Source organism: Protomyctophum bolini, assembly GCF_963924005.1.
Source record: "Protomyctophum bolini genome assembly, chromosome: 20".
NCBI lineage: Eukaryota > Metazoa > Chordata > Actinopteri > Myctophiformes > Myctophidae > Protomyctophum > Protomyctophum bolini.
Window position 1 is genome coordinate 39,107,196 of NC_137881.1, and position 144,179 is coordinate 39,251,374.

The 144,179-nt window shown below is 42.9% G+C and overlaps 8 protein-coding genes, 2 long non-coding RNA genes and 1 pseudogene across 12 annotated transcripts; 8 read left to right on the top strand and 3 right to left on the bottom strand.

The window, feature by feature from the left end:
- Positions 1 to 23,279: 23,279 nt before the first annotated feature.
- Positions 23,280 to 39,748, top strand: LOC308335371 (annotated as a pseudogene). The gene is made up of 9 exons: positions 23,280 to 23,345; positions 24,648 to 25,385; positions 26,524 to 26,900; positions 26,973 to 27,138; positions 29,656 to 29,944; positions 33,137 to 33,313; positions 35,263 to 35,477; positions 36,466 to 36,701; positions 39,605 to 39,748. The product of its transcript is annotated as an uncharacterized misc_RNA (transcript).
- A 7,556-nt stretch (positions 39,749 to 47,304) lies between these two features.
- LOC308335413 (histone H2B 1/2-like) lies at positions 47,305 to 47,682 on the top strand (the record flags this gene model as incomplete). The annotated part of the gene is made up of 1 exon (XM_080792440.1): positions 47,305 to 47,682. The coding sequence occupies one exon, from the start codon at positions 47,305 to 47,307 to the stop codon at positions 47,680 to 47,682; it is 378 nt and encodes a 125-aa protein (XP_080648566.1).
- Positions 47,683 to 48,489: 807 nt separating this feature from the next.
- On the bottom strand, positions 48,490 to 49,079 carry LOC308335397 (histone H2A-like; the record flags this gene model as incomplete). Its single annotated transcript, XM_080792419.1, has 1 exon — positions 48,490 to 49,079. The coding sequence occupies exon 1, from the start codon at positions 48,871 to 48,873 to the stop codon at positions 48,490 to 48,492; it is 384 nt and encodes a 127-aa protein (XP_080648545.1). The 5' UTR covers positions 48,874 to 49,079.
- A 6,423-nt stretch (positions 49,080 to 55,502) lies between these two features.
- Positions 55,503 to 55,913, top strand: LOC308335392 (histone H3.2; the record flags this gene model as incomplete). The annotated part of the gene is made up of 1 exon (XM_080792414.1): positions 55,503 to 55,913. The coding sequence occupies one exon, from the start codon at positions 55,503 to 55,505 to the stop codon at positions 55,911 to 55,913; it is 411 nt and encodes a 136-aa protein (XP_080648540.1).
- Positions 55,914 to 59,072: 3,159 nt separating this feature from the next.
- On the top strand, positions 59,073 to 73,293 carry LOC308335380 (histone H1-like; the record flags this gene model as incomplete). Of its 2 annotated transcripts, none has more annotated exons than XM_080792396.1 (2): positions 59,073 to 59,642; positions 73,105 to 73,293. In XM_080792396.1, 2 exons carry the CDS (start codon positions 59,073 to 59,075, stop codon positions 73,291 to 73,293), a joined length of 759 nt encoding a protein of 252 aa, XP_080648522.1. The 2 variants fall into 2 exon arrangements, with proteins under 2 accessions (XP_080648522.1, XP_080648523.1); XM_080792397.1 differs by having other exon boundaries at positions 73,177 to 73,293.
- LOC308335417 (histone H4) lies at positions 61,212 to 61,612 on the top strand. The gene has a single exon (XM_080792444.1). The coding sequence runs from the start codon at positions 61,218 to 61,220 to the stop codon at positions 61,527 to 61,529; it is 312 nt and encodes a 103-aa protein (XP_080648570.1). The 5' UTR covers positions 61,212 to 61,217; the 3' UTR covers positions 61,530 to 61,612.
- Positions 64,074 to 64,457, bottom strand: LOC308335410 (histone H2A-like; the record flags this gene model as incomplete). Its single annotated transcript, XM_080792437.1, has 1 exon — positions 64,074 to 64,457. The coding sequence occupies one exon, from the start codon at positions 64,455 to 64,457 to the stop codon at positions 64,074 to 64,076; it is 384 nt and encodes a 127-aa protein (XP_080648563.1).
- Positions 69,862 to 70,617, top strand: LOC308335869 (THO complex subunit 4-like; the record flags this gene model as incomplete). Its single annotated transcript, XM_080793088.1, has 1 exon — positions 69,862 to 70,617. The coding sequence occupies one exon, from the start codon at positions 69,862 to 69,864 to the stop codon at positions 70,615 to 70,617; it is 756 nt and encodes a 251-aa protein (XP_080649214.1).
- Positions 73,294 to 88,241: 14,948 nt separating the features above from the next.
- Positions 88,242 to 93,795, bottom strand: LOC308335372 (uncharacterized protein; the record flags this gene model as incomplete). The annotated part of the gene is made up of 8 exons (XM_080792389.1): positions 88,242 to 88,302; positions 88,433 to 88,636; positions 89,112 to 89,275; positions 89,987 to 90,106; positions 91,418 to 91,634; positions 92,751 to 92,894; positions 93,287 to 93,444; positions 93,613 to 93,795. 8 exons carry the CDS (start codon positions 93,793 to 93,795, stop codon positions 88,242 to 88,244), a joined length of 1,251 nt encoding a protein of 416 aa, XP_080648515.1.
- Positions 93,796 to 124,086: 30,291 nt separating this feature from the next.
- Positions 124,087 to 125,966, top strand: LOC308335427. Its single transcript, XR_013966004.1, has 3 exons — positions 124,087 to 124,139; positions 124,449 to 124,640; positions 125,856 to 125,966. It is a non-coding gene; the product is annotated as an uncharacterized lncRNA (long non-coding RNA).
- A 1,560-nt stretch (positions 125,967 to 127,526) lies between these two features.
- LOC308335429 lies at positions 127,527 to 131,419 on the top strand. Its single transcript, XR_013966006.1, has 3 exons — positions 127,527 to 127,556; positions 127,988 to 128,099; positions 131,288 to 131,419. It is a non-coding gene; the product is annotated as an uncharacterized lncRNA (long non-coding RNA).
- Positions 131,420 to 144,179: the final 12,760 nt, after the last annotated feature.

A 144,179-nucleotide genomic window follows, 5' to 3' on the forward strand; every position in this document is an offset into this window, starting at 1 on the left:
CTATGAGCTTGTAGATCTGCTATGTTTCAACAGCTAAAGCGTAACATTATGCAAAATAACAGTTCCTGTCCAGAATGGGTTGGCGGTGGCGGTTGCAGCTGGTGCGTGCTGGTGTTAATATTAAATAAATTAAACTAACTAACTAACTAACTAACTTACCTGGAGCGCGGCCCTTGCAGCTGGTGCACGTGCGTGCTGGAGTGTCTGATGTCATAGACGAGCACGTCTCCGCTGAGCAGACCGGCGTAAAGGTAGTTGCTGTTGTCCAGAGACCAGCAGCAGCTCAAAACGGGCATGCCCGTGTCGTACGTATGCACCACCATGTTGGACATCAAACTGACACACACACACACACACACACACACAAACACACACACACGCACGACTGATCAATAGATAGATAAAGATACCTTTATTGATCCTGTCTGCTGCGGCAGCCAGAGCCAACACAGCAGTACATGTTAGTAACCTTAAGCACAATAAATACACTTTCAAGAATTACAGTATAATGCAGATGCATACTGTAAGTAAGCCTTGCATGAGGCCCATATAGGGGAGGAGCCTATCCCGTGTTTCTGTGGCAGCTTGATGTACAAGTACACCCCATGGACATGATGTACAAGTACACCCTGGACATGACGCCAGTAAGTCGCAGGGATTTATCCTCATCCAACCCTTGATGCTTGAGTGCTTTTGGTATGACCCGGCCGGGGATCGAACCGCGACCCAGTTACAGTCTCATGGTGGACACTCAAACCACAAGGCCACTGAGCTGGTTAATACAGATGCATACATCCTATACAATCTAGTCTAGCCTATAGTGCAGAGCAAGAAATTCTGTTGATAAATATAAAAGTATACAGTAATATGCACTGTATGTATACAATCACGTTACAATAGTCTCTCTCACACACACACACACACACACACACACACTAGGCTGCCGAATATAAACACAAGTAATTTGCACCTATAGCCTAGCTCTATGATGGTCTGGAGGAGCGGCTGGTACTTAATTAGCCTGGCTAATAAGCCAGACCGAATCAGCCATTGGCAAAAAGAATTGTTGTGTGATATTAGTCTGGCTTATTAGCCAGGCTAGTACTTAATGACTTTGGTCATAAAGGCTTCCTCTAAGCTAGAATCAAAGGTGCAAGCCACTTCAAGAATGAAAACTGATCTGTTCTCTTCATTGACCACAACAACATCTGGTGTAATAGCAGAGAGATGTGCAAAAATGTCAGTATTTTCAGTACAGAGTTGAAACATCGAAGGTTTGACACAGGAATGTTTGTACATTCGCACACACAGTGCAACATGTTTAGATACAGTGTATAGCCCACCACACACCGGCTGCGTTCGCCGCGCGGCGGACACAGCCGCCTCCATTATTTTCAATGAAGCTATCGCACACCGGCTCCGTCCGCCGCGTCGCCCGTCGCGCCGATAGAACACAGTTCTATTTTCCAGGCGGCGCCGCGCAGCAACGCGCCGCGCCGCAGACGGTGTGCGATGGGCTTATGTCCTTTGTTATGAAATCAACTATTCTGTCATGGCATGCTATGAAAAGCCCGAATGTGTGACATGGTTTCTGTAACGAGCCCTGTGTGATGCAAGCAATGCGGGTCATGGGTGGAGGGAAACCAGAGGGATAGGTTGAGTTTGGTGAGAAGGATCTGTAGCCTAAAGCTTTTACTGTGATGAGGTGATAATGTCCTCATTGAGAGCAGTGCTCCTTAGAAATGAATGGGAAACAGAGTGGTCAGCATGGGGAAGGCAAGCCAGTTTCCCCTGGAGTTTGAGTCCAGTCCAGTGTTAATGTTGCCGATGTTGGAACATATCCAACACGGTCCGCCGGGCACCCTTAGGTGTGTCCACTGTAGGTCACTGTTACTCTAACAGAGGTGAGAGGGTCAGTTATTATGTCCTCACACACACACACACACACACACACACACACACACCATCTAATTCTACAAGTCACAGGCCGTCGTTGTCCTGTATACGCATGCCTTGTGTTATACATTCTGCAGACAAAAAGATAAGACCGAAGATGTTTAGATCAAGAGAATTTAAAATCCCCTCGAGTTTTACACTCATTTATACTTTTTTGCCCGCTGGGACGCAGATCAAGTCTCATTTTGCTACGCGTTGGGAGCATGTTGATCCATGTTTTTCTCTATATATTTCTGTTAAGCACTTTGCGACTTGTTCTTAAAAGGTGCTATATAAATAACGCTTTATTATTATTATTATTATTATTATTATTATGTATATCTGCCATTTTCACTGGCGTGCAACCAAGTAGTGACCAGTGATGAAGAGATGGAAGCAAAGAGTGGAAACGGTTCTCAACATGTAAGTGTAAAAGGTAAAAATAAATAAAAGCACGGCACCTGATCTGCACTCGTGTTTGTGTGTTGTGTTGTGTTGTGTTCCTTACTCCTCAGTCAGTTTGATCGTGTTGTCCAGCGACACAGACAGCATCAGGCTGTGTGTCGTGTGTATATACCTGGTCAGTTTGACTGTGTTGTCCAGCGACACAGACAGCATCAGGCTGTGTGTCGTGTGTATATACCTGGTCAGTTTGACTGTGTTGTCCAGCGACACAGACAGCATCAGGCTGTGTGTCGTGTGTATATACCTGGTCAGTTTGACTGTGTTGTCCAGCGACGCAGACAGCATCAGGCTGTGTGTCGTGTGTATATACCTGGTCAGTTTGACTGTGTTGTCCAGCGACACAGACAGCATCAGGCTGTGTGTCGTGTGTATATACCTGGTCAGTTTGACTGTGTTGTCCAGCGACACAGACAGCATCAGGCTGTGTGTCGTGTGTATATACCTGGTCAGTTTGACTGTGTTGTCCAGCGACACAGACAGCATCAGGCTGTGTGTCGTGTGTATATACCTGGTCAGTTTGACTGTGTTGTCCAGCGACACAGACAGCATCAGGCTGTGTGTCGTGTGTATATACCTGGTCAGTTTGACTGTGTTGTCCAGCGACACAGACAGCATCAGGCTGTGTGTCGTGTGTATATACCTGGTCAGTTTGACTGTGTTGTCCAGCGACACAGACAGCATCAGGCTGTGTGTCGTGTGTATATACCTGGTCAGTTTGACTGTGTTGTCCAGCGACGCAGACAGCATCAGGCTCTCGGTCTGTCTTTGTAAGGCCAGGCCTCGGATCTGCTTGGCGTGGATGGGAACGTACTGGATGGCCCTAGTGTTCACTACGCTGATCTTCTTCACCCCGCAGCCTGGACCTGGAGGGAGGGAGGATTTAAAAGAAACCGGACTAAATAGATCGTTTTCATTGTAATTTGACGTTTCATGTCGACGTCAAGACCGTTCCATCACAGCACAAAGTATGGGCTTGAATCTAATTTATATTTATTTAGCACAGTATAAAAAAGCCCAAGGAGCTTACGAGGGGAGGCATACTATGATCCGACGGACCATTGGTCCGAGGTGCGCTGGGGGTCGGGAGAGGGTTGGGGTTAGGTTTAGGTGCTGCCCCGGGGGAGGTTAGGGTTAGGGTGAGGGTTTGAGGTAGGTTGTCGATCGGACCAATGCTCCGTCGGATCAAACACATGCACTCGCTTGCGAGGCCTCTATCTAAGTCACAATGTCAGACACAATAAAACATCCAGAACACGTTTGTAAACAATATAGAATTTCCAAGATACACAATTGCAGTATATCAAAATAAGAGATAATACAAAAACATATAATTAAGTGATCTGGCCAATTAAATAGGTTATGCTTATGTTTGAAATTATTTAATGAAGTAGAATTTGATTAGATCACTGTACAGCTGTTCCATAGCTGGGCCCCCCTGTATCTGATGGAGAACTGACACAGTACAGTATGGAACTTTGGGAGATGTAAAGGATTTGCCTGTCTTGTATTGAAATGGTGCACATCACTGTTGAACTGAAAGAGGCTTTACCGGGCAAAGGAAATTAAACTGGCTGGAACGATACTTTGAAAAATAAAGTTGCAGGTTTGGTATTTAATTAAATTAAAATTTGGTAAAATATGAAGTTGTTTGAAAAGAGGTAGGCAAAATGAGCAGAACAATTACTGTATGTGGCAATCCTGCAGAATCTTTTTTGCAGTCTTTGGCCCTTTCCCAATTCCTTGTTTAACCATACCCCTCATTCCCCTTGCCCCTACATAATGAGTGTCAAGGGGTAGGGGGAATTGGAACGTCCCTAAATATTGAACGTCCCTTGTAGATATTGATATATGTGATATACAACCTGTTCTCAGAAAATAGCTGATCTGCAAGCTAACTACAGGCCAGTGGTCCCCAAACCTTTTCATGTCAAGGACCCCCAAATTAGCCCGCAGACCGCATTTGAAGAGATATGCCAGGGACCCCATAAACTTTTACGAATCTAGCAGTGTCACGGACCGCCAGTGTGACATGCATTAGTCCATGGATGGACCCATTTGATGGCATTTCTGTCTCTGGGACCCCCAATTTATATTGTAAAATCAATGTTAATTAACTCTGAGAGTGTGGACCCTTATGGATCCATTTGGTTCCAAACTATCATTTAGCTGGGGACCCCCTGGAACTCTCTCAAGGACCCCTGGGAGTCCCCATAACCCACTTTGGAAACCACTTTCCATAAGCTGTAGATCGGCTATTTTGGGAGAAGAGATGGAACGTAAATATAACATTGCTGCGGTTATGAAGAAATCAATATATTGTAATTTTGTCTCATCTTGGTAGCCCACCAAAATGTAATTCAGCTAGATATATAGCTCATTCTGACACCTGCTCAACAGTTGTACCTGATTAATTGATTATTATATTAACAGATTGTATAGGGTACAGATATTTCATGTTTCATTTCACTTAAATCTGACACTGTCCAAATCCAAACTGTCACGCACTATGTCCTTCCGCAATATCAGAAACATTAATCAAACCGACCTCACCACTGGTATTGACCGTTTTCCCACCATCACCCCCCCATGCACCTCAGAACAACTGGTTTCCTCCTACAATGATGGTCTCCAGACTCTTCCCCCTGGTTGTCCCCCCACCTACGTCAGCTGAAAGCAGAAGGTCGCCAGCTGGAGCGGCTTTCCAGCAAAACTGGTCTCACTGTCCACAAACAGATGTACCACTCCCACATCCTTCTCTACAAAGATGCCCTCTCCTCAGCCAAATCTCAATATTTCACGGACAAAATCACTGCTGGTGCTGGTAACACCAGGGCCCTGTTTTCAGTGGTAAATAACTCACTCCGCCCCCCGAATTCCCTCCCCCCACACTTCTACTCCACTGACCACTGCAACTCCCTGATGTCATTTTGTAATACAAAAATAGCCACTATTCATCAGCAACTGACCCCTCACATGTCCAGTTGTCCACCTCCTTTTGTTCCCCCCCCCCCCTCTCTACCTCTCTCCTGCTTTGAACTCCCCTCTGCCACTGATATAGCTAAACTCATCCGGAAATCCAAGCCTTCCACCTGCCAACTTGACCCCCTGCCATCCTCCCTGGTTATAGCCTCCCTCCCCTCTCTGCTGCCCCTGATAACTGCCATCATTCACTCCTCTACAGGCAGAAATATTTAAAAGAAAAATAAGAATGAAAACGGTTAAAACATTCTGTGGACACCTAAGCAGCTAAAAGGTTAAAAGAAGCATACGGGGCAGCTTAAACGTCTGACTAGGCAAATGCCTTACTAAAGAGGAAGGTCTTTACACATAACACATACTTTGTTGTCATCCAATAATATAGGCAGCTATAAAGCCTATATATATATATATATATTTACCAGATGGAGACTTCTGGGAGGCCAGCAGACAGGTGAGCGGCTCGCAGTAGGCGAGCACCCTGAAGCCTCCCGTCTTGCACTTCAACACAGCCTTGTTTAATTTGTACTGGGCCCCCTGGGTGCTCCTGGAGGCTTCCCCGGCTCTCTGGGGGAACTGGGAGGAAGACTTTTACAATACAAGTACAAACAAACACCAAGTTATGAGGTGCATGCGAGGAATTCAAAAAAAGAATTGTCACACAACCCGAAATTAAAAGATTAACAGACAATGTTGATGTCCATCGGTCATCACCTGCAGCTGCAGATTGCACTGAGCAGACTCTAGCTCCGCCCTCCTCCTGAGACTCTGCTCCTCCTCCAGTGTCCTGACCACGTCCGACCTGTCGAAGCGCTCCGGGTTGTCGGGTAGCCGCTGCCCCGTATTCAGGACGTCCAGCCTCACGCCGGTGACGTCGTCGGACAGGACGAACTCCGGGTCGTCCGTGTTGGGGTCCAGGGTGACGGGGCTGAAGGACACCATCTCCTTCATCTTGTCCCACACGCTGAACGCCAGGTTGCCCAGGTGTCGGGCCTCGTCGATCAGCGACCCCGAGACCACCTGGGGTTCCGCGTAGGGCTGTCGGAAAGTCGATGAGACGATTTCATTGGTCACACAGATCATTGCCGATTAAACAATTGAATTGTGCTTCTTGCATTTAACCAATTTTGGGGCGGGAAACCCCTTTTGGTGTTAGCATTATGCTATGCTTTAGCTATTGAAAAATTGCAGATCTACAAGCTCATAGCGCGCCACTGAGTGGCGCGCTACGAGCTTGTAGGTCTGCTATTTTTGAAGAATCGACTGACATAGAAACATAGCTTTTTCAGAAAACTGTCAGGATGTAGAAGACATTTTTAGAATCTGATCTCAGGTCAAAATGGGTTAAAACATTATACTTGCCCTCTATAACTAAAATTAAAAACACTTGAAATATTGTATTTCTTTCATAAATAGAGAATATTTCACTCAATAGGAACTGCTCCTGTCGCAAGTTGATGATGTCATATGTCTGTCTGGTCCAGCCCTATGGAATGTTGTGGCGCTCCGCGCCTGTAACACTCTCCTACACGCATGCACGCACGCACGCACATGCACATGCACGCACGTCACTTCCTCAAGCGCGCTCCCGTTCCATTCATTCATTCTCGTAGCGCCCGGGCACGTGACGTAGGAGTGTCCATTTGTCTGCGTGACGTGCGTGCATGTGCATGCGTGCATGCGCGTAGGAGAGTGTTACAGGCGCGGAGCGCCACAATGTATGGATTGCACGTGCTAATACAAACTATTTAAATGTTTGCTTTGACACTCACATTATCCTTAGGAAGCATAAAGTTGCTTTTTAACAACTTGGTTTTCACAAGGCAGATATGACGAATAACTTAAATCTAAAAATTGAAATCACAGACACCGGCTTTAATATTTTTTTAACAATTAATATATTTTTACGCCACTTGTTGTAAGAATAGCAGATCTACAAGCTTACAACACGCCATGTGGTGTAAGAATAGCAGATCTACAAGCTTACAACATGCCACGTGTTGTAAGCTTGTAGATCAAATATTTCTGCCATTTGGTAAATGTTTTGGAAAGAAAAATAGCAGATCTACAAGCTTACAACACAAAGTGTCGTGTTGTAAGGTTGTAGATCTGCTATTTTTGAAAACGTATGGATATTTTTCCAACATGGAAACTATTGACGGTTATAATAGTTAAAAGTATTAAAAGATAATCATACTATAATTCAGTCAATGTCTGTCTGTGTTTCTGTGTGTGTTTCTGTGTGTCTGTGTGTCTGTCTGTCTGTCTGTCATTTGACACGTTAATGATTAATAATTAATTTATTAGTGAATTAAAAAAGCGAAAACGCACCCAGGGCGCAGTGGGGGGGGGGGGGGGGGGTACTGCGCCCGTCTCACAACGGGTAAGGGCTAGTGTAGTAAATAGTGACGGGCCCATATTATTAGATACCTGCAGGGTGAGCTGGACCCGCTCCATCATGGTCCTGTAGTTCTGCAGGAAGGAGACGTGGTCCTCGGCCCTCAGCTGGTCCTCCACGGCGCCGATGGCGTCCGAGAGGGACGCCGCCTCCCCGTCCAGCTCCGCCCCCCTCTCCGCCACCGTCCGGCTCTTGGCCGCCTCCTCCCGCCGCAGGTCGGAGATCCTGGCCCACTCTTCGTCCTTCAGGAACCGCCGGAACTCCTCGAACTGCGCCTTGATCCGCGTCTCCGCGCTCTGCGCCTGGAGCGGGATGTGATCTCCCGTCCGGTCGCATATCGCCTTCGCCCTCCGGCAGACCTCCAGCTTCTCCCTCAGCGGCTTCAGCGACTCCCGCGCCGTCTCCCTGAGGCGGCCCGATGCCTCGTCCACGGGCGAGAACTTGTGCCCGGCGTGCCTGTCGGAGTCCCGGCACACGAGACACGCCAGACGCTCGTCGTCTCGGCAGAAGAGGCGGAGCTTCTCCCTGTGCGCGGCGCAGAGGTCGAGCTCCTCCGAGGCCGCCGCGGCCGCTGCAGCCGCCGCACTCTGGCGTTTCTCCTCCAGGTACTTCTCGCACAGGTTCTTCAGCACCAGGTTGGTGGGCGGCGGGTGTTTAGCGGAGGACTTTTTGGTCTTCTTCTTGCACACGGGACACTCCTGCACGGGTCTCTCCGTCCACCACTCCTGCAGACAGCCTCTGCAGAAGCTGTGGCTGCAGGTCAGCACCACGGGGTCCTTGAGAAGGATTGAGACATTAAGCCATTTTGACCTGAGATCAGATTCTAAAAATGTCTTCTACATCTTGACAGTTTTCCATTTTGACCTGAGATCAGATTCTAAAAAATGTCTTCTGCATCCTGACAGTTTTCTGAAAAAGCCATGTTTCTATGTCAGTGGTTCTTCGATTTTATAAAAAAATAGCAGACCTACAAGCTTTTTTTTGTAATTTCTCTTATTTTATTCATGTTTTCCGAGCTTAATTGAACCCAAAAAAGAAAACGTGAACTTTTTAACATTCAGAAGATTTTCTGTGGTCTGGAGTTTTCTGGCTCAACTCAGTCCTTGTTTAACCCATTTAGACCTGAGGACGATTCTACAAATGTCTTCTAAATCCTGACAGTTTTCTGTGTCGTTCATAGACCCCCAAAGATATATTAAATTGGCCCGCTGACCACCATCTGAAAATATGATGTTCCAGCAAAGAGTTTCGTTAAAAACGTTCACCCTGAAAAGAAAAGAAAAGATTTGCGCCACATTTCCATGATTTTTCCAAAATAGCAGATCTACAAGCTCGTAGCGCGCCACTCGGTGCCGCACTATGCGCTTGTAGATCTGCTATTTTGCAATAGCTAAAGTATAACATAATGCTTAAAGCACCAACAGGTGTTCCCATCCAAAATGGGTTAAGAGTCTAAAGAATATCCCATATATGACAATGGTGATTTGCCAGCAGATGTCACTGCTGAGGCCTGTTTTCACTGCAGCTCAAAAAGCTTTAGAACACACCGAGAAAAACGCGAGACCGCAGAAAGTCCACTGAATGTTCAAAGTTTACGGTTGTGTGAGTGTAATAATTGAGGTCATAAAACATATAAGAGAATTAAAATAAAACATAAATTAAACTTAACCCATTCTGACCTGAGATCAGATTCTAAAAATGTCTTCTACATCCTGACAGTTTTTATTCTGACCTGAGATCAGATTCTATAAATGTCTTGTATACATCCTGACAGTTTTCATTCTGACCCGAGATCAGATTCTAAAAAGTGTCTTCTACATCCTGACAGTTTTCATTCTGACCTGAGATCAGATTCTATAAATGTCTTCTACATCCTGACAGTTTTCATTCTGACCTGAGATCAGATTCTAAAAATGTCTTCTACATCCGGACAGTTTTCTGAAAAAGCTATGTTTCTATGTCAGTCGTTCTTCGATTTTTCAAAAATAGCAGACCTACAAGCTCGTAGCGCGCCACTCGGTGGCGTGCTATGAGCTTGTAGATCTGCTATTTTTCAATAGCTAAAGCATAACATAATGCTAACACCAAAAGGCGTTCCCGCCTAAAATGGGTTAATGTCAGGAAACCTTGAAGACGTCGCAGCACACAGGGCAGGTGAGCTCCTCTTCCAGGCGAGTGAAAGGAGACGCCATTTCCGTCCGCGGTCTCTCTGGAAGGCTGCAAACACCCGGAGTAGCAGAAAACAAAGGAAATGGTGCATTTTATATAGAAATGGTAAATGGTGCATTTATATAGCGCCTTCATCCAAGGTGCTTTACATAGATTGTGCATTACGTTCACCCATTCACACACACATTTATACACCGATGGCGACGGAAACCATGCAAGGCACCGACCAGCACATCAGGAGCAATTTAAGGGGTTCAGTGTCTTTGCTCAAGGACACTTCGACACTAAAGGCTCATTCATAGTCTGGATTTTCGGTGGTGAGCTGACCACCAGAGCTGAAATAACGTTGAGAGGTGGTGAGTAAAAAGGGCTGAGGGGCGGTGGTGGTGGTTTTCTCTTCACCGCGGCTCAGTGACGTCATGTTGTAGTTCGGTGGTCACCTCACCACCGAAAACCTAGACTATGAATGAGCCTTAATGAGGCCGATTCAAAGTAGCAACAACAGTACTAGTCTATAGAGATGCTCCGATCAGGTTTTTTGGGGCCGATCACCGATCACCGGACGCAGTACCTGCCGATACCGATATTGCCGATACTGATCACAGCGTTGTGAATTCACACCTTGCAAACTGCGAGTTTGGTGTCCTTTTCTGACACAGTAAACCAGGAATACTCAAATAGCTGAACATGTGGGCCACATTATGAAAATGGCATGGGGCCAGGGGCCGGTTGCTAAAATGACAACATTAATGTTACTTTATTATTTACCTTATTTCCACATGACGTATGAAAAGACGAGTGCAATGTGCATTATTTTATGGCTTGCCCATTTTCTCTCTTTTTAATAATTCTGTGCAATTAGCACTTTCAACACAAACAACTGTTTCCATAAAACAAACTAACATAGGCTACTTCTCTATAAGCAGAATCATGAATAGGCCTATTTAATTTATGCAAAAGGACAAGAGAGAGAGCAATGCGTTTGTGGCTCAAACTTTGTCTAATATTATTTTAGAGCAGTGGTTCTCAAACATTTTCATGCCAAGAGCAAAGGATTCCCAATATTTTTTCAATCTACAAAAGTAATCCCAAAATCGCTTATAAACAGATGTGGCAACACTGGCCAGAAACGACCAGTGTTGCTTCTTTTTGGCTTATTATGTATATACCTAGGTTGCTTGTTTCTGCCATAGAGTTATACTGGCAACACTTCTGGCTTCTAGCTGGATATGCTGCGCGTCGTCGTCGCGTCTATATGTGTCTGTGTCAGTCCGAGCTCCGTGACTGGGAGATGGTCTGGATAGAACTTTCTGTTACAGTTAAATCCACACAACTGAAAAGTCTGTGACCGCAAATTAGAAACTTGTGTGGCTATAACGAGGCACAGCTGTTTACAATGCGATGCAAAATTAACAGCGGGGGCATTGCTTTTGGTCTGGATGAAATTGCACAGGTTTCTCAATCGCTTTTTTTGGACTGGAACGTAACGTACGACACGAGCAAAACTTTTGTGAAATGGAATGGAAGGCAGTTACTCCACTGCAGTACAAGGGGTCTGGGAAGGGAGTGCATTGCAAGGGGGACTTAAACTTTTTGATTGATTGATTGAAATATTTATTAACAGTTTGTAGAATTACAGTAGGCTACATTTCAAGCACAAACTCAATACAGAGACTGTTAACTGTTAAACAGAAGCACGTTTGTCAACACTGCGTCACACAGATATTTCATGGTGGTGGTGGTGCTCTCTGGCTGGTGCTTTCCTCCTTTCTTTTCTTCCACCTCTCTCTCTCTCTCTCTCTCTCTCTCTCTCACACACATTTTGTTTTGTTACAGCCTCATTTCAAAAGGGATTAAATTCGTTTTTTTCCTCATAAATCTACACACAATACCCCATAATGATGAAGTGAAAAATGTTTTTTCGAATATTTTGTTAATTTATAAAAAATAAGAAACTGGAAAAACACATGTAGCCTACATAAGTATTCACACTCTTGACTTAGTGCTAAATTGAGGCACATTTGGAGGCAATTAGAGCCTTACTCCCCTTTGAAATTAGGCTGTAACAAAACAAAATGTGGTAAAAGTGAAGGAGTGTGAATACTTTCCGGATGCACTGCCGTACAAAAATATTCTCTCACGGGGGTCCTCGGCATTTTAGCCCCTCTCGGAACCCTACATAAAGCTTTTATGAAATTAATCAAAGTGTCAGAAACTTTACTACATTCGGGTTCTGCTTGCGGGGCTATCGGCATTTATAAATGGGGGTCCGCGGGCTATAAATGAGTATCATTTTGGGCGTCCTTGACATGAACATTTTGGGAACCACTGCTGTTGTTGTTGTTGTTGCTGCTGCAGTAGGTTTAGTATCAATGTAATAATCATTATAGTTTCTTACCTTAAACAACAGTAGACTGTAGCTGTTGTAGAAGTGATGATAAAAGTCGTGTGTGTAGCCACATGAGCCAAATGAACCACATGAGCTGCACGTTAACACGCCATTGGTCGCTTAGTTGTTGGCAACAACGCTTGCTGATTTGCCAATATCGTCACACCCCCAGAGAGAAAGCTTTTGGTCCATGGCCGCAAGTTGAACGCACGCCAACGTATGGCATGACACTACCCTCTAGTGGTTGTACAAGGTAACGACAGCATTGAAACGAAAGGGTACACATAATTGAATTTGTTTATTTATATTTGTCATTTATCTTTTTATGTTGCTTCAGTTCAGTTTAACTTTCAACAGTTTAGTAACAGTTTAACTTGGTGAACTCTTGGTGAAGTTAAAAACGTGGTTCACTTTGTTTTATTGCCATAAATATGATGGCATACGAAGTATAAAAGTATTTGTTAAGATGTCTTCTATGGGGATTGCATTGAGTTAGATTGGATGATTATTGAAAAAAAACATTGAGATGTGATTTGTTAAAGGAGACCCATTCTGAACGGGAACCCCTTTTGGTGTTTCAAGCATTATGTTTTAATGTTTATATACTTTAGCTATTGAAAAATAGCAGATCTACAAGCTTGTAGCGTGCCACCGAGTGGCGTGCTACGAGCTTGTAGTTTTCTGAAAAACCCATGTTTCTGTGTCAGCGGTTCTCAAAATATTTCTTGTCAAGGACCCCCAGAATTATCTGTATTTGGCCACCGACCCCCCGTCTCAAAATATGTTGTTTCAAGGACCCCCCCCCCCCCCCCCAGAGTTAAAAACGTTCGCTCTGAAAGAATATATATTCAAAGATTTGCGCCACATTTTCACGATTTTTCAAAAATAGCAGATCTACAAGCTCGTAGCGCGGCACTCGGTTCCGCACTATGAGGTCTGCTATCTGCTTGTAGATCTGCTATTTTCCAACAGCTAACGCCAGGAATGGGTTATGTAGTGTCATGGAACGTGTCGAGATATGGTGATGACACGCTGAACTACACTGGCTGCAGTCATCTCTTCACCCGTGAAGTTGTCTGATTCTTCTTCAGACTCGCTATGCTCACCCGTGACCTGCCGTGTCTTTACCATGAACTTTTTGTCCTCTGGGGGCAGGAATGGGCATTTACTCAGAAAATGTTCATCAGGTCTTCTGGCCTCCTTGCAAAGGGGGCACACCCTCCTCCTCGGCACATAGTTTGTCTGTTTTGGCTTGGGAAATCTAGAGCTAGGAAATCTAGAACTAGACCTGGAAAACCCAGCAACGGCTGTGCGCATAACCCTTGCATCCACTGATGCCTGTAGCTCATCTAACAGGGAATCAAGGGCCTGTGAAATCTCTGGCTTAAAGGGGGAGTGTCCCGGCCCGAGATTAACATTGCTGATAAGGTACATCACGTGGTCTGAATGAAAACAGTTTCAAACGACACGTGACTATATCTCAGGCTCTGACGTGACCTAGCATCTAGGCGAGCTGAGTGGCTAGCGCACCAGCGCTAGTGGTTTTGAGGTCACTTTTTGCGTCATACTAGGTGAATTATCATCAAAAAAAGAAAATATTCGTTAGAATGATATTGAGTTGACGTGGAAGTTTTAGCGTAAACTGTTGCATAATCGCAATTTCGCACTCGGACTTCCAGAGAGCTGGGATGCAGCCCCGCTCACGACCGTTTGTCCCCTCTCACCGCCGGGGCACAGAGAGCTGGGATGCAGCCCCTCTCACCGCCGGGGCACAGAGCCTATTCTGTTCATGCAGGCTGCGCAGTGCCTCTCTGCCCCGCATTGAACTGGGCATGTGTGTACATACACACACACACACAACATTGTTTCTTCATGTGAAATGTTTGTTTATGCATAATGAATTCATGAGAATCGCGTGTCCCGGGTTTACAGTACTTACAGTGTTTGCATAATCATTCAGGCTACAGGAATGTTTTAGCCAATAACCAGGTGTGAAACAGTTGTCGCACCGTCATTGTTCTGATTGTGAGGGAGGTATTTTTTATGAGTCTAAGACTCTACTTTACTCTGTGAGTGTGAGTCTGTACGAAATAATAAATTGCCTCAACTGATCATCTGACCGTCTGTCCTAGATTCTAAGCCATGAAAATATTCTGCATTATTTTCCATTCTGCAGCAAGGGGCGATATAATGCTGTGGTTCATTCCACTTTACCGACTGTTTCATTGCCTATATGTCCGATTGTCCGTCATGAGTGACTATACTCGTCGCCATAATATAAATATGAAATGGGAATATTTAGGTCAAATTGCTGATTGATTTTGAACATGCATTAACAATAGCCCCGAGAAGATAAGAACACAAGACGGACAACATGCATTTATTTATTCCAAGTTTATTCATTAGTCAAGTCAAGCCGATCCCTCTCTGCCCTGTCCTTGGAATTGACGTCGGCTATGGCTAAGACTGTCTACAGAATTCATGAGTGAAAAACATTGTATGGGTAATTGGGTATTATGAGGGCCCTCTCTCTCTCTCTCTCTCTCTCTCAATTCAATTCAATTCAACAGGCTTTATTGGCATGACGTTTTACAAGTGTTGCCAAAGCACAATCACAGATATTACAAATAACAACATAATATCAAAGACATGAAAAAAGAAACTCTCTCTCTCTCTCACACACACACACACACACACACACACACACACACACCGCGTCTCGCCGTTTTGCAGTTGCAATGGATGACGGATAGAGCCGATGCTCTTGGTAAATAAACAACTCTTCGCGTTCACAACAGCTATACACAGGCTAAAACATATCGATATAATCAACTTGGTATGATTGCTCAGATGCCCCGCACACTTTACCCGCGCACAGAATCTGTGCCTTTCAATTCAATTCAAAGGGCTTTATTGGCATGAGAAAACATACGTTTACATTGCCAAAGCAGAAAGAACAATACAGCAATACAATCAAAACAAAAATTATGTACTTTGAAGGTCAGAATCTTCAATAGATCAACTTCTATGTACCAAGATCACTCGATGCAGGTATAGTGCAGGAATATACACAATGATTAGTCTTTATCTCCATAGAAAAGTAAGGGCTTACAGCACACATTTTTTTTGTACAGTATTTCACAAAGCCCACGTTGGAACAGATATTATACTCTTACTAGATCAAGTGGGGTGACGTTCATTTTAATACCAAATTGATTATATCGATATGTTTTAGCCTGTGTATAGCTGTTGTGAACGCGAAGAGTTGTGTTTATTATTTACAAAGCTTTGTCAAATTGTCACCCATGCGATCCTCCCTGAACCTGTGTGTGTGTGTGAGAGAGAGAGAGAGAGAGAGAGAGAGAGAGAGACCGCCCCCCATATCGGTGTGTGAGAGAGAGAGAGAGAGTGTGTGTGTGTGTGTGTGTGTGTGTGTGTGTGTGTGTGTGTGTGTGTGTGTGTGTGTGTGAGAGAGAGAGAGAGAGAGAGAGAGAGAGAGAGAGAGGGCTCAGGTTAGCCTGGCGCAGTCACAGTGCCGCTAGACAGGCAGACCAGTGGTAAACTGGCTGTGGTGAAGCTCCAGGGCTCCGGGCTCAGCACTTAGCCGTGGTTGAGCGCATGGGGAGCGGGGGAGACAGATAGACAAGATAGGTACAATGGAACCCGTCACGCGAAATTGCGATTATGCAACAGTTTTCCCTAAAACTTACACGTCAACTCGGTATCATTCTAACGAAGATTTTGGAAAAAAATTATAATTTTTCCACCAAACTTTTACCCAGCTATGAAGCTAAAAGTGACCTCAAAACCACTAGCATGAGTTGATAGCCACCAGGAACGCTAACTCGCAGAGCCCAGAGCCGCTCTGACATTTAGACCAGATACAAGATCAATTTCATTGGTCAAATTGAGCTGGCACTTACGTACGTCACAATCTAGATGCTAGCGTTAATAGCCTTAATAGCTTCCCGAGGGGCGTGTCAGTCCCGCTTTAATGGATGCGAGCGTGCGTGATCGTAGCTCTGTGCCATATCGCTGCTTCACCAGCCTGGGTAACTCCTCATGCAGTAGGCGGAGCCACGTGAGCACAATAAAGTTCTCAAGTGATGGTGACAGTTCCTCATCTTCTCTCACAGCCTCTCCCATGTGACTGATACCAGAGTCTTTGTGCAACAAATTGTCCTCCATAAATGCCATTAAGCGCTGGAATAAGTCTTCTGGTCTCTCATTGGGTTCCAATTTAATAGCAGCAAAGTCAATGAAATGTGCTCCTGTGCACTGAAATCCATAGTGCTGGCGGATAGCTTGCCATATATTGTCAATACATGTGGAATTTTTCACGAAGCTTTGACGTGAAATTACAGGGCAGTAATTGGCTATTTGCCCCAACATCAATTCCAACATGCTCACTTTTTGTTCCTTTGTGCGGCGCTGCGCGCGGGCTACGTCATCCTCGTCGTCAGTGAAGCCTCTGTGTGGTGACGCTCTAGTCTTTTTCTCCCACACTGCGCCGTCAACAAGGAACGGAGCGAACTCGCTGTCAAGTAACAGCGTATACAGGAGATTCTGTCGCCAGTTTTCAAACGAGTTCACGTTCTCTATCTTTGTCAAGCACCATTGTTTAGGCGCTCTGTGTGACATCGCCATAATGATCCTCTCGCGTTCCGACGGTAGAAGTATATCCACAGTGCGGCTGTCTCTTTGCTTGGTATACGATCCTCTTTATGTGCGAGACGTAAGTCCGATCGCCGCTGCCACCACGCCAGTTTAGGCACAGGGATATATCCAAAGGAGCCACAGACACGGGAGGAAACGGTAGCGAACGTTTAATGGTAAACAAACAGATACAGGAGGAAATGACGGTACCCGATAGATCCGGTCCCCTGGGACTCGGGTGCCTATATACCGTTGCCATGACACTGTTGCCATGACACTACATAACCCATTCCTGGCGTAAAGCATAACATAATGCTTGAAACACCAAAATGGCGGCTGTGGCTTAGGAGGTACAAGCAGGTCGTCCAATGATCCCTGGGTCGGCGGTTCGAATCCCAGCTCCTCCTCCTGTCCACATGTCGAAGTGTCCTTGGGCAAGACACTGAACCCTGCATTGCGTCCAATGAGTCGGTCGGTGTGAGCTCGCCACCATTGATGTGTGAATGTGGGAAGTGAGGACGCTGGCGTCGACTGTTTACCGCTTCACCTCCCAATGTATAAATGAATGAACCATTGTAAAGCGATTTGAGCACTTGGAAAAGCGCTATAAAAATGCAATTAATTATTATTATTGTTAAAAGGGGTTCCCGCCCAAAATGGGTTAATGAGCCGATCCTCTTATGTTCTAGTTAAAGGGACACACAATGTTAGGCTTTAGTTCAATGTTTGTTTTGTAAACGCATTGACAATGAAGGGAACATTTACACCATAATGTGTCATTTACGTCATATTGTCTCTTTATTGTTAACAGTGTTTAATGTTTGTGTTTGCACCTTTTGTTTTACATCACCATTACATCACCTAATCAACACATGTGAAGTGAGCGCCCCTCACTTCACACGGGTGTGATTTTTGACTTACACAACTGTTTGTGTGTGTGTGCATGTGTGCATGTGTGCATGTGTGTGTGTGTGTGTGTGTGTGTGTGTGTGTGTGTGTGTGAGGATAGTGTTGATTTCGTTGACAAAAACTATGATGAAAAATGTTCGTTGACAAAAATAACATACAAACAAAATTAAAACTAATTAAGCTATCATGACTAAAACAAGGACTAAATATATCCAGTAGAACTAAAAGACAAGGCATTTTATGTTTGGTTGTGCTCTGCCGATCTACAGTACAATCTCACAACGTGTCGCACTGTGAGGCGTTGTGAGATTGTAGATCTGCTATTTTCAGCATGCAACCAAATGTACAATCAGCCATTACGAAACCAAAATACATTATAGTCGACTAAAATCTTACACTATTTAGTAAACTAAAACTAGACTAAGACTAAAACATTTCAGATGATCAAAATGACTAAAACTTAATACATGTTTACTCAAAAGACTATGATTAAAAGTTAAAACTAAATGAAAATTTGCTGTCAAAATCAACAACAGTGAGGAGCCCCCACCGGGAGGATGTAGACTCGTAGAGCCTTCGTCCTCCTCCTCCCGCACAACACTCCTTGATGGCAGGTTATGTTGGGGGTCCCCAGTTCAATAAGATTATTTTTTATTCAATAACAGTGGTTCTCAAACATTTTCATGTCAAGGACCCCCACATTGAGATTATATATTTGGCTGCAAAGTCTGCACTGCTTAGGCAAGTCAGATTTAACTTAAATACCTTATATTTAATATTGTGAGCTTGTAGATATGTTCAAGCTGTTACTTTGGACTTGTTTATCTGTAAAGAAAGACTGACTATAGGAAGGAGGTGGATCTGCTTACAGAGTGGTGCAGTTCGCATAACCTCTTTCTGAATGTGGACAAAACAAAGGAGATGGTGGTTGGTTTTAGGAGGAGAGCCAGCAGCTGCCACCTACACCACTGACCATCGGTGGTGCCCATGTGGAAAGGGTTAATAGTATCAAATTCCTGGGGGTGCATTTGGCAGACGATCTGACCTCCACGATCAACACCACAGCCATCATCAAGAAGGCTCAGCAGAGACTTTACCCCCTCCGGAGGCTCAGGAAGGCGGGCCTTCCCATTCCCCTCCTCACCACCTTATACAGGGGCACCATATAGAGTCAATCCTGACCTACAGCTTCACCTCTTGGTTCGGCAGCCTCAAGGCACAGGAACAACACCAGCTGAATCGGGTGGTGGAGACAGCTGGAAGGATCATTGGTGCCTCTGTTCCCCCCTTGTTGGAGCTCTATAAAGAGCCACCAGCATCAATTGGGACCCTCATCATCCCTCCCACGGCCTGTTTATGCTCCTACCCTCAGGGAAAAGGTACAGGAGTATTAGGGCAAGGACAACTAGGATGAAAAACAGTTTTTTCCCAAGTGCAGTGAGGCTCTTAAACGAACTGCGCCCCCTACCCCCCCTCCCCCGGCTCGTAAACGAGCTGCGCCCCCTCCCCCGGCAAAATGAATGAAGCGTTGGACTGAACTGGACAAAAAAATGCACTTTGGATGCACAATAGCACTTTAAAAAAACAGTGCTGGTAACGTTTTGTTTTTAAGGATAGCACCATGCCACTTTACTTATTTATAGGTTGTGCGTGGTGTTGGTAACTCTTAACTTTTCCATATGAATTGCACGTCATCATACATACTGGGGCTCTTTTTAAATGTTTTAGTTTTTAGCTTGTGTTTTAAATAGGCTCTATGTTTTATGTTGCACTGCCAATAACTGAGGGGAAACGATATGTCATGTTCTTTTGTATGCAAGTACATAGGAAAATGACAAATAAATGATTCTGATTAATCCGGCCGATTAATTAATCGAACCGATGCATCTATAAACGACTAAAATCAGCCGATACCGATGTGTTTGCCGATTAATCTCCCATCACTACTCTGAAAGAATAGATTCAAAGTTTGTGCCACATCTTCACGATTAAAGAAAAATAGCAGATCTACAAGCTAGTAGTCCCGTGCTATGAGCTTGTAGATCTGCTATGTTTCAATAGCAAAAGTATAACATAATGCTAAAAACACCAAAAGAGGTTCTCTTCCTGAATGTTAAAATCTCAACCCAGTCAGGCAGGGTGTGAGCTGTTTTGTTTGTAAATAGTAGTAAGTATGTAAAAGGACATTAAACTGTCATAACACTGCTCTATAGCTAAAGATCAGGGGCAGGCAGATGACATGGAAGAACCAAGTCCCATCACACCTGCAAGGCTTCTTCAGTGGATCACAGGGCAAGGTCACATCCCACTACTTCCCTCAGAGAAGGATTTTGGGGTAGTTATCGACTTCAACCACGACTGCGCTACAGAGTTTAAGGAGCACACTGTCTGTTTCCCAGTTGTGAGTGCATGTGCCGCAGGACCATTACGCTTCCGGTAAAACACGTGAGCTCCTCGGAGCAATTCAAAGCTGTTTTAACAGAGGCTTTTTATCTAGGGCAAGAATTTTGCCCAGTCTAGCTCTGTCTAAAGCATTTCTAGAACAATATCCATCCAGTTTTAGGGTGTCGTTTTAATTTTGTTCAGACAATTTCCACTACTTCTGTATGACATATTACAGAGAACATTTTCTTCAAGATGTCGTCTTGAACATTTGGTTAGGTACCCATACAACCAAAGTATGACTGATATATTTAGTACTGTCTGGCCTTTTTTCTTTCACTTAAAGGGCAACTTTAAGGTTCATGGTTTAAGTTATTAGAGAAACTAAAAGGTGAGTATTAATTACTTTAATTTTAGGGGATTTTAGCTCTTTTTGACAGGGGGGCAGGGGCATTCAAGCATGGGGCTAAATATGTATTTTTTTACTAAATTTGATGGCGATTAAAAAATAAATCACAGGGTATGCGCGTGACATCATCATCATACCTGGAAGTTATGCGGGAATGCCTACTGAGTGGCAAAAACTACTTTCTGGCCTTGACAGCCCATACATCCAAACAGAAAAGTCTTATTTGATTGCATTAAATTACTTTAAACAACATTAAATTCACTTTGCCACTCGATCTGCCATTCACTTTATGCATGCACATACCCTCTATAGAATGTAACAAACATGACACACAGTATGGCTTTGAAACACTTTGGTTTCAATGCTGTCGTTACCTTGTACAACCACTAGAGGGTAGTGTCATGCCATACGTTGGCGTGCGTTCAACTTGCGGCCATGGACCAATAGCTTTCTCTCTGGGGGTGTGTCGATATTGGCCAATCAGCAAGCGTCTTGTTGCCAACAACGAAGCGACCAATGGCGTGTTAACGTGCAGCTCATGTGGTTCATTTCGAAGTCGTATTATTTAGTACACACACGACTTTTATCATCACTTCTACAACAGCTACTGCAGTCTTGTTGTTTAAGGTAAGAAACTATAATGATTATTACATTGATACTAAACCTACTGCAGCAGCAGCAACAACAACAACAGCAGTGGTTCCCAAAATGTTCATGTCAAGGACGCCCAAAATGATACTCATTTATAGCCCGCGGACCCCCATTTATAAATGCCGAGGACCCCCGTGAGAGAATATTTTTGTACGGCAGTGCATCCGGAAAGTATTCACACTCCTTCACTTTTACCACATTTTGTTTTGTTAGCCTCATTTCAAAAGGGAGTAAGGCTCTAATTGCCTCCAAATGTGCCTCAATTTAGCAATTTAGTCAAGAGTGTGAATACTTATGTACATGTGTTTTTCCAGTTTCTTATTTTTTATAAATTAACAAAATATTCGAAAAAACATTTTTCACTTCATCATTATGGGGTATTGTGTGTAGATTTATGAGGAAAAAAACGAATTTAATCCCTTTTGAAATGAGGCTGTAACAAAACAAAATGTGAGAGAGAGAGAGAGAGGTGGAAGAAAAGAAAGGAGGAAAGCACCAGGCAGAGAGCACCACCACCACCACCACCATGAAATATCTGGGTGACGCAGTGTTGACAAACGTGCTTCTGTTTAACAGTTAACAGTCTCTGTATTGAGTTTGTGCTTGAAATGTACTGTAATTCTACAAACTGTTAATAAATATTTCAATCAATCAAGTTCCAGTCCAAAAAAGCGATTGAGAAACCTGTGCAATTTCATCCAGACCAAAAGCAATGCCCCCGCTGTTAATTTTGCATCGCATTGTAAACAGCTGTGCCTCGTTATAGCCACACAAGTTTCTAATTTGCGGTCACAGTCGCGACACTTTTCAGTTGTGTGGTACTTATGTGGATTTAACTGTAACAGAAAGTTCTATCCAGACCATCTCCCAGTCACGGAGCTCGGACTGACACAGACACATAGACGCGACGACGACGCGCAGCATATCCAGCTAGAAGCCAGAAGTGTTGCCAGTATAACTCTATGGCAGAAACAAGCAACCTAGATATATACAAAATAAGCCAAAAAGAAGCAACACTGGTCGTTTCTGGCCAGTGTTGCCACATCTGTTTATAAGCGATTTTGGGATTACTTTTGTAGATTGAAAAAATATTGGGAATCCTTTGCTCTTGGCATGAAAATGTTTGAGAACCACTGCTCTAAAATAATATTAGACAAAGTTTGAGCCACAAACACATTGCTCTCTCTCTAGTCCTTTTGCATAAATTAAATAGGCCTATTCATGATTATGCTTATAGAGAAGTAGCCTATGTTTGTTTTATGGAAACAGTTGTTTGTGTTGAAAGTGCTAATTGCACAGAATTATTAAAAAGAGAGAAAATGGGCAAGCCATAAAATAATGCACATTGCACTCGTCTTTTCATACGTCATGTGGAAATAAGGTAAATAATAAAGTAACATTAATGTTGTCATTTTAGCAACCGGCCCCTGGCCCCATGCCATTTTCATAATGTGGCCCACATGTTCAGCTATTTGAGTATTCCTGGTTTACTGTGTCAGAAAAGGACACCAAACTCGCAGTTTGCAAGGTGTGAATTCACAACGCTGTGATCGGTATCGGCAATATCGGTATCGGCAGGTACTGCGTCCGGTGATCGGCCCCAAAAAACCTGATCGGAGCATCTCTATAGACTAGTACTGTTGTTGCTACTTTGAATCGGCCTCATTAAGGCTCATTCATAGTCAAAAAGACACTGAACCCCTTAAATTGCTCCTGATGTGCTGGTCGGTGCCTTGCATGGTTTCCGTCGCCATCGGTGTATAAATGTGCGTGTGAATGGGTGAACGTATGGGTGAACGTAATGCACAATCTATGTAAAGCACCTTGGATGAAGGTGCTATATAAATGCACCATTTACCATTTCTATATAAAATGCACCATTTCCTTTGTTTTCTGCTACTCCGGGTGTTGGCAGCCTTCCAGAGAGACCGCGGACGGAAATGGCGTCTCCTTTCACTCGCCTGGAAGAGGAGCTCACCTGCCCTGTGTGCTGCAACGTCTTCAAGGTTTCCTGACATTAACCCATTTTAGGCGGGAACCCCTTTTGGTGTTAGCATTATGTTATGCTTTAGCTATTGAAAAATAGCAGATCTACAAGCTCATAGCACGCCACCGAGTGGCGCGCTACGAGCTTGTAGGTCTGCTATTTTTGAAAAATTGAAGAACGACTGACATAGAAACAGCTTTTTCAGAAAACTGTCCGGATGTAGAAGACATTTTTAGAATCTGATCTCAGGTCAGAATGAAAACTGTCAGGATGTAGAAGACATTTTTAGAATCTGATCTCGGGTCAGAATGAAAACTGTCAGGATGTAGAAGACATTTATAGAATCTGATCTCAGGTCAGAATAAAAACTGTCAGGATGTAGAAGACATTTTTAGAATCTGATCTCAGGTCAGAATGGGTTAAGTTTAATTTATGTTTTATTTTAATTCTCTTATATGTTTTATGACCTCAATTATTACACCCACACAACCGTAAACTTTGAACATTCAGTGGACTTTCTGCGGTCTCGCGTTTTTCTCGGTGTGTTCTAAAGCTTTTTGAGCTGCAGTGAAAACAGGCCTCAGCAGTGACATCTGCTGGCAAAATTACCATTGTCATATATGGGCTATTTTTTAGACTCTTAACCCATTTTGGACGGGAACACCTTTTGTTGCTTTAACCATTATGTTATACTTTAGCTATTGCAAAATAGCAGATCTACAAGCGCATAGTGCGGCACTGAGTGGCGCGCTACGAGCTTGTAGATCTGCTATTTTGGAAAAATCGTGGAAATGTGGCGCAAATCTTTGAATATATCGTATTCTTTCAGGGTGAACGTTTTTAACTAAAATCTTTGCTGGAACATCATATTTTCAGATGGTGGTCAGCGGGCCAATTTAATATATCTTTGGGGGTCTATGAACGACACAGAAAACTGTCAGGATTTAGAAGACATTTGTAGAATCGTCCTCAGGTCTAAATGGGTTAAACAAGGACTGTGAGTTGAGCCAGAAAACTCCAGACCACAGAAAATCTTCTGAATGTTAAAAAGTTCACGTTTTCTTTTTTGGGTTCAATTGAGCTCGGAAAACATGAATAAAATAAGAGAAATTACAAAAAAAAGCTTGTAGGTCTGCTATTTATTTTTAAAATCGAAGAACCACTGACATAGAAACATGGCTTTTTCAGAAAACTGTCAGGATGCAGAAGACATTTTTTAGAATCTGATCTCAGGTCAAAATGGAAAACTGTCAGGATGCAGAAGACATTTTTAGAATCTGATCTCAGGTCAAAATGGCTTAATGTCTCAATCCTTCTCAAGGACCCCGTGGTGCTGACCTGCAGCCACATCTTCTGCAGAGGCTGTCTGCAGGAGTGGTGGACGGAGAGACCCGCGCAGGAGTGTCCCGTGTGCAAGAAGAGGACCAAGAAGTCCTCCGCTAAACACCCGCCACCCACCAACCTGGTGCTGAAGAACCTGTGCGAGAAGTACCTGGAGGAGAAACGCCAGAGTGCGGCGGCTGCAGCGGCGACCTCGGAGGAGCTCGACCTCTGCGCCGCGCACAGGGAGAAGCTCCGCCTCTTCTGCCGGGACGACGAGCGTCTGGCGTGTCTCGTGTGCCGGGACTCCGACAGGCACGCCGGGCACAAGTTCTCGCCCGTGGACGAGGCATCGGGCCGCCTCAGGGAGACGGCGCGGGAGTCGCTGAAGCCGCTGAGGGAGAAGCTGGAGGTCTGCCGGAGGGCGAAGGCGATATGCGACCGGACGGGAGATCACATCCCGCTCCAGGCGCAGAGCGCGGAGACGCGGATAAAGGCGCAGTTCGAGGAGTTCCGGCAGTTCCTGAAGGACGAAGAGCGGGCCAGGATCTCCGCCCTGCGGCGGGAGAAGGCGGCTAAGAGCCGGACGGTGGCGGAGAGGGGGGCGGAGCTGGACGGGGAGGCGGCGTCCCTCTCGGACGCCATCGGCGCCGTGGAGGACCAGCTGAGGGCCGAGGACCACGTCTCCTTCCTGCAGAACTACAGGACCATGATGGAGCGGGTCCAGCTCACCCTGCAGGTATCTAATAATATGGGCCCGTCACTATTTACTACACTAGCCCTTACCCGTTGTGAGAAGGGCGCAGTACCCCCCCCCCCCCTGCTGCGCCCTGGGTGCGTTTTCGCTTTTTTAATTCACTAATAAATTAATTATTAATCATTAACGTGTCAAATGACAGACAGACAGACAGAAACACACACAGAAACACAGACAGACATTGACTGAATTATAGTATGATTATCTTTTAATACTTTTAACTATTATAATCGTCAATAGTTTCCATGTTGGAAAAATATCCATACGTTTTCAAAAATAGCAGATAGCCGGTGTCTGTGATTTCAATTTTTAGATTTAAGTTATTCGTCATATCTGCCTTGTGAAAACCAAGTTGTTAAAAAGCAACTTTATGCTTCCTAAGGATAATGTGAGTGTCAAAGCAAAAATTTAAATAGTTTGTATTAGCACGTGCAATCCATACATTGTGGCGCTCCGCGCCTGTAACACTCTCCTACGCGCATGCACGCATGCACATGCACGCACGTCACGCAGACAAATGGACACTCCTACGTCACGTGCCCGGGCGCTACGAGAATGAATGAATGGAACGGGAGCGCGCTTGAGGAAGTGACGTGCGTGCATGTGCATGTGCGTGCGTGCGTGCATGCGTGTAGGAGAGTGTTACAGGCGCGGAGCGCCACAACATTCCATAGGGCTGGACCAGACAGACATATGACATCATCAACTTGCGACAGGAGCAGTTCCTATTGAGTGAAATATTCTCTATTTATGAAAGAAATACAATATTTCAAGTGTTTTTAATTTTAGTTATAGAGGGCAAGTATAATGTTTTAACCCATTTGGACCTGAGATCAGATTCTACAAATGTCTTCTACATCCTGACAGTTTTCTGAAAAAGCTGTTTCTATGTCAGTCGATTCTTCAAAAATAGCAGACCTACAAGCTCGTAGCGCGCCACTCGGTGGCGCGCTATGAGCTTGTAGATCTGCTATTTTTTAATAGCTAAAGCATAGCATAATGCTAACACCAAAAGGGGTTTCCCGCCCCAAAATGGGTTAAATGCAAGAAGCACAATTCAATTGTTTAATCGGCAATGATCTGTGTGACCAATGAAATCGTCTCATCGACTTTCCGACAGCCCTACGCGGAACCCCAGGTGGTCTCGGGGTCGCTGATCGACGAGGCCCGACACCTGGGCAACCTGGCGTTCAGCGTGTGGGACAAGATGAAGGAGATGGTGTCCTTCAGCCCCGTCACCCTGGACCCCAACACGGACGACCCGGAGTTCGTCCTGTCCGACGACGTCACCGGCGTGAGGCTGGACGTCCTGAATACGGGGCAGCGGCTCCCCAACAACCCGGAGCGCTTCGACAGGTCGGACGTGGTCAGGACACTGGAGGAGGAGCAGAGTCTCAGGAGGAGGGCGGAGCTAGAGTCTGCTCAGTGCAATCTGCAGCTGCAGGTGATGACCGATGGACATCAACATTGTCTGTTAATCTTTTAATTTCGGGTTGTGTGACTTTTTTTTTTTTAATTCCTCGCATGCACCTCATAACTTGTTGTTTATTTGTACTTGTATTGTAAAAGTCTTCCTCCCAGTTCCCCCAGAGAGCCGGGGAAGCCTCCAGGAGCACCCAGGGGGCCCAGTACAAATTAAACAAGGCTGTGTTGAAGTGCAAGACGGGAGGCTTCAGGGTGCTCGCCTACTGCGAGCCGCTCACCTGTCTGCTGGCCTCCCAGAAGTCTCCATCTGGTAAATATATTATATATATAGGCTATATAGCTGCCTATATTATTGGATGACAACAAAGTATGTGTTATGTGTAAAGACCTTCCTCTTTAGTAAGGCATTTGCCTAGTCAGACGTTTAAGCTGCCCCGTATGCTTCTTTTAACCTTTTAGCTGCTTAGGTGTCCACAGAATGTTTTAACAGTTTTTATTCTTATTTTTCTTTTAAATATTTCTGCCTGTAGAAGAGTGAATGATGGCAGTTATCAGGGGCAGCAGAGAGGGGAGGGAGGCTATAACCAGGGAGGATGGCAGGGGGTCAAGTTGGCAGGTGGAAGGCTTGGATTTCCGGATGAGTTTAGCTATATCAGTGGCAGAGGGGAGTTCGAAGCAGGAGAGAGGTAGAGAGGGGGGGGGGGGGGTGGGGAACAAAAGGAGGTGGACAACTGGACATGTGAGGGGTCAGTTGCTGATGAATAGTGGCTATTTTTGTATTAAAAAATGACATCAGGGAGTTGCAGTGGTCAGTGGAGTAGAAGTGTGGGGGGAGGGAATTCGGGTGGCGGAGTGAGTTATTTACCACTGAAAACAGGGCCCTGGTGTTACCAGCACCAGCAGTGATTTTGTCCGTGAAATATTGAGATTTGGCTGAGGAGAGGGCAACTTTGTAGAGAAGGATGTGGGAGTGGTACATCTGTTTGTGGACAGTGAGACCAGTTTTGCTGGAAAGCCGCTCCAGCTGGCGACCTTCTGCTTTCAGCTGACGTAGGTGGGGGGACAACCAGGGGGAAGAGTCTGGAGACCATCATTGTAGGAGGAAACCAGTTGTTCTGAGGTGCATGGGGGGGTGATGGTGGGAAAACGGTCAATACCAGTGGTGAGGTCGGTTTGATTAATGTTTCTGATATTGCGGAAGGACATAGTGCGTGACAGTTTGGATTTGGACAGTGTCAGATTTAAGTGAAATGAAACATGAAATATCTGTACCCTATACAAACTGTTAATACAATAATCAATTAATCAGGTACAACTGTTGAGCAGGTGTCAGAATTACCTTTTGGTTGGCTACCAAGATGAGACAAAATTACAATATATTGATTTATTCATAACCGCAGCAATGTTATATTTACGTTCCATCTCTTCTCCCAAAATAGCCGATCTACAGCTTATGGAAAGTGGTTTCCAAAGTGGGTTATGGGGACTCCCAGGGGTCCTTGAGAGAGTTCCAGGGGGTCCCCAGCTAAATGATAGTTTGGAACCAAATGGATCCATAAGGGTCCATTTGTACACTCTCAGAGTTAATTAACATTGATTTTACAATATAAATTGGGGGTCCCAGAGACAGAAATGCCATCAAATGGGTCCATCCATGGACTAATGCATGTCACACTGGCGGTCCGTGACACTGCTAGATTCGTAAAAGTCTATGGGGTCCCTGGCATATCTCTTCAAATGCGGTCTGCGGGCTAATTTGGGGGTCCTTAACATGAAAAGGTTTGGGGACCACTGGCCTGTAGTTAGCTTGCAGATCAGCTATTTTCTGAGAACAGGTTGTATATCACATATATCAATATCTACAAGGGACGTTCAATATTTAGGGACGTTCCAATTCCCCCTACCCCTTGACACTCATTATGTAGGGGCAAGGGGAATGAGGGTTAACAAGGAATTGGGAAAGGGCCAAAGACTGCAAAAAAGATTCTGCAGGATTGCCACATACAGTAATTGTTCTGCTCATTTTGCCTACCTCTTTTCAAACAACTTAATATTTTACCAAATTTTAATTTAATTAAATACCAAACCTGCAACTTTATTTTTCAAAGTATCGTTCCAGCCAGTTTAATTTCCTTTGCCCGGTAAAGCCTCTTTCAGTTCAACAGTGATGTGCACCATTTCAATACAAGACAGGCAAATCCTTTACATCTCCCAAAGTTCCATACTGTACTGTGTCAGTTCTCCATCAGATACAGGGGGGCCCAGCTATGGAACAGCTGTACAGTGATCTCATCAAATTCTACTTCATTAAATAATTTCAAACATAAGCATAACCTATTTAATTGGCCAGATCACTTAATTATATGTTTTTGTATTATCTCTTATTTTGATATACTGCAATTGTGTATCTTGGAAATTCTATATTGTTTACAAACGTGTTCTGGATGTTTTATTGTGTCTTACATTGTGACTTAGATAGAGGCCTCGCAAGCGAGTGCATGTGTTTGATCCGACGGAGCATTGGTCCGATCGACAACCTACCTCAAACCCTCAACCTAACCCTAACCTCCCCCGGGGCAGCACCTAAACCTAACCCCAACCCTCTCCCGACCCCCAGCGCACCTCGGACCAATGGTCCGTCGGATCATAGTATGCCTCCCCTCGTAAGCTCCTTGGGCTTTTTTATACTGTGCTAAATAAATATAAATTAGATTCAAGCCCATACTTTGTGCTGTGATGGAACGGTCTTGACGTCGACATGAAACGTCAAATTACAATGAAAACGATCTATTTAGTCCGGTTTCTTTTAAATCCTCCCTCCCTCCAGGTCCAGGCTGCGGGGTGAAGAAGATCAGCGTAGTGAACACTAGGGCCATCCAGTACGTTCCCATCCACGCCAAGCAGATCCGAGGCCTGGCCTTACAAAGACAGACCGAGAGCCTGATGCTGTCTGCGTCGCTGGACAACACAGTCAAACTGACCAGGTATATACACACGACACACAGCCTGATGCTGTCTGTGTCGCTGGACAACACAGTCAAACTGACCAGGTATATACACACGACACACAGCCTGATGCTGTCTGTGTCGCTGGACAACACAGTCAAACTGACCAGGTATATACACACGACACACAGCCTGATGCTGTCTGCGTCGCTGGACAACACGATCAAACTGACTGAGGAGTAAGGAACACAACACAACACACAAACACGAGTGCAGATCAGGTGCCGTGCTTTTATTTCTTTTTTACCTTTTACACTTACATGTTGAGAACCGTTTCCACTCTTTGCTTCCATCTCTTCGTCACTGGTCACTACTTGGTTGCACGCCAGTGAAAATGGCAGATATACATAATCCTTATAATAATTCAGCGAATCTCTGAATGTCTGAATGAATGTCTGAATGAATGTCCCTGACAGCGCTTTATCTCAACATTGGCTGGCCCAATCACTCCCACACACAGGCATGGACCATAATTATATGGAGGTCTTAACGGAGCCCTTTTTCCGATTTGACACATTAATGATTTATAATGAATTTATTAGTGGATTAAAAAATGCACAAATGGGTATTGTACTGTCAATATCACATGAATATGAATGCAAAGTAGCGGTCCATGTGTGGACAGGCTACCTGTCGCCGTTGTGCATGGTGAGATGTGTGCAAACCGTGTAGTTTATCAGGAGAAGAATACCAAAGGATGCAACATTAATTTATTAGTGAATTAACCTCGCACCCTCACACACCTGCGTCCCTTAGCGACACCTGCATCACAGGCCACCGTTCTCACCGTTACCCCACTGGCATGCTTCCTCTAGCTAGCGCTGCAACACAACAAATTGTGCCCTATACAATTTGGCGCCGCTGACTGTGTGTGTGCGTGTTGCATCGTTTGGTAGTCTTCTCCTGATAAACTACACGGTTTGCACACATCTCACCATGCACCGCGGCGACAGGTAGCCTGTCCACACATGGACCGCTACTTTGCATTCATATTCATGTCAGATTTACAGTACTACGGCCTTCACAGTGTGTGTGTGTGTGTGTGTGTGTGTGTGTGTGTGTGTGTGTGCGCGCCAGGAGGCGGTGTGTGTGTGTGTGTGTGCGCGCGCGCGCAGAGGGACGCTAAAACTGGCAACACTTCTACTAAAGAAAGAGGCAGCGATGGCCCATATCCATACATTCGGGGACATAAATTGCGCTAAAAACTTCTAAACTTTTAAACCGCAGCAGCTTACAGCATTCTCCTAGCTGTTGCTAAGCTACATTAGCATAGGAACGGAACCAAAACAGTGTTGGCCAATCACCAGGGTTGCCACATTGACTGAGGGAAACAAGCAACCAAGTATATGAAAATGTTAACAGGCCAGAATAAGTCAGAAAATCCGAAAATAAATCTACAATAAGCAACAATATAGCTGACTGTCAAACATCATTGTCCAATGTTGTTTCAGAGCAGTGGTTCTCAAACATTTTCATGTCATGGACCACTAATATTCTATATATATATATATATATATTTACTATATATATATTTGCTGTTCATATATTCAGAACGGGTAAGGACTAGTAATAATAATAAAGCGTTATTTATATAGCACCTTTTAAGAACAAGTCACAAAGTGCTTAACAGAAATATATAGAGAAAAACATGGATCAACATGCTCCCAACGCGTAGCAAAATGAGACTTGATCTGCGTCCCAGCGGGCAAAAAAGTATAAATGAGTGTAAAACTCGAGGGGATTTTAAATTCTCTTGATCTAAACATCTTCTATCGGTCTTATCTTTTTGTCTGCAGAATGTATAACACAAGGCATGCGTATACAGGACAACGACTGCCTGTGACTTGTAGGATTAGATGGTGTGTGTGTGTGTGTGTGTGAGGACATAATAACTGACCCTCTCACGTCTGTTAGAGTAACAGTGACCTACAGTGGACACACCTAAGGGTGCCCGGCGGACCGTGTTGGATATGTTCCAACATCGGCAACAACAACACTGGACTGGACTCAAACTCCAGGGGAAACTGGCTTGCCTTCCCCATGCTGACCACTGTTTCCCATTCATTTCTAAGGAGCACTGCTCTCAATGAGGACATTATCACCTCATCACAGTAAAAGCTTTAGGCTACAGATCCTTCTCACCAAACTCAACCTATCCCTCTGGTTTCCCTCCACCCATGACCCGCATTGCTTGCATCACACAGGGCTCGTTACAGAAACCATGTCACACATTCGGGCTTTACATAGCATGCCACGACAGAATAGTTGATTTCATAACAAAGGACATACACTGTATCTAAACATGTTGCACTGTGTGTGCGCGAATGTACAAACATTCCTGTGTCAAACCTTCGATGTTTCAACTCTGTACTGAAAATACTGACATTTTTGCACATCTCTCTGCTATTACACCAGATGTTGTTGTGGTCAATGAAGAGAACAGATCAGTTTTCATTCTTGAAGTGGCTTGCACCTTTGATTCTAGCTTAGAGGAAGCCTTTATGACCAAAGTCATTAAGTACTAGCCTGGCTAATAAGCCAGACTAATATCACACAACAATTTTTTTTTGCCAATGGCTGATTCGGTCTGGCTTATTAGCCAGGCTAAATAAGTACCAGCCGCTCCTCCAGACCATCATAGAGCTAGGCTATAGGTGCAAATTACTTGTGTTTATATTCGGCAGCCTAGTGTGTGTGTGTGTGTGTGTGTGTGTGTGTGTGTGTGTGTGTGTGAGAGACTATTGTAACGTGATTGTATACATACAGTGCATATTACTGTATACTTTTATATTTATCAACAGCATTTCTTGCTCTGCACTATAGGCTAGACTAGATTGTATAGGATGTATGCATCTGTATTAACCAGCTCAGTGGCCTTGTGGTTTGAGTGTCCACCATGAGACTGTAACTGGGTCGCGGTTCGATCCCCGGCTGGGTCATACCAAAAGCACTCAAGCATCAAGGGTTGGATGAGGATAAATCCCTGCGACTTACTGGCGTCATGTCCAGGGTGTACTTGTACATCATGTCCATGGGGTGTACTTGTACATCAAGCTGCCACAGAAACACGGGATAGGCTCCTCCCCTATATGGGCCTCATGCAAGGCTTACTTACAGTATGCATCTGCATTATACTGTAATTCTTGAAAGTGTATTTATTGTGCTTAAGGTTACTAACATGTACTGCTGTGTTGGCTCTGGCTGCCGCAGCAGACAGGATCAATAAAGGTATCTTTATCTATCTATTGATCAGTCGTGCGTGTGTGTGTGTGTGTGTGTGTGTGTGTGTGTGTGTGTGTCAGTTTGATGTCCAACATGGTGGTGCATACGTACGACACGGGCATGCCCGTTTTGAGCTGCTGCTGGTCTCTGGACGACAGCAACTACCTTTACGCCGGTCTGCTCAGCGGAGACGTGCTCGTCTATGACATCAGACACTCCAGCACGCACGTGCACCAGCTGCAAGGGCCGCGCTCCAGGTAAGTTAGTTAGTTAGTTAGTTTAATATATTTAATATTAACACCAGCACGCACCAGCTGTAACCGCCACCGCCAACCCATTCTGGACAGGAACCCCTTTAGGTTTTTTTTTTGCATAATGTTACGCTTTAGCTGTTGAAACATAGCAGATCTACAAGCTCATAGCGCGGAGCTTGTGCTGTAGATCTGCTATTGTTTTTAAATGTGGCACAAATCTTTGAATATAGATTCTTTCTTTCTTTCTTTTCTTATCGAAACCATTATTTATTCAGCATTTGAGCCACGGACCACCATTTGATTACAGTCATAATGATGACATGTTTAGCTATAATTTAACTCTTGAGAGCGTAAAATATAACCAAAATGTGGTTTTATATTACGGTATCAAGAGTTCCAGATGCAATAAGGGTCCATTTGGTTAACAACCCTCCATAATTTAACTGGGGAACACCTGGAACCCCCTCAACCACTGGTTGAGAACCACTGGTTTAGAGCAATTGAGTTTTCTTTTTGACTGCCACCAAAGACTCCAGCTAGTCCCTTTACTGTCGCCTCGGACGCAAGCGTCTTTTATTTTGAAAACCTTCACTTTCACGTCCTAAAACAATCGGGAAGCAAAATCGCCAATAACTAATCTAACAGACTTTTATCAGAAACGAGGTATCGCCGATTTAGTATTGAGCCCCTAACATCCGCGTTCTGTGCAATCACCTAAACCTGAGATCGCGGCTATTACAGCCACCTAAGCAGCAGCATGATCTCGGTGCATGTAAATCCACCGAGCCGAGGGGAACGCTGCATTATTCTGAATCAATAAAAACAAATCCTTATCACGTCAATCACGTCAACAGCAGAAATCGACATTGGGATTCATCACGTCTAACTGTGGTCTGTGTCTCTCTGTCTGGAGCTAATATCTCAAACTGAACAGAACTCTTGTGTAGAATTGATTGACGTCATGAAATGGCAGACGTCACATGAAGTCCAATATCCACATTGGAGCCACTGTGTTTCTATGGCCCCATTTACATTCAGAAATTCATTCGGAATGAATGGATTAATTCCAGTCATCAGAATAAAAATGCTCATGTAAACACCTCAATTGGAATAGATTCCGAATACATTTTAATTTGGGTCTGGAGGGGTGGTATTACCATTTGAATCGGTATAGATCTACCATATAAACACTTTATTCCGAAAGCTACTGGGAGTTTGGCATACATGTATTATTTTACACATGTCTGCCCTTAGTAGACTATAGTGCTTTTTGCCCATGTCCAAGCATGGATGGCCATTTGGAGACATTTTATGCGAGCAGATTGCGCTATTTTAGCCATAAAAAAAGACAAATACATCAGTTTTTTTGCCCCATAATAAAATGCGCTATTTACAAACCCATCAGTGATTGCCAATTGCAGTGTAGCTGCAGTGTAGTTGTTGTGAAGCTATGTAATTAAATTAATATTAGTATTTAAAAAAAAATGTCATGAATTAAAAACAAATTAAATGATTTTCAATGAGTAATTTTTTTTGGAAAATCAAAGAAATTCTTCGCACTGTGACAAATGTAATGCAATAGATGCTAATCTTCTTCACAGCCCTCGGATACAATTAAAGATATTGGATATTGGATTTTGAGTATTCATATTGACCCCAATCCTGTACTAATTATTCTGGGTTTGTCAGACTCCATGCCTATGTTGATGAGAGCACAGAAACTACTCTTCTCATATGGTCTGATTACAGCAAAAAAAACAAATTTTGACTCACTGGAAAAAAGGAGGAGGCTCCTGCATTTAAGCTTTGGCTAAACGAAATGACTAGTACACTTCATCTTGAGAGAACAGTACAGTACAGTACAGTACAGTACAGTACAGTACAGTACAGTACAGTACAGTACAGTACAGTACAGTACAGTAATGCACAGCTCACGTTGTTTCTCCTCCCAGGTACCCGGGGGCGTCTCTGTGCTACGTGCCCAGGGCCGCCTCCGGCAGCTTCCCCTGCGGGGGGCTCATCGTGGGCACCCTGGAGGGGGCCTACTTCTGGGAGCAGGTGGACGGGACCACCTACAAGCCCCACAGCCTGCCCCTGGAGACCAGCAGCTGCACCGACATCCAGGTGGACACGGAGAGCCGCCACTGTCTGGTCACGTACTGGCCAGGTGAGAGAGACTGTCTGGTGGTCCCAAACCGTGTACAAATGTGCAGGCCAATCTCGCCTCAGGGCCTGTGGAACACTAACCGCCACTGACTGTGTCTACAGCCAATCGCCACGCAACACTAGCAAAGGGACTTTTTTTCTTATCACCGCTGACTGACGACCAAAGTCAAGCGATTGAAGCGACTCGAAACAAATGTATATGTTCAGGTTTGAACGCACCTCGTGTTTTGTCCTGAGCATGGCTAATTGTCAGCATGTTGACATCTGTGGCAATCTCTTCACTGTTTGTCAAGGCTTCACACAAGGCGACTGTGGCTCAAGAGGTAGAGCAGGTCGTCCAATGATCCATGGGTCGGCGGTTTGAATCCCGGCTCCTCCTGTCTACATGTCGAAGTGTCCTTGGGCAAGACACTGAACCCCAAATTGCTCCCGATGTGCTGGTTGGTACCTTGCATGGCTTCCGCCGCAATCGGTGTATGAATGTGTGTGTGAATGGGTGAATGTAATGCACAATCTATGTAAAGCGCTTTGGATATAGGCGCTATATAAATGCACCATTTTACCATTTATCCATTTTATTATAAAGAAGGGAAATCTTGTTGAAATATGTTGTCCCAGGGACAAAGGGAGAAGCAAATAATTGAGTTAAAAATGTTCGCTGGGATATATATTCAAAGATCTGCACACACGATTTAAGAAAATATATAGCACATCTACAAGCTACAAGCTTGTACCACGGCACTCTGTGCCGTGCTATGAGGTTGTAGATCTGCTGTTTTTCAACAGCTAAAGTTTAAAATAACGGTTCAAATTGTTAAACACAGGGCCTTTCTGTGTGAAGTGTGCATGTTCTCCCCGTGTCTCCTAGGGTAGGTAGTAGGTACCCTCACAAAAAAACATGCAGTAATCCATTACACGGCGCAATCCTCCTCAATCCTCCTTAACTTTTGCCTCTTTCCAACTCTCTCTTTCTCTCTCCTGCACCCCAGGGCGCTCCAACCCGGTGCTGCGCAGCGTACTGATGGAGCTGAGCAGGACGCCCCAGCGGGACGCGGTGGCCCAGGAGCCCGGCTGCTGCTCCTGGAAGCCGCTCCGGACCTTCAGTGCCGGATCCTACTCCACCCCCTACTGCAGGCTGCTCACCAAGAACGCTGTGTTCGGCAGCCCCACCGGACAGGGCGCCACGCTGGTGTGTGTCGGAGACGAGGCCAGCAACTCCACCATGGTGAGAAGAACACTCCCCTTAACACGCCCTTTAACACAATCAGTCCCGGGATTCCTTCAAAATAGGAGCTCTGGTGTGCTGGGAAGACATGGCCACTTTTACTCTGACCACCCCCCCACCGGAGAAATATTTTGCTTGCTTACCTTGCTCTCGTTTCCATTATATAAATTATCCAAAGCGTTCATATTTTGAACGAGAGGCGGATGAGTCAGAAATGAATCGCTTAGTATTATCGATCAGATCAAAACCACGGAGAGCGCCCTAGATTAGGAGAGACGAGGCATTCTTTCTGCCGCGGTAAATGGGAAGTGAACGGGACCGTGCATGAACAAAGAGCGAATCATTTGGTGGCCTTAGAGTCCCACTAAAATGAATAAATAAATGTGAATATTCTTCTCGTTTGGTATCATTGAAGATGCGCTAGGACGTGTACACACATCATTGCAACCCGTCGATTGGGTTGCTTATGACGGTTCCACACGTCCTATAGACTAAATGTGTTAAAAGCAGGTGCTCCAAAGAAACATTGATCAAAAGCAAAAAGAGGGCGTTGCACACTGTAGCTCCCTGTCTGTGACTTATTGTGGCATCCACCTCATAAAAGTGACATTTTGAGCACATTGCTCTTCCTCTGACGTGAGGCTTAAGTCTGAAGGAGAAACGTCCCTTCTATGAGGTGGAGGCCACAATAAAGTCATAGACGGGGAGCAAACAAGTATTTTGCTTTTGATCAATACATGGAGCAATTTAAAGGACAAGGGGTTGAATTGAAAGCTCGTGAACAGGCAGGACTTCTGATGGGCTCCATCCATGAAGAGGCCTGGTCCATGGTCGCACTCTGCAGTCAATTGGGGGTTAATATTAGAGGTCCACGGAACTGCGAAGTGGAGGATGAAAAGAGACTCCGGGTAGGGATTCCCCGGATGTTGGGTTAGTGGCAGGCCTTACTGGAGCCTATACAGTGTGTATTACACTCCGGCACTCCGGCACTGCTGGGAGACAAACCCACACAAACAATGTACGACTATGGTATTTAGCAGACACAAAACACAGGTGCAGGTTTTTGCAGGAGGTTCCCCTTACTCAGTTCTCACCCTTATGACTTTGTCGGGTGAGCGAGTACTGAAGACAAGTCTAGCTATAGGCTTTGTCGTAGAGAAATGTTTTTAACCTAGTATTGAATGTGCAGAGCGTGTCAGCCCCACGGACTGAAGCTGGGAGAATTAAGGATCCACAGCTGAGGTGCCTGGGACCTAAACGCCCTGCCTCCTGTTGTAACTTTTGATATTTTTGGGACAGTAAGCATTTTTACATACTGTAAACGCACTGGTATTCTATTTGGTTTTTAGGGATCGATGAGTTATTTGAGATATTGTGGTGCCTGACCATTGAGAGCTTTGTAGGTGAGGAGAAGAATGTTGAACTCTATTCTGTATTTAACCGGTAGCCAGTGTAGAGAGGCCAGTGAAGGAGTGGCCTCTTCTTCTGGTACCTGTCAGCACACACGCCGCAGCATTTTAAACTAGCTCTAGGCTTTTCAGAGACTTACTTGGGCAGCCTGATAATAGCGATAATAGTACGGAGAGGAGGTTATTATCTGCTGCAGTCAGGAGGTCATTTGCGACTCTCAGCAATGCCGTCTCAGTGCTATGGTTTGCTCTGAAACCTGACTGAAAGCCTTCGAATAAATTGTTGTTATGTAGAAAGTCACATAACTGTTTGGCGACTGCTTTCTTGAGGATTTTGGAGAGAAATGGAAGGTTTGATATGGGTCTATAGTTAGCTAGAATGCCTGAATCAAGAGTAGGCTTTTTGAGGACAGGTTTGATTACAGCTACCTTGGCTTAAAGGATTGTGGCACGTAGCCTGTCACCAGCTACATATTGATCATATTGAGCAGGGATGTACCAAGTTATCATTGAAGTGAAATCAGAGAGCTCGATTGGGGAGAAACTGTCCATATATTTGGGTGTGCGGCCATCTCTCTCATGAAATCGTTACTATTGAGAGTTGTAGGGATACGTGAAGTGTCAAAAAGGAACTTGGGGTTACTTTTGTTGTCCTCTATTAGGGGTGAATAATAGGTGGCTCTGGCATTGTCGAGGGCCTTTTTGTATATTTTGAGGCTAGACTATACATGATTCTTTCTGTTTGGTTGCGCGCCATTTTCTTTCAAGTTTGCGAGACGTTCGCTTGAGATTTCTAGTTTCCGAGTTGTACCATGGGGCTAGCCTTTGTTGCTTTATTACCTTCCTTTTCTGGGGAGAGACAGAGTCAAGTGTTATTTAAAATGAGCATTTGACTATCAACAAGAAGGACTATAGGTGTGGGGGTCTTCTATTGTGTTGAAATATACCGAGTTGATGGCTAATATTTAGAGCACCAATTAAGATGATTTTATTAGACTCAAGGACTTGATAAAAAGTCAGAGAACTCAGATATAAATAGTGTGTAGGTGCCGGGAGGGCGGTACACTGTGATGAACATTAGGGGCTGTATTGATTTCCAGCTTGGGTGTGAAAGGTTGAGAATCAAGCTTCCAAATGATTTGTAGGTGGCTTTGGTTCTAGGACTAATTGTTAGCCTTGAATTGAAGATGGCAGCAACTCCACCTCCAATTTTACCATTGTCTCTGGGGATATGGGCATTGGTGTGACTTGGTGGGGTGGCTGTATTTAAACTGACATATTCTTGCTCACCCAGCCACGTTTCAGTCAGACAAAATAAGCGAAATGACGATAACAGGCACAATTGGGAACAATTGTTTAGGAAACTGCTGGTGTTGTGGTCTCCTTTCAACCTGTTTCACAAATCACATAGTATGTCTTGGCCATAGCCTACACATTATTTCAGGCGTGTGAGATATTTTTATGTTTTGCTTCAATCCCTGTACTCTCTTCTAGGTGTGGGATGCAGGGAGTGGTGCTCTCCTTCAGAAGCTACCCGCTGGCCAGCCGGTGTTGGACATCAGCCCCTTTGTCGTCAACGGAGACCACTACCTCGCCTCTCTCACAGAGAAGACGGTCAAAATATATAAATGGGAGTGAACACTAGTGGAACGTCATCAATCTGAGCGGCCAAGACGGAGATCTCCGCCCTATCAAATCCCGCTCATCGCCCCGGACGGAGATTAATCAAAAGACGGAACATTAGCAACCGAGCGAACCAGTCTACTGCGTGGGAGCGTCGATTGGTCAACATTCAATGTAATTTCCACTTGGAACATCATCCAAACTGTTCCCCCTCCCATTTTAATGTATGGGATCGAAAATCTTAAAATGTGAATAACTCTTGATCTAAATCAATAATTGCAATTCTAACTAAAAAAAATGTTTCTGGCGGCCCATCGCGGTCCCGTCACTAGTCGCGTTAGATGTAATCATACCTACTTTGGTTGCCGATCCTCCAAAGGGTCTTTTGGCTACATGTACTGTAGCTACTTTTAGCTCCTTCCAAGAGCTGTTTATTATGTTTATTTGCTATGCAAAATTATGCAAGTTTGAAATGCATGCCCCACCCAGTTGTCGGTGTCCCTTTTATTCCCATATATGGAGTTCTTTGTCAGACAGCCACACTAAAGACTACACAGAATGTTCACGCAGGTTTACATTCTTTACGGCGACAATCTAGGAGGACTAAACGGGAAGTTAACTTTCACTATCTTAACCGAAGCATATAAAATGTATGCTGTGCACGACTATGTGTGTGTGTGTGTGTGTGTGTGTGTGTGTGTGTGTGTGTGTGTGCGTGTGCGTGTGCGTGACATCCTGATCCTCAGCGCCGTCAACCAGATGCTGTGCTTCGCTGATGACTACTTTGATGAAGTCAACCGTTGCCCCCATGCGACCTGACTCCAGAAAAGTGGTTGAAAATGGATGGATGAATGAGAAATTCAGCAAAGTTTATGTTTAAAAGAACCTGTTCACATTCAAAAAGTGTCTGAACACATTTAGGGCCCTATCTTGCCCTTACCTCTTATCCCTAAACTTATTTTCCATTACTATTTTAAAATAGTTCACCTAGCCAATCTACATCCAAATGTTGTGAATCTGTAGTTCAGCCATTTTAGCTATTGGTGAATAAGTTTAGGGATAAGGGGTAAGGGGCAAGATATACTGTAGCTGTAAGTCTCTCTGTTGAAATGTCTTGGATGACATTGTTTTTGTCGCTATTATTAACCCTCTCCAATTATAATATGATTTATAGAAATTAGATTAAACTCTGGACATTATAGAAATATATGTATGAGACAAATGACACAACATTCCACAGCTGATCTTTGTTTGCAACACTGTCATAACCTTTGATATGATCATCCATCTTTGGAATTTCACAGTTAATGCATGTTATTTCTGAGTTCTGATAAAGACATTGTGTTTCTATCACATCTTTACTGTCAAAATTCTCAATAAAGGTTACAGGTTTAGAGGTTGTATTGAGAATGTCGCCTCTGCATATTGTACTCTCTTAAAACGGGGTAATATTGAGCTTCCAGTACCTGAAAGAAACATTTAATTTACATAATGAGGACCACTTTACGATACCCAGTTATATCTTTCCTTTAAGCAAAATGACCCCAGCAAACTAATAATCATGCACAACTGTTTAACCGGCATAAAAAATTGGATGGCACAAAACTTTTTACAACTCAACGCCCAAAAAACTGAAATCTTGATTATTGGCCCTGATATCAGTTCAAACCCCATTTGACAGTCCCTCGGCTCCAGGGCCGGATTTACCATAGGCTGATATGTGCAGCTGCACAGGGGCATGTGGCAAGGGGGGGCATATTGAAAGAAAAAAAATCGATCCGCAAATCCAATCAAAAAGCCAAAAGCTGCGCAGTTTAATACATCCAAAATAATGTCACTCTCTCGGTTCTGCACTGCTGTACTGGAGAAGTATATCACTGTTGAGGGCAGGCATTAGTCCTGGAACCACCTCAAGGACCCCACTTTGAGCACCACTGATTTATGCCTGAGGAGAACTTTAGCCGAAAATTGCAGAGCTTGTAGATCTGCTATTTTCGACAAAGAGGTTTTGGTGTGTAGGAGGAGGAGGAGGGGGACAGACCAAGTACAGAGTTGGTTAAATGTCTGAGAATACACATTCATCCAATCCAACATACGCTGATGTCAAACAGGACCTAGTCTGAAGCCATCTATGAAATCTAAAGTGCTAAGTGGACTAAAGTATTTCTAAACACACAGTGTCTCAAAATAGGATAATGGGTATAAGTCTGTAACTGACTGTATATACCGGTATAACAGGTCCATTTGGTTCCATTTGTGTAGTTTGTATCGTGACTGTATGCAAATGGAACCACATTTTTATACAGTCAAGAAGAGTAACGGGGAATATTACTATAGGTCTACTTTCATGATCGTAGACCATCCTTAATTTCATTACTGTAGCCTAGTAAAAAATGAATGATCTTGTTATAATGTGGTTTAAGCTTTATAATTTTATATTTGTATAACATGTAACTATGCAATGTGACTTAACTGTTTACAAAAAAAAATGAGTTTTTGACACTTGCTTTGGCAATGTAAACGTATGTTTTCTCATGCAGCTCATAGCATCGTGACTACGAGCTGTGCGGCCTCTTTCCTTTCTTAGTCAGGGCTGTAGAGCACAACCTTCTGGGTTAAACATATGAACAAGCTCACAACAAGTATAGCATATAGTGATACATTCTGAGCTTGTTTGACTTGTTTGAGCTATTTTCGGCTTTTGGCATAACGTAAATGAATACAGCTATTGTGACAATTCCATTACATGTAATTTATATTTTGGGCCATATAGCATTGTCTCAAATTCTGTTTTAGGCCATTTAAGTACTGAGAATGCAATATGTTGGCACTTGGAAAGCAAGCACAATTCACATTTTATTTTCAGGCAATCCCACAACCAACCAACCAACCAACCAACCAGCCACTGCAGCCAGCCAGCCACAGTTAGTCAGCCAGTCAGCCATAGGCAGGCAGCCAGCCAGCAGCCCAGTCAGTCAGTCAGACAGCAGCCCGCCAGTCAGTCAGTCATCAGCCAGCCAGCCAGTCAGCCATATATATAGTAGGCCTATACCTGTAATATATATTCCTATAGGCTACAACGCTACATAATGCATCAGTGTTCAACCTTTTTCATGTCAGAAACATTTGTCCACAATTCCATCCTTTATGTTGGTTTATGGGACAACAGGCAAACGTTGATCAAAATATTAATTCTTCTACATTCACTAATTGTGTAAACTTGATTTAAATTACGTAGCCTAATGTAGGCCTAGATGTTTAACAATGTAACTCTTGAGAGCGTAAAATGTGCCGCTGCAATGTGCCCAAAAGAACACACACACACATGCACGCACACGCACGCACACACACACACTCACACACATGCACACACACACACACACACACACACACACACACACACACAGCAGAGAGTGGTGATCAAAGGATTAACTTTACCATACCTGTGCCGTAACTCTTTTTTTGAGAGTCATTCATCCAAGGTAGGCCTACATATACGTGCTTTCATATTCAATGTTTTAATGTGATAACATTTTGGAGGGGACGTAGAATACGCACATCGACAGGCTGGGTGCTGGGCTAAAGAAACTTCAGCAGATATTGGATGGAGGGTTAAACAGTAATTTTAATTTAAATATTTTATCAATATTAATCTATAATAATCTCATGCTTTTATATTCACTGAAATGAAATCAGACTTCTTCAAGAAAGTTTTGCATAATAACATAATCGACTCCTTATCCAGCAGGAGGAGCTATAGCTCTATGCAGTAGGCTGCAGTTTGTGTATTTTGTGGAAATAAACCATATTTATGCATAGGCCATCTTCTGGGTGTTAATATTAACATTTAACACATTCCTGTTTGAGATTAATTACAGCTCTGTAATGTTGAAGTGAAGAAATACCACGTTCTGAGCTGCGTGACCCACGACAATATAGGATCTCATCGTATTTAATGTTTTATGTTGGTTTAGAAAATGTTGTGTCCTGGCTCACTGGCTGCAGGGCTGCAGTTCGGGCAATCCGTTTTTGATAAAAACTGAGTTATAAAAAGATAAAAAATAAATACATGCTTGGTTGTTGCCCCCCTCCCCGTTCTGCCTATAAGGGCCGGCTGATGATCATCTGTATCATCTGACGTTTATAACAAACCAAACCATTTGAAAATCGGTTGAAAGTTACTTAAAATGCACCATAGACACAATGTTATGAGTGAGTGACTAGCAGACTGTAGCAAGATGAGATCTGCACAAAATAATATCTAAATGAGTGACGGTACGATGAAAAACAATATTTAATACAGTATATATTTTTATTCCATGGACACCCACATGGATATGCATTATTTGGCTATAGATCTATCTATCTATCTATTAGGGGTGTAACGATATAGTAACTGCATCAAAAAATATCGATGCAGTTCAAAATGAAAACAGCAACGTTGACTATGTATCGTATCGTATTGTTTTGCAATGGAAATAATCTGTATCGAATCGTTTTGCTATGTAATTAATCAATTGTATCAATACTACATTTTTGTGTGTGGTATTTAGCATTGTCATACGAATACGAATACAAATACAATTGTCAATGTATTTTAAATAGTTACTGTATCGATTTCAATTCATTGAATCATATCGGATCTCCAAAATGAACAAATATCGTCCATGTATCTTATCGTCAACCATGTATCGTGATACGAATCGTATTGTTTTCACTTAGTAAGACCACACCTTCGCTCAAGATTAACAGTTTATTGAAACAGAATGAGATGAATGCGGAGTGGAGTGAGGAACCCAAGGTAGGGCGAGACTCAGGGTGGGGGCGTAGTCTCTGGAGCTGACGGTCATCTTTGCTCTACTCGGAATGAGCGGTTGGTCGTCTCTGCTCCGTCACTGCCCCCCCTGGATTCCTACTAGAGAATCGAGGCGGAAGGAGGAGGCTGGGGTGGAGGAGGATGGCGATTTTGAAGAATAGTGAAAATAGCCGATCTACAAGTGCAGTACTCACAACCCATGTTTGGTCTGTCGTGGAGCAGAACAAACAACTTTGAGAGATCCCAGGTGTATTTATACTGTGGTGATTGCACCGGGGATTGGCCGGGTGATAATGAAAGGCAGGTGAGTTTGATAAGGAGGGAGGAGTGGTTAAGGTCAAGCGGAAGGAGGTCTCTTCTCCCGAAACTGCATGTGTTGTATAAATGCAACTACCCCTGATTGTCGGGCCGTGCCTCTGAATACATTCAAAGCTCTCTTGAGTACAAATGTCAAATAGTTATACAGCATCTAAAGTTCTGAACCATGATGCAATCATGATTTTGTGTAGGAGAAAATCACACCATCTTAACGTGTAGAAAAGTGGTTTTCAAACAGTGGTCCGGGGACCACCAGTGGTCCTTGAGGGGGTTCCAGGTGTCCCCCAGCTAAATGACGGAGAGTTGGTAACCAAATGGACCCTTACCCGTCTTTAACTCTTGAGAGCATAACATGAAATCAAATGGACCCGTACTGGACCCGTAATGTCCCTATGTATACATGTATGTAATCTGACACCACGCATACGCATCAAACATCGCCCTGGACGAAAACTATTACTTGCGCGCTCTGCTTGTGCAAGTAATAATAATACACTACATTTATATATAGGAATAATTATATAAGAACAGTTGTCTACATTCCTATATGTATGTTGACTTTGGACTGGAGCAGCCAGCTGATCAGTCTCAAGCTTTGCCACAATATTCTCAAGTTATTTAGTTCAGACAGACAGACAGACAGACAGACAGACAGGCAGACAGACAGACAGACAGACAGACAGACAGACAGACAGACAGACAGACAGACAGACAGACAGACAGACAGACAGACAGACAGACAAAGTAAATCGCATGCACTCAGTGGCGCGCTATGGGCTTGTAGATCTGCTATTTTAGCTAAAGTAACAACAACTGGTGACATACATGATTAATGATAACTACTTTTGATATATGTGATGTATGCCATGCTTTTGGTTTTTGCTTAAATGTATGCCATGCTTTTGTTTTTGCTTAAATGTAAGTCGCTCTGGATCAAGAGCGTCTGCTAAATGCCTAAATTATCCAGTATATTGTGTAACAGGACTCCTAGTACAGTTATGAGTTTGACCATGTAGTTTGTGACATGTCTTGATTTTAATTAAAAGTTAAAGCACTATTTTCTGATAGTAATCATTGCTATAGTGTGTTTGTTCAGTAACGGCAGTCTCCCAGCTGTCTCTCCAACACTTTAATAAACAACATACATTTTCAGGTAGGTTCAACCAATCAGGAGAGAGTAGGATCAGCTTAATTTTTATAGTGTTCCAATTCCAAGTTTGTCTGCATATTTCTTTGTGTCATCACGTCTTATTCCACTTATGTAATCTATATCCTGACTGAGTTGAGTTCTCTGTCCTGATTTGGATAGAATTGATATCCTGACCTGAAAATGCATTTTCTGTTTCATAAAGAAAGAGCTGGAGAGACATGGATACTACTACTACTGAATAAACACTGTCGCATTGATTACTGTCAGAATATAGCTATTTAACACGTATTTAACCAAATAAAATAACAAATCAATGAGTAGAAGAATGAAAGAACAGGCTGCTGAGATACCATGCTGCTTGTGTATCTGAATCAACACCTACTAGTGTGGTAATAATAATAATAATAATGTGCTATCTGTTGGCGGGTGGCGAGACCCTCAGAGCGGCACATACAGGCGCAGGCATTTGGGCTTTAGGGGGTGTCGCGGATGGTACACATCGCATCAACGGATGGTACTGTGGCGCTCGCGCTCCCTGGCGCCTAAGTGGCTGTGAGCTAAATGTAGGCTATTTGATGTATGTATTATGTATTGATGATGTATTATGATGTATGTATTTGATGTGATGTTTTTATACGATGACAAGCAGTATATTTTTATATGGATTTCCAAGCTTTGATTTATGTGATGAATTTAATAAAATACTTCTGGTAAAGCTTGTACTCTCTCTGAATGAATGAAATTTCGTGCCAATAAAGAACATGTTAATTAATGTAGTAGGCTATAGTTAATCCGGTTCCTGGTTTCAGCAGGCCGGTTTCTGTCAGGTTTTATCATTATCTTACGTTGCAATATTCAGAATACAGTGTTTCCCTGTATAGTTAGGTAAAGTTAGCTTAAGTTGTGGCAAATTAATATGCAGATATACCTTTATAATGGGGAAATGTGGGTGTCATAGCAGCAACAGCAGTCATAAAGGAGGATCAATGCAAAATCAAAACAAAACTCAATATGATAAAAAGGGGCTTTAAATTATACATTTACAATACATATTAATAATGTATAAAGAGGCTAGTATATTTAGCCCCTCACAATGTTACAGGGACAATAGAGCACACGAGCGGAAAACATAATACAGAAAACAAAGACTCTTTGTGGCAGGATCAGCCAATCATATGCAAGGAGTCCCATGCTTCATTTGCATTGGCTCTGTATAAATAGTGGTACGAGAGCGTCTTCTTACACATTCTTCACTGCAACTGAACTATTCTACTGAATACAAGCACGATGCCTGAAGTAGCAAAGCCAGCGCCCAAGAAAGGCTCCAAGAAGGGCGCCGTCACCAAGACCGCCACGAAGGGCGGCAAGAAGCGCAGAAAGGGCAGGAAGGAAAGCTACGCCATCTACATATACAAGGTCTTGAAGCAGGTCCACCCCGATACCGGTGTCTCTTCCAAGGCCATGGGCATCATGAACTCCTTCGTCAACGACATCTTCGAGCGCATCGCCGGTGAAGCCTCCAAACTGGCTAACTATAACAAGCGCCGCACCATCTCATCCAGGGAGATTCAGACCGCCGTCCGCCTGCTGCTCCCCGGTGAGCTGGCCAAGCACGCAGTGTCTGAAGGCACCAAAGCTGTGACCAAGTACACCAGCTCCAAGTAAACTGTTCTGTCTGCTCTAAACACAACGGTCCTTTTAAGGACCACTCATCTTTTCCAAGAAAGAGTTCATTCAAATACTATAAGCAAATGGCCTTTTCACAGCCTGTAGGCTAAACCAGTTGGTCCAGGTCAGTCTTCTGATTCTGAATAACTGCTAATACTGGGCATGTAAAGTTTTTAATGGTACTGCAGATTAATTCATAAACCTGTTGAAATTAATTTAATTTACTCTACTACACTAGCAATCATGTAAAATGAACATATGATCCACAAGTTAAAAAATATATAAAATATAACAGCTGCAAGCATAATTTCTTCATATCTTGACTTCACTGAAGATCTTATCTCAACACTATAAGCAAATGGCCTTTTCACAGCCTGTCAGCTAAACCAGGTCAGACGTCTGACGCTGAATGATAATACAAGGCTTGTTTTAATTATAAGTACCAGGTAATGATTGCTGTAAGTGGTATTTGTGTATGAACCACTTTAAAGAAGCTTGTAAAAATAAGACTTCATTAAAAGGTCTGTCATAGGCCAATGTGTGTCAAAACAGCTGCAAGCATGGCACACATGATCTTTAAATAATAAATGTATAATTGTAATCTCTTCATAACCTCAATGTTTAGAGACAAGGTTCATTTTACTACTACTTATTTAAATAATACTAGAGGAATTAACAAGGAAGTTAAATAGCATAATTGATACATTTATATAATGTGGAAGATATCAGAAATGACCCTCATATAGAAACAGTGGGTGGCTCTTAAAAGAGCCTTTGTGGGGTTTGGTCAGTCGAAATGAAGGTTTATTTCTTGGCAGCTTTCTCAGTCTTCTTGGGCAGCAGAACAGCCTGGATGTTGGGCAGCACACCGCCCTGAGCGATGGTCACTCCGCCCAGCAGTTTGTTGAGCTCCTCGTCGTTGCGGACGGCCAGCTGGAGGTGACGGGGGATGATACGACTCTTCTTGTTGTCGCGGGCAGCGTTTCCAGCCAACTCCAGGATCTCAGCGGTCAGATACTCGAGGACAGCCGCCAGATAGACCGGGGCGCCGGCACCGACTCTCTGGGCATAGTTGCCTTTACGCAGCAGCCTGTGGACACGACCTACGGGGAACTGGAGCCCGGCACGGGATGAGCGGGTCTTGGCCTTCTGCCTCACCTTTCCTCCGGTTTTGCCTCGACCACTCATTTTGGTTTTGTAGAATATTAAGCACTCGAAGAAATGTGCTGGGGTAGAGGCGTGCGAGACCTTTTATATATTCAGCTTAGTAAAGTATAGTGTGGGGTTGTGCGCCCCACCAATCATAGAGACGGATGAGAGCGCGGGCTGAGTGTGTATGAGTTTCCCACCAATCACTGCTAGTGGAGTGATCGGTTCCTCCCAGTGTAAACTCTGACTCCTCCCAAATAGGGAGGTTCCTGACCACACATCTTCAACAACACTGAAAGTGTGTGTGCTGCACTGCTGCCTCTCAGAGCTAGTGAGATAAAATGCAGCAGTTTGCTCCCTTTTTGCAACAAGTTACATGTCAGTACAACTGCTTTACAGAGAGAGAAATGTTAAGAACCATACAAACAGACCACATGTAAATAAGATTAAGAAACCCCAGCTGACATAATACATTTAGTGTCACAGCATGGATTTCAGTGCCTGCATATAATATTCAAGTGCAAGACACGTTTTAGCTCTAGTCCACAATCATCACTTCTGTGCCAAAAGCACATAGGCCTACATGTAAGATTGACCACATTAATATTTTGCATTAGTATTTTACATACATACATCCTTGTGTTTAGTGACAAAAGGAAAGGTGTCCATGGAGATGCAAACTAGAACAAATGCCCTTTGTGTGTGTGTGCGTGCGCGTACAGTTTCACTGCAATCCAACACTGCTGAAGCTGTTGAGGAGTTGTGGTGATTTTCCGACCTACTGGTGCAGCTATAAACTAAAGGGCAGATGTTTATTGTTTATTTGTACATTTCCAGGCAAAGGTTTTCCCTTGGCCTCTAGGGAGTGTGCATACAAAGGTTTACACAGATCCATGCAGTTAGAGGTGAAAACACTAATCGGCCAGTTATAGCGCCACCATGAGGCTGAGTTGAAAATGTTCCAGTGGCATTTCTTCCTTGGCCTAGTGGGAATGTGCATGCACAATTTCACTGAAATCACAAGATCATGATTTGTGGCATTTTGTTTGAAACAGAGCACTCCTGTGAACTTTGGAAGCCAATCAGTCCTAAAAATCTCAAATCTGAAAGACATGTTTCATTGAATGGCTCTAGAGACTGTGCACACATTTTCATACTGTTTGGACATCTGTAGGTGTACTGTCCAAAAAAAGAGTTTTGCACAAAGCGGCCTGGTGGTGGCGCTATAAGAGGCCAATGTGAAAACCTTGGGGCAGAGGTTCAGCTGTGGCATTCAGGGAGTGGGTGTGCAGAGTATGGCTGCGATCAAGCCAACGGTGCCGGAGATTAGCTGTCCACAGAGTTTGGCTGCCAGAATTATGTTTTTGTTATTTCTTATTTTCTACCTTCCACTTTGCATTATTTGATGTTTTGGTAAAGAGTATTTTATTTGTTGCGCCATTTATCTACGTCATTTCCGGTCTCATGACCATATATGGGTTCAATTCAGCATGGCTGACAAGCATTGTACACTTCCTCCTGTTCAGCATGCAGACAGGAGGGTTGTGAAGGCAGTTCAGGTTATTTTGGTTTCTGTGTGTTGTTTGTCAATATTTATGTTTATGTTTTGTTTTGAGTCTAATTGATCGATTGTGTTTCTTTCCAGTCTTGATTGTTTTTGTTCATATGGGTTCCTTCCTTCATTCCCTTGATCCCTATGTGCAGCCAGTGAGGTGAATATTGTTTGTACTATATTTTAGTTATGTTTATGTGCTTCATGCTTTGTTGTTCTATTTATCAGTTTTTATGTTGGCTTGTTGATTGACATGAGAGAAATAAAGCCACCAGTACCAGAGAAACAAGTGACTCGTTTTTAAGACATCAATGGGAGTGACACACACACACACACACACACACACACACACACACACACACACTCACACTCACACTCACACTCACACTCACACTCACACTCACACTCAACTCAATTCAATTCAATTCAAAGGGCTTTATTGGCATGAGAAAAAATACGTTTACATTGCCAAAGCAGAAAGAACAATACAACGATACAGCAATACAATCAGAACAAAAATGATGTACTTTGAAGGTCAGAATCTTCAATAGATCAACTTCTGTGTACCAAGATCACTTGATGCAGGTATAGTGCAGGAATATACACAATGATTAGTCTTTAGGGTGGTTGTGTTCCATTTGATATCCTTCTCCTATCACAGCAACTCACAAATCTTGCTGCTGTGTTTGCACATTGTTGTACTTCGCCCAGCAGATATGGGAGTTTTTTGTCATTGGTCATGTTTTCAAAATCTCCGTGTGTGGTTGTAATCTGTGGGAAGTATGTGTCTCTGATGTCTTGGTACAATGGACAGATGGTTAGGAAGTGTAGCTCGGTTTCCACTTTGTTTAGTGTGCACTCACACTCACACTCACACACACACACACACACACACACACACACACACACACACACACACACACACACACACACACACACACACACACACACACACACACACACACCCACACACACAAACACTTGGACGAACTGAGTGCAAAACATACTCTCCCCATGCCTTCTGCCTGGTGGAGACAATAATAATAATGTAAAGTAGGTTCTGGTTCTTCGAAGATCAATGGGACTGGAATAATAATACATTTTATCCACTCTCTCCTCATTTTTAACCTTTTGAGTGCTCTTGTAGAAATGTTTATTTATTTGCCCCGTGTCATAGAGCAATGCATGTATATTATTTGTTTCAGTTCAGTGTTTCCTGCAGGAATTAATGAATTCATTAATTTGATTCATTAATTAATAAGATTAATAAAGTAAGATTAATTTGTATTATTGCTCTTGTAATGCTATTGGGGACACTGGGGGGACACTAGAGGACACTGGGCAGGCACTGGGGAGGCACTGGGAAGACACTGGGGAGGCACTGGGGAGACACTGGGGAGGCACTGGGGAGGCACTCTGGGGCAAACTGGGGAGGCACTGGGGAGACACTGGGGAGACACTGGACTGGAGAGGCACTGGGGAGGCACTGGGGAGACACTGGGAAGACACTGGGGAGGCACTGGGGAGGCACTGGGGAGACACTGGGGAGACACTAGGGAGGCACTGGGGAGACACTAGGGAGGCACTGGGGAGGCACTCAGGGGAAAACTGGGGAGGCACTGGGGAGACACTGGGGAGGCACTCAGGGGCAAACTGGGGAGGCACTCAGGGGGACACTGTGGGGAGGCACTGGGGAGGCACTGAGGGGACACTGGGGAGGCACTGGGAAGACACTGGGGAGGCACTGAGGGGACACTGGGGAGGCACTGGGAAGACACTGGGGAGGCACTGAGGGGACACTGGGGAGGCACTGCAGGCACTGGGGAGGCACTCAGGGAGGCACTCAGGGGGACACTGGGGGGCACTGCATGGGCAGACACTGGGGTGGCACTTGGGGAGGCACAGGGGAGGTACTGGACATTTCATATCACACACACACCATGATTCACTAGCCCCCTCAAAAAAAAAGCTTGGCATGGCGCGATTTATTTCAAGCATGGAGCAGCGCCATGCCAACAACATTGTGCAGGAAACCCTGAGTTTGCTGGAAACTGGGGCCTATTTCACGAAACTTGGATTAGAGATTAAGCCGGGTTTTAACACATATCCTGGCTTAACCGGTTTCATGAAAGCTGGTTGATCTTGCCAGATTAACTTAACCAGTTAACCTGGATATGTTGAGGCTTGATTTGGTTTCATGAAAGGGATGCTACATAAATTACCATGGGAATTTATACTTTGGATTTAGCCTGCTCCGGACCAGGCTAACAGCCAGGTTTAACCTAATCCTGATGTCTTTACTGTTCATTAAGCAGTCAAACTGATCACAAACCAATTATGTTTTCCAGATTTATTCAATTATTATGGGTTTATGTTGCCTTATTTGTATCGGTCTGCATTAAAGGACTAATTTAAGCACTATATAAAATCAAATAACCAAAATATATAGGCTGCACAACATCATGACAGCTTGTGAGCTTGTAGATCAGCTGCTTTTGGTGAATGTTCCCCATGAGTAGGTTTGCTGTCGTGCAAGTGCACGGTTAAATTATTCTTTTTTATTTTTTTTGTAAAAGTGAAAACCACTAAATATTACCATTACTCGTTGTTTTACAACATATTACCATTATAACGTTTCACCCATAGTCCTACATACTTACACCTAGAAACCCCATTCAAACCTATTTAGGTTCATCCTACGGTGGACATGTGTGCCTGAAAAGGAATCTTTGAAATGTTTCATAGTTTTAGAAATATAGTGCTTTCAAATTTGAGACATTTATAGGCTCAAATTATGATGGAATAATACATTCTGAAAAATCGGTATTGCCATCATGCCATGCAATCGTGACACTACAGTGCATGCAGACAGATAGACAGACAGACTTAATGTAATGTAACATTTCATGGCGCACAATACATGTAGATTAGTAGGATATAATTCCATACCATACCGAATCCGGAGCGCACTCGCCTATTAGTTTGTCGTTTGCATTGCACAAATGAGCTCAGTGCGCTATTTCGAGAAAGTGCCCTTAAAGTTTAAAGGAGAACTGACACGCCCCTCGGGAGCTAATAACTGCTATCAAACAATGCTATCATGATTCTGACGTCAGACTGGCGAAAGCTTTCCCCAACGACTTCTATGCGGGTTCGCCGGGCTTGGTGGCCGTGGTAGCATAGCAACTTATGCTACTATTTTGGTGTCACATTTAGCTTGAATACTGGGTGAAAGTCTCATTCAAAAAATTTTTTTTTTTTTTTCGCAACATTGTTCAGGTGAACTGTGTGTTTATGCTTGTTCATTGTAATAATCAATATCGCTATGATTATTTTATTTATCGCCGCGTCGCTCCGCATGACAACATACAGTCTAGCCCGTCTCAGATGCAGGCTGCACACACACGGACGGACGGACGTATAGTCTCTGGTCAGGTCCCCGCATTGAACTGGGCATGTGTGTACGCACACACACACACGGCTATAGTGCATGACAGCGGGGAAGAGAGCTACAGACGCCCGAGGCAGATTCCGTGCCATTGCGTGTGTGTGTGTGTGTGTGTGCGTAGACGGGCTAGACTGTATGTTGTCATGCGGAGCGACGCGGCGATAAATAAAATAATCATAGCGATATTGATTATTACAATGAACAAGCATAAACACACAGTTCACCTGAACAATGTTGCGAAAAATTAATTTTTTGAATGAGACTTTCACCCAGTATTCAAGCTAAATGTGACACCAAAATAGTAGCATAAGTTGCTATGCTGTGTGTGTACACACATGCCCAGTCCCCCGTAGAGGCTCATGATCTCGTCCGCAAGACTATGCCTCGGCATAGCGATATTTATTATTACAATGAATACAAACATAAACACACTATAGTTCACTTGAACAATGTTGTGGTAACTAACTACGGTATTACAGAGTGAGAGCGAGGGTGTACATGTCAGCCTGCGGCTGAGAGGGGAAAAGAACAGTAGTCGCGCTGCTCTCACAGCGGCCAGACAACAGCAGACCGTCCGTAGTCGCGACTGTCGCGCTGCGGGGCTGAGAGGTCTCAGAGCGGGCAGACAGGGGTGTTGGCGACCGGGGGAACATGGGACTCCAGTCCAAAATTTGCGCTTGTGCTGCAGTTCCCCTAAAAAACCCCACGCCAACCTCAATTGCATTCAAACTAAGCATTTCTGGCGAAAAAATAATTTTTTTCAATTACATTTATAGCCAATATGACGCTAAATGTACCGTCAAAAACGCTAGCCTGACCTATAGCCACTTGTTGCTAGCGCCGTAGGCCGTAGCCCCGTTTCAAACTGTTTCAAACTGTTTTCAGTCAGACCACGTGATGTGCTGTACCACCCATATTAATTTCGGGGCATGTCAGCGGACCTTTAAGCTTGTTTGGAACTATAGCTCACCCTCCACAACTCGGGGCTATAGGTTCACTGAATTATATATTTATGGACTTCGACTATATAATATGCTTTACAATTTATGCGTTCAATCTGTCGGCAATATTTTGCCACGCTCTCTCCCTCGCCTTGTTAATGGCGCTTGTATTTCCCTTTTTTTAATTATTTCCTTGGCTTCCTCGTAGTATATCATAAGATTTTCTTGCTCCTCATCGGTGAAAGCCGCAGCTCTCCCTGCAGATTTGCTCGCCTCGCTCATGATTGGTCTCGCTCAAGAAATCTATGATCGGCATCATGGCTTTTCAAGGAATGCGTGCACGCGCTTGTAAGCGAGGCTTGCTGAGCCCGGCTCGCCAAATCCGCCAATTCTGAGCCGGCTTTAGTGGAACGGAATAAACCAGGCTGTAAAGATCAGGATTTAAAAAGCCTGGCTTTGGCCTATATCCTGGATTAGTTAATCCAAGATTCGTGAAATAGGCCCCTGGTATTCCATAGTATTTATTAGCTATATTACAGCAGTCCCAGTCAGATTGACGTGTGTAAGAGCTCCCCTCCAATCGGTGCCAGTGATGCATGGTACCTCCCCAAACAAGGAGGTTTCAGAACACTGACCAATCATAGGACGACGGCGTCTCCGTGGCGCTAATAAAATCAGCAGTTTGCTCTGCTTAGTCACTCTATTCTAGACCTCTATACAACAGACAATGGCCAGAACTAAGCAGACAGCTCGTAAGTCCACCGGGGGCAAAGCGCCCAGGAAGCAGCTCGCCACCAAGGCAGCTCGTAAGAGCGCGCCGGCCACCGGCGGAGTGAAAAAGCCTCACCGTTACCGTCCCGGTACAGTGGCTCTGAGGGAGATCCGTCGTTACCAGAAATCCACCGAGCTGCTGATCCGCAAGCTGCCCTTCCAGCGCCTGGTGAGGGAGATCGCCCAGGACTTCAAGACCGACCTGCGCTTCCAGAGCTCCGCCGTCATGGCTCTGCAGGAGTCCGCAGAGGCTTATCTGGTCGGTCTGTTTGAAGACACCAACTTGTGCGCCATCCACGCCAAGAGGGTGACCATCATGCCCAAAGACATCCAGCTGGCCCGTCGTATCCGCGGAGAACGTGCTTAAACAAATCCGTCACTGTCACAACCCCAAAACGGCTCTTTTAAGAGCCACCAAATGTGTTATTTAAAGAGCTATTATCCTTTGGTATTGACTAGTTATGCACTTTTAACTAACTGAACAATGAGCCAAAAATGACAATTATTCATTTGGTAATGTGTGCTGAGAAAATTTGACTAACTCTCATGTGCACATTAAAATTCTAAGTGTTTATTCATCAATGCCATTGCACAAAAAAACAATACAAATACTGTATCATTTGAGTTACATTGTGTGAAGGCTATAATAAGTCATTAAAACTGCTACCTGTGTGTGCTCCTTACTATTATCTCAGACACCCATTCACATGAAATTATTATCATTAGTTTAGCATTCATTTGTAAGTAATCACTTTTTTGGTTTACTATGAAAGGCAATGCCAATTTTATTTCAACAAGGCAATTCAATGTGCTTTACACAGAACACCAAGCAAAGGAAACATATTTGTGAAATTACATTAGAATACTGAATATGCAAACAAATCACACCCGTGTGAATTGAGGGGCGCTCTTATACGTCATCATACATCATCTCATTCTGGCCAATCACAATGTATGTCCTCGTCTTCAATGTTTGTGTTAACACAAACACTCAGAACTGGCCATTCATTGTCAATGGCATTAAATGTTTGTGTTTAGGACACACTGTTTACGTGCACACTAATTGCCTTCAGCTCCTAGTCCTGTAAATGTTTTAAACCTTTTTGTAATCAGTAGGCTTTTTTGTTGTTTCATGCTCTTTAAATGTTCTAATATTGTATTTTTCTTATATGAAGTATTGCTAAACGTTTATTTTAATGTTGTATTTTATGATGTAATTTTTATATGGAAAGCACTTTGGGTCAACTTCTGTTGTTTTTAAATGTGCTATATAAATAAAGGTGACTTGACTTGACTTGACTAAAGGCTCGACATAGATGGGGCTTGTGCCCCGCAAATAATAACAATACTGCAAGTCTGTGACTCTGTGTGATCTTGTAGATCTGCTATTCTGCTATTAATCAGCATCGCTAGGGGGGGGGGGGGGGGGGGGATACATCCTGACCCAGAGAATCACAACCTTAGATTTACTCCTTTTATGTTGAACTGACACATGCAATACTGGAGAATGAAAACAGTTTGATCTGCACATCACTGCATTCATTTCTTAATGTTTACTTGAGTCCAGCTGTGTGAGGCTCCATAACCATAAAGGCCTATTCATAGTCTGGATCTTCGGTGGTTACGTGACCACCGAACTACAACATGACGTCACGAGCCGCGGTGAAGAGCAAACCACCGCCACCGCTCCAGCCCTTCTCTCTGTTTTTACTCACCGCCGCTCAGCGTTATTTCAGCTCCGGTGGTCACCTCACCACCGGAGCGGTGGTCACCTCACCACCAAAAATCCAGACTATGAATAGGCTTTTAGGCGCCAGAGAGCGCGAGCAAACAGCACCATGCTTGGGTGCCATGTGTACTATCCGCAGCACCCCCCAACGCCCAAATGCCTGCACCTGCATGTGCTGTTCTGAAGGTCTCGCCACTCGCCAACAAATAGCACCATGCTTTGGTGCCATGTGTGTCTATCCGCTGGCATGCAACAACACCCCCAGAACCGCACACTCAGTATAAACATTTAAAAGTATAAAACATGTAGACATACCGCAACCGGGAGTCCTCACATCAGAATACTACTCACTGTGGCAGAATAAGGGCAAAAAATATATTTACATAAATGTTACAAAGTACATTTGTCTGGGCTGTGCTAAAATTACTACTACTACTAACCCTACAGTGCCAAAGTGTGCCAGTTTAAGTGCGTGTGCAGTCTCTTCAGGTCCATTGTTTTTCTCCTTTTAAGTTCAGTTTTAATTTGTTTAAAAAATACCGTACAAAATGTCCCTGTGACATGGCACCCTCACGCCTATATCGTGCATCTTGCTCCAGATTGCTTTTGACCTATTGCAGTCTTCTATGAGCAAGTGTCATAATGGTCTCCAACTCTTCACAGTCTGGCATGGGGCATGGTCACCTCACCACCCAAATTCTAGACTATGAATAGGCCTTAACCAAGCTTGTCTCAGAGTCACCTCACCTAAATATGCACTGCCACCTCTGTCATGAATCCATCCATTACTACTATAATGTACATTGATATCACTGTTGAGAACGGATTACTTATAAGTACTTAATTATTGGCCTCATTGATCATGACACTTAGCTGAATAAATATTGAAAGAAAGTGTGGGTGGCTCTGAAAAGAATACATATGAAGTAGTGTCCATAAAATACATTATAGTCTCCATGTTGTCCATAATGTCACGACACTACAACAAATACTTTTGTATTAATACAAAGGTATAGTCTACTGTACACACCAGTTTAAGTAAAATAATGCATGCCAACATGCAACATCATGTTCCAAAGTCAGATTTGTCTGCTCACATCATCAAGCATGGAAGTAGTGTATCAGTGTAGCTTATGTTTGCCATAACCAAAGACATAATGTACCTGCAGTTGATTGAAGATGAAAACATATTTTTTTATTTTGATAGCAATACGTTTTTGACCACAAAAGTATTACAACCTCTGGCATTGGAATGTGGTATCAACTCCACCATGCTGTTGTCAACTGGAGTGTGTTTACTTGTGTCAGAAAACCTTCTTTTTATAGAAAAACGGAAGACAAAACAAAAGTATAGTTTATGTTATTGCGTCGCCATGAATGTCTGCTAAGAGGAGTTTGAGTATCATTGTCAATTTATCATAGTTTAAATTGTTTTAGAATACAAATGATAGGAAACACTTGTGTCGGACTGTGGAAGGGTGGTGTTTTTTATCATATAACTTAAACACTAGAGTGCTGTTTTCATATCAGATGTATTAATGTAAAAAAGGAGCATGTGTGTTAACTGATCAGCTCTTTGTTGCATTAAATAATATACCCAGTAGATAGTTATATGATGTTTTAATTGAGGAGAAAACACAAAAGTGTCACATTAAGATACTACAGAAGAGCTGCTGTGTATGTTGAGTCTAGATGGTTCTCATGTGGCGTTTAAGTCCAGCCCCTTCAGAGCGTTCAGCATCACACTGTGGGAGTTTACTTTCGAGAAGGAACAGCAATTTACTATCCGAGAGAATAATGGCAGAAGTCGCTCCAGCACCAGCACCAGCTCCGGCCAAGGCAGCCAAGAAGAAGGCAGCAGCAGCTCCCCGACCCAAGAAGACCGGCCCCAGCGTCGCTGAGCTGGTCGTCGAGGCCGTGTCCGCCTCCAAGGAGCGGAGCGGTGTGTCTCTCGCTGCGGTCAAGAAGGCTTTGGCTGCCGGTGGCTACGATGTGGAGAAGAACAAGGTCCGCGTAAAGACCGCGGTCAAGAGCCTGGTCACCAAAGGCACCCTGGTCCAGCTCAAAGGCACCGGCGCGTCTGGCTCCTTCAAGATTAACAAGGCAGAAGCGGTGAAGGTAAAGAAGCCTGCAGCTAAGAAAGCAGTCAAAGCAAAGAAGCCCGTTGCAGCCAAGAAACCCGCAGCGGCTAAGAAATCGCCCAAGAAGGCGGTAGCAAAGAAGCCCGTAGCCGCCAAGAAATCACCCAAGAAAGCCAAGAAGCCTGCCGCAAAAAAAGTAGTAGCTAAAAGCCCGAAGAAGGCCACCAAGAGCCCCAAGAAAGTGGCTAAGAAGCCCGCAGCAGCCAAGAAAGCTCCAGCCAAGAAGGTTGCCAAACCCAAGGCAGCAAAGAAGGCAGCGCCCAAAAAGAAGTAAACTGTCTGCTCCATATTTATACCCACAAAAGGCTCTTTTAAGAGCCAACCACATTGTTTTATAAGAGTATCCTATCCTCACTAATGGTGTTCATGTGAGCAGCAGGCACTTTATACCTGTTTGTTAGAAGTCAAACACCACGCAATTATTAAAAGGCCAGTTCTAATCTGCCATTTATCTTCACACTGATAAACCATGAATCAGTTTGGTTCAAATCAATTTTGAATAGTGTACAATGACATATGGTAGTTCCAAATAAATAAAATAAAGGACTAGGGTTCCCCAATTAGCGTCCCTCCTCTCCTCTGCATGTTGTAGTATTTAGATAGTTCTGTTATGACTTCTCCTCTGCATGTTGTAGTATTTAGATGGTTCTGTTATGACTTCTCCTCTGCATGCTGTAGTATTTAGATGGTTCTGTTATGACTTCTCCTCTGCATGCTGTAGTATTTAGATGGTTCTTTTATGACTTCTCCTCTGCATGTAGTATTCAGATGGTTCTGTTATGACTTCTCCTCTGCATGTTGTAGTGTTTAGATGGTTCTGTTATGACTTCTCCTCTGCATGCTGTAGTATTTAGATGGTTCTGTTATGACTTCTCCTCTGCATGTTGTAGTATTCAGATGGTTCTGTTATGACTTCTCCTCTGCATGTTGTAGTGTTTAGATGGTTCTGTTATGACTTCTCCTCTGCATGCTGTAGTATTTAGATGGTTCTATTATGACTTCTCCTCTGCATGTTGTAGTATTTAGATGGTTCTGTTATGACTTCTCCTCTGCATGTTGTAGTGTTTAGATGGTTCTGTTATGACTTCTCCTCTGCATGCTGTAGTATTTAGATGGTTCTATTATGACTTCTCCTCTGCATGTTGTAGTGTTTAGATGGTTCTGTTATGACTTCTCCTCTGCATGCTGTAGTATTTAGAATTATCGAGAGTACAGCATAGGAAAATAAGCCATGAAGTCATGTAATGTTATTATTTATGCTTTCCAATGGTTTCTACAAATGTTTACATATAAATTATTGTCTTTATTGTCTCTTGCATGATAATAAAATTTGATATTTAATAATAATATCTCAAACTTATGTAGCGCTTTTTCTCAGGTTCTTCTTGCCCCTCATGTGTAAAGTGTATTCTCATGTGTAAAGTGTATTTGGGTACTCACCCAAATACACTTTACACATGAGGGGCAAGAAGAAGCAACATGAAAAATCTACTTTATTAGGGAGTTAAAAAGAAGATTAATGCCAAGGAATAAAACCAATAAAAACAGGGAAAGCAATATTGGAGTGGAAAACATAACAGCAATTATATGATTATAGAGTTGAATAGCAATATTACTGTAAAAACAAATGGGTGATGTGACCAAGGGGGAGGAGTATGTGTGTGGGTGTGGGGGGTGCACATTGGCAACGCCTACGCAGCTCTCTCTGTGCCTGTCCTCCCTTACGTCCTCAGAACACACATAAAAAGGCAAGGCTCTGCTTCTCAAATCATTCACTTCTTGAACTACTACTAAAGCAACGATGTCTGGAAGAGGCAAGGGAGGAAAAGGTCTTGGAAAAGGAGGCGCCAAGCGTCATCGCAAGGTTCTTCGTGATAACATCCAGGGAATCACCAAGCCCGCTATCCGCCGTTTAGCTCGCCGTGGCGGAGTGAAGCGCATCTCCGGTCTGATCTACGAGGAGACCCGCGGTGTTCTCAAGGTGTTCCTGGAGAACGTGATCCGTGACGCCGTCACCTACACCGAGCACGCCAAGAGAAAGACCGTGACCGCCATGGATGTTGTCTATGCTCTGAAGAGACAGGGACGCACTCTGTACGGATTCGGAGGTTAATAACGCTGACTTGATCTACCAACAACCCAAAGGCTCTTTTAAGAGCCGCCCACACTTTCTCTACAGAGCAGATTCCATTATACAATTTCTAGAACCTTTTGAAGATTTGTACTTAACTACGGTAGTATATTACTGGTTTGCCCTGAAAAATAAATCCTGGATTTTGCAAAGTTTTTAGTAGCCTTTGACTAGTCTGAACAAACTGTTGTAGTGGAGCGTGCTTAAATAACTGGCACAAACTGGGACATGGGCCATAAAGCTAAAAATTGTCTGCATATATATTTTTTTTATTTGATTCCGTATACATTAATGACAAAGTACTTTTATGAATACAGATGAGAGCTGTGCATCATAACAGCAACAACTATGACACAGGATCAAAGCAAAATACGGTATGCATTTTCTTAAAGTATTATTATAGGACCTCTTAGTATATTGGGTCCCTTATGTACTACTTTTGGCTGCTGTTGACGACACAATAGCACCCAGCTGCAGTCTCGCAGACGAGACGTGCTCCGTGAGGGGGCTGTGCTCTGTGAGGGCGGTGATCCGTGAGGGACGGAAACTTAACTTTGGTCCATTATTTCTCCACTTTAATAATACCAATTAGTATTGTGTTTTACATCATTTTAATCGTTGATTAGTCACCTTTACAACGAGGTACAGCTTGTCATGACCACGCGTCCGTGGAATGAGCAACATTGCTAAACGTCTCCACTTTAATATTACCAATTGTGTGTGTGTAGTATTATGGCTGTCAAACGATTACATTAAAAAAAATACATTACATTTCTTAAAAATGTATTAGTCATGATTAATGATGTCCAAAATATGCCGTATTTTTCTGGAGACTATATTGTTGTGGGAATAGAAAGATAAATAACAGTAGACCATCTTGCCAATCCGACTATACCAGTAAGACGCCCTGAGGGCGAGAAGTGAGGTCACGTGCACACATCTGCCTGGGTGACGGCAGACTACTGGGCGAGCGCTGGTGCTTTGGCATGGGGGGGTCAGATCAACATATGGAATTAATTCTGTACTGGCATTGGAGCGTGTCTTGAGTGTACAGGGTTTGATGAGGTCAGATCAACATATGTAATGTCAGAACAGGTCAGCTCCATATATGGAGATCGAAGGGTGGCAGCGGGGGCAGTGTCTTGAGTGTACAGGGTTTGATGAGGGCCCAGGTAGGGCCGGGCCTTCATTTTTGGGCCTGAGAACTCTACTAATAACTTTGGGTCTAGAGTTTGAATGGACAGGTATCAGTCAAAAAGGAAACATCGAAGAGGAAGGACGGGTGGGGAGGGATCAACATATGGAATGTCAGAACAGGTCAGCTCCATATATGGAGACCTAAGGGTTTGAGGTCAGATGTAGAGTTGCTGGCCGGCTCAGCTCCATATATGGAGATATAGGTGATGATCCAGTCTTTTCCATGTATGGCTATCCAGGGTTTGATTAGGTCAGTGTTGTGATCTTATATCATATATGGAAACGGCCATATATGGTGGCGTGACGTGTCACGAGGCATGATGTCATGAGGCGTGACAATATATGGAGGCGTGACATGACACACTTACTGACTGACTGACGGGAAATGCAGGTTTTCATAGTAAACAGTGGCCTACAGTCGCAACACATTGTTAAGAACTTTGTCCCCCAATGCATATGGTCCTGTGTCTGTGGTCTATGGTCTGGACAAGTATCACTTGTATCATACGGGGTTATAGCAACTTATTACATTACTTAAATGCCTTGATATCATGTCATATTCGACCATACAGGCCTAGCCTATTGCATATAATTGTATTTTTGTTAGATTTGTATTTCTTCAAATATGCTCACTTGCCAACTAATAAGCTTTCAATGAAACTATTACCTACAACAAACTACATCAAACTTTTCCAAACCGAGCACGTAATTATGATTAAGCACAGCTGGTACTATACACAATGCATTTATTATTTTAATTAATTACTAAATTATTATTATTTTTTCTGTTCTTGCAATGCCATTTCAATGGCATTAGTCATGATATTTGCATATAAACACCCCCCACAGAGGCTGAAATTCACACAAATAAAAAATGTTTTGAACATTTTTTAACCTAAGACTTTTGACCTTTACCCTAATAAAAGTAGGTAAAATAATTGTAATATGTTTTTTTTGTGATCATTAGAATGTCTAGAACATGTTTTATTCATTATTGTGAAAGATATCCCCCAAATGTAAATTATTAATTTATTATATCATTATTATACATTTTTCATCAAACTTTTTTTTTTTAACATCTTTTTTAGTCTTAGTCCTAGTAGTAGCCTACAAAGTAGTAGTAAGGTTGAAATATATTTTTTGCAAGTAGAAATGAATGCGGGTGTTAGAGGGTTAAGCGCACCAGCAAGTGCGTGTCGTGCACGCGCATGGTGTTGCGCGTGCGTGCATGTGCGCTTGTGCAAGACATTGGAAATTAACCTTTACATGGAAAGAGTGGTTGGCTCTTAAAAGAGCCTTTGTGAGTTTCGTTAAACGAATGAAGCAGATTTATTTCTTAGCGGCTTTCTCGGCCTTCTTGGGCAGCAGAACAGCCTGGATGTTGGGCAGCACACCGCCCTGAGCGATGGTCACTCCGCCCAGCAGTTTGTTGAGCTCCTCGTCGTTGCGGACGGCCAGCTGGAGGTGACGGGGGATGATACGACTCTTCTTGTTGTCACGGGCAGCGTTTCCAGCCAACTCCAGGATCTCTGCGGTCAGATACTCGAGCACCGCAGCGAGGTACACTGGAGCTCCGGCGCCCACTCTTTTGCCATAGTTGCCTTTACGCAGCAGCCTGTGGACACGACCCACAGGGAACTGGAGCCCGGCACGGGATGAGCGGGTCTTAGCCTTCGCCCTGGCCTTTCCTCCCGTTTTTCCTCGGCCACTCATTTTGGTGTAGGTTTATTTCTGGAATTGAATATAGAAGAAATATGCTGGTGGAGAGGCGCGCGAGACCCTTTATATGTTCAACAGCACACATTCTACTGCTACTGTCTATGTGCGGCTGTGCGCCCCACCAATGAATGAGAGCGAGGGCTGAGTGTGTACGAGCTCCCCTCCAATCGGTGCTAGTGGCTGAACAGCTTCTCCCAAGGAAGGAGGTTCCTGACCAGAGATGGTTTCTTTCAGAGAGAGAGAGAGTCTTTATTATACACAAGGGAAATTTGTTTTGCTCAGGTCAATGCATACATATACAAATACAATAAAATACCCAGCAAAGTACCAGACAATAATTCTAAAATGTAAAGGGTATATTTAAAAGAAAGCAAAGTCTCTCGCCACACATATACACTGTTCATAATCATTTTGTAGGCAAGCATTACTTGTATGTAAGGTAATAATAATAATACAACTTTATTTGTATAGCACCTTTCATGACATGCAGCTCAAAGTGCTTTACAGAGCAATGGAGAAAAAAATTAAGAAAAGCAAGGCATAAACATTAAAAAAAACAAGCAGTAGGCCTAATGCAATTTAGTGAGGACAAAAAATAGCAAGGGTGTAGAAGTGGGTCTTGAGCTGTGCTTTAAAAATGTCTACAGAGACTGCCTGTTGAAGGTACAGTGGGAGTTTGTTCCATGCCGTCGGCCCGTAGAAGCAAAAAGCTGCTTCCCGTATTTTTTAGTTGCCATTTTTTTAGGCAAAGCGAACAGGCCAGCAGTGGAAGATCTTAGGGGGCCGTATTCAAACATGAATACGGCAGTTGGTGGCATAACGGCTACCAGTGACCACTGTTCATGTGATATATAGATAACAAACTGCAACAGATGGTTTAATGTAACTCGCCATGGTCTTATATATATATAATACCATGGCGAGTTACATTAAACCAGATGGAAACATTATTCAAGGGTTAAAGGACATCGCTAACAAGCTAAGGATTCACTCCCTCAAAGCGACATGCGCCTCAAACTCTGGTCACCCCACCTCATGTCAATATATATATATATATATATATATATATATATATATATATATATATAGGGTTGTTATCTGTATTTGAAAAGTTAAAATCTAAGGGTAGTTGAATTACTGTGTTAGTTTTCTAGCATGTATTACGTAATTTGAACAGTCTGTCCACCAATGCATGACATAGATTATGCCTCTCAGTCAATCACGTTAGGTCACTCACGTATACGATGACTGTATTATGACTTTGCCTGACAATGTCTAAAAACTAAACATTGCCTCAACATGCATGTGTAGTAGCTGTTATCAGTGCTGTGGGTATAATGATGGCAGTATTCCATTGCCACAGTATTTGGGGTACAGTCTATTTATTACGTCAGTCATGTGTATATGCCGAACTGTTTGCAAATGAGTACTGGTGTGCAAGACTAGCATACATGGCGGATATTTTTACCCATCTGAATGAACTGAACAGGAAAATGCAAGGGCGAAATGAGAACATTCTTACAACCACGGCAAAACTGAACACATTTCGGAGCAAACTCGCCATGTGGCGGCGTGCTGTGGGCACGGGCAAGCTAGAAATGTTTCCTTGCAGCAACGCTGGATACAAAAACAATCGTGAATTGTGTGGGGTCATTTCTGAGCATCTGTAAACTCTCGAGGAGAAATTTGCAATTTATTTCCCCCCAGTTTCCGCCGAAGACTTTGACTGGGTCCATGACCCATTGACCGCGGAAAACGTGAACAGCCCAATGCAGGAGCAAGAGCAGTTATTGGACATACAGGGGGACTATCAATACAAAAAGAAATTCAAGGAACTAAGTCTGGACAGGTTTTGGTTGGCTGTTGGCAAAGAATATCCAGCCATCACAGCCAGCGCAATGGCAGTGCTGCTCCCCTTTTCCACAACCTACCTGTGTGAGCTTAGCTTTTCAAGCCTGACTTGCATAAAAAACAAACACAGAGAGAGACTGAGAGCAGTTGATGAGGAGCTCCGTGTCTGTTTGTCCAGCATCCCAGCCAGGATAAAAACTATTTGTTCAGGAAAACAAGCTCAAGGTTCACACTAAGACAGAACTTGTCAAACATATTTACTTTTCTTTTTATCAATTATTTTTTACGATTTTCTTTGTACAAAAGTGCTCAAGTTTAAGACCATTGTATTGTGGCAAAAGATGTTTTTCTCTTCTTTTTTTTTTACAACTCCTTTTTTTATTTAGAAGTATTACTTTGCATTGACAAATTGAACATGTGTGTGCTATATTTTGTATGAGTTTTCAAAAATAAATTGGTGAAACTGAGGCACTGTCTCTGTCCATTTCTTTCTCTTTAAAATTTAAATTTGACGAGTGCTGTCATGCGTGTTTTTAAAAGTATATTGGGTTCATATATATATATATATATATATATATATATATATATATATATACATACACCGGTGTATATATACAGTATATACACACACCGTATATCTAGGTGTGCCCCGAGATTTTTAGGCTATGAAAAGTGTGCCCTGGGACAAAAAAGGTTGAGAAACACTGTGGTAGACTATGACTGACGCAACAATTTGGGCAAATTGAGGAATTTCCATATATGGGGGATAAAGTGACAAAGACAACAGACAACACAGACAGAATATCTTCTCTCTGTGCCACTTGTGTTTTCTCCTCGATTAAAACAACATATCACAAACTATACCTTTTATTTTATGAAATGCAACAAAGAGCTGACCAGTTATGCACACGTGCATTTTTTTCATTAATATGTCTTAGGTAAAATCAGCACTCTGGTTTTCAAGTTATATGCTCAAAACATCATCCACAGTCCGAGCAGTGTTTCCTCCTTTATATTTATTCTAAACCATTTTAAACTATGTCACATTAACAACAATACTCACAATCCCTTTGGCAGACATTCATGGCGACTTGATACCATAAATAAACTATAGGCTACTCTTGTTCTGTCCTTAATTTTGATATAAATGAAAGGTTTTCTGACCCCAGTAAACACACTCCAGTTAAAGTCAGCATGATGGTGGAGATGATCCTGACTTCCAATGACAGATTGTCAGCTGAAAACGTGGTCCATTTGTGGACAAATAACTTACTGTGATCAACTACAGAAAACAAAACGTGTTTAAATCTTCAATAAACTATGGTGTCTGATCTGATTATATGGTTTCACTGACACAGTCCTGCATGTACCACTGATAATGTGTAATCAGTCAATTGTGATAACATGGTGTATACAGAACGAATTATTTGACTAATCAGTGTTTTTTTAACACATTATATTTATAGTTGATATACAGTTTCAGTTTGTAGCCAACGTTATTGTAGTATACATAATGTAAAAAGAACCATGCTCATCCACTGAAAAAACGTATACATATTGTAAAAAGAACCACCGCTCATCCGCTGAAAAAACTTAAGTGATTTGCTGGAGCCACAAAGAGAACATGAGAAAAATAAAGGGAAGCTCTGCACACTCAGATCTGTTGCACAATCAATGTATTTATTTAGCAAGCTTTCGGTCTACTGACCTTCTTCAGGATAGGATCAGTATACATATTGTAAAAATCGACACATTTTACACGGTCCCACCTTGTAAAAAGGCTGGTGTGAGACAAAATATGTTATTATTGCAATCACATGGTCAGTATCACATCATCATGGTTAGATATCACAAATTCACTATGCTCACACTATCATGGTAAGCATCTTGTCAGTATCATTTGCAAAGGTAATGTAATATGTAATAGTAATATATAAAGTTAGATAGACAACATTGGAATGCCTTTCATTAATTTGTTTTGTTGTAGGACTATTAGTAATATCAGAAATACTTCAAATATAAGCCAGTTAGTCTCAAGTATGTATGTTTAGAATCCATACATGAGGGAGTTAACCTTAAACCTTAATGTGGTTGTGATATTGTACTGTGATGTATTAATTACTCTGATTAGTCTGATAACAATTGTTACACTAAATTCTGATGCCTAGAAACATGCTCAACCCCCACCTGCGCTTTGAGAAGCTACTGGATAGAGATTAGATTTAAACCAAAACTCTAGACTTGCTTTGTAAGTTGGTACAGAAGTGTGAACAACTGCTGGTTTTGGTGTGAGTTCAATACAATGAAACAATGCCTCCCTTCCCCAACAGGGTAGAGCTGTGCAGCGGAATGTCTGAGTGAGTGATTGAGGTGATTTAAATAATTTGCATGTTGATCACACGTTAAATCCTTGGTTTATTTCAGTTTAATAATATCTGGGATTTATATAGCGCTTTTCATGACACTCAAAGACGCTTTACATGTGTTGGGGCCATGGGGGGACAAGAAAAAATGACAACTTTATTAGAAAAAACAATTAAAAGAATAAAACCAATAAAACAGTGCATATAACAATATGGGAATATAGCATGGGAATGCGATTGTGAACAGGTGGGTTTTCAGTGAAGATTTGAAGGTAGGAAGTGAGGGGGCATCTCGGATGTGTTTGGGGAGAGCGTTCCAGAGGGTAGGGGCGGCCACGGAGAAGGCCCTGTGTTCATTGGAACACAGTGAAAACTCTAAATTAGAAAATAGATATTACAAATCAATGATTTCATAGTTTAACAATAATATCTGTGCATTAAATACATCAATTGATTACCATCAACAATACAATGGTTAATTCATAGTCAATATAATACAGTGTGAGTGATACAATCAATCAAATCATTTCAAAACAAGACCAATACAATACCAAGTAAACCATAAGTCCATAACCAAATATACCAAACCAAACGAACCATCAAACCCAAAATACAATTAATTAAAGTAAATCATGAATGAAACCCAAAACAGAAAACATAATAAATATTAATATACCTCACTCCACTAGGGCTAGGGCTGGAAAGGCCACAGTAAACACTGTGGACAATGTAAAAGGCTCAGTCAACTGATGCTACAAGTCTTGATAGTTCAACATTACCAAATAAACAGTGTGAAAACATGAATGTTGCAAACAAACATACATAATATATATATATATATATATATATATATATATAATATATATAGTAAAGGTTTCAGCTACAACCAGTCAATGTGCAAATTAAATCCATGTCGGTTTCAGACCATTGGTGAGAACAAAGACAGCAAAACAGGTTTGGCACCGCCCAGTGCACTGCAGAGCAGTCTGCCTGTCCTCACTTAGGTCCTCAGAGCACACTTATAACAAGGAGGATCTGAGCTCATCATTCATTCACTTTAGAATCTTCAACGTTGTCCAGGCAAGATCGTTCAGTGAGAGACAGGGTTTCGGACCAAGTTAGAGTCTAGGTTGTACTACCATTTCCATTTAATTCTAAGTTTAGCGTTATTAGGCTCGGGCATAATGGCAGATAAAATTGATATGTCCTTAGACGACATTATCAAACAGAAAAGGTCGCAGAGAGGAGGAGGCCGCGGAGGCAGAGGCCGCAGTGGTGGCCGTGGTGGTGGCCGTCTTGGAGGAGCCACCGGGGGAGCCACCGGGGGAGCCACCGGCAGCTCCGTCCCCATGAGGAGCCGAGGCAACCTCAACCGGGGTCGAGGCAGATCTACGCCGTACAGCAGGCCTAAACAGCTTGACATGTTCGACAATGCTGGTGGTGGAGGAGCTGGTGTGGAAACTGGAGGGAGGCTCCTTGTCTCAAACCTGGACTTTGGTGTCTCTGAAGCAGATATCCAGGAACTTTTTGCAGAGTTTGGTACACTGAAGAAGGCTGCTGTCCATTATGACCGCTCTGGAAGGGGTTTGGGGACTGCAGATGTCCACTTTGAAAGGAGGGCAGATGCCCTGAAGGCCATGAAACAGTACAACGGCATGCCACTTGATGGGTGCCCCATGAACATACAGCTCGTCACCTCACAGATTGATAACCAGCGACGGCCTCCCATGCAGGGTCTGAACAGAGGTGGAGGTATGAATAGCCGTGTTGGTGGCGTTGGAGGCAAGCAGAAGGGACGTGGAGGCCGCGGAGCAGGTGGTGCCAGAGGCCGGGGGAGAGGCGGACGCGGTGCTGGTGGTGCCAAAAAACAGCCGCTTTCTGCAGAGAAGCTTGATGCCCAGCTAGATGCATACAATGCCAGGATGGACACCACTTTGTAGAGCTTATTGATCTACCAACAACCCAAAGGCTCTTTTAAGAGCCACCTACATGCACTTTACAGAGTTTATTCCATTAAAGTAGGCAACATGTGCTTAAAGCTTGCATATGAGCTATATGATTCATGGACTGACAGTGGTTAGGTCTAATACAATCTCTTTACATGTATAACTTACATCATAGTGCTGCATTGAACTGCAGCCAACCTTTTGCATTGTGTATATTCAGAGGCTATATTAACATATCCACAGTTATGTAGAAACTGAATTTTATTAATTACAGGCTTTGGGATCTGGTCTTACTGATCTAATTTACTAATCTGTAATAATAATGCATCTAACTGAATTAACTAGATTTTAATGTGTGATTTAAATCACTCCATCATAAACTAGAATAAAATTGGGTGACTATTTTTTGTTAAACAAGTTTACCTCTCAAGTTTACATGACAATGGGCCATTTGCTTTAAATGAAAAGTGTGACTCATTGGAGTCACATGGGTTGACCAAACATTTGTGTTTGATTGCTGATTGTTGGTGGTGTTCTGCCCCTCCCCCCTCATCAAACACAAATGTTGTTTAAAGTAATTTAATGCAATCAAACAGGACTTCTCTGTTTGGATGTATGGCTGTCAAGGCCAGAAATAAGTTTTTTGCCACTCAGTAGACATTCCCGCATAACTTCCGGGTATGATGATGTCACGCGCATAAGGGGTTAAAGTTCTCAGTCCTGGGGACTGATTTCAGTCCTGAGGATTTCATAGGGGTCATTTAATGAGATCAGTGCAGATTTGCAAAAAAACATTTTCAGTCTTGGGATTGTTTTTGGCTTTAAGCCCTATATTCAAGGTTCAGATTAATTGATTGATTGATTGAAATATGTATTAACAGTTTGCAGAATTTCAGTGCATTTCAAGCACAAACTCAATACAAAGACTGTTAACTGTGAGTGAGTGGACGACCCAATTAAGCATTACACTTGTTTACAACAGGGTCCACCTTGTTCAATTAATAAAAACGTACAAATAGACACTTCTAAAGATAAAGAACAGAACAGGAATTCATCATACTGTAAAGGAAGCAAAAAGGGAAAAGAAACAGTGAGGGGAAAAGGGTGCAAGCGATCTATGCCTGTGCGAAGTATAATTAAATGATCACAGGCATTCTAGGTCTAATTGTCTCCCTAAAATATAACTAGGGTAGGGACTACCCGGACTAGGGATATATGATAATAGATAAACGTAACAGATACAGTATGTATACACATACATAGTGGCACAATGTTTCTTGAGGGAAAAAAAATATATAAGACATTTTAGAAGTGGTCAAAAATTGTGTATGTAATAATAGTTAAAGAAAGGGGGGAAAAAAAATATATATATATAGTATAACTGTGCTAGTTGCCTGCAAATGTGTGGTGTTTCATCTATTTTACATTTTATTGAGCTATGTCATATTTTTTGTAAATGGCACCATTTGGTAATTTAATTGAATTATACATTTGAGTGTGAAATTACAGTCATGTCAGATTTCTCATCACAAAACAATTAAGAGCTTAGCAGAGTGAGATAAAGTGCCCTCTGATAAGTCTCCACAGGGCCAACAGCTGTGTTTGCAGACACTGGAAAGTTGTACATTTAAAAAAGAAATCTTCACCACAAACGACTAGATTTACTTTCATTCCAAACCCAGACATCTCTGCTGGCTCTGCAGCAAATATGGAACAGGGTATTATATGGTAAAACTATTTTAAAAGACAAATGACAGAGGAAAGTTGACAAACAACTGTACATGTAAGGGTGTACAAGTGAGGTTTTAAACGTCCCTAAACAAAACACAGGACTCCTCAACCCTCCACATGGTTTGATTATGAAGCTAAACTCGTCTGCTATCTGATCGAGTTTTTTGTATGACTTTAATACATTTCTTTGTATGTTATTTAGTTTTAGTTGTAGAGAAAACACAACTGTCTCAGTATTCTGCAGCACAGAGTACTGACCTAGTGGGTTGAGTCTACATCGTTCTCACATATCCTTTAAGTTCCACCCCCTTCTCCTCTTACAACATTCTCTACTAAGAGTTTAGTTCAGTGCATCTGAAACTCTACAGCATGGCAGAAGTCGCCCCAGCTCCCTCCGCCGCCCCGGCTAAAGCCGTCAAGAAAAAGGCAGCACCTCGACCCAAGAAGACGGGCCCTAGTGTCGCTGACCTTGTCGTCAAGGCCGTGTCCGCCTCCAAGGAACGCAAAGGTGTCTCCCTGGCTGCGGTCAAGAAAGCTCTGGTTGCCGGAGGCTACGATGTCGAGAAGAACAAGGCCCGCGTCAAGATCGCCGTCAAGAGCCTGGTTGCTAAAGGCACCCTGGTTCAGACCAAAGGTGCCGGAGCATCTGGCTCTTTCAAGATGAACAAGGAAGCACCGAAGGAAAAGAAACCCGCAAAGAAAGCAGTCAAACCCAAGAAGCCTGCAGCCAAAAAACCCGCCGCGGCAAAGAAATCTCCCAAGAAGGCAAAGAAGCCTGCTGCCGCTGCAAAGAAACCAGCAGCCAAGAAGAGCCCGAAGAAGGCGACGAAGAGTCCCAAGAAGGTGAAGAAGCCCGCTGCCGTCAAGAAAGCCCCAGCTAAGAAGGTAGTGAAGCCCAAGGCGGCGAAACCCAAGAAGGCTGCCGCTAAGAAGAAGTAAAAAAGAACACAGCCCCTTTACCCCACAAAGGCTCTTTTAAGAGCCCCCCACAACTTAATTTAAAGAATGTTCCTTTATTTAATATACCGGTAGTTGTCATGTCAATGAATGGTATGTGTAGGAAACAAAGTTAGCCAGAACAATGCGATTACTTACGGGGAAACGAATGCTCAACACCATCCAGCCGAAATAAATTATTCTGCCGTAGGCTACTCTATTTTGCATACAAATGAAGTGAAGAATATATACCGAAGAATACCCGTATATTTACAGTTTTACGATAACTAAAAGCCTAGGAGCATCAGCGTTATATATATATATATATATATATATATATATTGTTACTGTTTCGTAACTGCGTGTTTATTAAATCACTTCATTCCGAAATCAGCCGTTGCTTATTATACAAGTATCTCCGGTAGTCTACTCTATTTCATAAGGGACTCAGAGGTAATTCCATATTTTATAGCCTACAATTGAGTGCATGAATCCCAACAGCCATAATCAAACTGTATGGAGCGCGTAAAACAATTTTAGGGGGGATTAGTGCAGCATTAAACACATGAGCAATGTGTGACCTAGTCCAAATTGAACAACAGAAGGCATAAATTCCTCCTCGTGCATGTTATTATTAAAAACAATTTGTGCATATAAATCCGGGATTTTTAAACACTATATTGTAAAACACTGTGACAATATGACACGTATTTTTTTATTATAATAACAAAAAGCCCCCGAAATTATATTGAAATATTCAACACAAGGATAAATAACTAAAATATAAGTAACAAACAGTTACAAATAGCATACATAACAAATTGATCTATGAGTTATAAATAGCCTACGCATGCTGAACTGCATCGTGATATGTTACTTGGATAAGATATAGACGGTATTGAATTGGCATAATGTGATACACATAATATGTATATCACATTATACATATCTATAGTTGCTCAGTCATTGCATTGCTATAATTTACATTATATTATAATGTAAATTATAGCAATGCAATGACTGAGCAACTAGAGTATGCCTAGTCACTAGACTAGAGCAGGGATACTCAAATAGATTTACCTGTGGGCCACATTACAAAAATGGCAAGGGGCCAGGGGCCAGTAGATAAAATTACGACATTAATGATACTTGATAACTTCTCTCTTTCAATTGCTTTATTTTCGCAAAATGTATCAAAGTACAATGTGCATGCACACAATATGTAAATAAATAAATGTGTTACATTTTCTTGCATAAACACAAAGAGCTGTTTCCATAACTGCACAAATTATTGCACATAACATGAGTAGCTGTTATAATAACATAATAACATAACATGAGTATAGCTCTTTGCCTGCCTGCCTGCCTGCCTGCCTGTCTGTCTGTCTGTCCATGAGTAGTTATTTGTCTGTCTGTCAATGAGTAGCTGTCTTACTGTCTGCCTGTCTATGAGTAGCTGTCTGCCTGCCTGCCCAATTGTCTATGAGTAGCTGTCTGTCTGTCTGTCTGTCTATGAGTAGCTGTCTGCCTTCCTGCCTGTCCAATTGTCCATGAGTAGCTGTCTGTCTGTCTGTCTATGAGTAGCTGTCTGCCTTCCTGCCTGTCCAATTGTCCATGAGTAGCTGTCTGCCTGCCTGTCCAATTCTCCATGAGTAGCTGTCTGTCTGCCTGTCTATGAGTAGCTGTCTGACTGCCTGCCTGTCCAATTCTCCATGAGTAGCTGTCTGTCTGTCTGCCTGTCTATGAGTAGCTGTCTGCCTGCCTGCCAGCCAGCAAGTTGGTTAACAGAAAATAAATTGTTATGGCTGAGTAAAATAAAATACAATAAACACAATTTCAATTGCCTGAAAATAGATTACCCAGCTATGACCTTTTTCATGAAAAAAAATGAGTAGTGATATGGCTGACTGAGTAAAATAAAACAATCTACCTGAAAATAGATAGCTATAAGTGAAGAGCAATTTCCGCAATTACCATTTCCGCAATTTCCTCAATTTCCATTTCCGCAATTTCCGCAATTTCCATTTCCGCAATTTCCTCAATTTCCATTTCCGCAATTTCCGCAATTTCCATTTCCACCATTTCCGCAATTTCCGCAATTACCATTTCCGCAATTTCCATTTCCGCATTTCCGCAATTTCCGCAATTTCCATTTCCACCATTTCCGCAATTTCCGCAATTACAATTTCCGCAATTTCCATTTCCATTTCCAACTATTAATGGCAGCTGGGTTTCATCATTCAAATAAAATAGAATTCTGTCCGTTTAGCTATAAAATTATGTCAGGGAATAGGGATACACAGTATATGTCTTTCATTTGCATTGCATCCCCCCCCCCCAAGCTTTTATTTTCGTTCGAGTAATAGTACAACTCTAATAGTATTACTTATAATAATGTAATTAAAGATAACTTCATTCAGATTTATTTATTTTTATTTCATTTTCCAGATTTTCTTTTCTTCTTTTTTTTAGATTTTCATTTGTGGGCCAGTCATAATGGTCCCGCGGGCCTGATGTGGCCCGCGGGCCTGAGGTTGAGTATCACTGGACTAGAGTGTGCGAGTCTGTCTACTTCCCATTCCACGCCAAGAGGGTGACCAGATTCATGCCCAAATACATCCAGCTCGCCCGTCGTATCCGCGGAGAACGTGCTTAAACTTTTCTGACACAACTGATAGAACTCCCAAAATCATCTATTTATTTTAAAGAGCATTTTCTACATGTCAGTGTGGCATATGAGCATTGGAATAATATAATGGTAATATATCAGACACTGATCTCTTCTCCCACTGACTATGCAAATGTATATTATTGCATAATTAACGCGACGATACACTACACTGGTTAAGATGCATGTCCCCCTCTTTTTAAATCAAACATGAATTTTGCGCAGTGGCTAACGGCTGCCACTGTTCACGTGATATACAGAGGGTGGCGCTCAATGGAGTTAGTGTTGACTTGTCTGGCATAATGTCCACCGCCTGCCTGATTTATTGTCCCGCTAAAATAGTTCTCCCACATGCCTCGTATAATATTGTCCCGCTACAATATACAATTTGTAGCGGGACGATAGGCAAACTTGAAGCAACTCAATTCAACCCAAACTGAATCAATTGATGCTGGCAAATCGGTGTGAATTTAATCTGCATGAACCAGGATACAATGTTTTAAAACGTGGCATGGTGCGTCATGGCCACATAAGGCCAACGTCTCCAACCCTGCCCTGCACCGGCGCTGGGGACTCATATTGCTCGAAACTAATAAGTGCGCTCCGGTGCGCCATTTCCGAACGTGCCCCCAGTAGCATGCATGTTAAAAAACATGTCTTGGCTGTTATAGGAGATAGTTATTGTGACATATACAAAGAAAAGTATGACCTTTCAATAAGTATGTACATACTAGTTTTACATGCAGCATACTCTGTCAGTCCTTGAATCATGGCTCATATGCAAACATTGCCTACTTTAATGGAATAAACTCTGTAAAGTGCATGTGGTCGGCTCTTAAAAGTCTGACTGGGGATCCCTGCTCCACTTTACACACAGGAAGGAGTGTGACGTCTAGGAGGAAGAGAGAGGAGGTGACATCAGCATCGCGCTGGTGGTTCTCTCAAACAGAGTATTGGAATCACTGGTTATTACTAAAACAGTCTGATGTGTTTCACACTCAATATGGTCAATAAAATTACAGCAGTTTGTTTCATAAGCACTGGACTCTGGCTGGAAAGACGTACATTATCCACCCGTCCAAATATAACACCATGTCACCACATACGCACGCACACACGCAGGTAGGCAGGCAGGCAGGCAGGCATGCAGGCAGGCAGGCAGGCAGGCAGGCAGGCAGGCAGGCAGGCAGGCAGGCAGGCAGGCAGGCAGGCAGGCAGGCAGGCAGGCAGGCAGGCAGGCAGACAGACAGACAGACAGACAGACAGACAGACAGACAGACAGACAGACAGACATGGATTAGAGTGGAAGGAGAGTCACAAGACTGGACCATTACAGAGATGTATGTATGTAAAACAAGGAGAAAAAATAAAATGATACATTTATAGAGTGCATAAGTATAGCCTATATCTAAAGCAGGACGGGAACCCCTTTTGGTGTTTTAAGCATTACGTTATACTTTAGCTAAAATAGCAGATCTACAAGCTCATAGCGCGCCACTGAGTGTTACGATACTTGTCTGTCTGTCTGTCTGTCTGTCTGTCTGTCTGAACTAAATAACTTGAGAATATTGTGGCAAAGCTTGAGACTGATCAGCTGGCTGCTCCAGTCCAAAGTCAACATTACATATAGGAATGTAGACAACTATTCTTATATAATTATTCCTATATAAATGTAGTGTATTATTATTACTTGCAGCAGAGCGCGCAAGTAATAGTTTTCGTCCAGGGCGATGTTTGATGCGTATGCGTGGTGTCAGATTACATACATGTATATGTGAGCCGGTGGAATTTTAGATGTGTTTTGGTTTATTGTATTTGCTGTGTTTTATGATTTTGTTTTGTTAAGTGAGATTATTGTCGAGTGATTTTACTTTATTATTTTGCTTATTTTATTTCTGTTTGAACTGCATGATTTGTTATAACTTTATTTTTCCACTGACTGGCTACCATAACTCACTAAGGACCTGCAGCTGAGTGACTGACTTGCACCTGGGAATGGGCGTGGCCAGCAATCAGGAGCCCTATATATTGAGGCTGGCAAATGGAACAGGGGGAGAGAAACAGAGGAAGGAGAAGGCTGTGTTGGGAGAAGGAGGAATGGGGGCAGCTCCATGGGCTGGGGCCAGGGCACTCCAGCTGGGGGCCAGCGGTAGCCATGATCGTCGACCACAGATGGGCTGTAAGTGCCATGAGAGCCAGGCCTTCGACACTGTAAGCGCCACGACCGCGGCCCCTGGCTGGTGTGTGTCCGTCTTGGCCTTGCCCATGGGGGGCTGTTCGGAGAACATGAGACACACAGAATGCAGCAGGGGATGGAGAGAGAGACGACCCAGACGGACGAGGCTGGCGAGAGGGAGCAAGTGCTGCTTACGTGTCAGCGTAGGTGGCCGGTTCTGATGCCGGCCGCCGCTGTAAGTAACCTTCTGATGCAGTACTCGCTCACATACCTGTCTACCAGAGACGTTTGATAATAGAAGATGTTGGAACCGTTGTACTGGCCTACCTGTGTATGTAATTACAGGAGCTGTTTGTGAAGTGGAAGAGTGACAAGGATATTCCAGACTATACTCTTCCAGAGAACCTCCCCTCCCTACCTCTGAGCAATTTGCACATGTTTTAATAAGGACGTTTTAAGAGTTGTTTATTTTAGTGTAATAAAAGTATTTGTTTGTTCATTCAATCGGCCTCTGTTTTAAGTTTGCCTTTTATATTTGAAGTTGTCCACGAACCTGTGTTGCCTTGTTTTTATAGTCATATTATTTAACAGAGGACCAGACCTCTCACAAAGGTGGCGTAGTTGGCTACATTTTTAATTTAGTTTTTAAGCTAAGCACCGCTGCACTTTACAATTATCACTGTAATTTATTGGTAAATTTATAAGTATATATGTTTTTAGTGCATTGGTGTTTTTAGCTCGGACCACATATACATAGGGACATTACCTTTAATCCTCCCGACACTAAAACATATCGTCATTATGTCACCATTGAAAACCAATTACACCCTGGCATTGGGTCCTTAAATCCACATCTTTATTACGTCATCATTGAGAGCTAGTTATACCAGTTAATAGTTATACCCTGACGTCATATGTTGTTACCGTTACGATACATATGCATCAAACGGTGTGCAAAGTAACCACAGTATACCGCTAATCAATTTACAAATTACATAGACTAGAGGCATTTCCTTTAATCCACTGACTGATATACGTCACCATCGAAAGACGTCACTCATGCGTATGAGTAATGACTACTTGTGCTTGATATAGCAGTGGTGTCAGATTACATACATGTTTGTTTTTGTCTCTGCCAGGCCAGACGGCAGGCCCAGACTGCGGCGAGACATCCTCCGGTGACTTGCCCCCTAATTGGCCTGCCTGCATCTGTCATAAAATAAATAGGTGATTAATAGATGATCAGATTAATAGACATGTATAGCATTACGCTGCCATGGACCCTGCATGTAGCCCCATTCAGAGTAAGAACAAAGAGGAAAGTTGGAGCTTAAAGGGGCGAAGAATGAAAACCTTTGCATTCACCTGGAAATAATCATCTTTTACTGCGAATACATTTGAATTGGCCCATAGGGACACCTTTCTTTAGGATGTTATAACTGACACTGTCACACCATAAGGCATTATGATCTGTGCGGCTTTCTGTACAGATTAATATTCAATCTATTGTTTTCTTTGATGACCAGGATTGATAGATGTCAAGAAAATGCATACAGAGCTGATCAGAGGCTATGGTGGAGTGAACTTCAAAAACTGACTACTGTAGGAAACCATGGAAAGCTGTAAACTCAGCAAGGTTCTTCCATAACTGGATATGTGACAGAAAAGGGTTGCAACAAAAAATTACTACTATTGTAATGCAACCCCCTGGTTGCATTACGGGTCCATTTGATTTCATGTATATGCTCTCAAGAGTTAAAGACGGGTAAGGGTCCATTTGGTTACCAACTCTCCGTCATTTAGCTGGGGGACACCTGGAACCCCCTCAAGGACCACTGGTGGTCCCCGGACCACTGTTTGAAAACCATTGTTCTACAATCTACACGTTAAGATGGTGTGATTTTCTCCTACACAAAATCATGATTGCATCATGGTTCAGAACTTTAGATGCTGTATAACTATTTGACATTTGTACTCAAGAGAGCTTTGAATGTATTCAGAGGCACGGCCCGACAATCAGGGGTAGTTGCATTTATACAACACATGCAGTTTCGGGAGAAGAGACCTCCTTCCGCTTGACCTTAACCACTCCTCCCTCCTTATCAAACTCACCTGCCTTTCATTATCACCCGGCCAATCCCCGGTGCAATCACCACAGTATAAATACACCTGGGATCTCTCAAAGTTGTTTGTTCTGCTCCACGACAGACCAAACATGGGTTGTGAGTACTGCACTTGTAGATCGGCTATTTTCACTATTCTTCAAAATCGCCATCCTCCTCCACCCCAGCCTCCTCCTTCCGCCTCGATTCCAGGGGGGGCAGTGACCGAGCAGAGACGACCAACCGCTCATTCCGAGTAGAGCAAAGATGGCCGTCAGCTCCAGAGACTACGGCCCCACCCTGAGTCTCGCCCTACCTTGGGTTCTTCACTCCACTCCGCATTCATCTCATTCTGTTTCAATAAACTGTAAACTGTAAATCTTGAGCGAAGGTGTGGTCTCTTACTAAGTGAAAACAGCGATACGATTCGTATCACGATACATGGTTGACGATACGATACATGGACGATATTGGTTCATTATGGAGATCCGATATGATTCAATGAATTGAAATCGATACAGTAACTATTTAAAATACATTGACAATTTTATTTGTATTCGTATTCGTATGACAATGCTAAATACCACACACAAAAATGTAGTATTGATACAATTGATTAATTACACAGCAAAACAATTCGATACAGATTATTTCCATTGCAAAACGATACGATACATAGTCAACGTTGCTGTTTTCATTTTGATATAACTGCATCGATATTTTTTGATGCAGTTACTATATCGTTACACCCCTAATAGATAGATAGATAGATCTATAGCCAAATAATGCATATCTGTCCATGGAAGAAAAATATATACTGTATTAAATATTGTTTTTCATCGTACCGTCACTCATTTAGATATTATTTTGTGCAGATCTCATCTTGCTACAGTCTGCTCATTCACTCACTCATAACATTGTGTCTATGGTGCATTTTAAGTATAACTTTCAACCGATTTTCAAATGGTTTGGTTTGTTATAAACGACAGATGATCATCAGCCGGCCCTTATAGGCAGAACGGGGAGGGGGGCAACAACCAAGCATGTATTTATTTTTTATCTTTTTATAACTCCGTTTTTATCAAAAACGGATTGCCTGAACTGCAGCCCTGCAGCCAGTGAGCCAGGACACAACATTTTCTAAACCAACATAAAACATTAAATACGATGAGAGATCCTATATTGTCGTGGGTCACGCAGCTCAGAGAGAGAGAGAGAGAGAGAGAGAGAGAGAGAGAGAGAGAGAGAGAGAGAGAGAGAGAGCATCTCGCTCGTTGACAAAGCCAGCCAGTCCTTCACCAAGTTCAGTGACTGAGTGACCCAAATAAATATATTACAGAAACAGGCTTGCAACACCAAAACGTGGTATTTCTTCACTTCAACATTACAGAGCTGTAATTAATCTCAAACAGGAATGTGTTAAATGTTAATATAAACACCCAGAAGATGGTCTATGCATAAATATAGTTTATTTCCACAAAATACACAAACTGCAGCCTACTGCATAGAGCTATAGCTCCTCCTGCTGGATAAGGAGTCGATTATGTTATGATGCAAAACTTTCTTGAAGAAGTCTGATTTCAGTTCAGTGAATATGAAAGCATGAGATTAATATTGATAAAATATTTAAATTAAATGAAACATGACTGTTTAACTCTCCATCCAATATCTGCTGAAGTTTCTTTAGCCCAGCACCCAGCCTGTCGATGTGCGTATTCTACGTCCTCACCATTTCAAATGTTATCACATTAAAACATTGAATATGAAAGCACGTAATGTAGGCCTACCTTGGATGAATGACTCTCAAAAAAAGAGATACGGCACAGGTATGGTATTTAATCCTTTGATCAACACTCTCTGCTGTGTGTGTGTGTGTGTGTGTGTGTGTGTGTGTGTGTGTGTGTGTGTGTGTGTGTGTGTGTGAGTCCGTTCGTCGGACCGTCGCTGTCCATTCCCTGTGGTGCTTTTGGCTGCATGCTTTGCCCAACGTAGCCTCGATACCCAGGCTTTCCCAACATGTGGTTATGAGATTTATCATTATAGCCTATCTATTATTGTGTTCTCTGGTTCACGGACCTCATTATAACTGACTAGCCAACATACAGACGTTTCCCACAGTATAGGTTCCAAACGAGCTTTCACAACCACACACTGTCCTAATTGAATCAAATGCACTGTCAGGGATGGATTGGACACATGCGTTCTCTAATGCAGGCTATAAGGAAACAATTATAGCGCCGATACTTCCTACTAATATGCTGTGGAATTATCTGAACGGTGTGCATGACGCACAGGGTTCACAAGCACAATAACACTCCCCAACAAACAAGCGAATATAATAAGATCTCAGGCACTGTAACGTCATTTGCTCACTGTGATATAGTTCCAACTGAGTAGTAGACCTACCGTATATTACAACAATGAATGTTAAAAAAAACACTGCATTGTACAGTGCAGGCGTGTGTCATGATGCGCTCCAGTGCGTCAAAGATAGGCTATAGCGCTACACTTCAGATTATAAGCAATCAGTATATAGCCTACCTGATGTTTATCCATGTTGTTTATGCCTATTAGGAAAATTATAGCTATGCCAACATAATTAACTCCAGCGTGTATTTTCGGAGCGATGGACCGTCAGAACAACAAAAAGAATGTGTTCAAATGAAGCAGTCAACCATCCATGTTCGCATGGGAGGATTGTGGTCCAAATTAATTAAGGATTTCAAACAAAATCTCGTTGACACAACATACAGGTCTCATTCACACAGGTGATAAAGTCATAAGAAGAGGGTCCATAGAACTTATACTAGATAGTGATTGACCAAACAGAATCAAGCATTCAACCGAGCAGTGAAACATGTGAAGCTTTGCTTGTTGACTGTTATAATGCTTCTGACTGCGGCATACGTCACTGCTACCCAATTTGCCAATTAGCTTACTAGCCAATCAGAGTCCAACATTTTTCCTTAAGTAAATGTCGTGTTTCATCGTAGGTAAACTAACAATATTTGTTGGAAAAGGAGTTATTACAATAAATCAAATGGCTTTCCAAGTTCAAGTTAAATGTTTCCTTTATCCAGAAACAACTATTTGCTTTGTGAATTATGATCATTGTTTTTTGACCATGAATGCACATGCTGTCCAAATGGGACCTATATATAAACTGTGGACGGCATGTGCTCTATAGATTGGAAAGTGATGAGGTCTTGGTAGCCAGTCACCTTGCCAGTTGTTTCAGCCCTGGCATGGGTCTGTTCCCCTGTTGACCCAGTATGACTCTGACAACCCTGATCCTATTAGGTGTAAGGAGATCTGCTTGGGACCCTGATGGGGAACAGCAACTGGTTGTGAAATTGACTGAGAAACAAATCTGATTCCATGTAACATTTTGTGAAATTAACAGAGAACTAAACTGCCTTTAAAATTTACTTAGGCCTATTGATTTCCTAATCATGTTAGTTCATGTAGTTTTATAGCTATAGGCTATATTGTATTTTATATTTCATATTTTATATTGGTTGAAGGTTGTTTACATGAATGCAATCACAAAATTACATTGCAAATGTTAACACATCACATGATTAATGATGGAAAATGAAAGAGAAAAAAATTGGCAGCATTGATCATTTCGTCATGTGCTTGCGTGACAAAGACATTTTGTGTGTGTGTGTGTGTGTGTGTGTGTGTGTGTGCATGTGTGTAAGAATGTGTGTGTGTGTGTGTGTGTGTGTGTGTGTGTGTGTGTGTGTGTGTGTGTTCTTTTGTACACATTGCAGCGGCACATTTTACGCTCTCAAGAGTTACATTGTTAAACATCTACATTAGGCTACGTCATTTAAATCAAGTCTACACAATTAGTGAATGTAGAAGAATTTATATTTTGATCAACGTTTGCCTGTTGTCCCATAAACCAACATAAAGCATGGAATTGTGCAGGACAATCATTTCTGAGAGGCAAAATCTCTGGTTCAAATGCCGAATAATGGACCTTGACATGAAAAAGGTTGAAAATTACTGATGCATTATGTAGCGTTGTAGCCTATAGGAATATATATTACAGGTATACTGTGTAGATAGAGAATGGTGTATCAAGTATAGGTATATCCTATCCTCACTCATAGTTGGCCTCCAACTTATCTGACAAACGTCTAGTGCCATAGTTATGTCATTGTGTTAATATTATATAGCATACTGTATATTTAGTGTTCCGGAGTGATACACTTTTTAGATTCTGTGCAAAACCATTGTCTGTCTGTTGGTTTTTGTGTGCATAATTCATTTCAAAGCACCTTGCAAATTCAAGCTCACCCAATATGAATAAGTCAGGCATAGATTTAATGTATTTATTAAACATGAAATAGTTTTGTGTTGATTTGGAAGCTCAGATATAGAGTATATAGGCCTATGATGACAATAGAAACACTGCAGAAAAAGAACACAGTTGCTTTACTGTATTTTCGTTAGAGATATTTAATACTGATCTTAGTCACATGTTCTTTTTTTGCCCCAAACTACATATATTTTGGGTCTCTTTTTTTAAAACCCTATCAGACGTCCTGGCACTGGACATCCAACCATGCCCTCATATAGCCATCTTTGGGGTCCCCAGTGACACACTAACTCTTCAATCCACCCATGCAGATGTAATCGCATTCACCTCCCTTTTGGCACGAAGGAGGATTCTGCTTATGTGGAAATCCCCTTCCCCCCCACCTATATCCACCTGGCTAGTAGACGTGATGTTTTTCATAAAGCTTGAAAAATTAAAATACATAATTAGAGGCTCAACTGAGAAATTCCATGCTAGATGGCAACCCTTTATAGCACATTTCAACATCCTAGAAACACTCCCGAGCGATCCATTGTAACTTCATCCAACCACTCAGCATTAATTTCAATGTCCCAGGGAGGTATGCAGTAGACTATAGCATATAAATGCATAAATGTTTGTATTTTACTTTACGTTCTTTTCGTATTTGTATTTCTTTATTTTTATTCATTTATTATTTTCTTTTGTTTATTTTGCTTACTTTACTATTTATTTTCTCTTTACTGTGTTGTATTTAAATTTATTTAAATTTTTATGGTTTTGTTTGCCTCCCCTACGACCCATGGGAGGGTGGGAGGGTGAACGGGAGGGTAGGATGGGCAAGCGTGACCACTATTGATCACTCTGCCCACCCTAAGGGGAAGGGGTGCACAAAAAAAAAGAAAAAACAGGGAATGTCAACAACAACTAACGATGTAAAACCAACCTTGTACATTGTCCCTTAATAAACAAAAAAAAAAAAAAAAAAGAGATATTTAATACTGGTCGAAGGTTGTTTATGAAAGATATGCAATCACAAATGTACATTTCAAATGTTAACACATAAAAACATTAGATATGGAATCAAAATTATGGAAGTAGAGGAGAAGAATGAATGATTAATGATTGGTAAGCTGCATAAAGGCATTGTCAGTTGGGTTATAAACAGCTTCAGTTTTTCACACCTACAGTAAACACATTTTTCACAGGAAATGTCGCTGTCTGCCTGTCGGACAGAAACCTTAGGGCGGCTGTGGCTCAGGAGGTCGTCCAATAATCCCTGGAGCGTCGGTTCGAATCCCAGCTCCTCCTGTCCACATGTCAAAGTGTCCTTGGGCAAGACACTGAACCCTACACTGCCTCCAATGAGTCGATCAGTGTGAGCTTGCCTCCATTGGTGTGTGAATGTGGGAAGTGAGGACGCTGGCGTTGACTGTTCGCCGCTTCAGCTCCCAATGTATGAATGAATGAACCATTTTACAGTGCTTTGAGCACTTGGAAGAGCACAAAAATGCAATTCATTAAAAATGCAATTTGTTAGATCTCCATATTTGTATATATTCTCGTAAATGAATGCCCTACTTTGTCACTACAGTACATATAGCAGATCTATAAGCTCTTTGATCTACATGTTTTGAGCCTGTAGATCTTTTATTTTCTTGCAAATTTTGAAATGCTGGAATAATTTGGTAGGCCTATGGTATGGTTGGCTAAATATAAAGGTGTCACTCATGGGGAATATATATATATATATATATTGTTTTAGGCAATATAAAAAAATAGCACAACATATATGTAATTATGTACCATTTATCATTTCTGATTGGGTGGGCAGCATTTTTAGAGACATTTCTCTAAAGGGACTCCTGCACTTCACCCTTTTTGCAACCAGATTCCAATTGTTTAGGACACATGTAACACTTTCCTGGGGGTTGTATGTGTGCAATGTAGTTTCTAGACATTTTAGTCATGGCGCCATGTTCATGACGAAAATGTGTCATGAAAATGTGGTCTCACTTCCTACCTGGACTACAAGTCACACCTCCATGCAGCCTCCCCACTCTCCACAAGGAGGGGCTGGGCACCAAAGCATTATGGTTACTGTAGGAATTCAGCAATCCAGTCAAACCCTTGTCAAACACATAGGCCCAATCCCAATTGCCTCCCTCAAGCCCTGAGCCCTGGACCCTCATTGACTTTAATGACGTCAGCTGTACGTGCTTGAGGGTGAGAGGCTGCAAGGGCTCCAAATTGTTGTGAAAGAAATGGGACAGCACTTTGAAGATGAATCCGCCATTCATGACACTTTGCATCACTTCATAAAAACTGTCCTTATTCACAGCCAGTACCTACCTACATGCTTGGCCTATTTATACATGTCTATTTTAGTATTTAAGTTGATCGTTAGTTTCATAACACTTTCCTGTGTGATAGGGGTGTAATATTCATATATAATAATATTCATTATAAATTGCATTTCCATATTCTTTTACTTTGCTCATTAGTCATTTCTCATCATGTTTCCCTTATTATTATTATTATTATTATTGTTATTAAATATATAGCCTATGCTTCCATTCCGTCTCCCTTTAAGAACAGTGAGAAAGCACTATTGTGTTTGTTGACATTCTAACCGCGATATATAACTAATTTGCATACTTAAATGATTGATGTTCGGAGGATCCCCCTCATTCCCCTGGTAACGCTATGAACTGTGGGTAATTTCTGAACCCGCCATGATAACGCAAGACAATGAGGCAATGTGACATGACCTTCGGGAGATATGCCAGGAACACACTTACACAAACACATGGGAAATGAACTTTCCACCGAACTTCCCCCCCCCCCTGCAGCTAGGTATCTTTGTTCCTCCCCCCGCGCAGCTCATCCCTTCGATGGCTTGCGTAGGAAGAGAGCTTTTTTGTGCCTGGCCCAAGCCCCCGCCACCCCCACCCAGAAACGTGCCTGCACAGCCGAGTATTATCATCTTACTTGAAATGTGATGTCTTCTTACCCACCCTCCTATCCTTTTTCTTTTCTGAAGATGCAAGTAGACCGGGCGCAGCGCACGCTTGCGACCAGTAGCAATAACTTTGGTCTGACTGATGAAAGATGATTGAAATATCCCTTTAAACATTGAAATGCAATGCAGATGTGCAGAGATGTCATTGAATGTGAGGTATCTTTTTTTTTTAGGTATGTTACATTATTCATGAAAAACAAAAGGGGGTATAGTCTGGACTAGAGGTATTACTTAATTCTAATTCCAATATATTATTCACACAAGTTACCTTATTTATGGAAAAGTCAGAGGTTTATAATCATTTGAAGATTATTCAGGCGAGTGAAAAACACAAGGGGTTATTATAGTCTTGCAAACTCCAGACATCAATATGCAGTACAGACTTAATTAAGCAAATTACAAGAGCTATTAGTTACTTACTAAGGTATTGCTCAGACAATTATAATGGGGATAACACAAATGAGTAACAGGTAGTGGGGTTAATCTGGACTGAAAAGGTTTCGGCGTAAAGCCTTCCTCAGCGTGTATCTGAGTATCTCTGAGTATCTCAGATACACGCTGAGGAAGGCTTTACGCCGAAACGCGTAAGAAAAGCCTGTTAGCAAAAGATCTGAAGACCTCCTCACTCCATAGCCATAATAGATCCTTTGGTTCTCCGGCTTTTGATGATTCCTTCAGCTCTGGGGACGTTTATCTTCCTTTTTTCCCCCCTCTCTTTTTTTGGTTCTCTGGGCTCTTAAAATAAAGTGTAATGATCAGAGTTCCGTTGGCCTACAATATAGTTTATGATGGAGTTTGATCATGGCTACGATTTCTTCACTGCATTATAAATTCTATTGATACATACAGTATAACACATCTTCACCTGGATTCACCAGCCAGCTTAGCCAGCAGCTGATTGGCCTTCAGTATATTGTCTGGCTCCTTCATGCGATAATGCTTTTCTGCCACTGTAACGGTATGAGTGAGGTAGTCGGCCACCAAAGACTTGTCTATGTCGCTCATACACTTGGTAGCAGTCTCAAAGACTCGGCGTGTCTCTTGGCTCGTAACTGACCGTCTTCCGACTCTATAATGAAAATTAAGAGAGGACATTTTAATAACATTTATCTGGACACAGCTCACCTGAAACATCTGTTAACCCATGCTGAACGGGAAACCCTGTTGATGTTTTAAGCATTATGTTTATTTATTAATAATGTATTATTACTTCAGCTATTGAAAAATAGCAGATCTACAAGCTCATAGCGAGTGCCGCGCTATTTCTGAAAAATTGTGAAAATGTGGCCAAATCTTTGAATGTATATTCTTTCACAACGAACATTTTTAACTAAAATCTTTGCTTCTGGCGGGTGCCTGGAACTACATATTTTCAGATGGGAGTCCACGGCCAAATACAGATAATTCTAGGGGTCCTTGACATGAAAAAGATTGAGAACCACTGATATGGAAACATAGGTATTTCAGAAAACTCTCAGGATTTTGAAGACATTTTTTAATGTCGAAGTCAGGTCTAAATAGGTTAATAGATCATATTCTCGTACTTGTTGTGCAGACGTTTCAGGTCACTGGAGGGATTGTGGATCTGCCTCCCTGTGGTGGAGATGAAGAAATAGTTTGCATCGCTGGCCTTCCGCTTGCGCTTCCTGTTGTCAGGCTTGGCGCTCAGGAGTATCGGCCTCACTTGGTTGAAGTAAATGTCAAACCACTGATGGTGGAGAATTAAGAATAAAGATCAATGTCTCCCTTTGAACCTACTTAATACAGAAGAGAGCAGTACGAATCATGCACAAAGTGCATTATAGAGAGCACACAAATGAAACTTGAACATGTCGTGAAGCTACAAACCTTATTAATTATGTTCAGGGCAAAAAGCAAAACATTACCAGTTCATCTACAACAGCTATTCAAACCCAGTAAAGAAAGTGGGGATAGTAGGAGGAAATTTGACTTTAAACATACATTTGCACGGACCACTCAAAGACTGATGTGTCCTTCGATAACAGGAATCCGAACGTGGAATTCTCTGGATGACAATTTAAAGGGTTGTGCAAATATTTGCGAATTTAAAAGAAAAAATGACAAAAATCTAATATTTAGGCAATATGAAGCCGACAAATAGGTTAGCTATCATTTCTTGCACGTTGCTCAACTTCTTCAATCTTGCTTGTTTTGTGTTACTCTTTTTTTTTTCTTCTTTTTTTGTGTATGAGCCAATCATTAAAGTAAAAACTAACTTTTGAGTGAAAAGGGGGCAGGTATTTATAAGAATGTATTCTTCTTCCTGCTCCTTTTCGTCATGGGTGTATCAGATAGGTATGAAAGACTAATGAATTATGAAAGACAAATGAATTGTGCAAAATAAAATAAAATTAAACAGTTTTCGATTGGGTTCCGACAGGAAATCTGATGAACATACCAGCTCCTGCTTCGGTGACAGGGCAAACATGGCGACTTGTTGAGCTCCGTTCTTGTGGTCCTTTACTCCAATGATTGCATGGCCCGACTTCGTTGCCTTTCTGCCAATCCACTCCTCCACCTGCATAAAAAAGGATATCACACATTTTGCCAAATGGACGATACATTTGTGCTAGAAAAGTGCCAGTGTCAGGTTTCTATATGGATGTGACTGCACGTTGTCAATGAACAAACCAAGACCATGCACCAATCTCACTCTCTCACTGACAAATATATAAATATTTATATTAATTGGCTATAGGCTATTCCCAGCACAATTAAAATAAAGATGGATTGGTCGTGGTCCCTCTAACTACGTATGCACGATTTTGTGTTGGTTACTTAATTGGTTTACTGATAATCAATAATGCTCAAGATTGTGTTGGATATGCATGGACTGCAGCCGTAGAGCAATAGGTGTATGCCGGAAGTCGGCATTTATTGATTTTGAAAACAGTAGCCTGGTGTGTAGTTGTTTAGTCTTTAAATTAATTATTTCGTTAAGTTCACTCTCTCATTTCATCCGGCCGCATTAATAGCTGTGCATTATTGCTTGCTTGTTTGCTGGTGTGAAATTGCTCCCTAAAGGCTGTTTTCTGGGGGAAGAAAACCGGGAAAAAAGCCGACCAAATGTGTGTGTTTGGGGATAAAACCAAAACAAACCTGTGTACGGGACATAGAACCTCCATTATTAATCAAGCTCCCTTATAGCACCCTCAGTAAAAATTGGCTAGTTTCTGCCTGGCAACAAATTCTGACATTTTTGTATTTTTTTCAGAGTGTGGGTACCTCTCACAAAGTTTGAAGCCAATCGTATCTAGTCAGGTGGAAATGGGCATGGCAGCATGTCATGAGCCAAGAAATCAGGAAGTAATAAAACAGAATTGTACTGTATATGACCTACAGACAGTACGGTTTATAGGCCAAAGTGTGAAGAGACCTGTTATAGGAAAGGGACGATTCACTTACCTTCTCATTCGATACCATATCAATATCTAGGGTGCCAATTTATATTGCGATTTGATTCGATATTGCAATTTTTTCCGATTGTTTCCAAAGTTACTTTGCTTTTATAGTGCTAGACCGTTTGGAAAATATATAAATAAATAAATAAAATATTATGAACATGCGATTCCATGTTAATATTGTGGCATTTTTGTGATATAATCATTAATCTTTATTTTTTTCCCACCCCTACTGTTATAGTGCCACCATAATCTGAACAATGTGGGCGTTCCTCCTTGGCCCACGGGGAGTGTGCAATGCATGCAAGTTTCATGTGGATCGGTCCAGCGGTGCCTGATATCAGCTGTTCACAGACACGGCCCGGGATGAAAACACACCATCGGATATAAATATCGCAATCAATAAAGAATAACATAGTAATACTCACAGTCATGCCCTTCACCACACCTGGTCGTTGGAGGTGTTTGAGGATCACCAGTGCCTCCAGATAGTAAAGCGCGAAGGCACACTCAGCCACATGCAGGGTTGTGCTTTTCTCTGGGTAGACCTTTCCCAAAATGATCAAGAAGTCCTTCTTTGCAGCCCTCAGCACAGCAAGGCAGTCATTTGGTGTCAATTTGTTTTCCTCTATCAACATGTTATACCTATATGAAAAACAAGAGATACCATGATGTAATCACTTGAACCATAGTGTCCCTTTCCACAGTGTCCTGGGGTGCACCTTCTGTGAAAATAGACAATCTACAAGCTCACAATGACCCGTTGAGAGCTTGCACATCAGCAATGCTTTGGCAAAGATTACAACAAAGAGTACAACAGTAGGGTTATCGAGCATAGCGGTCCAAACAATCAAGAGAAGAGGTGATCAAGAAATAAATAATCATCCATGCTGGCACAAACATCTCGGTCTAAAAGTGTATTGATGCCTGCCAACCATCGCTGCTCGGGTAAACAAAAAAAAGTGACGGTACACATTTTAACCAGTTAGTTTATGTAATATTATTTTATTCTAAAAAAGGTCAATTGCCTTCAATCTAGTAAAAGATACTGGTTCTCTTCAGAATTAATTGTCATCTCCCGTCTTTCCACAAAATAATAGAAATGTAGGTGTTATGGTCTGTCACTCCACACTCCACAGACCATGTCTCCTCCCTGGCCACTCCCTCAGGGGGGTCTCGTCCCCTCGTGGGTCCCCCGCGAGCCGGTTTGGCCCGCATCACAGTAAACCAGTGTTTGGTTTAAAAAGGAAAGAAAATGAGCCTAAAACAATGACTGTGTGTTGTTGTGGCTTTCCTGCTGTCCAGCTCATACAATTAGCAGCTGTTGTCGCTTCGAGGCTGCTGTGGTAAAGCTTGGCTTGGCTGTGGCCAATACAAGCTTTTTTTTCAACAGCTCACAACTAAATACAACCAATGATCACATTTACAAAATGTAAATCACTCCGTTTTACTGAGAATAAGGTTAGACGTAAGGTTTTTTCATTGAAGTGTATATTGGTACGTCTTTAAATGTTCTGATGAATTGAAAATGGAGGACCCCATGATGTAAATACATCTTAGTGCTTTTTTCTGGTTTTATCCCCAGTTTTTGTAATTACCTGTACTTTCGTTAAAATGTACCCATTCTACAGACTGTGAATACCATTTTTCAATCAATCAATCAGTTTAGATAGGTTACGTTTAGGAATACCAGGCTGAGCAGTTCCTCCGGCTGTACGCCGAGTTGGCAAAAGGGCGACCTCTGTAAACAAGTCAACTCACTTCTTTTTGGTGATCTCTTTGCTCACTTTCTTGGAGGAGCTTTTCTGGAGAGCTCTGGTGAAATGAATGAAGTGCACACAGTCCTCATAGAGCTTCACATTCTGAAGCCTCAGGTCGGTGGTGTACGTGTGGTACTTCAGGAATCTGTCCAAGGAGGTACCAATATTTGATGGTGTTAAGTGATATTTCTGGTTAAATCTAAATGTTTTGTTAGACATTCAAATGTTTAAATTCTGGAACGGGGTCTTCCTGTCTCTCAAACGCTTTAATGAACAGAAAATACATTTTCAGGTGGGCATATGAATTTCACTTGCACTATATAAAGCGTGGGTCGGCAAAAATAATCCCTGCTCTAAAGCAATCGTTATTGGAAGAAATTGCTATTTAATATTTATATATACACAATTAAAAAAAAGAGATTAAAGGTACAAAATATCAAAAATGTATCAAAGTCAATGAAGTTCATATACCATATTAACTGCAGGTTTCCCAAGTTATCACAAGAGGGCCAGTAATTCACACCAAATACTACCAACCTTTTCACGCTCTTGATGTAAGTCAGCTGAGTTTGATGTTTCAGTTTTGCATCATCGAGCTCACGGAGGTACTTTCTGGTCTTTTCCTTGTTCCTGACAAATTCAAGGGACACTTCCCGTGGGTTCATGTAATAAAGGAAACGGGCCACATTCTGAACCTGAAAATAAAAGCATGTTACATTGGAGGCTTCAGAAGCTGCAAGTGTCAGTTTGTAACTTTATGTCGCTGGCCTCCATTGGGACAACAGTAGGGCTGATATGGGAGTGGGGGGTCCGTGCAATTAGGACTGAGGTGAGATGGAATGGATTATGCTAATATTCCTCACCTCCTGTTTATGATTAGACCTATCGATGTCCACCTTCAGGTATGTGCTGAAGCCCTTCAGCAGTGGATGTTCCAGAGAGTGCTTCTTGTACAGACCCTTTGCTGCCATCATCTTCTTGGGCATGGTCTTCCACTTCACGTCTGGGCAACTGCAAGGTGATACGGTATCAGATGTCATGCACATGCTCCACAATCCACAACGAGCAAAACATGTGAACACCAGTGAAGTAGTAAAAGTGTCACTGCTGAGAGGTGGAGCCAGGTCTGTGGAGTTCTCGCTGGACATCGGTCACCACCATGCGGCGGCGCTGCAGCTCCTCAATCATACTTGAAACAAACAATACAAATACATATTACAACATTATGAGTAAATTAACTGATGCCGACCTCGGACCAAAGAACATGGTTGACATTAGCATGTGATGTACTGTATGTGCACAAATCAAATATAATTTAAGACTAGATATATTCCAATTATATGGCCTCAAATGTGATTACAAGCCAGGATAATAAGTGCTTTTGTTTTTTAAATACATTTTATACCACAATATTTGCAACACATTTTTCACCCATAGTGCCAATTGCCTAAGCTGTAAATCCTGGGCGCTACTCTCCCTCTACCAACCTGGGGAGAGCCCTGAACTGAGCTCATGCATGAGGAGTGAGCAGGGCGCTTCGTATTACGCATTTCCCAGGTAGGACGTAGTGAACACATTATTCCAGTTCCTTTCCTCTCCATCAGGCAGCCCCTGACCGACCATGGGGAGGCAGTATAGAGACCAGGATTACTGTATGTTTTTCGTGAGGGTAGGATCCCAAAGTGGGGTCCGGGGACCCCCGGGGGTCCTTGAGGGAGTTCCAGGGGGTCCTCAGCTAAATAATAGTTTGTAACAAAATGGACCCTTATGGGTCTGTAACTCTGAGAGTGTACAAATGGAAGCAAATTAACCCTTAGGGTCCATTTGTACACTCTCAGAGTCAAATTAACATTGATTTTACAATATGAATTGGGGGTCCCAGAGATAGAAATGCCATTAAATGGGGTCTGTAGACTAATATGCATGTCAAACTGGGGGTCCTTTTTTATATAATTTGAATCCCACGGTTTTGCAACCCAGTGTCAATTATCTAATGTAATCCTGGGGGCTACACTTCCTCTGCCAACCAAGAGAAGGAGATGGAACCCCCAGGTAAGAGGAGGAAGAGGCGATTGAGGCAATGGCAGGTGACATGCAGGTGGTCCCAGTGGAAGATGCAGAAAGCGGAACCAGGTGCATGCAAATGTGGCGACCCCTGATTAGCCCAAAGAAGAAGTTTGACTAAACTGTGTGTCTCCCGTAGCCACAGCCTATAAGTGATGAACAAATGCCCCATACTTTTTGAGCAGTCGGGATGTGCACGTCTTCCTGGCCGCATAAGAACATCCAATGGCACCCCACTAACAATGGAGAAAATGTCAATATTGTGCAGAACATGGCAGAATAATGTCTGACGCTTTCCCTGGTGTAGTGTGTACAGTCCCACCCTCCCAATCTAAGCAGTTAAGCGTGTGTCCCATGTGTATTTGGCACAGGCATGTGTATTTAGTACATCACACAACTATTTGTCATGATTGGAATCTTATTCTTTCAGCTACCTCTCATCAGGGGTCACCACAAGAAGTCATCCGTTTCCATCTGCTTCGGTTCTCTGCATCGTTCTCGGTCACTCCAGTCCTCTCTCACCACAAAGCCGTGCCTTTTTGGCCTCTGTTTAGATTTCCTGTTCCACCTACCTGCTGAGTGGATCAGCATTCGTCATCATTTTGCGAAGGTGTTCGTAACTAAACACCCTGCCATTCGCCAGGACCTCTTTAGCTTCCTTTCTTGCCTTCCGCACCGCTGCTCTCCACAATTCCGGTGTTCCTCCATATTTGACCTTCATGCAGACCCTACGCAGATGCGTTGACAGGAATCCCTGGGTTTTCTTGCAAACAGGGCAAACCAGAAAGTACCTGTTGGTTTAAAAAGTAAATGATAAAAACATTTTATGCCACAATGCAACTCCAAATGTTACAAGAAATAAAAAGTTGAATTTCTGAAGTGCTAATGATTTGCCCACCTTTGGAGATAGCCGCAATTTGCAACTCTAGATTTTTTTGTATATATCCTCTCTTCATAACTCTGCACACTTTACTACTTATTTCGATGGAAATAAGCGAATTAGCACAACACCCCATACATCCCATTCAATTCAATGCAATTCATTTAGGGCTTATGGTAGGGGAAATAGCCAATAAGGAGCTTTTGCACAAAATAACACCTGGACCTCTTTGGACAACTACAAAGAAAGGTAAGAAAGCCTTTTAGTATGGAATTCTCCTTTAATATTGATGAGGGATCTCCATCCCTGATGATGTCACGTGATGTCACAAGGTGACTAACTGTCTGACAGGACATTCATGTTTTCATAGTAAATGTGACAGCGTGAATAGCAGTCACTATTACAACATGGTTAAAAAAAACATCCAAATACAAATAGAAAAAGGAAAGTGACACGATCCATAATGTCAAAACGTCTGCAGTAGAAGACCTTCTGCTTCTCAACAGAGAAATGATGATGATGTTCATAAAAACCTGGCTCCATATACCAACACTATGCTCTTGTAACCTGATTGTATGAAGATAAATATCATACAATACAGTATATAACCTCTGACTGGGAGTTATAATGACATACTGAAGACTCTGAGCTCTGAGAAAGATGTGATGATGGTCTAAATACAGATCCTGGAAACTGAAGGAAAATCTCATACAATTTGAATTGTAGATTGAGCTGAAAGGTCTGATGTGGTATGCTCTGAAAGTGTGCCCATGGAATATGCACTGATAGAAGCTGCACGTCCAAGAAAAAACAGAGCTGTAGAGCTTCAGATAATATCTGAAGCTCTAAAGCTCAAATCTACAGCTCAAATCATGGACCATGTGTCATCAGTATGTCATCATAACGCTTAGTTTAGTGTCATCACTTTCCTTTAATTAAATTAAAATAGGTAAACATTTGGTCTGCTGTTCTGATTCTTTGTTTAGTCTGGCAGCTGCTTTATTTCCTTTAGAGGTTTAAGGTAGCTTTTATGATGTTTATATAATACAAGAGCAGCCGACATTACAACTTCATCAACCTTCCTCATTGTCTCTGTTACTATTAGCAACCTTATTCAGTCTTCTTGATGAGACGGGTGCAGGCATACTCTCACTCTCAACATTTGCAACTTGTTCTGACTGTTTGCTCAGCAACATGATACATGATAAGATATCTTTAATTTGAAGGATAGTATATTGTCTGTATTTGGAGCCAGGGTTTTCATCATCATCATCATCATCATCATCATCTGTTGAGCACCATTGCATCTGCTTTGGGGTTTGTGACATTATGGATCTTGTTTCTTTACTTTTTCTAAATGTTTACCACAGAACAGATGATACAAATATTTGGATCCAATGTTTGTACATCACACTCCATTCTGGTATTTAAAAAAAATCATCAATCAACTATGTTTTGACCCGACCGCACACTATTGTTAGGTACAATGCACAGTAACCATGCTGTTACAAGTGATACTAATTAACCATTCTGGTGAAACACAGTCTGGGCTTTGCTATTAGGCTACTGGACAGGATCTGTTACACTAAATGGAGCTTAAAGCTAGGTCACTCCAGCTAGCTAAATAGATACTAGACTTCACAAGGTTCTTCTCATCTTCACATTCCAAAATATTTGCTGTCAGTTTATGAAGAAACCCATATAGGCAACACGCAAGCAGATGGACCCAAATACTGTAAAAACTTGACTGTAACCAAATTATTATGGAAAATGATATTGCATGATGATATTGATATTGCATTGTTCCATAAGTCTTGTCTTATTAATACTGGTAGAACTTAAGAGGGACACAGGACATGGGGACAACATGATAATTGATTGTGTTTGTTTTGTATAAGAGATGTGAAAAGTTACTGTACATTGCTTTTCTAAATAAAGTAAACAATAAAAAATAAAAATTGTGGAGGGCAGAGATCCAGGAATCCCGAGTTGGTGTTTGCTAGACTCTCGCAGTAACTAATGACTTGCTGTTATGAGGATAACATTGATCATTGAGCACCCTCATCCAGGTGTGCTATCTAACAGTAGTTTTTGGAACTTCTACAAGTCAATTTGTTATAATTATTCCACCATTGATAAGTGAAGTCAAAATAAAACTAGAAAGGTGCAATTCTGGGAAATTTGTGAGTCACAAAGCATATAGGGACCTGGTAACTGAATTCAGTCTTACCGTTTGTATTCTTTATTGTGATGTCATGTGAAGCATGACAACAGTGTGTGAAGCATATGACAAAAAAATTGAACAAATAAACATTAAACATCCCTCAAAAAGCACCTTGCTGGCAAAAAAAATATTGGACAGAGAACAATATGGGTGTCGCTAGACTCTAGACTCGAGCAACGACACTAACTAATACTGTCGATTTCATTAGGAATGTTTTATTCCCCCCATTTGGGACACAATTTACGTTTAGTGCCATAACTCCACGAGTATGCAAGCTACAATTACACAATTGGTATTGCTGGATACAGTAGAACCACACCACTCTCTCTCTCTCTCTCTCTCTCTCTCTCTCTCTCTCTCTCTCTCTCTCTCTCTCTCTCTCTCTCTTCTCTCACTGAACGGCCCTGCGGCCTGCGTACCGTACTGTTTTGAATGTGCACATAATGCAGGAGACGGCAGCACGATGCATTAATGAAAAAGACAAGAGTGGTTCCAATCACCTGATGTATACATTCATATTGTAGCCTAAGCCTATACCATAACCATTTGACTATAGGCTATAAGCCTAGCATTCCATCATCCATCTGTATACAGTACAGCTGTAAAAAAAAATGTGTCTACCAAATTCATCCCATCTTAACATAATGTGTTTCGTTTCAATACAACAGCTCAATGCCCTTTACTAACTTTATCAAACACTATGCGGCCACCCCTGCATGGCGTAGACTCAGCAAAGTGATGAGATAGGATGCTTAACACATGTCCGGTGTGGGCATGTGTTATAACATGGTCAGAGTGACACACACACACACACACACACACGCACACACACACACACACACACACACACACACACACACACACACTTGATCACATACTCACCACTGCAACAGGATCCCCCATCTTTACATTTTCACAGCAACACTAAGCCATTTTAAACACACAACCATGCCAAAAGCCCTACACACACGCGCACGCAGACACACACACACACACATGCACACACACACACACACACACACACACACACACACACACACACACACACACACACACAAACACACTCACACAGCCATCCGTCGCTGTTTATCATCATTATGTGTGTGATATTCAAACCAACTGTAAACTTTTTCAGGAATAAAAATAAAGTGCTGGCATTTCAAATAAGATAACATAACGTAGGCTAGCCTTAAAATAGGCACAAATGCATGCATATTTGTCGTCAATAAAAACACGATTGTTTTTTATTATTATTATTATGGCAATTAGGCCCCATATATGTATTATGCTGTCACCCACTTGGGCCACTTGTGGGGTGGGACCCACAATTCCAAAACACATTTGAGCTTTACTTTCGTTCTGACTTATTGTAGCTATAGCCTATGCAAAAATGCCTTATTGTAGCTACACATTGTACACAATTAAACCAATGGACCCTTATGAGTTAATTTGGTTATTATAGCCTATCAATCATGTATCTGGCATTGATGCCCAGACTCCTCCATCATGTTGAGAAAACAACAGTGTTCTATAAGTTTACTTACCGTAGCCGGTAGGCCAGCAGCATCTTTCGCGTTGTGGGCTCTGCTGCATATCAGTCAGTTTTCCCTATCCCTCAGTCTTTCAGATATACCACTATGGAAATGATGCTGGGGTCCATATATCCATGATAACTTCATGTTTAGATCGTCAATTCATCCATCCGCTCCTCTCTCCCGATCTCTGATTTTCAACTGCACCACGATGGGGGAGGGGGGAGGGTTTCGTCCAAATCGCTGTCCTTTTGACCCAGCAGACCACGTTGCATTCTGTTTACAAGTCTGAGGTGGGCGGTTCTCAGCAGGCCAGCTCTGATCTCAGCAGCCAACCCCCCCCCCAATGCACAATTCCTATATTTTTTGTAAGATCGACTTCTCTATAGTTACAACTTTACAACTTTTTACACAAGTCTTTATTCCATTTCAATTGTACCATTATTTTTGTTTTGATTGCAGTTTCAACTTTTACCGTGGCGAATGATGTATGCCAATAAATAACGACTATTTGGGAAGAGAGATCGAGGCTGTACATGTGTACGTGTGTGTGTGTGCGTATGCTTGTGTGTGCTTGTGTGTGCGTGTGTGTGTGTGTGTGTGTGTGTGTGTGTGTGTGCGAGAGGCTGTGTGTGAGCGTGCGTGCGTGCGTGTAGGCTACTGTCTGTAATTTACTGCACATGTAAACAGAGCTGCTATCTATCTTTAAACAAATCTTAAATCTGAGTTTTTGTATAGGCTACTAGCCTATATTTAAATAGTCTTGAGAAAATGCTATATAATTGTCCCAAAGTGACTGCAAAAACATGCTGCTATTTGTATTAATAATAATAATAATAATAATAATAAAACTTTATTTGTATAGCACCTTTCATGACATGAAATGCAGCTCAAAGTGCTTTACAGAGAAATGGAGGATAAAAGAAAAGCATGGCAACAACATTAAAAACAAGCAGTAATGCAGTGAGGACATGAATAACAAAAAATAAAAAAATAAAAGATCAATTAAAAGCAATGTTGTAGAAGTGGGTCTTGAGCTGAGCTTTAAAAATGTCTACAGAGGCTGCCTGACGAAGGTACAGTGGGAGCTTGTTCCATACCGACGGCCCGTAGAAGCAAAAAGCTGCTTCCCCGTGTTTTTTAGTTGCCATTTTTTTTGGCAAAGCGAGCAGGCCGGCAGTGGAAGACCTTAGGGGGCGGTTTGGGACATATTTAGGCAGGCAGTCATGTAGGTAGGAAGGTGCGAGACCATTGAGAGCTTTATAGACAAGTAAAAGAATTTTAAAATCAATCCTAAAAACAACCGGAAGCCAGTGCAGTGATGCCAAAACTGGAGTAATATGTTCTCTCATCTTAGTTCTAGTTAAAACTCTGGCTGCTGCATTTTGGACAAGTTGTAGTCTGTCAGTTGTTTTCTTAGGCAGTCCTGAAAAGAGTGCATTGCAGTAGTCAAGCCGAGAAAAAACAAAGGCGTGGATTAGCGTTTTTGCATCGTCCAAGGACAAATAGGCTCTGATTCGTGCAATATTTCTAAGGTGAAAAAAGGCAATCTTGGTAACATGATTAATGTGTGAATTGAAATTCAATTCAGAATCAATAATAACCCCCAGGTTCTTTACTTTACTGTTACTTTCTACAGTCAGGTTACCAAGTCTGCTTATTATTGATTCTTTCTGCTCACTAGAACCGATTATGAGAACTTCTGTCTTATCCTCGTTTAGCTTGAGAAAGTTCTCACTCATCCAACATTTGATGCTAGACAGACAGGTCAACAGCGGGTCTAAAGCACAGGGATCATCTGGAGCCACAGAAAGATAAAGTTGGGTATCATCAGCATAGAAATGAAAATTGACTCCGTGGTTGGTAATGAGTTCGCCCAATGGCAGTATGTACAAGGAGAAAAGCAGAGGGCCAAGAATCGAGCCCTGTGGAATACCAGAGCTGATGTCGTGTTTGTCTGAGTCAAACTCGGCTAGATTGACAAAGTAACTTCTGTTTGATAGGTAGGAGGAAAACCAGGACAGGGCCGTACCAGACAGGCCTATCCAGTGTTCCAGACGCTGTATTAAAATTGAATGATCAATCGTGTCAAATGCAGCCGTTAGATCTAGGAGTAGGAGAACAGATACATGTTTCTTGTCAGCAGACACCCTAAGATCATTAATTACTTTTACAAGTGCTGTTTCTGTACTGTGACCTTTCCTAAAGCCAGATTGGAATTTGTTGTGCACATTATTGTTCTGTAGAAACACATCCAATTGATGAAAGATGCATTTTTCTAAAACCTTGCCCAGAAAGGGTAGATTTGAAATGGGTCGATAGTTACCCAAAACAGAGGGATCAAGATTGTGTTTCTTGAGTAGGGGCCTAACTACAGCAGTCTTCAGTGAGTCTGGGAAGACACCTGATTGTAAAGAGCTGTTTACAATTTTTAGGATATCTCCAATCACACTGTCCAAGACCTCTTTGAGAAAGGTGGTGGGAATTTTATCCAATGAACAGGAGGATGATGTCATCTGTGATATGGTTTTGCGGAGTTCATCTTCATCAATTGCGCAGAACGTTAATAGGCTCCCCCTGGAGAGATCTACTCTGGGACCATTAGCTGCTGTTTTGTTCTGCTGTTTGTATTAAAACAAAGCTTTATAGCCTACGGTGTACAACATGTGTATAATGGTGTAATGTGACATAGCTCTTTTTACAAAATGCTGTAGGCCTACCTCATCCAACTGGAGTAGCCTACTTTCCACATGTTCAACTGTTTTTTATTGTATTTTGACACTTGCTTTGGAAATGTAAACGTATATGTTTTCTCCTGCCAATAAAGCTCATTTGAATTGAATTGTGTGTCTGTCTAAAGCAGTCTATGGTCTAAAGCAGGGTGACGTATAAAGTGAAGTCAGGAACATGGAAGAGGTCTATAGGATTTAAATGTCAGCATCTAGTATGCAGAAAGAACATAAAAAGAAAGAAAGAAAGAAAGAAAGAAAGAGAGACAACTTTCACCGAGCAGTGCAGGATATTTCAGTCCAACTGGTAGCCTTTTAAAAATCTGACTTGTCTGAACTGAGTGGTGCAGGTGCTTTACCTCAGGCACGCACACACGCACGCACGCACGCAAACGCACACGCACGCACACACACACACACACACACACACACACACACACACACACACACACACACACACACACACACACACACACACACACACACACACACACACACACACACACAATTCAATTCAAAGGGCTTTATTGGCATGAGAAAACATACGTTTACATTGCCAAAGCAGAAAGAACAATATACAACAATACAGCAATACAATCAAAACAAGAATGATATGTACATTTGAAAGTCAGAATCTTCAATAGATCAATTTCTATGTATACCAAGATCACTTGATGCAGGTATAGTGCAGGAATATAAACAATGATTAGTCTTTAGGGTGGTTGTGTTCCATTTGATATCCTTCTCCTATCACAGCAACTCACATATCTTGCTGTTTCTTTGTTGTATACTTCGCCCAGCAGTTTTTTGTTTGTTGTTTTCAAAATCTCCGTGTGTGGTTGTAATCTGTGGGAAGTATGTGTCTCTGATGTCTTGGTACAATGGACATGTGGTTAGGAAGTGTAGCTCGGTTTCCACTTCATGCACAGTCTGTCTTCTCTCGGGATACAGGTCTGCCTATGACGGGCTTTCTCGATCGCGAGACTGTGCTCACTGAGTCTGTATCTTTGTTTTGGGCCTATACGCTGGTGATCACAATACATTTGTAAATGTATGTTTCTTCAACAAATGCATGGGAGCCGGTGTAATTCTGTTTTTAGGCAAAGCGATGCATGCCTAATTATTATATTATGTTCATGCCATATACGAAAACTCTATGGGCCTGATTCATTAAAAAGAAATACGCCACCGTTACACTGTGGTGGAAACAGATATCGTATTTATCCGTCCGATCAAGCTACGTTGAGATGACGTGTTATTCAGAGAGCAGTGTGTACCACAGGTGCGCTGGCGTATCGCAGGTGTATGTCATACTGAATGCAGTGGGTGCAAAGTGATCGGAAAAGCACCCGACAACCTCATTTGCATTGATCCACGCCCCATATCGCACCATAAAAGGCTTCAAGCATGACTCAGCAGACAGCGGTTTGGTCTGTCAAAAAAAGAAAAAAGGCTTTGCAGCCGCAGACTATGCGGCTTCACAGCCGCGGTCAATGCATGAATATAGCCCGCACTCTATTAATATGTCCACAACGGTGCGTGCTCCGCTGCTGAAACAATATAATTATAATTTATTTAATTAAGTTCGGGACCAAGGCGGGTGCTGCACTCATACCTTTGCACTTTGCAGTCAGAGGTAAAACATAGGCTATCCTATCCGATATTTAAAATATCGGATATATGCAATGCAAAAGTCGTCTTTTGAGAGAGAGAGAGAGAGAGAGAGAGAGAGAGAGAGAGAGAGAGAGAGAGAGAGAGAGAGAGAGAGGAGGGCATGGCTTGCGCGATAAAGAACAGTAGCCTACAAGCCTATACATTCATAAGTGAATAATTGGGATCCTCTTGTCTGAAGAATTTAAGAAATTATAATCCAGTGAGTTTAGCCAGTGAGTTAAACTATTCTGTGTGTGGCATCCATGCATGTGATCAATATCAATACATGATTATAAAGTCTGTCCTTCATATTTGCAAGCACGGGAGCAGCGCATGTGGAGCTGCGGAGCGGACCGTTGCCCCGTCGGCTAGAATGCTGTCAGAAAAAAGGCCGCCTCCCAGGCTAATGTGGTCTTCTATTTTTTATACAGGGCTATATAGCCCATTCATTTTCCAATGTGAATCGGATCGGCAGCACGCTGCTGTCTGCCCACCCCACACACACACACACACACACACACACACACACACACACACACTGCACACACACACACACACACACACACACACACACACTGCACACACACACACACACACACACACACCGACCGACAGTCAACTGACTCAAGGAGCTCCGTAACAAAACAATTTCAATAGGCCTGCCGCCTACTGCAGGCATTACTACACTAAACAATGTTGGATTCGTAGTGCAGAATGCAGATAAGCCTATGTGTTCTTATTATAATTGTGAGTTTGTTTTTTAACATGCGCGAGAGCCGATCTACAAGCTCACAACCGTTGCACTGCGAGTAGAAAGCTGTCAAGTGAGAAGCGCAATCGCGCATGCTATAGTAATATCCTAATGAATAAATAAAAAGGTGTCGGGCTTGCAGGGGCAGTTTCTGTATGGGGAAATGCATGCATTTAGGCATACAAGTGCACTCAGCTTTTATTATATAGGCTATCATTTATTTTGTGCTGATCGACCAATATGTCATGGGGACACATGCCTACATATTTTATCTGAGATTTGGGAACAATTTATTGATTCAGCATGAAGACTAAAGCCTTCTGAATAAATCTCACGTGTATGCTTCCGCAAATGTCTCCCGTCTGGGCCGTCTCCGCCACCTAAAGACGTCCCGTGGGAATTGACGGAGTTTCCGACCAACGTACGTGAGCGTCAAGTTCACGGCCATTTCCATGAATTCCAAATTAATGTGGGAAATCCACGTAAATGCCTTTCCGCTAGCTTCACGTCATGTTATCACCGTAAACGTCGTTGTGAATCAGGCCCATGTGTGTGTGTGTGTGTGTGTGTGTGTGTGTTTGTGTGTGTGTGTGTGTGTGTGTGTGTGTGTGTGTGTGTGTGTGTGTGTAAAGAAGAACTGGGAGGCGTGGGGGGTGTGCTGCCTGCATGGGACAGTATGTGCGAGGACAAGTCCTCGCGTGTGTGCTTTTTTCGCGTGTGTGCTCATCTTCAGACTTAAAGGACCACATCACCACTTTTCAACCTATCTTCATATAATAATCATGGTAAAATGGCATGATATGTTTCTGTGTCTGTGTCTCATATAGGGCTGTGGGCAGTTTAGAAACCGTCCTGCAGTGACATCATCATTAGGCAGATTTTTTTTTAAACAACATCTTTTTTACAAAAATGTTTAGATTTTCATTATTGTGAGAACGATGTCTTCCATTTTCGCATTGCAACTTTTCAGGACTAGGAAGCCTGCAGTTTCTATTAGCTTGTATTCCCCATCGATGATGTCACTGGAGGATGGTTTCTGAACTGCCCACATCCCTCCTATGAGACAGACCGAGACAGACTTTTCATCTTGTCTTGAAAAGTGGTGAAGTGGTCCTTTAATGCACGGTCAAAGTTCACAGCAGAAGCAGCCCACTCCATGTTCAAGCCAAGGAGCCCCCAATCAAGAGGAATGTGAAAGTGCTGCTTTCTTTCTGTGTCTTTCTGTGCCAAGTGACCATGAAGAGGGTGAGAATTAAAACTTTGTCACATGTAGGCTACTAAAACATATCCACTTATGCACTACAGTGACCACTTAATGATGTGATTGGTCAGAAGTTCGTGGCAGTATATGTTTTATTTTATCTTGTTCCCGTATTCGGCCCAGGCTTCATTCTGTCAGCAGTGGAATCCATTATATTTGTAGGTACCTCTGTACCCCTGTATACCTCTCTAGTGACCATGTATACCCACTAAAACCGGGAAAGCATCAGTGCCATTTTAGCTTTTAATCACTTTAACCATTGTTTTATACTTTGGTTATACAAAATTAGTGCAGCACTATGAACCTGTAGATCTACTATTTTTTTTTAAAGCATGATAATTATAAAATCTAATCTTTGGTTTATGGGGGTTCTGTGGAATAACATTTTTGAGATGGGGGTGGGGGGGGGGGGGGTCGGAAGCCAAATACATTTTGGTGGTCCTTGACATGAAAAGTATATTGCTATGTCAGAGCACCACTGACATAGCAATATATGTCTTTCAGAAAACTGTTGTAGAATCGGCCTCAGGTCTTAAGCGAGATAAATATTAAGAAAAGACTAACCGACCATTTGTCAGTGTATACTACAGAGCTAGTGGCAATAATTCTGGCCTTGCAGTGGATAGAGGAGAAGGGAATTGATACACTGTTATTGCGTCTGATATAGCTTCTCTGCACAAGAAAGTATTAAGTCAGGCAGATCTGCATGTAGAATGGACCTTCTTTAGTGAAGTACATATGAGTATGTATAGAATAGGAAACAAAGGTATAGTAACATGGTTCCTGTGGGTTCCAGCTCATTCTGGAGTTGAAGGAAATGAGCGAGTAGATATTCTGGCCAACTAAACACTAAGAGTGGAGCAGGTAGATATGCACGTGCCATTATAAGCAAGAGTGAAGTCAAACCAATTATTAGAGTATATTCACAGGAGTATTGGGATGATGGGGAGGTTGGAAGACACCTTTATAACATCCAGAGGCAGGTTGGTACTGAGAGGGTGGTGGGCTGGAGTAGGAGGGAGGAGAGTATATTATTACTCACATGAGAATTGGAAGGTCTTTAACAGCACGCTATATAGAATAGGGAAGAACCCGACAGGAAAATGTACAGAGTGTGGAAGAGAGGAACAAGAAGCAATAGAGAATGCTGCATGTACTTGATCTACATTGTAGGAAGTACAGTATAGTGAGAGGAATCAGTTATATCGCCTGTTAAACATCCACATTTTACACAGGTCTTCTAGGAAAAGAAGCAGGCAAAGTCTATCTTTATATTACTAAGTACATAAGAAATACCCACTTGGTGAATAAAATGTAGGGGTTTTCGTTTATTTTATTGGTTTGCTGCACAATCCCTAGTACTACACAGTCCAGCTGGTGGCGGTAATGCACCTTGAAAGGTTTGCCAACCGCCAAAAAAACGGAAAGAAGAAGAAGGGTGAGTTGTATGGAGTTGTCTTGTTACGGCTCCGTCTTATGAGCTAATTTAGAACTTCCTGTCTGAGAGCTAGCTAATTTAAGACATCCGGTTGCCTTCAGAATAAAATAAGGATATTTAATTCGTTATTTAAATAATTATTACATTACATTATTAGTATTATTATTACATTACAGTTATTGTAAAGACACACATTATGTTTCTGTGTAAAAATAAGTAATTAAATAACATAAAAAAGTTATCTAAATGGATAAATACTATTCAATTCAATTCAATTCAATGCTATTCACTGGAGTGCATGGACTTTATAAAGTGGACACTGGACAAAAGACGGCTCCGCGAGGCAACTATCTGGACATACCCACGCGTTCGGGAAGATGTCCTCTACCACCCCACAGTCTCCGCTAAGCGGGAGAGGTGTAAAATTCACAGCAGCAGAGCTTCTACTGGGGTCAATGCAAAAAAATGTACCGTTTCCGGACCCAGAATGGACACTGGACAAAGAGGCCTCCGCGAGGCAACTATCTGGACATACCCAAGCATCCGGGGAGATGTCCTCTACCACCCCACAGTCTCCGCTAAGCGGGAGAGGTGTAAAATTCAGAGCAGCAGACCTTCTATTGGGGTCAACACTCAAAAAAGTGCCGTTTCCAGACCCAGAATGGACACTGGACAAAGAGGCCTCCGCGAGGCAACTATCTGGACATACCCACGCGTCCGGGGAGATGTCCTCTACCACACCCCAGTCTCCGCTAAGCGGGAGAGGTGTAAAAATCAGAGCAGCAGAGCTTCTACTGGGGTCAATGCAAAAAAAAATACCGTTTCCGGACCCAGACTGGACACTGGACAAAGAGGCCTCCGCGAGGCAACTATCTGGACATACCCACGCGTCCGGGGAGATGTCCTCTACCACCCCACAGTCTCCGCTAAGCGGGAGAGGTGTAAAATTCAGAGCAGCAGACCTTCTATTGGGGTCAACACTCAAAAAAGTGCCGTTTCCAGACCCAGAATGGACACTGGACAAAGAGGCCTCCGCGAGGCAACTATCTGGACATACCCACGCGTCCGGGGAGATGTCCTCTACCACCCCACAGTCTCCGCTAAGCGGGAGAGGTGTAAAAATCAGAGCAGCAGAGCTTCTACTGGGGTCAATGCAAAAAAAATTACCGTTTCCGGACCCAGACTGGACACTGGACAAAGAGGCCTCCGCGAGGCAACTATCTGGACATACCCACGCGTCCGGGGAGATGTCCTCTACCACCCCACAGTCTCCGCTAAGCGGGAGAGGTGTAAAAATCAGAGCAGCAGAGCTTCTACTGGGGTCAATGCAAAAAAAATTACCGTTTCCGGACCCAGACTGGACACTGGACAAAGAGGCCTCCGCGAGGCAACTATCTGGACATACCCACGCGTCCGGGGAGATGTCCTCTACCACCCCACAGTCTCCGCTAAGCGGGAGAGGTGTAAAAATCAGAGCAGCAGAGCTTCTACTGGGGTCAATGCAAAAAAAATTACCGTTTCCGGACCCAGACTGGACACTGGACAAAGAGGCCTCCGCGAGGCAACTATCTGGACATACCCACGCGTCCGGGGAGATGTCCTCTACCACCCCACAGTCTCCGCTAAGCGGGAGAGGTGTAAAAATCAGAGCAGCAGAGCTTCTACTGGGGTCAATGCAAAAAAAATTACCGTTTCCGGACCCAGAATGGACACTGGACAAAGAGGCCTCCGCGAGGCAACTATCTGGACATACCCACGCGTCCGGGGAGATGTCCTCTACCACCCCACAGTCTCCGCTAAGCGGGAGAGGTGTAAAATTCAGAGCAGCAGACCTTCTATTGGGGTCAACACTCAAAAAAGTGCCGTTTCCAGACCCAGAATGGACACTGGACAAAGAGGCCTCCGCGAGGCAACTATCTGGACATACCCACGCGTCCGGGGAGATGTCCTCTACCACCCCACAGTCTCCGCTAAGCGGGAGAGGTGTAAAAATCAGAGCAGCAGAGCTTCTACTGGGGTCAATGCAAAAAAAAATACCGTTTCCGGACCCAGACTGGACACTGGACAAAGAGGCCTCCGCGAGGCAACTATCTGGACATACCCACGCGTCCGGGGAGATGTCCTCTACCACCCCACAGTCTCCGCTAAGCGGGAGAGGTGTAAAATTCAGAGCAGCAGACCTTCTATTGGGGTCAACACTCAAAAAAGTGCCGTTTCCAGACCCAGAATGGACACTGGACAAAGAGGCCTCCGCGAGGCAACTATCTGGACATACCCACGCGTCCGGGGAGATGTCCTCTACCACACCCCAGTCTCCGCTAAGCGGGAGAGGTGTAAAAATCAGAGCAGCAGAGCTTCTACTGGGGTCAATGCAAAAAAAAATACCGTTTCCGGACCCAGACTGGACACTGGACAAAGAGGCCTCCGCGAGGCAACTATCTGGACATACCCACGCGTCCGGGGAGATGTCCTCTACCACCCCACAGTCTCCGCTAAGCGGGAGAGGTGTAAAATTCAGAGCAGCAGACCTTCTATTGGGGTCAACACTCAAAAAAGTGCCGTTTCCAGACCCAGAATGGACACTGGACAAAGAGGCCTCCGCGAGGCAACTATCTGGACATACCCACGCGTCCGGGGAGATGTCCTCTACCACCCCACAGTCTCCGCTAAGCGGGAGAGGTGTAAAAATCAGAGCAGCAGAGCTTCTACTGGGGTCAATGCAAAAAAAATTACCGTTTCCGGACCCAGACTGGACACTGGACAAAGAGGCCTCCGCGAGGCAACTATCTGGACATACCCACGCGTCCGGGGAGATGTCCTCTACCACCCCACAGTCTCCGCTAAGCGGGAGAGGTGTAAAAATCAGAGCAGCAGAGCTTCTACTGGGGTCAATGCAAAAAAAATTACCGTTTCCGGACCCAGACTGGACACTGGACAAAGAGGCCTCCGCGAGGCAACTATCTGGACATACCCACGCGTCCGGGGAGATGTCCTCTACCACCCCACAGTCTCCGCTAAGCGGGAGAGGTGTAAAAATCAGAGCAGCAGAGCTTCTACTGGGGTCAATGCAAAAAAAATTACCGTTTCCGGACCCAGACTGGACACTGGACAAAGAGGCCTCCGCGAGGCAACTATCTGGACATACCCACGCGTCCGGGGAGATGTCCTCTACCACCCCACAGTCTCCGCTAAGCGGGAGAGGTGTAAAAATCAGAGCAGCAGAGCTTCTACTGGGGTCAATGCAAAAAAAATTACCGTTTCCGGACCCAGAATGGACACTGGACAAAGAGGCCTCCGCGAGGCAACTATCTGGACATACCCACGCGTCCGGGGAGATGTCCTCTACCACCCCACAGTCTCCGCTAAGCGGGAGAGGTGTAAAATTCAGAGCAGCAGACCTTCTATTGGGGTCAACACTCAAAAAAGTGCCGTTTCCAGACCCAGAATGGACACTGGACAAAGAGGCCTCCGCGAGGCAACTATCTGGACATACCCACGCGTCCGGGGAGATGTCCTCTACCACCCCACAGTCTCCGCTAAGCGGGAGAGGTGTAAAAATCAGAGCAGCAGAGCTTCTACTGGGGTCAATGCAAAAAAAAATACCGTTTCCGGACCCAGACTGGACACTGGACAAAGAGGCCTCCGCGAGGCAACTATCTGGACATACCCACGCGTCCGGGGAGATGTCCTCTACCACCCCACAGTCTCCGCTAAGCGGGAGAGGTGTAAAATTCAGAGCAGCAGACCTTCTATTGGGGTCAACACTCAAAAAAGTGCCGTTTCCAGACCCAGAATGGACACTGGACAAAGAGGCCTCCGCGAGGCAACTATCTGGACATACCCACGCGTCCGGGGAGATGTCCTCTACCACCCCACAGTCTCCGCTAAGCGGGAGAGGTGTAAAAATCAGAGCAGCAGAGCTTCTACTGGGGTCAATGCAAAAAAAAATACCGTTTCCGGACCCAGACTGGACACTGGACAAAGAGGCCTCCGCGAGGCAACTATCTGGACATACCCACGCGTCCGGGGAGATGTCCTCTACCACCCCACAGTCTCCGCTAAGCGGGAGAGGTGTAAAATTCAGAGCAGCAGACCTTCTATTGGGGTCAACACTCAAAAAAGTGCCGTTTCCAGACCCAGAATGGACACTGGACAAAGAGGCCTCCGCGAGGCAACTATCTGGACATACCCACGCGTCCGGGGAGATGTCCTCTACCACACCCCAGTCTCCGCTAAGCGGGAGAGGTGTAAAATTCAGAGCAGCAGACCTTCTACTGGGGTCAATGCTCAAAATGGCTCTCAGTTACAGAGTGAAGATGCGGAGTTGGCAATAAGTATGTGTGAATTCCAGAGTAAAGAACCTCTGACTTTTATGGAGAACTGGCTAAGAGTGGTACGGCTGAAGGGAGGATGAATATTGTCAGATTGTCTAGTATTATAATCATGAACCTGAGAGTTGGTCTTAAAATATTCTTTGAAAGTTGTAGGAAGCATATTTGGAAGGTAAGTGCATTTATATATGAAAGAACAGGATTGTACAATGTTAATGTCATAGATAGACAGTACATTTAGGTGTCCATTCTGGGTCCGGAAACGGTAATTTTTTTGCATTGACCCCAGTAGAAGGGCTCCAGCTGTGAATTTTACACCTCTCCCGCTTAGCGGAGACTGGGGTGTGGTACAGGACATCTCCCTGAACACGTGGGTATGTCCAGATAGTTGCCTCGCGGAGCCGTCTTTTGTCCAGTGTCCATTCTGGGTCCGGAAACGGTATTTTTTTTGCATTGACCCCAGTAGAAGGGCTCCAGCTGTGAATTTTACACCTCTCCCGCTTAGCGGAGACTGGGGTGTGGTACAGGACATCTCCCTGAACACGTGGGTATGTCCAGATAGTTGCCTCGCGGAGCCGTCTTTTGTCCAGTGTCCATTCTGGGTCCGGAAACGGTAATTCTTTTTGCATTGACCCCAGTAGAAGCTCTGCTGCTCTGATTTTTACACCTCTCCCGCTTAGCGGAGACTGTGGGGTGGTAGAGGACATCTCCCCGGACGCGTGGGTATGTCCAGATAGTTGCCTCGCGGAGGCCTCTTTGTCCAGTGTCCATTCTGGGTCTGGAAACGGCACTTTTTTGAGTGTTGACCCCAATAGAAGGTCTGCTGCTCTGATTTTTACACCTCTCCCGCTTAGCGGAGACTGTGGGGTGGTAGAGGACATCTCCCCGGACGCGTGGGTATGTCCAGATAGTTGCCTCGCGGAGGCCTCTTTGTCCAGTGTCCATTCTGGGTCTGGAAACGGCACTTTTTTGAGTGTTGACCCCAATAGAAGGTCTGCTGCTCTGAATTTTACACCTCTCCCGCTTAGCGGAGACTGTGGGGTGGTAGAGGACATCTCCCCGGACGCGTGGGTATGTCCAGATAGTTGCCTCGCGGAGCCGTCTTTTGTCCAGTGTCCATTCTGGGTCCGGAAACGGTAATTTTTTTTGCATTGACCACAGTAGAAGCTCTGCTGCTGTGAATTTTACACCTCTCCCGCTTAGCGGAGACTGTGGGGTGGTAGAGGACATCTCCCCGGACGCGTGGGTATGTCCAGATAGTTGCCTCGCGGAGCCGTCTTTTGTCCAGTGTCCATTCTGGGTCCGGAAACGGTACATTTTTTTGCATTGACCACAGTAGAAGGGCTCCAGCTGTGAATTTTACACCTCTCCCGCTTAGCGGAGACTGGGGTGTGGTACAGGACATCTCCCTGAACACGTGGGTATGTCCAGATAGTTGCCTCGCGGAGCCGTCTTTTGTGCAGTGTCCATTCTGGGTCCGGAAACGGTACATTTTTTTGCATTGACCACAGTAGAAGCTCTGCTGCTGTGAATTTTACACCTCTCCCGCTTAGCGGAGACTGTGGGGTGGTAGAGGACATCTCCCCGGACGCGTGGGTATGTCCAGATAGTTGCCTCGCGGAGCCGTCTTTTGTCCAGTGTCCATTCTGGGTCCGGAAACGGTACATTTTTTTGCATTGACCACAGTAGAAGCTCTGCTGCTGTGAATTTTACACCTCTCCCGCTTAGCGGAGACTGTGGGGTGGTAGAGGACATCTCCCCGGACGCGTGGGTATGTCCAGATAGTTGCCTCGCGGAGCCGTCTTTTGTCCAGTGTCCATTCTGGGTCCGGAAACGGTAATTTTTTTTGCATTGACCACAGTAGAAGCTCTGCTGCTGTGAATTTTACACCTCTCCCGCTTAGCGGAGACTGTGGGGTGGTAGAGGACATCTCCCCGGACGCGTGGGTATGTCCAGATAGTTGCCTCGCGGAGCCGTCTTTTGTCCAGTGTCCATTCTGGGTCCGGAAACGGTACATTTTTTTGCATTGACCACAGTAGAAGGGCTCCAGCTGTGAATTTTACACCTCTCCCGCTTAGCGGAGACTGGGGTGTGGTACAGGACATCTCCCTTAACACGTGGGTATGTCCAGATAGTTGCCTCGCGGAGCCGTCTTTTGTGCAGTGTCCATTCTGGGTCCGGAAACGGTACATTTTTTTGCATTGACCACAGTAGAAGCTCTGCTGCTGTGAATTTTACACCTCTCCCGCTTAGCGGAGACTGTGGGGTGGTAGAGGACATCTCCCCGGACGCGTGGGTATGTCCAGATAGTTGCCTCGCGGAGCCGTCTTTTGTCCAGTGTCCATTCTGGGTCCGGAAACGGTAATTATTTTGCATTGACCCCAGTAGAAGGGCTCCAGCTGTGAATTTTACACCTCTCCCGCTTAGCGGAGACTGTGGGGTGGTAGAGGACATCTCCCCGGACGCGTGGGTATGTCCAGATAGTTGCCTCGCGGAGCCGTCTTTTGTCCAGTGTCCATTCTGGGTCCGGAAACGGTACATTTTTTTGCATTGACCCCAGTAGAAGCTCTGCTGCTGTGAATTTTACACCTCTCCCGCTTAGCGGAGAGTGGGGTGTGGTAGAGGACATCTCCCCGGACGCGTGGGTATGTCCAGATAGTTGCCTCGCGGAGCCGTCTTTTGTCCAGTGTCCACTTTATGAAGTCCATGCACTCCAGTGAATAGCATTTATCCATTTAGATAACTTTATTATTATTATTATTATTATTTAATTACTTGTTTTTACACAGAAACATAATGTGTGTCTTATAGCATCATTTAAATGCTTAATTTGTAGTTTTAATGTGCAAATTAAACTTTTTTTCAATACTCTAGAGGTACTCTTATTTTGAAGAGATCGTCCACCGGAAGCCTTAAATTAGCTCACTAGATTAGCTCACTAGACAGTGCCTCTTGTGGCCGACTGTATCGCAGTGATCGCACCTCGCTTTTCTCCCTTCGCCAACACTTCTTTCACCGACGTGAGTGAATTAACCTTTATATTGTTTAATCTTATATCTGTTTGACAAAAATCAAAAAAGTTGTGAAACACTGTTTATTCTGTTAGTATCGTTGTTTAACAACATGCGACGACTCTTGTGTAATGCTATGTTGCTGAACACGTGTTTTTATCCTGTTTACATAAACTTGTTCGATTACGTTTGTTTACTTGGAGAGTAAGTTGTAAGCTGTTACAGACGTCATTCTTTTGTACTAGCTTTTGCCTGGCCGCAATTTGCAACTCTATAGGGCCCTCATTTATCAATTGAGTGTAAAATATGCCACAGATTCGAGTGCAGGTTTCGTAGTACACCCACGTCGCCACGGCATTTATAAAGTGATCGCAAACAGCTGATCCTTCCTTAATTTCGTTCTGACGTTAATAAATGTGATGTGACGGCTGAAATCTATCGGGCACGCGCTCGTTTCTGCCCCAGCTCTCTCATACACACACAGATGCACGCACGCACACGCAACTTGCAACTTGTTGTATCTTAAATAAATAAACCTGCATGAATTAAATAAAGCTTTAGGTCTGTTTCTCCTCTCGCTTCGCTTCCCCCTTGCTGCCCGCCTCACCCCCCCCCCCCGCACGCACGCACATATCGCAATTGTGCCTGTGTCACTGTGTCTGTGTGTTGTTAGTTGTACAGTTATATTAAATTATTAAAGTATTTTTTATTTAATATACAACAAGATCTATTAGTGAACGAAAACCTGAACCTGTGAACCATGAATTAAATAACAAATAGGCGCACACACACACGCTGCTGTTTTGCATAGGTGCTGCTACTCGATCCTGTCCTGTCCTGTCTCTGTCCGTGACACCGTGATCAACTGACCATGCACGTTCGACAGTCTATTTAGATTGCCTCGCAGTCACTAGTCGCTGCAGTGGATAGGCTGTCAACTCAACTGTCAATATATGAATGTGCAGCTAAAACCGTAGCCCATGTGGCTGGCACTGGTGGAGTGGTGGAGGTGGGCTGGCTGGGTAGCCTATCTCCGATGCGGTTCCCACTTGCGCTGGCACGGTACATTTGGCATTCGAGCGACGCCTCGGGTAAGGGTTTTTTAAACGAGGAGGAGATTGCACATACCGTAACTCCAGAAAGACATCGGCCTGCTGTAGATTAGGCTACAGTATATAGGCTACCCATGCATGTTGGGACTCTCCACATAGCACTGCACTATAGGCTATACTTTCCAACGTCATGGAAATATTCCAGCACAGACAGCCCAAATCCTTACATGTATGCGCTCATGCAAAACACTGTTTAAATGGCTTAAATCAAGTGCAATTTTAATTGTAAAGTTGGAAAGCTCCTACAAATTTAATATGACACAATAAGACACATCTTGTAGGTCTATTCCTTTTTTCTTTTTTTACATGTAGCCCATATACATACAGTTTTATATTAACATTTTAGGAGTGAATACGTTTCGATGCCTTTGGCAGCCTCTCAGCTGGTCAAACAATGCTGCTCCGCCGTTCTACGACAGAAAAACAAGCGTACGACAGCTCCCGACCAGACGTGAGTTTTGAACTTTGTCAAGTTCAATTTCAAGCTTTGCCGGAAATGGTAAATGTCGAAAATGTCGGTATTTTCGGCGTGCACCAATATTTTGGCGTACGCACGGTTGATAAATGAGGGCCATGCAGTCCATTTATACGTTTTTTTTTATAATATCACAGACAGTGATGCCGCATCACTGCATGCGCTCCCAAATCATCTCACAAGTGCGCTCGCATAACAAGGCCAGTAAAGCACTGTTTGATTAAGCTCAAACTAATACATTGTAAACATGTTATATTGTTAATTGCGCAATTGTAATTACTTGTAAAGTTGGAAATCTCTCTTTTTTATATATATTTCTTGTATATAGACTACACATACCGTTATATATTAACATTTTAGGAGTGAAAACATATGTTTAGATGCCTGTGACAGCCTCTCAGCTGGTCAAACAATGCTGCTCCGCTGTTTTACGACAGAAAAACAGGTGAGGACAAAGCGAACGACCGCTCCCGACCAGACGTGCATGAGTTTTGAACTTTGTCAAGTTCAATTTCAAGCTTTGGCGGAAATGGTAAATGTCGGTAATTTCGGCGTGCACCCATATTTTGGCTTACGCAGTACGCACGGTTGATAAATGAGGGCCTAGATTTTTTTTATAATGAGAGAGAGAGAGAGAACTCATCTTTGTGTTCTGATTCACCTTATTGCTGAGTGACGCACACAGGGAAAAGCAACAATTTGTAAAATAATAAAGTAACCGGAAGGAGTCAAAAGTAAATGTTTTGAATGAAATGAAACCTCGTAGCTAGCCGACCCAGGGCAGCTGCATAGCACCTTGGTAGTGTATCCTGCCGCAGCTGCCCTATGCGGCGCAGTGATACTGAACACGAAGAAAATAGTACCATCTGTCTCTCTCTATACCAATAGTACCAGCTAACCTGGCTCGCAGTGACTGTATATAGTTCTAAGTTTGTTTTGTAAAACAAAATAACAAAAAATAATGAATTACATTGATTCGATTCGTTCTGCATAAGGCTAATATAACTTTGATGTAACCATATTGCAGAAGAGATCCAGTATACACACACACTATATATATATATATATATTGTTGAGTCAAAACTCAGAAATGGACCACAAATCTGGTCAGCATGACAACTCAGACCTCAGAAACTACATCTCCCATAATGCAGCAGCAAGATGGCTGCTCGTTACTTGATTAGGAGCACCTTAAAAGGAATGGAGGTTCAGTCATTCTCAAAAAACAAACTAATGCAAACCGCAAAGACTACTCAAGAGCTCTACCTCCAAAGATGCCAATGGTCGGTGATGTTTTGTTTTATTTACACTTGTGTATGCACTGCAGTACTGTTAGTTGTGGTTAAAATCAGGCTAATTATGAATAGTAGGTTAAACTGTTTCCATTTGAAGTGGGGAAGGAACACATTAACACTGCAGTATTGCCTTCATTTCTATTGACATTTCTAACAACAATGAGAATATAAGTTGGAAAATAAAGAATCATTGGATTGAGTTGGAAATTTGGATTTGCGTCCTTTTATGTCATTTGGAGTGGAGCAGAGTTGACGTGACATATATATATATATATATATATGTGTGTGTATACAGTATACACACACACTAGTCCCTAGTCCCTCCCTGACATGTAGTTCTCCCTGACATGTAGTTCCACTGGATCTCTTCTCCACGAATGTTCTCCACAACATTTTATATTAGTCTAGTTTTTGCCAGTGAAAAGAAGTTGGTCGACGGGACACATTGTTCTGTGATACTTTAAGACGAGGGAATGAATGAACGAACACGGGCAGTGCTGATGATATATTTGTTTCTTCCAGTGTCTAACATGGCAAACCCCAAAGAGAAGGTGTATGAGTTGGCCGGTTTCAACCAGATCCTGCCCAAGTACAAGCTGCTCCGTGTGGAAGGCCCCGCCCACTCCAAGGTAACCACCCCTTTAAGACCTGGAACCCATCTGTGTCACCTTCCACTTTCACCATTATTTAAAGGTTTAGCTGTTGAAAAAAATGCAGATCTTCGAGCCCTACTCCAAGGTAACCACCCCTTTAAGACCTGGAACACATCTGTGTCACCTTCCACTTCAACCATTATTTAAAGGTATAGCTGTTGAAAAAATGCAGATCTTCAAGCCCTACTCCAAGGTAACACACTTCCAACCTAAACCACGATGGAATAACCATGACATTTTAATCAACAATAATTTTGGAGTGATTGGACCATAAAAATGTAGTTTCTTTTTAGCACGTGGCGGATATGACGATCAATATGGCTGTACTGCTGAAACGTTTGTCCTTTTCTTAATGTAAAGACATGGAGAAGAACTTAAATAAACTCACTCACTCTTGTCACTCTGAGTGCGTCCCGGCCCTTATTTAAATATAAATCGTATTATTTAAATATCGTCGTTCTAAGAGGTTATCGCACCAGAGGAGTCAGAGCAAAGTGGAACTACTTTCTCTAGTGAATTATTAGGACTACTTTTATAAATTCTCATGTTTGTAACCGTTTTTAGAAAAGCAATGGTCTCGTGCCTCACCACGCCTCTTATCCATTCTACAATATAAGGTAACCTGGTTAGGCCCATTGCTTTAACCTCCTCTTAAACCCCAGGGGGGGTCCAGGAGGTGAAAGTTGGAACCTGAGACCTTGACCAGCCATTTACCCGCTGAGAGCTGTTAATGAGGTGGACAGCCTCTGCCCCCACCGGCGGGGAATTGGGACATTAATCTAAGGTTATCCTACAGTATCTGTCACTCCAGTGCATGTGAGAAAAGATAGCTTTTTTCTCCTCCTTGTGGTACCAGATCTTCTCAGTGCGTCTCACTCTGGGGGAGCAGCATTGGGAGGCGGACGGCACCAGAATCAAGATGGCCCAGCAGACTGCTGCTACCTCCGCCCTTGCCGAGACCACCCTGCCCAAACCTGCCCGAAACAAAGGTACGCTAACCCACCACCCTGCCCACACCTACTAACAGGCCCCCCGGAAACACAGGTACCCTAACCCACCACCCTGCCCACACCTACTAACAGGCCCCCCGGAAACACAGGTACCCTAACCCACCACCCTGCCCACACCCACCGCCAGAGCTGGTCCCTTAGAGCAGTGTTTTTCCCAACCTTTTCATAGCCTAAAAATCTCGGGAAACACCTAGGGGGGGGGGTGTATGTATATATATATATATGTATATATAGTAAAAGTAAATATACTTTTAAAAACACACATGACAGCACTCATCAAATAACTTTAAAGAGAAAGAAGGACAGGGACAGAGCCTCAGTTTAAAAAAAAATGCTCATATGCAATGTAAAATGCCACCTAATCCTTTTCCTTGTCTTTATTATGGGCCAACTTGTGAAAGCTGCATGCTTTTATTGTGAAGGGTCTCAGTTCTCACAGCCTGCTTATTTCCACGTGCTGAAAATAGCTGATCGACAAGCTCACAATGCGTTGCGTCCACAACGCGTTGTGAGCTTGTAGATCAGCCATTTTCAGCATGCAAGCATAACACGTGTACGACGAAGAATAAATCAGGCATCACTGCGCTTCTGTGAAGGGAGGGAGATATATTTTGTTGGCCGAACGAGGCGATCATGTTTGGACATTCTATGGACAGCTATTTTGGACAGCTATTTTTCGTGGCACATTATGTTTAATCACAACAACGTCACGTTTACTTTAGCTCCTCAGTGTTTGGGTCGGGACTGTATGTGTCTGCTGTCTACGTGCATATGCGCTCTGCGCGCTCCAGTCTTAATGGAGGGAGCGAAATGTAGCGTCTTCTGGATGCATCTAAGCAATGGCCGAGGGTCGTTAGAGTCTATTGTTCTGTGTTGTAGTTATCGCACGTCTAATGGTTAGACGTGTGACAACAACGACGCAACAATAAGAAGCCTGCAGCCCAGTAGCTATAATATTGGGGGAGAGTTAGTGTGCCGCCTGATTTGACAGAAAGTAACACTATAACTTAATTTCGGTCAAATTACGCGGAGCACTTGGACACATCAAGCGGAGCACCAAAGCTCCGCGACACACGGGTTGGGAAACACTACCTTAGAGCAGTGTTTCACAACCTGTGTGCCGCGGCACTTTAGTGTGTCGTTTCATATGTCCAGGTGTGCCGCCTGATTTGACAGAAAGTAACACTAACACTTCCCCGAAACCGAAAGCAATATTATAGCTACTGGGCTGCAGGCTTCCTATTGCTGCGTCGTTAGACGTGGGAAAACAACGGGTCGACTCTTAACGACCCTCGGCCATTGAAATGTTAATGCTAAAGAGATGCATCCAGAAGACGCTACATTTCGCTCCCTCCAGAAAGACTTGAGTGCGCAGAGTGCATATGTACGTAGACAGCAGACACATACAGTCCTACATGTCCAGACCGGCCGACCCAAACACTGAGGAGGTAACGTAAACGTGACGACGTTGTGATTAAACATAATGTGCCACGAAAAATAGCTGTCCAAAATAGCTGTCCAAGTGTCCATGATCGCCTTCGGCCAACAAAATATATCTCCCTCCCTCCACAGAAGTGCAGTGATGCCTAATTTATTCTTCGTCGTACACGTGTCCCATGCTGAAAATGGCTGATCTACAAGCTCGCAGCGCGTTGCGGATACCTTCTATAGATACAAAATCACAATGATTTGAGATCATCTCAGATTTCTTTTACAAAACGTTTTACAAAAGCACTGACAAAAGTTGACCAGATGATGGCTCTGTTGGCTATTCTCTCTGTGTGTGTGTGTGTGTGTGTGTGTGTGTGTGATAATTCTATTGATGATGGTATACCAAATTTCTATTGCTCAATGAAAAAGCTGATTGATTGTTTAACTTCATGATATGCAGGCTAGTGAAAGCCAAACTGGATGGTGAAGGTAAGACTGGATTAATTGTAATTGGGATCTGGGTTCTGTTGTCGGGCAGAAACCAGCAAACTCCAAAATGTTCATTTTTCCCTCGTCACTTCAGTGTTGCACCCTGAGAATAGGCGAAGTACAAGCTCACAACGCGTTACAGAATGTGACCGATGTGAGCTTGTAGGTCTGCTATTCTGGGCACGAAGTAGCATAAATTAGGCTTTTTTTGCCTGTAGCTGGGAAAGCAGGCATTCTGCACGATAACAGGACAGGTGGGCACCAAAACAATCTGAGCACTATGTACGACTGGGCACAAAAAACAGCTGGGCACAAACATCTGGGCACTAGGTACAACTGGGCACAAAAAACCCCTGGGCACTAGGTAGCCTGGCAAATCAGACAAATTGCCATTGCAGGGAAAAAAAGGAAATTGCCCTCGGCAGATTTGGTCCGGAACTGCTCAGTTGCTCCCTCCGAACGGTCAATCAGGGCACAGTGTGCAAATATGGAGCATGTTTATTAGCATTTATTTTGTTAATCCGTTCACTTGGAAACGCAGGTTCCAAACAGAGATCCCAGACTAATGTTTTCTACGCAGTGGTATTAGTCTGGCCATATCAGGCTAGCACTAGGGATGTGGGAACCTAGATGAGTGGACACCTCGGGGTGGAGATAACTGGGCACTTGGAGAGGTGTTTTATTTATTTTTTACTACATAGCATGCTGCTTTATTGTGAAGTGATATTTTACCCAACTGTTTAAACCTCCAAACACAACAACGAGGTTTTGACCGAGGATCTCTCAGGAGAGCCTGAGAGTCTGGCACAATGGGGGTTGAACTAGTCTACCTGTGTAGATGGATTACTGTAGATGGATGGATTTACTGGAGGCCGAGGTCTGAGAGACCTTGAGCCCTGGGGTTGAGAACGTCTTCGCTTGGTGCAACGTGTCTAGAGTTACTCTCTCGCTAGTCTGTACTGCTACGCTCTGCTTCTCAATCTCCTAGGGTAGACCTTATACTTGGTGTGGCGTCACACTGCTATGTATCCATGGTAACAGATGTCAAAAATACAATATAAGAGTTTGTTTGCCAAAATACCACTGATGTCAAGCGGACTGACCTCATGCTTCCTTCTATGCATGAGGAGTCCAAGCTGCTTCTTTTCACCTGACAGGAGAGTTTCCCCGGCCGGACGTAGCGCTTGGAAGGAACACGTTATTTCCGACCAGTTCCTTTCAACTCCATCATGCGCCCCGGCTGACCAGGGGGATGTAGTTTAGAGACCAGGATTACTGCATGCTTTTTGTGAAGGTACCTACCCTACCCCCAGGGTTTCCTGGGCAATGTTATTGGCATGGTGCCGCGCCATGCTTAGCTGCAAAAAAGATGCAGTGCCTACCCCTTACTTTATCAATCAAACTAATTAATTAATTGAATTAATTACTCAAAATGTTTGGCGGATATAAGGATACGGAATATCTCAAAAGAAGAAGTAGAATGTCTGAGTTGATAACTAACTCTGTTATGTAGATGTCAACACTTGAATACATTGTGTTTTCACAAAAAACATGGTGCTGAGAACACTATTCAGAGTTGGATGCGTTTGAAGTTTCAGTTAGCTATAGGCTAGGTTCTATTATGGCTACGTACCCATTCCATATATCAAATTAAAGATAATTGTGTCTACTTTGTCTACGAAATACGTTTCTAGCATGTACCATTGTGAAAATATAAGCAGTGGATAAGCAGATCGGTGTCACAAATCCACAAAGACAGTGCTGCTTTCAGAGCCTAATATTTTCACAATGGTACATGCTAGAAACTTTTTTCAAATTACACTTGACATCCTAAGGTTTAATTTGATATATGGCATGGATATGTAGCCCAAGTAGAAGGGGAAAAAAACAGCTGTTTCTTTCAAAGAAATGCATATGTGACTAGCCCTGGTCCAGTGCTTACAGCGAGTCTCTCTCTGACGCCCTGTGGAAGTCCCTCTCCCGCAGCCCTCTGGTGATATTCTCACTCCCGTGCGAGGATTTTCAAATCCCAGAAAATAAACAAAACGACGTAACTACTCACCGAACCAAAGCCTGCTAGACCAATTGGTAAAAGTCTATTCTCGGAGCTGGGAAGCGTCTCAGGTCCCCAGCTTCTCTCTAAAATGCACTATTTTCATTAAATAAAATCAATCCAACCAGATCGGCGCAAGCAAAACCCGGAAATGCCGTAGTAGAATAAATGACTCTGCCCGGTAAATTCTGGGTACATTGTGTTATTAAAATGGCACAAAGTACCCTCTTCAAAGGTGGTCTCATCCTTTAAAGAACCATGGTTACTGAAGTAGCCCACAGTTTCTATACTAACGTAGTTGTCTGTTTTCCAGGTCTTTTCCAGGATAAGTCAAAGAAGAAGAAGAAAAGAAAAAATATATCACCACCACACCAACCCAAGCGGATCAAGATGGAACAGCCAGAACACAAAGTTACGAGTTTGGCCCATCCAAAACCCATCAAGAGAGAACATGCTCACAAATCTACGTCAAGGTACATCTGTGTTTTTTTCATGATGATTCCCAGGTTTTACTAACTCCTAGCAGACACTGATGCAGTGATGCATACGGTTATAATTAAATAGTGGTCAGTCTAAATGGCTTTGATTTTGATCTCTATTTAATTATAACCGTATGCATCACTGCATCAGTGTCTGCTAGGAGTATAGTGACCACAAAACTATGCGCAACCATTTAGGTTGTTTTGAGAGCACATGTCCACAGCATGCTGTAGAGATATCTCTACAATGTAGCATGTCGGAATAATGCATCATGAAGATCTCCAAATTGAATCATATGCTCATTAAACAATTCCTCTGTTTGTTTGTTAATTTAGCTGTGGGCCGATGGCCAGTTTGAACAACGCTGGGACAAAAGAGAATACTGGTGTCTTACGTCCAAGAGTGTTGAATCATGCGGCCGTACCACCACACCAACACACATGTCTGATCAACAGAGAGCAGCTAGCGTACTACCCACCACCCGCCAAGAGAGAACATGCTGTGAAATCTATATCGAGGTAATGTACATCGAGGTAATGTACATCTGATCATTTTTCTGATGACTCCCAGGTTGTAGTTCTAGTTGTGTCAATCTTAATGGCTTAGATTTTGATCACTAAGTATTTATAACCGTATACGTCACAGCGTCTAGGAGTAGTAACCTACAGAACTGTGTGCAAAGTAAATGTTTAGGTTGTTTTGAGAGCACATCCACAGCATGCTACAGAGTCTCTACAATGAACGTAGCATGTCTGTTGGAATAACTGCATCATGACGGTCCTGGGTGAACAAAAAAGCTCATTAAACTTTTTTTTTTTTTACTTTAGCGGTGGGCCGCTGGCCAGTTTGAACAACTCTTACACAAAAGTGAATGCAGGTGCCTTGCATAATGTGTCCAATCTGGCCATAACGACACAGCAACACAAACGGATCAACTCTGAGCAGCCGGAACACGACTGTGCGAGGTCGGCGCACACAGAACCCACCGAGAGAGAACATGCTGACAAATCTACATCAAGGTAATGCACTTCTGTGTTTTTTTCCTGATGATTCCCAGGTTGTAGTTATATAAGTTAACTTATAAGTTGTATCAATCTGGTTTAACCCATTTAGACCCGAGTTAAAAACATTCACTTTGAAAGAATATATATTCATAGATTTGCGCCACATTTTTACGATTAAAAAAAAATAGCAGACCTACAAGCTCGTAGCGTGCAGATCTGCTATTTTTCATTAGCTAAATTATAACATAATGTTTAAAACACCAAAATGGGTTAAGGCCGAAACGGCGGTTAGTAAAAACAGTGAGATGTGAGTCGCTTACCACCACTGCGTGATGTTCACAGCACCTCAAAGGCCCTTATAAAACAAGGCTCCAGACTTCCCAAAACAACTTGGTCAGGCTACTACTTGGCCTCACTGCCCGAACCCACCTCACCCCTGCCCATTTTAGGGTTGATGACAGAGTACAGCATCTTGCAATGGGTCATCTTGCACCTGTCTAAATACTTCCTTATTGTCAACAAAGTTCACACCCACGCCAGAGGGAGTTCAACAAACCATGTTCAACCCAGATTCGGCATAAACAAGGGACTAAATTAATTTCACTCCTATGCCACCAAAATGTGGAACGCTCTACCGCTCTCAAAGGGCACCAACGGACTGCTGCAATTCGAAACTGGCCCCCGTAAAATCAGAATCCTCTCCCTCTTACTGAATAAGTTTCTTTTCCCTTTTTTACCTCCTTACATGACGCACATGTATATTTGTACGTCTCTAAATGTTCTGATGAATTGAAAATGGTGGACCCTGTTGTGAACAAGTGTAATGCTTTATCAGTGTCTTGTCCACAGTAAGTCTTTGTATTGAGTTGTGCTTTCATGTTGAAATGTACCCATTCTGCAAACTGTTAATAAATTAATCAATCAATCAATGTCATGTTGTAGTTGTCTGTGGTCACCTTATCATCTAACTTGAGTATGAATAGGCCTTTTAGAAGCCTTGGATTGTGATCACTATTCATAACCGCATGTGCATCAGTGTCTCTAGGAGTAGTGACCACAAAACTACGTGCAAACATTTAGGTTGTTTTGAGAGCACATCCAAAGCATGCTACAGATGTCTCTACAATGACTGTATGTAGGCTAATAACTGCATCATGCCAGTCCCGGTGAACATCTCCCAATTGAAACATAAGCTCATTAAACAATTCCTGACTTATTTTTTTTCTGTAGCGGTGGGCCGGTGGCCAAACGGATCAAGACCGAGCAGCCAGAACACAAAGTTGCGAGTTCTGTACAACCAAAACCCACCAAGAGAGGACATGCTGACAGATCCACATCAAGGTAGTGCACTTCCCTGAGTATCCTCTAGAGGGAGCAGTTTGGTCAATGAACCAAAGATGAGAACATGTAAAAACATTTGATGATACTGTTATTATTTTGCCCACATATCATATGAGCAAATGCAATCATATTTATTCATGCAAATACATGTTTTGGTAATTTTGCTGGCTTTTCAGCTTTTATCCAGATGTTTAGAGAGTGGACATGCAGTAAATGGTCCAGCCTGTCGGTAATCGAACCAAAGAGTGCGTTAGGCACTCCAGCTCTGGTCCATAGCACCGAGCTTCCGGGGCTCGCATAAATGCAGACCAGCCTCTCGTCTAAATAAAATCACACCCCTGTGAACTGAGTGGTGCATGGACCAAAGCCATATGCACCCTAAACCAGTGTTGTTTTCGTCGACTAAAACTAAGACGAAAAATGTTCGTCGACTACCTTTTTTCACTCACAAAAACGAATGGAAACTAAATGAAAATTAAGCTACGATGACTAAAACTAAGACTAAATATACTGACAATTTCGTAGACAAATAAAAACTAGACTAAAATGTTAGGAAGGGACTAGTGGACAAGATATCCAGTATAAGTCATTTTACACTTTGGTTGCATGCTGAAAATAGCCGATCGGCTATTTTCAGCAAGTGTAAAAACACTCATTACGACGGCATCAAGGCCTGCCAAAATACATTTTAGTCGACTAAATCAACTGTAGATTTAGTCGACTAAAATATTATGACGTTTAGTCGACTAAAACTAGACTAACACCAAGACATTCCAGGTGACTAAAATATGACAAAAACTAAATGAAGTTTCAGTCCAAAGACTATGACTAAACTAAAATAGAAATTTGCTGCCAAAAACAACACTGCCCTAAACACTGCGTTTGTGGTGTTCCATCCCTCCAATAGAGTTGTAGAGACTTGCACAGTGAAGTCTATTATGCAAGACGCATTGAAGCTATTCTGGTGGTTTGTGGTGAGGTGACCCGACACAGTACTTATGCTGCTGGTTTTTGAGTGGTGCAACCACTCCAAGGAACAGCAATGTCACTATGGGACTATGTTACTATGTTTAAAGTACCAGTAGGGGCAACAGTGGCACTGTTGTGCCAGAAACAGAGAGAAAGAGAGATAGTGCTGAACTGTTGCCTGAGAGAGAGAGCGAGAGAGAGGTTCACACAGCTGTGATTTTTTTTCCTTTTCAATTTGTTGTCTGTCTAAACTGAGAACTTGATGTAATTAAACCAACCTCACCAAGTCCACATCCCCATTTGTGAAAGCATATATTATTTGGTGAATAAAATAATGCCGATGATGACGCTATTTTACATACAGTCAACCTTGATTGGAAATTAGAATCAACTTTATTGTCACATCACGGTCTCACAAGTAACAGTGGATGAAATTAATTTGTTTGTGCATAGTTCCCCACGTGTCGTTATTCTAAGGAGACAAAAAAGATGTATGGGTTGCATGATCATATTTATTTTACTCTTGCAGACCAACGGTTGAAAATGAGTGGCTGCAGAAGAAGCTAGCCTACATTGACATGGTCAAAAGACACATGACTGAGCATCCTGCTGATGCACAGAGTGAGTATATTATAATGCACATCTTCCCATCTTATCCAGCAACTTGTAGCCTTCATAATATGCATGTGTATTATTTAACCCATTCTGAGCGGGAACCCCTTTTGGTGTTTGAAAGCTATTGAAAAATAGCTACGCTATGCTGAAAGGTCGTGAAAATGTGGCGCAAATCTTTGAATATATTTTCTTTCAGAGCCAACGTTTTTATGTCAAATCTTTGCTATTGTGGGGTCGCTGGAACACCATATTTTCAGATAGGGGGGGGGGGGGGGGGGGTCGGTGGCCAATTACATATATTTTTTGGGGGTCCTTGACATGAAATATTGAGCACCATTGATAAAGAAAAATAGGTATTTCAGAAAACTGATTTAGAAGACCTTTGTAGAACCGTCCTCAGGTCTAAATGGGTTGTTTTTGTTCTCATTCCCGGCTAGTCTCGACAGTCACACACGCAAAGACAGAGTTGCTGAACCTGATGACCCATGTGGCCGGACAGCCACGTTCTGACAGCACACGATGGCAGCATCCATCTGACCTCACATGCAGGTATTTCATCCGCTCATCGATTCTCTCTCTCTCTCTCTCTGTGTGTGAAAACATACAATTAAAATCATTCTGATGATGATGGTATGGATTGGCAGTAGCTTTAGGTAGTAAGGGTTGCGTCGTCATTTTTTTTACTGTTCCAGACCAATAGGTGAAAGCGGTTATTAATATTGTTGATGGGGAATTTATTTAGTTTGAGTAGGATATGACTCGCAACACTGAAAATGCCCAACTAAAAAAAGACACTATGATGGTTGTCGGAGCAGGTCCACAGACAGTGTCTTCACACACCTCCTCCACCTGCTGCTACACGCATGCTTGCCTTCCTTTATATCAATGAGAAGAGAATTAGAAACATCACATGGTAGGAGAAGGAGGGAAGGTGGGGAGGCTGGGGGGGGAGTTGAATGAAAGGTGTAGAAGTTTGGTAGTCCGTATCGTTCGGCCATAATCGTTGTCCGAAGTTAGTGGGAGGGGCCTATTTTTACAAAACGATGTCACAAATCACAAACGGAATGTCCAATCCATCACAAATTTGAATTGCATGTCTGGGTTGGCTCTGGGTTTAATCAACCCAGAGCCAAAAGCAATTCCATTTTCATTCATAGGGGGCACCGCAAATGCAAATAATGTAGCCGTTTGTTGCAGAATTTTATTTTTGGGGGGATAAATAAATCCCCTCCAAATTACTTACACATGACCACAGGGGTGATGTGACAATGTAATTGGCTAGCAACAATAGTGGGAGGGGCCTATATAAGCGATTGCGGCAACCAGACTTTGCAATTTTTCCAAAATTTAGACTTTTCTAGTTGTATATCAATCAAATGGCTTAGATTTTGATCAGCATTTATAACCACAAAACCACAGTATGAGGTTGATTTGAGAGCAGCTTATTCATCCACATCATGCTACAGATGTCTCTACAATGAATGTAGCATCATGTTTGGACTTTGGAGATCTTTACCAGAACTGTCTTTATGTATTTATTCCAACAGATTGAAACATAAACTCATTGAACAATTCCTCCGTTTTATTTTTACTTGGTGAGCCTGTGGCCAGCAACCCACCAATGTAAACAATTTAATTTCAATACAACTTTATGTCGTGAACTTAGTTAGTTCAATTTAAAATAAATGAATAAGAGTCTATTGGACACCGACAAGATTGTTCAGGGCTAAGCTCAGAGAGAGTCCGGTTTGCTGGAGGTGTGGTGAGGACCAGGTACACTTATTCATTGTGGGAGTGCCCGAGGGCACAGACTAGTCTATGGTGTGCTATTCATGAGAATATAATGCAAATCACAAACCAGGATATTCCTTATACACCTGCTCTGTTTATTCTGGGTGATCCTCCATCGCCATTAAAACACCTCCCCGCGCCTCTAGCTGACTGGATTCATACAGCATTAATGGTGGGCAGGAAGATCGTTAAAGAATGGAAGTCTCAGGATTTGCCTCCAGCACATGTCTGGTGTTAAGCATTATGTTATATTTAAGCTATTGAAAAATAGCAGATCTACAATCTGGCGCAAATCTTTGAATATATATTCTTTCACAGAGAAAATGTTTTTAACTCAAATCTTTGCGTCTGTGGGGGTCCCTGGAACAAAATATTTTCAGATGGGTGTCCGACTGTCCGTGGCCAAATACAGATAATTCTGGGGGTTCTTGACATGAAAGATTGAGCACCACTGTCATCTTTCATCATTCGCGCAGACGAAATGAAAGCCTGGGTATCGAGGCTAGAGCACCACTGATATAGAAACATATTTCAGAAAACTATCATGATTTAGAAGACATTTTTTTAAATTTCGACATCAGGCCTAAATGGGTTAAACCTCAAAAATATAACTTTATTAATTTGTGAAGGCAAGTTGCCGTAGACTGCCCTGCCATCTCCTTTTATCCTCTTATTAGGCCCTACAGAATACCTCCTTTCCTTGTATGATGAACAGTGAAAATGGCAGTTCACTTCTTCTAACACATCCCAATGATGCTTGTAGATCTGCTATTTGTAGCAGGTTGTATTATTATTTTCATTTCCATGGAGCCTTCCTGGGGGTTGATAACAGTTACTTTACTATAATAGTTTTACTGTTTAATATACACAGCAAGAGTGCTCATGTGGCCTATAGTTGCTTCTTTAAGGCTTGTTTTCATAGACCTCGTTGCTTGTTTCCCCCGCAACAGTGGCTCTGAGCTGACTGCAGTGAAAGCAACTGTGTCTGAAAAGCAACGTGGCTCGTCTGCGTTCTCTAGTGTAACTCCGGAAATGGATGTTCACAAGCTGCAAAGCGGTGCTAGCAAGTATTGTAGCTATCTCCGACTGGGTGCAGTTCATTTTTACGTCATTACATGCCAAATGATCTCGCGCCTATGGTGGCTCTCGGGGTCAATAAGGTGCGGTCTGGCACTATCGACTGCTGCTATCTTAAGCACAAATCAAAAGAGTCAACACATTCATGTTCAACATGGTTAAAAAAAACACATGTAATTTTAGATTTTAGCTATATAATATAGTCTGTACGGTGAAAACTTCATGTCCAAAAATAGCTTTTACTTTTGTGAGGTTGTATGTATGATGAAGTAGGGTCTTATTTTCCTCAGGTCTTAGTGCATGGGTTATGGCAATGGTTTTCAACCCTTTTCATGTCAAGTTCCATTATTTATTTGACATTTCAGCCACGGACCACTACTTGATGAGATTTCAGTCTCTCAGACCCAAAATGTATTTTGTTGTCAAACACGTTGATCAAAATGACAATTCTTCTACTCTAATTTGTGTAAATTAAGTGATGCAGATGTTTAACAATAATTTTACTCTTCAGAGAGTAAATCTATGAGGGTCCATTTGGTTACAATTTAAGCAATATTACACGAGAGGGGGTGGCCCCTTTAGTGTAATATTGCAATTATTCAACAATTACCCTTAAAAAAGATAATCGCAAATAATCATACTTTTTTTTTAATGACAGATGTAACCACTACGACCACAAATGTACCAAGAAACTAGCTAGCTTAGCCACAGAGTCTCCTGCATTCTGGGAGAACAGAGCAGCTGAATTCTTTGTTTTGATTAGGCGTTGCATCATGCTGGTTTGAAGCACGGCTAGAAAGCTGACTCATGGACTAGATGTGTTGTTGGAAGGCGATGCTGCTCTAGTTCCAACATGTGCTCCTTTTCAGAAAGTACCGGAGGAGATTTGAACAGAGGGCCCCTGTAGTGCCTCTTGGTGCGTGGAAGGAGCAGAACTCCAAGATCGGGCGACGCTTCTACAGAGTCCCACACAGTTTCCATAGGACTCCAGTTCATCTGTAGTACACGGATGAACTAGATAAATAGTTTGCACTGATTTTGTTTTTATTTGTTTTAATATACTAGTGGATTAAATGCATGTGTGTGCATTTTGCACTATTTTCGTTTGAGTTGTGTGGCTTAAAAGCATGTTTGCACTTTTTTTGTGTATTTTAATGTATGTGTCGCTTTAATGCTGTGTATTTTGTTCTTGTTTGTTTGATGTGTGGCGTTAATGCATGTTTTTCTTTTCTTCTATTAAGTTGAATGTAATGTGTATGTGGCTCTTTGTCATTTGGATGAATGCCTTCTAATGCATTTACACATTAGTATGGTCTGAGGTTTTACCACAAAGCACTTGAGGCTATGATGTATCCATCAATGGCTGTCACTGATGCATTGGTTAATTAGTTTCATGTCTTGATATAAATGCCCATACTGTAAGTACAAGTTTCCTTACTGCATACTATTAATCTGAGTTGTAGTCTCAAGGCCGTGTCCTCTGATCTCAGTCATGGACCAAATTTGTCTTGGTAGTATCTTGAATTACTACTGATTTTGTTTTTGGAAACGGGTGGATAAAATACTCATATTATAGCAAAAGAAAAAGCAAATCCCTGGGTAATACATTACACCAGTTCTTTATGTTGGTATGGCCGTTCTGCCATAACAAGGTCTTATTGTGAGAGGAATATGTTTAGATAATTAAAATAGTTAATGTTTCAAGCACGGATCAAACATCAGAAAGTTGTGTTGTTCTCGAAGTTGTTCTCGACCAATTTTGGCCGTGGGTCTGTTCTAGACCTGGCCTTGGTCTCTATTGAGGTATGCAGCAACACTGTTATAATTATATTAAAAATGTTAAGACTTTGTTGAGTGCAAACGGAACGTACACATCCGTCATTGTAGCTCTAGTTTCCGCAGGTTTTTTTCAGTGGTGCAGCTTGAGCTGCGGCACGTGAAACTTCACAGCAACTCAGGGGGTTTGGGGTACTGTATGTGTACTGTACCGCCACCAGCCATAGGTGTTTCGTTGAGACCCCACATATGTCCATAGAGTTGGAGATTGTGTGTTTGCCCTGAGAGTTATCTATAAAATGTTTTATTCACAAAGCTGACTGACAGTATGTATGTTTCACATTCTCCTTCTTCCTGTGGATTTTTCTTTATATACCGACGGTGCAGTAACGCCTTCCCAGCCCTGTAATTAAGCCCTTATATGTCTCAGCTGTGGAAGTAAAAAGAGTTCCACTACTATGCCAGCACTATGACTGGGAGATTTCAATGGTCCTGAATGGGGGAAAACTATGCCCGAACAAATTGCTCTATCGCAAAAAGTAAAAGTCGAATGCAAAAATGTGGTTATAAGAGCGAGTTATACAATGGAGGCCAATGGGCAGCTTGACTGTATTTGTGTCACTTAAAAGGCCGTAGTTCACATTCTGTATGTCTCTGTGCTTTGGTGGTCACATTGTGTGAAAGAGGATTGATTGATTGATTGATTGTTTATTTATTTTCGTGTCATGCACACCTTGTGCCCAACCCTCATGGGTTTATAAGACACCATTTCACATTTGCAATTACAGCATGTTTTACAATACATAATTTATGCATTTTATAGCATGTTTACATTACACAATTCATTATATTACACCTCAGATGTATACAGAGGACATGTGTGGCTACAAAATGACCAAAGAACATGCGTGTAAAATGAATATTTTGGCCGGGACGACAATTTGTTTGGTAAATTTTCAAGGAAAGAATTTCAGTTTCCACACTCTACTCGAAGAGGCCCCGCACTCTAAAGCCCAACACACACCGGCTCCGTCCGACGCGGCGCGATGCGTTGCCGCCTGCAAAATAGAACTGGTTCTATCGGCACGCCAGGCGAATTAATTAATTGAAAATAATGGAGGCGGCTGTTTTGACGCACGGCGGTCGCAGACGGTGTGTGATGGGCTTTAGTTGGCACTAATTACCACGAAAAAGTCCAGAGTCGTGTGAGCGTTCTAAAGTTTAAATCACGTTTCTACGACAAAGTATGCCAGAGTAATGAGGCTGCAAAAGTGAGGTTGATTTAGAGATAAAATCCCATACATTGTCTATGGGAGAGAAAAACTATAAATAAAAATATATTTTAAAAAGTATAAACCTTTTCAAAACAACTTTTTCACCAATGAAAGTTCAAAGATAGATGAACATTATGAAGTTTGAATGAAGTTTCAAAGTGAAAGTATGACGGCGTAATAAGAGCTCAAAAAAGTTAACTATGAAAAATGGGACCTTTCTTCCATCGACTCTCATTATAAAGAATGTAAAAGAAAGTTAAGTATAAAAAGTATAAAAAATTGTAAAAATTAAAATACAAGCACTTTAACTTTAACTTTAACAGTTTAACAGTTTGAAGTTTGAACTACATTTCTTGCATAAAGTATGTGGAAGTAGTTAGGTGGCAAAAAAAAGGGCGGAATAAATAAATATAAACAATAGTGTGCTCGCTGAGGCGAGCCCACAATAAAGTGTTACAATTACTAGAGTCTGGCAACCACACTAACAAGCAAGTATGCACTCGACAGAGTGCGGTTCTAGTTTACTACGTACTTACTGTAGTATATCACTCGAGGCCCATATGGTCTCGAATGATTTGTCTTTTTTTTCAAATCCTCAAAAATGAAAAATGGCATGCTATAGTATGCCGCCAGAGACCATGGGCTATAAATGATGAAAAAGAGTCCATGGTCAAGGACAGGTTCCCTGACCCATGGACTATAGCCCATGGTCTCGGAGTGGTTTTAGACTTATTTTTCAAATCCTCAAAAAATATTTGAAATGTTCATCGTTTTATTAATATAGTGCTTTCAAATTTGAGAAATGAAAAATGGGGTCAAGGGCAGATTTTGGCACGATACACAAAATGTATATGTTTCTACAGTTTTATTACATTACATTACATTCAGAGTGCAAATGGTACATTCACAGTGTTGGAACTGGCCATAAAGTTAATTTAAGGTAAAATTGGGCTTCAGTAATATATTATTTCACTATTTACATGGGACAATTATATGAAGAGAACGACTACAATAAGACATGCTTTATTTCATGCACATGCCGATTGCATATACCGAAAGTGATTCCCAAACCTCATTTGGGTTTCACTCAATGTCCTATAGGCTAAATGAGGCTTGTGAGGAACTCCCGAGCTAGATGATCCGAGGTCGCTCCCCCCTGGTATGTCTCACAGCTTCACAGCGACTGGAGGCATGGTTTGTGGAAGTATTTGCTAAAAACAACAGAAACCAAGGAGCATATATTTAAAATATATTTATTAAAAATAATTGTAAATAGGTTAAAGCTCTGTATTATGATTCATCATAATGTTATTATTCATTGATATAGTTTGTTCAGTAACGGGAGTCTCCCTGACTCTCTAGCTCTTTAATAAACAAATACATTTTCAGGTGGGTAAATTATGCCACATTTCAGCCAATCAGGGAGAGTACCCATTTATCAGCTTCAATTGTAGTGCTCCAGCTCCAATTGTGTCTGGTCATTTCTTGTATTTGTACCATCACATCCACTTTGTTATTTCTACCCTGGCCTGAAAATGCAATTTCTGTTTACTAAAGATCTGGAGAGTCATGTCACTGAACAAACACTCTGTCTCTATAGCAATGGTTGCTATCACAATATAGATATTTAACTCTTATTTTAAACAAAGGAAAACCACTTGCCCTATACCTTTTAGGGGTTGAGGATTTGTTTTTAAAGCCCCGTTATTCATGTAAATACAAAAATGGGACTGGGTTGGGGAATAACATAAAGGCCTATTTTAGAAATACAAATTCTTAAACTAAACCTTTTTCATTGTCATCATCATCACAAATAAGCGGCTGCTGTCTGTCCGCTGTTTCATGTTTAGTGTTTACTTTACGTGCAGGGCGCATGACGCTATGCTCATTGAGTTCAACAGCTTGTTTACAACATGGCACAGAAACAAAGGTCTGATTCCTTTGGTGGGCCCGAATCAACGAAGGAACTTCTTCAAAGCCCACCCCCCGTAGTTCCCACAGCTATAGACACCAGTGTGAAGTGTTCTGGTGAGGAGCTCTACACGTCCTGTGTCTTCGCTTGCTTGTATGAGACATCCTGCCAGGATTCCTTCCTCACACTGGAGAGAACATAGAAACAGTGGTGCAACGGTTTAATCAAACTTATTGATTTAATTGATTACAACAAATCAGTGATTGTTGTGCTATACCCGATTATTCAATTTAATGAAAAAGTAGCCTATTCAATAGAATCATCACAAGTATTATTGATAGTTATGGTTGGGATTCCTTAATGATGGCCTCTTAACGGTCCCCTTACAGGTCTCTAACTTAAGAGTGTACAAATGGAACCAAATGGATCGATTTGTACACTCTGAGTTATGGTGGTCGATGAAATTAAAATGTTTAAGAACTTGTAGTTGTATACATGACGACGACAGGCCCGGAAGATAATAGGTCCATTAATTTTCCCCATAGACGTTTCAAAAAGTATTTATTTAAAAACCTTTTAAGCCTCGGACAAAGTCAACTCTTATTGTGACAGATCATCAACACGTTTTTAGTTTTTCTCCTTTCTAATTATTTTTGATCGGCCCAAATTGCATTGAGTAGCCTATATTGTCATGATCTGTCACAACAAGAGTTGGCTTTGTCCGAGGCTTAAATGTCTTTAAATAATTACTTTTTGAAACTTCTATGGGAAAAATGAATGGGGAATTCATTCTGAATTCTCTCCCAGGCCTGTCGTCGTCATGAAAGGGGGCTCTATAGAAGACGTGAAGTCCACAAACTCCACATACCAACTCGGACAGTGTTCTGGAAAAACATAACGATGCCAAATGTGATGGAACCGATTCCAGTTCCTCAATGCTGAACGTGGATCCTCCGGTTCCGGATGCCAACCCTAGACTTGCAGCCAACCAGTCCCTATTCTGGGCATGTCTGAGTATGTGCAAATTAGCCGATTTACAAGCCCAGAAATTGGGCTTGTGACCGATGATGAATTAAGGCTCTGTTCCATTTGTCTGCACAGTGTGTTCTCGAAACCTTTTAATTTTGAGTTCCCCCATAACTCTGAGTGTATAGAGCACCGAAGTCTTTTTATATATATTTATATTATATTTATATATTTATATTTTTTAATCCCACGATTTTGTAACCCATTTCTCATCCCTGTGTCAATTATCTAATGTGATCCTGGGCTCTACACACCCTCCGCCAACCTGGGGAGAACAACGGACTTGAACTCATGTTTCCTTCATGCCTGAGTGTCCAAGTTGCTCCTTTACACCTGACAGGGGGGAGTTTCCCTGGTTGGACGTAGCGCGTGGAAGCGAGCGGGAATCGAACCCAGGACCTTCTAGCTGTGAGGCGACAGCACTACCAACTGTGCCACCGTGCCCCCTCGAGAGCACCGAAGTCTGACGTCACTTTCCGTAGAGGGCACCAGTACACAGGTTCATGTTTTTTTTTTTTTGAGTTATAATCCCCATAGGGGGATTTTAGATCGCTTCATATAAGAACTATGTTTGAAAAATATTCCGACCACCCCGGCCTTTCTGTCAGGTGAGTGGCTGTGTGTCTTTAATGATGTTCATTAATATTTGATACAGCTAGTTTCTGGAGAAAATGGAATTAATGTGGCCGCAAAAGCCTTGAAACTGAACTTAAAGTTAACTATACTAAAGAAACAAGCAGGAACTGTTACAGGCTTTTCCCTGGCTTGCAGTTCTCCCCTGTTGTCTCTTACTAGACTCAAGTGAGACTGAACTGCCTCCACCTGCAGCAATCCTGCTCTTAAACAGGTGGGGCACACCGTCCTCTAATTAGTAAGTGGTCATTAGTTAACTCACCACACAGCTAACTAAACCTATGAGTAATCTCACTAATCTGCCACCTCACATTAAAGGAATATTACATTTACATTTCACAGGCCCAATTAATTTACAGAGCCTAACACAAATAAGACATAATAAACATGAACAAACACCCCTCTTGCTCTAGTTTATGGTACTTGGCACCTTCCAATCTAGACCAACAGAAAATTAAATTACTTCACACGGTGACATTAAATCAACATTTTAAAAACATTTTAGTCCTTGTGGGAAATGTCAGATGTCCACTGTAAAGAAAACATGCAACACAACAACATTAAACCCATTTAATGCGGGAACCCCTTTTGGTGTTAGCATTACGTTATGCTTTAGCCATTTAAAAATAGCATATCTACAAGCTCATAGCGCTACAAGCTTGTAGGTCTGCTATTTTTGAAAAATCGAAGAACGACTGACATAGAAACATAGCTTTTTCAGAAAACTGTTTTTAGAATCTGATCACAGGTCAGAATGGGTTAAACCCACACTTCCCAGCCGACTTGATGGTTTGGAATTACTATTGGAAGCAGCAGTGTAGTGTGTGTGCATGCATAGTTCCTCAGTACTACGGTCTATAGGGCATGAGCTGGCCCGTGACACACACACACACACACACACACACACACACACACACACACACACACACACACACTCTAACAGTTGAAATACACCAACCTTCCTGAAAAGTGGGTGCAGTGGAGGTCAGTGAAGACATGCCGCTGGCACCTTGCTGAAGGGGGAGAGACAGAGAGTAGAGAATACATAAGAGTACTCTCATAAATAATAGTAACGCACAAAGTATAATTCATCTATAATTTAACGCCTTTATGTTTTTTTTAAGAGTTAAATATCTAATAATGGTCCATTTGGTAACCAACTCTTCATCATTTAGCTGGGGACCACCTGGAACCCCCTCAAGGACCCCCACCGGTCCCCGGATCACTGGTTGAAAACCACTGCTCTAAAAGCATGATATTAAATTATCTAATTAAACCATCTAACCAAAAACATATATCTATCCATCCATGAAAATAGAATATCCATCTTCTACACACATGTCTATTCATACAGTATCTACAAAGCCAACTCGGATCGTGACAAATCATGACAATGAACACAATGTTTTGGGCCGATGTTTTAAATACCATGCACAAAAATTTAGTATTGATACAATCGATTATTGGCATAGCAAAACGATTCGATACCGATTATTAACGGGTCCATTTGGTTCCATTTGTACACTCTCAGAGTTAAACCAGTAAGACTTGAGTGTACAGGATGTGATGAGGTCAGATGAAGATATGGAATGTCAGAACAGGTCAGCTCCATATATGGAGATCTAAAGCCCCATTCAGACCGAAGAAGCAGAAGCTAGCTTCTGCTTCTTCGTCCCATGTTATCTCTATGCAGAACAGCTTCTGCGTTTAAAAGCTGGAACAATAGCTTTTTTTTGTTTTTGCGTTTTTTTTTTCTCACCGAACCTTAACTTTAAAGCAGCTTTTAAAAGCTGGAGCTTTAAAAATCTGCGTGTAGCCAATCAGAGCACAGCGTGGTTTGAGGAGGCGGAGTTGAGCTCATTTTACGAAACCAAAAAGCTTTGAAAAAGCTGTCCGAGCCAATTGTCCGCATTAAAAAATAAACTTTTTAAATATGGGCTGTATATGAAATATGAATGGATATTTGGCAAGACCATAGCATATTTTGTGATAGAAATTAAAGTTTATATGAGAAACAAGTTGTCGAAGCGGTGAAAACAGGTTGTGTTCCGTGTGCCGTCGCGAGTGTCACGTTTCTGGGGACAAGTCATCGTGCATTCACCCCCCCCTCCGGTTCTCATCGAAGCTATGGATGGACTACTGAACTGAACTCTCCAGAACGCTATCCGTCGCTTGTGGACTGTTTGTGGACTAAACAGTGCACGCACACACACACGGTTGATAAATTAGCAGATATAGATAGATAGACAAACAACTAAACAATTATAGTTGTGTCGGAGTTTTCCCAAAAACAGCAGCCCGCTGTCAGCGCGTTTCTGTGCCGGTCCTCGTGTGTTTTGCTGGACGTTTCCTCGCACTAAAATTAATTGCCCTTGTCGCGGGACCTCGCCCTGAGCACAGGGAGTTGACCACTGGTGTACGCTCCTCGACACCCAGTCTCAATTTAGGGGGTCCTCCGCGGGCCGGGCCACAGGGTCCAGAAGTCGGTCCACTTTCGCTCGAGGTTTCTCCTCGACGACGGGGTCTGGCCGCAGGTCACCCGAGGCACTATCACCGTGGTACAGTGGCGCTAGTAATGTACTACAGGAGTGGGGCCTTGATCATACCTTATATCAGTTGTATGTACCCCCTCTATTTATGCAATATGTTGCCCATGTTTTGTGATTGGTTTGCTGCGTTCTGAATCGATAAACCAATCGCATATAAGATTTATTTGAGGGAATCATTTAAATTGGTCTATTGCGTTCATGTAGGCCTATCGATGAACCTCATACCAAAAGTTGAAAGATAGAAGATAGCCTATATTTATAGATAGATAGAACACGTGTGTGTGTGTGTGTGTGTGTGTGTGTGTGTGAGAGATATTGAGCACCGTGGAGGAGCCGACACGGGGCTCACTTGCGAGCCAGTTCTCTCTCAGTGCCCCTGCAGTAATTACCCCCTCCCGGTTCCCACCGAGGTGAACAACTGAACCCCGTAGCTGTCTCTGACCGTGGACTAAACACACACACGGTTTATAAATGAGCATATATATATATATATATAGTCTATAGACAAAGAACTAAAGTCCAGAGTCCCCAGCGCGTCGTATGCACCGCGTGTGTGTGTGTGTGTGTGTGTGTGTGCGCGAGAGAGATCAATAATTAATAGCCTTTATTATAAAGGCTATTAATTATTGATCTCTCTATGCACATGCATATCATACAACTGATATAAAGTTTATATCAGTAAACGGTGAGGGTCCGTGGGGGTGGTGGAGGAGCGGTCTCTACTGCCACATATAGCCAACCGAGGTCAGTGACAGACAGACAGCGCCGAGATAGGGGCTCACTTCCACGGGAGACTTGGGACTGAATGTCCGGAAACCGCACGTAAACATAAGCTGTTTTAATTGCTTTTACGACGTGCTGGATATATACAATTGTATTTCTACGGTATGCTCTTTCTAAATCAACATTAACATTACATACAGAGCCGCCATTTAAAAAAATGCCCGGAGGGTTTCGCTCGTGGCCAGCTGGGGGAGAGGAGAGCGGAGTGGGGGGGAGACATGAGCGCTGAAGACGGGGAGGATTGAGATCCGGTCCGTTCGGTTATTTACAAACAAGTTTACCAAGATTATATTATTTATTCATCCATACATAGGTTATGATGTAACTAAATATATAATTATTTCTCCTCTACAGTCGCTATTTTACATTTTAGACTTTCAAATGCGCATCTGCTCAAACTGCCCGTCTCTCGTCTCAAAGCCAGACAGCCAGTCCAGGCAGCTTGAGTGACAGGTACCTTGTACACGCCCACTTTCTCAAAAAAAAGCTGCGTCTTTTAGATTTCTGCTTCTGCTTTTTAAAGCAGCTTCTTCGGTCTGAATGGGGCTTAAAGCTCCGTTCAGACCGAAGAAGCTGCGTGGGCGTGTACAAGGTACCTGTCACTCAAGCTGCCTGGACTGGCTGTCTGGCTTTGAGACGAGAGACAGGCAGTTTGAGCAGATGCGCATTTGAAAGTCTAAAATGTAAAATAGCGACTGTAGAGGAGACATACTTATATATTTAGTTACATCATAACCTATGTATGGATGAATAAATAATATAATCTTGGTAAACTTGTTTGTAAATAACCGAACGGACCGGATCTCAATCCTCCCCGTCTTCAGCGCTCATGTCTCCCCCCCACTCCGCTCTCCTCTCCCCCAGCTGGCCACGAGCGAAACCCTCCGGGCATTTTTTTAAATGGCGGCTCTGTATGTAATGTTAATGTTGATTTAGAAAGAGCATACCGTAGAAATACAATTGTATATATCCAGCACGTCGTAAAAGCAATTAAAACAGCTTATGTTTACGTGCGATTTCCGGACATTCAGTCCCAAGTCTCCCGTGGAAGGGAGCCCCCATCTCGGCGCTGTCTGTCTGTCACTGACCTCGGCTGGCTATATGTGGCAGTAGCCTAGAGTCAGACCGCTCCTCCACCACCCCCACGGACCCTCACCGTTTACACTGACTACAGCATCAGCACATTTAAAGTTTGCTTTTAATTAGCAGATTATGTGAAACATTGTGCCAACTAGTAGTAGGCTATGCATACTTTAATTACTTAATTAATAATCAATATCACGGTGATATTATCACCGGAACGGAGTCCAGTGCAACGGACATGTGCACATGCATATCATACAACTGATATAAACTTTATATCAGTTGTATGATATGCATGTGCATAGAGAGATCAATAATTAATAGCCTTTATAATAAAGGCTATTAATTATTGATCTCTCTCGCGCACACACACACACGCGGTGCATACGACGCGCTGGGGACTCTGGACTTTAGTTCTTTGTCTATAGACTATATATATATATATATATGCTCATTTATAAACCGTGTGTGTGTTTAGTCCACGGTCAGAGACAGCTACGGGGTTCAGTTGTTCACCTCGGTGGGAACCGGGAGGGGGTAATTACTGCAGGGGCACTGAGAGAGAACTGGCTCGCAAGTGAGCCCCGTGTCGGCTCCTCCACCGTCCACGGTGCTCAATATCTCACACACACACACACACACACACACACACACACACACACGTGTTCTATCTATCTATAAATATAGGCTATCTACTATCTTTCAACTTTTGGTATGAGGTTCATCGATAGGCCTACATGAACGCAATAGACCAATTTAAATGATTCCCTCAAATAAATCTTATATGCGATTGGTTTATCGATTCAGAACGCAGCAAACCAATCACAAAACATGGGCAACATATTGCATAAATAGAGGGGGTACATACAACTGATATAAGGTATGATCAAGGCCCCACTCCTGTAGTACGTACATTACTAGCGCCACTGTACCGCGGTGATAGTGCCTCGGGTGACCTGCGGCCAGACCCCGTCGTCGAGGAGAAACCTCGAGCGAAAGTGGACCGACTTCTGGACCCTGTGGCCCGGCCCGCGGAGGACCCCCTAAATTGAGACTGGGTGTCGAGGAGCGTACACCAGTGGTCAACTCCCTGTGCTCAGGGCGAGGTCCCGCGACAAGGGCAATTAATTTTAGTGCGAGGAAACGTCCAGCAAAACACACGAGGACCGGCACAGAAACGCGCTGACAGCGGGCTGCTGTTTTTGGGAAAACTCCGACACAACTATAATTGTTTAGTTGTTTGTCTATCTATCTATATCTGCTAATTTATCAACCGTGTGTGTGTGCGTGCACTGTTTAGTCCACAAACAGTCCACAAGCGACGGATAGCGTTCTGGAGAGTTCAGTAGTCCATCCATAGCTTCGATGAGAACCGGAGGGGGGGGTGAATGCACGATGACTTGTCCCCAGAAACGTGACACTCGCGACGGCACACGGAACACAACCTGTTTTCACCGCTTCGACAACTTGTTTCTCATATAAACTTTAATTTCTATCACAAAATATGCTATGGTCTTGCCAAATATCCATTCATATTTCATATACAGCCCATATTTAAAAAGTTTATTTTTTAATGCGGACAATTGGCTCGGACAGCTTTTCCAAGGCTTTTTGGTTTCGTAAAATGAGCTCAACTCCGCCTCCTCAAACCACGCTGTGCTCTGATTGGCTACACGCAGATTTTTAAAGCTCCAGCTTTTAAAAGCTGCTTTAAAGTTAAGGTCCGGTGAGAAAAAAAAAAAGCAAAAACAAAAAAAAGCTATTCTTCCAGCTTTTAAACGCAGAAGCTGTTCAGCATAGAGATAACATGGGACGAAGAAGCAGAAGCTAGCTTCTGCTTCTTCGGTCTGAATGGGGCTTAAGGGTTGCAGTGGGGCAGTGTATTGAATTTACAGGGCCCAGGTAGGACCAGGCCTTATTCTTCGGGCCTGTTGAGAACTCTAGTTTTCCCCGGCTGGCAGGCGTGGCTGCACACATAACTTTGGGGCAGGCCCGTCTAGAGTATGAATGGACAGGGAGACATCGAAAAGGATATATGTCAGAACAGGTTCTGACGTGTATCTATACTAATATTGATGGGGATCTCCATATACAGTATGGGCTTAATTGGGCGACTTGAGTTAGGTGACGTGTCAAAGTGACGGGGATTGTGAGCGAGGTGACACAAAAGCAAGGTTTCATAGTTATCTGTGACAATTAACAGTGATTATAAGTTGGGGTCCCAGAGATAGAGAAATACCATTAAATGGGGGTCCGTAGCCTAATGCATGTCCAACTGGGGGTCCTTGAAATGAAAATGGTTGATAATCACTGCTAGAGCCGTGAAAATCCTCTCTTATCGGGCCCCTGGCGTATCTTTTCAAATGGGGGTCACGGGCATAATAAATGTCGATTTGAGGGTCATGGACATGAACAAGTTTGAGAACCACTGCACTACAAGTTCAAATATGGAGGCCCGACGGCAACGATATTCACGTTTGCAGCGTTACTGACCTAGAAATGTAAAGGTCTTGCCCGAATTGGTGACGCCATATGTGAAGAGGAGGGAGTTGCGTCCAGCAATAGTATCCCATGACCAGGTGCTGCACTGTGCCCTGGAGCAGCTGCTCCTGGCTGCACTCTGGTCCAAACACCTGAATACAGTGACAAACAGTGGTGGGAAAAGTACTCCATTTTGTCAAGCAAAAGTCAATACTGCTATATAGGAATACTCTATTACAAGTAA

Coding starts and splice junctions, on each gene's coding strand:
- LOC308335417 (XM_080792444.1), top strand. CDS start 61,218: ATGTCTGGAAGAGGCAAGGGAGGAAAAGGTCTTGGAAAAGGAGGCGCC.